The sequence below is a fragment of the Pongo abelii genome, chromosome 17, assembly GCF_028885655.2.
Source record: "Pongo abelii isolate AG06213 chromosome 17, NHGRI_mPonAbe1-v2.0_pri, whole genome shotgun sequence".
Lineage (NCBI taxonomy): Eukaryota > Metazoa > Chordata > Mammalia > Primates > Hominidae > Pongo > Pongo abelii.
This window is the reverse complement of record NC_072002.2, coordinates 17,872,974-18,016,836: the sequence shown is the minus strand read 5'-3', so window position 1 is coordinate 18,016,836 and position 143,863 is coordinate 17,872,974.

Below are 143,863 nucleotides of genomic sequence, written 5' to 3'. Positions count from 1 at the left end.
TCTTTCAAAAGCAAGGTTCAAGTCTGTGTGTTGAATGCACTCATCCGAAAGAAGTTTCTGAGAATGCTTCTGTCTAGTTCTTACGTGAAGATATTTCCTTTTCCAGCTTAGGCCTCAAAGCGCTCCAAATAAACACTTGCAAATTCTACAAAAGGAGTGTTTCAAAAGAGTTCTATCAAAAGGAACGTTCAAGTCTGTGAGTTGAATGCACTTATCATACCGAAGTTTCCTGGAATGCTTCTGTCTAGTTTTTATGTGAAGACATTTCCTTTTCCAGCATAGGCCTCAAAGCACTCCAAATATCCACTTGCAGATTCTACAAAAACAGTGTTTCAAAACTGCTCTATCAAAAGCAAGCTTCAACACTGTGAGTAGAATGCACTCATCACAAAGAAGTTTCTGAGAATGTTTCTGTCTAGTTTTTATGTGAAGATATTTCCTTTTCCAACATAGGCCTCAAAGCGCTCCAAATAAACACTTGCAGATTCTACAAAAGGAGTGTTTCGAAACTGCTCTTTCAAGAGGAATGTTCAAGTCTGTGAGTTGAATGCCCTCATCACACAGAAGTTTCTGAGAATGCTTCTGTCTAGTTTTTATGTGAAGATATTTCCTTTTCCAGCATAGGCCTCAAACGGCTCCAAATATCCACTTGCAGATTCTACAAAAAGAGTGTTTCCAAACTTCTCTATCAATTGGTAGGTTCAACTCTGTGAGTTGAATGAACTCATCACAAAGAAGTTTCTGAGAATCCTTCTCTCTAGCTTTTATGTGAAGATATTTCCTTTTCCAACATAGGCCTCAAGGTGCTCCGAATAAACACTTGCAGATTATACAAACTTAATGTTTCAAAACTGTTCTATCAAAAGGAACGTTGAAGTCTGTGAGTTGCATGCACTCATCACAAAGAAGTTTCTCAGAATGCTTCCGTCTAGTTTTTAGGTGAAGAGATTTCATTTCCCAGCATAGGCCTCAAAGCGCTCCAAATATCCACTTGCAGATTCTATAAGAAGAGTGTTTCCAAACTGCTCTTTCAAAAGGAAGCTTCAAGTCTGTGAGTTGAATGCACTCATCACAAAGAAGTTTCTGAGAATGCTTCCGTCTAGTTTCTATATGAAGATATTTCCTTTTCCAACATAGGCCCCAAAGTGCTCCAAATAAACCCTTGCAGATTCTACAAAAGGAGTGTTTCAAAACTGCTCTTTCTATAGGTAAGTTCAAGTCTGTGAGTTGAATGCACTCAACACAAAGAAGTTTCTGAGAATGCTTCTGTTCAGTTTTTATGTGAAGATATTTCCTTTTCCAGCATAGGCCTCAAACGGCTCCAAATATCCACTTGCAGATTCTACAAAAAGAGTGTTTCCAAACTTCTCTATCAATTGGTAGGTTCAACTCTGTGAGTTGAATGAACTCATCACAAAGAAGTTTCTGAGAATCCTTCTCTCTAGCTTTTATGTGAAGATATTTCCTTTTCCAACATAGGCCTCAAGGTGCTCCGAATAAACACTTGCAGATTCTACAAACTTAATGTTTCAAAACTGTTCTATCAAAAGGAACGTTGAAGTCTGTGAGTTGAATGCACACATCACAAAGAAGTTTCTCAGAATGCTTCCGTCTAGTTTTTAGGTGAAGAGATTTCATTTCCCAGCATAGGCCTCAAAGCGCTCCAAATAACCACTTGCAGATTCTATAAGAAGAGTGTTCCCAAACTGCTCTTTCAAAAGGAAGCTTCAAGTCTGTGAGTTGAATGCACTCATCACAAAGAAGTTTCTGAGAATGCTTCCGTCTAGTTTCTATATGAAGATATTTCCTTTTCCAACATAGGCCCCAAAGTGCTCCAAATAAACCCTTGCAGATTCTACAAAAGGAGTGTTTCAAAACTGCTCTTTCTATAGGTAAGTTCAAGTCTGTGAGTTGAATGCACTCAACACAAAGAAGTTTCTGAGAATGCTTCTGTTCAGTTTTTATGTGAAGATATTTCCTTTTCCAGCATAGGCCTCAAACGGCTCCAAATATCCACTTGCAGATTCTACAAAAAGAGTGTTTCCAAACTTCTCTATCAATTGGTAGGTTCAACTCTGTGAGTTGAATGAACTCATCACAAAGAAGTTTCTGAGAATCCTTCTCTCTAGTTTTTATGTGAAGATATTTCCTTTTCCAGCATAGGCCTCAAAGCGCTCCAAATAAACACATGCAGATTCTACAAAAGGAGTGTTTCAAAACTGTTCTATCAAAGGGAACGTTCAAGTCTGTGAGTTGAATGTACTCATCACACAGATGTTTCTCAGAATGCTTCTGTCTAGTTTTTAGGTGAAGAGATTTCATTTCCCAGCATAGGCCTCAAAACGCTCCAAATATCCACTTGCAGAATCTACGAAAAGAGTGTTTCAAAGCTGCTCTTTCAAAAGCAAGGTTCAAGTCTGTGTGTTGAATGCACTCATCCGAAAGAAGTTTCTGAGAATGCTTCTGTCTAGTTCTTACGTGAAGATATTTCCTTTTCCAGCTTAGGCCTCAAAGCGCTCCAAATAAACACTTGCAAATTCTACAAAAGGAGTGTTTCAAAAGAGTTCTATCAAAAGGAAAGTTCAAGTCTGTGAGTTGAATGCACTTATCATACCGAAGTTTCCTGGAATGCTTCTGTCTAGTTTTTATGTGAAGACATTTCCTTTTCCAGCATAGGCCTCAAAGCACTCCAAATATCCACTTGCAGATTCTACAAAAACAGTGTTTCAAAACTGCTCTATCAAAAGCAAGCTTCAACACTGTGAGTAGAATGCACTCATCACAAAGAAGTTTCTGAGAATGCTTCTGTCTAGTTTTTATGTGAAGATATTTCCTTTTCCAACATAGGCCTCAAAGCGCTCCAAATAAACACTTGCAGATTCTACAAAAGGAGTGTTTCGAAACTGCTCTTTCAAGAAGAACGTTCAAGTCTGTGAGTTGAATGCCCTCATCACACAGAAGTTTCTGAGAATGCTTCTGTCTAGTTTTTATGTGAGGATATTTCCTTTTCCAGCATAGGCCTCAAAGCGCTACAAATAAACACATGCAGATTCTACAAAAGGAGTGTTTCAAAAGTGTTCTATCAAAGGGAACGTTCAAGTGTGTGAGTTGAATGTACTCATCACACAGATGTTTCTCAGAATGCTTCTGCCTAGTTTTTAGGTGAAGAGATTTCATTTCCCAGCATAGGCCTCAAAGCGCTCCAAATATCCACTTGCAGAATCTACGAAAAGAGTGTTTCAAAGCTGCTCTTTCAAAAGCAAGGTTCAAGTCTGTGTGTTGAATGCACTCATCCGAAAGAAGTTTCTGAGAATGCTTCTGTCTAGTTCTTACGTGAAGATATTTCCTTTTCCAGCTTAGGCCTCAAAGCGCTCCAAATAAACACTTGCAAATTCTACAAAAGGAGTGTTTTTGAAACTTCTTTTGAAAAAAGAGTTCTATCAAAAGGAAAGTTCAAGTCTGTGAGTTGAATGCACTTATCATACCGAAGTTTCCTGGAATGCTTCTGTCTAGTTTTTATGTGAAGACATTTCCTTTTCCAGCATAGACCTCAAAGCACTCCAAATATCCACTTGCAGATTCTACAAAAAGAGTGTTTCAAAACTGCTCTATCAAAAGCAAGCTTCAACACTGTGAGTAGAATGCACTCATCACAAAGAAGTTTCTGAGAATGCTTCTGTCTAGTTTTTATGTGAAGATATTTCCTTTTCCAACTTAGGCCTCAAAGCGCTCCAAATAAACACTTGCAGATTCTACAAAAGGAGTGTTTCGAAACTGCTCTTTCAAGACGAACGTTCAAGTCTGTGAGTTGAATGCACTCATCACACAGAAGTTTCTGAGAATGCTTCTGTCTAGTTTTTATGTGAAGATATTTCCTTTTCCAGCATAGGCCTCAAAACGCTCCAAATATCCTCTTGCAGATTCTACAAAAAGAGTGTTTCAAAACTGTTCTATCAAAAGGAAGGTTCAACTCTGTGAGTTGAATGAGTGCATCATGAAGAACTTTCTGAGAATGCTTCTCTGTAGTTTTTAGGTGAAGATATTCCAAAACCCAGCACAGGCCTCGAAGTGCTCCAAATATCCACTTGCAGATTTTACCAAAAGAGTGTTTCAAAACTGCTCTTTCTATAGGTAAGTTCAAGTCTGTGAGTTGAATGCACTCAACACAAAGAAGTTTCTGAGAATGCTTCTGTCTAGTTTTTATGTGAAGATATTTCCTTTTCCAGCATAGGCCTCAAACGGCTCCAAATATCCACTTGCAGATTCTACAAAAAGAGTGTTTCCAAACTTCTCTATCAATTGGTAGGTTCAACTCTGTGAGTTGAATGAACTCATCACAAAGAAGTTTCTGAGAATCCTTCTCTCTAGTTTTTATGAGAAGATATTTCCTTTTCCAACATAGGCCTCAAGGTGCTCCGAATAAACACTTGCAGATTCTACAAACTTAATGTTTCAAAACTGTTCTATCAAAAGGAACGTTGAAGTCTGTGAGTTGAATGCACTCATCACAAAGAAGTTTCTCAGAATGCTTCCGTCTAGTTTTTAGGTGAAGAGATTTCATTTCCCAGCATAGGCCTCAAAGCGCTCCAAATATCCACTTGCAGATTCTATAAGAAGAGTGTTTCCAAACTGCTCTTTCAAAAGGAAGCTTCAAGTCTGTGAGTTGAATGCACTCATCACAAAGAAGTTTCTGAGAATGCTTCCGTCTAGTTTCTATATGAAGATATTTCCTTTTCCAACATAGGCCCCAAAGTGCTCCAAATAAACCCTTGCAGATTCTACAAAAGGAATGTTTCAAAACTGCTCTTTCTATAGGTAAGTTCAAGTCTGTGAGTTGAATGCACTCAACACAAAGAAGTTTCTGAGAATGCTTCTGTTCAGTTTTTATGTGAAGATATTTCCTTTTCCAGCATAGGCCTCAAACGGCTCGAAATATCCACTTGCAGATTCTACAAAAACAGTGTTTCCAAACTTCTCTATCAATTGGTAGGTTCAACTCTGTGAGTTGAATGAACTCATCACAAAGAAGTTTCTGAGAATCCTTCTCTCTAGCTTTTATGTGAAGATATTTCCTTTTCCAACATAGGCCTCAAGGTGCTCCGAATAAACACTTGCAGATTCTACAAACTTAATGTTTCAAAACTGTTCTATCAAAAGGAACGTTGAAGTCTGTGAGTTGAATGCACTCATCACAAAGAAGTTTCTCAGAATGCTTCCGTCTAGTTTTTAGGTGAAGAGATTTCATTTCCCAGCATAGGCCTCAAAGCGCTCCAAATATCCACTTGCAGATTCTATAAGAAGAGTGTTTCCAAACTGCTCTTTCAAAAGGAAGCTTCAAGTCTGTGAGTTGAATGCACTCATCACAAAGAAGTTTCTGAGAATGCTTCCGTCTAGTTTCTATATGAAGATATTTCCTTTTCCAACATAGGCCCCAAAGTGCTCCAAATAAACCCTTGCAGATTCTACAAAAGGAGTGTTTCAAAACTGCTCTTTCTATAGGTAAGTTCAAGTCTGTGAGTTGAATGCACTCAACACAAAGAAGTTTCTGAGAATGCTTCTGTTCAGTTTTTATGTGAAGATATTTCCTTTTCCAGCATAGGCCTCAAACGGCTCCAAATATCCACTTGCAGATTCTACAAAAAGAGTGTTTCCAAACTTCTCTATCAATTGGCAGGTTCAACTCTGTGAGTTGAATGAACTCATCACAAAGAAGTTTCTGAGAATCCTTCTCTCTAGTTTTTATGTGAAGATATTTCCTTTTCCAACATAGGCCTCAAAGCGCTCCAAATAAACACATGCAGATTCTACAAACGCAGTGTTTCAAAACTGTTCTATCAAAGGGAACGTTCAAGTCTGTGAGTTGAATGTACTCATCACACAGATGTTTCTCAGAATGCTTCTGTCTAGTTTTTAGGTGAAGAGATTTCATTTCCCAGCATAGGCCTCAAAGCGCTCCAAATATCCACTTGCAGAATCTACGAAAAGAGTGTTTCAAAGCTGCTCTTTCAAAAGCAAGGTTCAAGTCTGTGTGTTGAATTCACTCATCTGAAAGAAGTTTCTGAGAATGCTTCTGTCTAGTTCTTACGTGAAGATATTTCCTTTTCCAGCTTAGGCCTCAAAGCGCTCCAAATAAACACTTGCAAATTCTACAGAAGGAGTGTTTCAAAAGAGTACTATCAAAAGGAACGTTCAAGTCTGTGAGTTGAATGCACTTATCATACCGAAGTTTCCTGGAATGCTTCTGTCTAGTTTTTATGTGAAGACATTTCCTTTTCCAGCATAGGCCTCAAAGCACTCCAAATATCCACTTGCAGATTCTACAAAAAGAGTGTTTCAAAACTGCTCTATCAAAAGCAAGCTTCAACACTGTGAGTAGAATGCACTCATCACAAAGAAGTTTCAGAGAATGCTTCTGTCTAGTTTTTATGTGAAGAGATTTCGTTTTCCAACATAGGCCTCAAAGCGCTCCAAATAAACACTTGCAGATTCTACAAAAGGAGTGTTTCGAAACTGCTCTTTCAAGAGGAACGTTCAAGTCTGTGAGTTGAATGCACTCATCACACAGAAGTTTCTGAGAATGCTTCTGTCTAGTTTTTATGTGAAGATATTTCCTTTTCCAGCATAGGCCTCAAAACGCTCCAAATATCCTCTTGCAGATTCCACAAAAAGAGTGTTTCAAAACTGTTCTATCAAAAGGAAGGTTCAACTCTGTGAGTTGAATGAATGCATCATGAAGAACTTTCTGAGAATGCTTCTCTGTAGTTTTTAGGTGAAGATATTCCAAAACCCAGCACAGGCCTCGAAGTGCTCCAAATAACCACTTGCAGATTTTACCAAAAGAGTGTTTCAAAACTGCTCTTTCTATAGGTAAGTTCAAGTCTGTGAGTTGAATGCACTCAACACAAAGAAGTTTCTGAGAATGCTTCTGTTCAGTTTTTATGTGAAGATATTTCCTTTTCCAGCATAGGCCTCAAACGGCTCCAAATATCCACTTGCAGATTCTACAAAAAGAGTGTTTCCAAACTTCTCTATCAATTGGTAGGTTCAACTCTGTGAGTTGAATGAACTCATCACAAAGAAGTTTCTGAGAATCCTTCTCTCTAGTTTTTATGTGAAGATATTTCCTTTTCCAACATAGGCCTCAAAGCGCTCCAAATAAACACATGCAGATTCTACAAACGGAGTGTTTCAAAACTGTTCTATCAAAGGGAACGTTCAAGTCTGTGAGTTGAATGTACTCATCACACAGATGTTTCTCAGAATGCTTCTGTCTAGTTTTTAGGTGAAGAGATTTCATTCCCAGCATAGGCCTCAAAGCGTTCCAAATATCCACTTGCAGAATCTACGAAAAGAGTGTTTCAAAGCTGCTCTTTCAAAAGCAAAGTTCAAGTCTGTGTGTTGAATGCACTCATCTGAAAGAAGTTTCTGAGAATGCTTCTGTCTAGTTCTTACGTGAAGATATTTCCTTTTCCAGCTTAGGCCTCAAAGCGCTCCAAATAAACACTTGCAAATTCTACAAAAGGAGTGTTTCAAAAGAGTTCTATCAAAAGGAACGTTCAAGTCTGTGAGTTGAATGAACTTATCATACCGAAGTTTCCTGGAATGCTTCTGTCTAGTTTTTATGTGAAGACATTTCCTTTTCCAGCATAGGCCTCAAAGCACTCCAAATATCCACTTGCAGATTCTACAAAAACAGTGTTTCAAAACTGCTCTATCAAAAGCAAGCTTCAACACAGTGAGTAGAATGCACTCATCACAAAGAAGTTTCTGAGAATGCTTCTGTCTAGTTTTTATGTGAAGATATTTCCTTTTCCAACATAGGCCTCAAAGCGCTCCAAATAAACACTTGCAGATTCTACAAAAGGAGTGTTTCGAAACTGCTCTTTCAAGAGGGACGTTCAAGTCTGTGAGTTGAATGCCCTCATCACACAGAAGTTTCTGAGAATGCTTCTGTCTAGTTTTTATGTGAAGATATTTCCTTTTCCAGCATAGGCCTCAAAACGCTCCAAATATCCTCTTGCAGATTCTACAAAAAGTGTGTTTCAAAACTGTTCTATCAAAAGGAAGGTTCAACTCTGTGAGTTGAATGAATGCATCATGAAGAACTTTCTGAGAATGCTTCTCTGTAGTTTTTAGGTGAAGATATTCCAAAACCCAGCACAGGCCTCGAAGTGCTCCAAATAACCACTTGCAGATTTTACCAAAAGAGTGTTTCAAAACTGCTCTTTCTATAGGTAAGTTCAAGTCTGTGAGTTGAATGCACTCAACACAAAGAAGTTTCTGAGAATGCTTCTGTTCAGTTTTTATGTGAAGATATTTCCTTTTCCAGCATAGGCCTCAAACGGCTCCAAATATCCACTTGCAGATTCTACAAAAAGAGTGTTTCCAAACTTCTCTATCAATTGGTAGGTTCAACTCTGTGAGTTGAATGAACTCATCACAAAGAAGTTTCTGAGAATCCTTCTCTCTAGCTTTTATGTGAAGATATTTCCTTTTCCAACATAGGCCTCAAGGTGCTCCGAATAAACACTTGCAGATTCTACAAACTTAATGTTTCAAAACTGTTCTATCAAAAGGAACGTTGAAGTCTGTGAGTTGAATGCACTCATCACAAAGAAGTTTCTCAGAATGCTTCCGTCTAGTTTTTAGGTGAAGAGATTTCATTTCCCAGCATAGGCCTCAAAGTGCTCCAAATATCCACTTGCAGATTCTATAAGAAGAGTGTTTCCAAACTGCTCTTTCAAAAGGAAGCTTCAAGTCTGTGAGTTGAATGCACTCATCACAAAGAAGTTTCTGAGAATGCTTCCGTCTAGTTTCTATATGAAGATATTTCCTTTTCCAACATAGGCCCCAAAGTGCTCCAAATAAACCCTTGCAGATTCTACAAAAGGAGTGTTTCAAAACTGCTCTTTCTATAGGTAAGTTCAAGTCTGTGAGTTGAATGCACTCAACACAAAGAAGTTTCTCAGAATGCTTCTGTTCAGTTTTTATGTGAAGATATCTCCTTTTCCAGCATAGGCCTTAAACGGCTCCAAATATCCACTTGCAGATTCTACAAAAAGAGTGTTTCCAAACTTCTCTATCAATTGGTAGGTTCAACTCTGTGAGTTGAATGAACTCATCCCAAAGAAGTTTCTGAGAATCCTTCTCTCTAGTTTTTATGTGAAGATATTTCCTTTTCCAGCATAGGCCTCAAAGCGCTCCAAATAAACACATGCAGATTCTACAAAAGGAGTGTTTCAAAACTGTTCTATCAAAGGGAACGTTCAAGTGTGTGAGTTGAATGTACTCATCACACAGATGTTTCTCAGAATGCTTCTGCCTAGTTTTTAGGTGAAGAGATTTCATTTCCCAGCATAGGCCTCAAAGCGCTCCAAATATCCACTTGCAGAATCTACGAAAAGAGTGTTTCAAAGCTGCTCTTTCAAAAGCAAGGTTCAAGTCTGTGTGTTGAATGCACTCATCCGAAAGAAGTTTCTGAGAATGCTTCTGTCTATTTCTTACGTGAAGATATTTCCTTTTCCAGCTTAGGCCTCAAAGCGCTCCAAATAAACACTTGCAAATTCTACAAAAGGAGTGTTTCAAAAGAGTTCTATCAAAAGGAAAGTTCAAGTCTGTGAGTTGAATGCACTTATCATACCGAAGTTTCCTGGAATGCTTCTGTCTAGTTTTTATGTGAAGACATTTCCTTTTCCAGCATAGGCCTCAAAGCACTCCAAATATCCACTTGCAGATTCTACAAAAACAGTGTTTCAAAACTGCTCTATCAAAAGCAAGCTTCAACACTGTGAGTAGAATGCACTCATCACAAAGAAGTTTCTGAGAATGCTTCTGTCTAGTTTTTATGTGAAGAGATTTCCTTTTCCAACATAGGCCTCAAAGCGCTCCAAATAAACACTTGCAGATTCTACAAAAGGAGTGTTTCGAAACTGCTCTTTCAAGAGGAACGTTCAACTCTGTGAGTTGAATGCCCTCATAACACAGAAGTTTCTGAGAATGCTTCTGTCTAGTTTTTATGTGAAGATATTTCCTTTTCCAGCATAGGCCTCAAAACGCTCCAAATATCCTCTTGCAGATAATACAAAAAGAGTGTTTCAAAACTGTTCTATCAAAAGGAAGGTTCAACTCTGTGAGTTGAATGAATGCATCGTGAAGAACTTTCTGAGAATGCTTCTCTGTAGTATTTAGGTGAAGATATTCCAAAACCCAGCACAGGCCTCGAAGTGCTCCAAATAACCACTTGCAGATTTTACCAAAAGAGTGTTTCAAAACTGCTCTTTCTATAGGTAAGTTCAAGACTGTGAGTTGAATGCACTCAACACAAAGAAGTTTCTGAGAATGCTTCTGTTCAGTTTTTATGTGAAGATATTTCCTTTTCCAGCATAGGCCTCAAACGGCTCCAAATATCCACTTGCAGATTCTACAAAAAGAGTGTTTCCAAACTTCTCTATCAATTGGTAGGTTCAACTCTGTGAGTTGAATGAACTCATCACAAAGAAGTTTCTGAGAATCCTTCTCTCTAGCTTTTATGTGAAGATATTTCCTTTTCCAACATAGGCCTCAAGGTGCTCCGAATAAACACTTGCAGATTCTACAAACTTAATGTTTCAAAACTGTTCTATCAAAAGGAACGTTGAAGTCTGTGAGTTGAATGCACTCATCACAAAGAAGTTTCTCAGAATGCTTCCGTCTAGTTTTTAGGTGAAGAGATTTCATTTCCCAGCATAGGCCTCAAAGCGCTCCAAATATCCACTTGCAGATTCTATAAGAAGAGTGTTTCCAAACTGCTCTTTCAAAAGGAAGCTTCAAGTCTGTGAGTTGAATGCACTCATCACAAAGAAGTTTCTGAGAATGCTTCCGTCTAGTTTCTATATGAAGATATTTCCTTTTCCAACATAGGCCCCAAAGTGCTCCAAATAAACCCTTGCAGATTCTACAAAAGGAGTGTTTCAAAACTGCTCTTTCTATAGGTAAGTTCAAGTCTGTGAGTTGAATGCACTCAACACAAAGAAGTTTCTGAGAATGCTTCTGTTCAGTTTTTATGTGAAGATATTTCCTTTTCCAGCATAGGCCTCAAACGGCTCCAAATATCCACTTGCAGATTCTACAAAAAGAGTGTTTCCAAACTTCTCTATCAATTGGTAGGTTCAACTCTGTGAGTTGAATGAACTCATCACAAAGAAGTTTCTGAGAATCCTTCTCTCTAGTTTTTATGCGAAGATATTTCCTTTTCCAACATAGGCCTCAAAGCGCTCCAAATAAACACATGCAGATTCTACAAACGGAGTCTTTCAAAACTGTTCTATCAAAGGGAACGTTCAAGTCTGTGAGTTGAATGTACTCATCACACAGATGTTTCTCAGAATGCTTCTGTCTAGTTTTTAGGTGAAGAGATTTCATTCCCAGCATAGGCCTCAAAGCGCTCCAAATATCCACTTGCAGAATCTACGAAAAGAGTGTTTCAAAGCTGCTCTTTCAAAAGCAAGGTTCAAGTCTGTGTGTTGAATGCACTCATCTGAAAGAAGTTTCTGAGAATGCTTCTGTCTAGTTCTTACGTGAAGATATTTCCTTTTCCAGCTTAGGCCTCAAAGCGCTCCAAATAAACACTTGCAAATTCTACAAAAGGAGTGTTTCAAAAGAGTTCTATCAAAAGGAACGTTCAAGTCTGTGAGTTGAATGCACTTATCATACCGAAGTTTCCTGGAATGCTTCTGTCTAGTTTTTATGTGAAGACATTTCCTTTTCCAGCATAGGCCTCAAAGCACTCCAAATATCCACTTGCAGATTCTACAAAAAGAGTGTTTCAAAACTGCTCTATCAAAAGCAAGCTTCAACACTGTGAGTAGAATGCACTCATCACAAAGAAGTTTCTGAGAATGCTTCTGTCTAGTTTTTATGTGAAGAGATTTCCTTTTCCAACATAGGCCTCAAAGCGCTCCAAATAAACACTTGCAGATTCTACAAAAGGAGTGTTTTGAAACTGCTCTTTCAAGACGAACGTTCAAGTCTGTGAGTTGAATGCACTCATCACACAGAAGTTTCTGAGAATGCTTCTGTCTAGTTTTTATGTGAAGATATTTCCTTTTCCAGCATAGGCCTCAAAACGCTCCAAATATCCTCTTGCAGATTCTACAAAAAGAGTGTTTCAAAACTGTTCTATCAAAAGGAAGGTTCAACTCTGTGAGTTGAATGAATGCATCGTGAAGAACTTTCTGAGAATGCTTCTCTGTAGTTTTTAGGTGAAGATATTCCAAAACCCAGCACAGGCCTCGAAGTGCTCCAAATAACCACTTGCAGATTTTACCAAAAGAGTGTTTCAAAACTGCTCTTTCTATAGGTAAGTTCAAGTCTGTGAGTTGAATGCACTCAACACAAAGAAGTTTCTGAGAATGCTTCTGTTCAGTTTTTATGTGAAGATATTTCCTTTTCCAGCATAGGCCTCAAACGGCTCCAAATATCCACTTGCAGATTCTACAAAAAGAGTGTTTCCAAACTTCTCTATCAATTGGTAGGTTCAACTCTGTGAGTTGAATGAACTCATCACAAAGAAGTTTCTGAGAATCCTTCTCTCTAGCTTTTATGTGAAGATATTTCCTTTTCCAACATAGGCCTCAAGGTGCTCCGAATAAACACTTGCAGATTCTACAAACTTAATGTTTCAAAACTGTTCTATCAAAAGGAACGTTGAAGTCTGTGAGTTGAATGCACTCATCACAAAGAAGTTTCTCAGAATGCTTCCGTCTAGTTTTTAGGTGAAGAGATTTCATTTCCCAGCATAGGCCTCAAAGCGCTCCAAATATCCACTTGCAGATTCTATAAGAAGAGTGTTTCCAAACTGCTCTTTCAAAAGGAAGCTTCAAGTCTGTGAGTTGAATGCACTCATCACAAAGAAGTTTCTGAGAATGCTTCCGTCTAGTTTCTATATGAAGATATTTCCTTTTCCAACATAGGCCCCAAAGTGCTCCAAATAAACCCTTGCAGATTCTACAAAAGGAGTGTTTCAAAACTGCTCTTTCTATAGGTAAGTTCAAGTCTGTGAGTTGAATGCACTCAACACAAAGAAGTTTCTGAGAATGCTTCTGTTCAGTTTTTATGTGAAGATATTTCCTTTTCCAGCATAGGCCTCAAACGGCTCCAAATATCCACTTGCAGATTCTACAAAAAGAGTGTTTCCAAACTTCTCTATCAATTGGTAGGTTCAACTCTGTGAGTTGAATGAACTCATCACAAAGAAGTTTCTGAGAATCCTTCTCTCTAGTTTTTATGTGAATATATTTCCTTTTCCAGCATAGGCCTCAAAGCGCTCCAAATAAACACATGCAGATTCTACAAAAGGAGTGTTTCAAAACTGTTCTATCAAAGGGAACGTTCAAGTGTGTGAGTTGAATGTACTCATCACACAGATGTTTCTCAGAATGCTTCTGTCTAGTTTTTAGGTGAAGAGATTTCATTTCCCAGCATAGGCCTCAAAACGCTCCAAATATCCACTTGCAGAATCTACGAAAAGAGTGTTTCAAAGCTGCTCTTTCAAAAGCAAGGTTCAAGTCTGTGTGTTGAATGCACTCATCCGAAAGAAGTTTCTGAGAATGCTTCTGTCTAGTTCTTACGTGAAGATATTTCCTTTTCCAGCTTAGGCCTCAAAGCGCTCCAAATAAACACTTGCAAATTCTACAAAAGGAGTGTTTCAAAAGAGTTCTATCAAAAGGAAAGTTCAAGTCTGTGAGTTGAATGCACTTATCATACCGAAGTTTCCTGGAATGCTTCTGTCTAGTTTTTATGTGAAGACATTTCCTTTTCCAGCATAGGCCTCAAAGCACTCCAAATATCCACTTGCAGATTCTGCAAAAAGAGTGTTTCAAAACTGCTCTATCAAAAGCAAGCTTCAACACTGTGAGTAGAATGCACTCATCACAAAGAAGTTTCTGAGAATGCTTCTGTCTAGTTTTTATGTGAAGATATTTCCTTTTCCAACATAGGCCTCAAAGCGCTCCAAATAAACACTTGCAGATTCTACAAAAGGAGTGTTTTGAAACTGCTCTTTCAAGACGAACGTTCAACTCTGTGAGTTGAATGCCCTCATAACACAGAAGTTTCTGAGAATGCTTCTGTCTAGTTTTTATGTGAAGATATTTCCTTTTCCAGCATAGGCCTCAAAACGCTCCAAATATCCTCTTGCAGATAATACAAAAAGAGTGTTTCAAAACTGTTCTATCAAAAGGAAGGTTCAACTCTGTGAGTTGAATGAATGCATCGTGAAGAAGTTTCTGAGAATGCTTCTCTGTAGTTTTTAGGTGAAGATATTCCAAAACCCAGCACAGGTCTCGAAGTGCTCCAAATAACCACTTGCAGATTTTACCAAAAGAGTGTTTCAAAACTGCTCTTTCTATAGGTAAGTTCAAGTCTGTGAGTTGAATGCACTCAACACAAAGAAGTTTCTGAGAATGCTTCTGTTCAGTTTTTATGTGAAGATATTTCCTTTTCCAGCATAGGCCTCAAACGGCTCCAAATATCCACTTGCAGATTCTACAAAAAGAGTGTTTCCAAACTTCTCTATCAATTGGTAGGTTCAACTCTGTGAGTTGAATGAACTCATCACAAAGAAGTTTCTGAGAATCCTTCTCTCTAGCTTTTATGTGAAGATATTTCCTTTTCCAACATAGGCCTCAAGGTGCTCCGAATAAACACTTGCAGATTCTACAAACTTAATGTTTCAAAACTGTTCTATCAAAAGGAACGTTGAAGTCTGTGAGTTGAATGCACTCATCACAAAGAAGTTTCTCAGAATGCTTCCGTCTAGTTTTTAGGTGAAGAGATTTCATTTCCCAGCATAGGCCTCAAAGCGCTCCAAATATCCACTTGCAGATTCTATAAGAAGAGTGTTTCCAAACTGCTCTTTCAAAAGGAAGCTTCAAGTCTGTGAGTTGAATGCACTCATCACAAAGAAGTTTCTGAGAATGCTTCCGTCTAGTTTCTATATGAAGATATTTCCTTTTCCAACATAGGCCCCAAAGTGCTCCAAATAAACCCTTGCAGATTCTACAAAAGGAGTGTTTCAAAACTGCTCTTTCTATAGGTAAGTTCAAGTCTGTGAGTTGAATGCACTCAACACAAAGAAGTTTCTGAGAATGCTTCTGTTCAGTTTTTATGTGAAGATATCTCCTTTTCCAGCATAGGCCTTAAACGGCTCCAAATATCCACTTGCAGATTCTACAAAAAGAGTGTTTCCAAACTTCTCTATCAATTGGTAGGTTCAACTCTGTGAGTTGAATGAATTCATCACAAAGAAGTTTCTGAGAATCCTTCTCTCTAGTTTTTATGTGAAGATATTTCCTTTTCCAGCATAGGCCTCAAAGCGCTCCAAATAAACACATGCAGATTCTACAAAAGGAGTGTTTCAAAACTGTTCTATCAAAGGGAACGTTCAAGTGTGTGAGTTGAATGTACTCATCACACAGATGTTTCTCAGAATGCTTCTGCCTCGTTTTTAGGTGAAGAGATTTCATTTCCCAGCATAGGCCTCAAAGCGCTCCAAATATCCACTTGCAGAATCTACGAAAAGAGTGTTTCAAAGCTGCTCTTTCAAAAGCAAGGTTCAAGTCTGGGTGTTGAATGCACTCATCCGAAAGAAGTTTCTGAGAATGCTTCTGTCTAGTTCTTACGTGAAGATATTTCCTTTTCCAGCTTAGGCCTCAAAGCGCTCCAAATAAACACTTGCAAATTCTACAAAAGGAGTGTTTCAAAAGAGTTCTATCAAAAGGAAAGTTCAAGTCTGTGAGTTGAATGCACTTATCATACCGAAGTTTCCTGGAATGCTTCTGTCTAGTTTTTATGTGAAGACATTTCCTTTTCCAGCGTAGGCCTCAAAGCACTCCAAATATCCACTTGCAGATTCTACAAAAAGAGTGTTTCAAAACTGCTCTATCAAAAGCAAGCTTCAACACTGTGAGTAGAATGCACTCATCACAAAGAAGTTTCTGAGAATGCTTCTGTCTAGTTTTTATGTGAAGAGATTTCCTTTTCCAACATAGGCCTCAAAGCGCTCCAAATAAACACTTGCAGATTCTACAAAAGGAGTGTTTCGAAACTGCTATTTCAAGATGAACGTTCAAGTCTGTGAGTTGAATGCACTCATCACACAGAAGTTTCTGAGAATGCTTCTGTCTAGTTTTTATTTGAAGATATTTCCTTTTAAAGCATAGGCCTCAAAACGCTCCAAATATCCTCTTGCAGATTCTACAAAAAGAGTGTTTCAAAACTGTTCTATCAAAAGGAAGGTTCAACTCTGTGAGTTGAATGAATGCATCGTGAAGAACTTTCTGAGAATGCTTCTCTGTAGTTTTTAGGTGAAGATATTCCAAAACCCAGCACAGGCCTCGAAGTGCTCCAAATAACCACTTGCAGATTTTACCAAAAGAGTGTTTCAAAACTGCTCTTTCTATAGGTAAGTTCAAGTCTGTGAGTTGAATGCACTCAACACAAAGAAGTTTCTGAGAATGCTTCTGTTCAGTTTTTATGTGAAGATATTTCCTTTTCCAGCATAGGCCTCAAACGGCTCCAAATATCCACTTGCAGATTCTACAAAAAGAGTGTTTCCAAACTTCTCTATCAATTGGTAGGTTCAACTCTGTGAGTTGAATGAACTCATCACAAAGAAGTTTCTGAGAATCCTTCTCTCTAGCTTTTATGTGAAGATATTTCCTTTTCCAACATAGGCCTCAAGGTGCTCCGAATAAACACTTGCAGATTCTACAAACTTAATGTTTCAAAACTGTTCTATCAAAAGGAACGTTGAAGTCTGTGAGTTGAATGCACTCATCACAAAGAAGTTTCTCAGAATGCTTCCGTCTAGTTTTTAGGTGAAGAGATTTCATTTCCCAGCATAGGCCTCAAAGCGCTCCAAATATCCACTTGCAGATTCTATAAGAAGAGTGTTTCCAAACTGCTCTTTCAAAAGGAAGCTTCAAGTCTGTGAGTTGAATGCACTCATCACAAAGAAGTTTCTGAGAATGCTTCCGTCTAGTTTCTATATGAAGATATTTCCTTTTCCAACATAGGCCCCAAAGTGCTCCAAATAAACCCTTGCAGATTCTACAAAAGGAGTGTTTCAAAACTGCTCTTTCTATAGGTAAGTTCAAGTCTGTGAGTTGAATGCACTCAACACAAAGAAGTTTCTGAGAATGCTTCTGTTCAGTTTTTATGTGAAGATATTTCCTTTTCCAGCATAGGCCTCAAACGGCTCCAAATATCCACCTGCAGATTCTACAAAAAGAGTGTTTCCAAACTTCTCTATCAATTGGTAGGTTCAACTCTGTGAGTTGAATGAACTCATCACAAAGAAGTTTCTGAGAATCCTTCTCTCTAGTTTTTATGTGAAGATATTTCCTTTTCCAGCATAGGCCTCAAAGCGCTCCAAATAAACACATGCAGATTCTACAAAAGGAGTGTTTCAAAACTGTTCTATCAAAGGGAACGTTCAAGTGTGTGAGGTGAATGTACTCATCACACAGATGTTTCTCAGAATGCTTCTGCCTAGTTTTTAGGTGAAGAGATTTCATTTCCCAGCATAGGCCTCAAAACGCTCCAAATATCCACTTGCAGAATCTACGAAAAGAGTGTTTCAAAGCTGCTCTTTCAAAAGCAAGGTTCAAGTCTGTGTGTTGAATGCACTCATCCGAAAGAAGTTTCTGAGAATGCTTCTGTCTAGTTCTTACGTGAAGATATTTCCTTTTCCAGCTTAGGCCTCAAAGCGCTCCAAATAAACACTTGCAAATTCTACAAAAGGAGTGTTTCAAAAGAGTTCTATCAAAAGGAACGTTCAAGTCTGTGAGTTGAATGCACTTATCATACTGAAGTTTCCTGGAATGCTTCTGTCTAGTTTTTATGTGAAGACATTTCCTTTTCCAGCATAGGCCTCAAAGCACTCCAAATATCCACTTGCAGATTCTACAAAAAGAGTGTTTCAAAACTGCTTTATCAAAAGCAAGCTTCAACACTGTGAGTAGAATGCACTCATCACAAAGAAGTTTCTGAGAATCCTTCTGTCTAGTTTTTATGTGAAGAGATTTCCTTTTCCAACATAGGCCTCAAAGCGCTCCAAATAAACACTTGCAGATTCTACAAAAGGAGTGTTTCGAAACTGCTCTTTCAAGAGGAACGTTCAAGTCTGTGAGTTGAATGCACTCATCACACAGAAGTTTCTGAGAATGCTTCTGTCTAGTTTTTATGTGAAGATATTTCCTTTTCCAGCATAGGCCTCAAAACGCTCCAAATATCCTCTTGCAGATTCTACAAAAAGAGTGTTTCAAAACTGTTCTATCAAAAGGAAGGTTCAACTCTGTGAGTTGAATGAATGCATCGTGAAGAACTTTCTGAGAATGCTTCTCTGTAGTTTTTAGGTGAAGATATTCCAAAACCCAGCACAGCCCTCGAAGTGCTCCAAATAACCACTTGCAGATTTTACCAAAAGAGTGTTTCAAAACTGCTCTTTCTATAGGTAAGTTGAAGACTGTGAGTTGAATGCACTCAACACAAAGAAGTTTCTGAGAATGCTTCTGTTCAGTTTTTATGTGAAGATATTTCCTTTTCCAGCATAGGCCTCAAACGGCTCCAAATATCCACTTGCAGATTCTACAAAAAGAGTGTTTCCAAACTTCTCTATCAATTGGTAGGTTCAACTCTGTGAGTTGAATGAACTCATCACAAAGAAGTTTCTGAGAATCCTTCTCTCTAGCTTTTATGTGAAGATATTTCCTTTTCCAACATAGGCCTCAAGGTGCTCCGAATAAACACTTGCAGATTCTACAAACTTAATGTTTCAAAACTGTTCTATCAAAAGGAACGTTGAAGTCTGTGAGTTGAATGCACTCATCACAAAGAAGTTTCTCAGAATGCTTCCGTCTAGTTTTTAGGTGAAGAGATTTCATTTCCCAGCATAGGCCTCAAAGCGCTCCAAATATCCACTTGCAGATTCTATAAGAAGAGTGTTTCCAAACTGCTCTTTCAAAAGGAAGCTTCAGGTCTGTGAGTTGAATGCACTCATCACAAAGAAGTTTCTGAGAATGCTTCCGTCTAGTTTCTATATGAAGATATTTCCTTTTCCAACATAGGCCCCAAAGTGCTCCAAATAAACCCTTGCAGATTCTACAAAAGGAGTGTTTCAAAACTGCTCTTTCTATAGGTAAGTTCAAGTCTGTGAGTTGAATGCACTCAACACAAAGAAGTTTCTGAGAATGCTTCTGTTCAGTTTTTATGTGAAGATATTTCCTTTTCCAGCATAGGCCTCAAACGGCTCCAAATATCCACTTGCAGATTCTACAAAAAGAGTGTTTCCAAACTTCTCTATCAATTGGTAGGTTCAACTCTGTGAGTTGAATGAACTCATCACAAAGAAGTTTCTGAGAATCCTTCTCTCTAGTTTTTATGCGAAGATATTTCCTTTTCCAACATAGGCCTCAAAGCGCTCCAAATAAACACATGCAGATTCTACAAACGGAGTCTTTCAAAACTGTTCTATCAAAGGGAACGTTCAAGTCTGTGAGTTGAATGTACTCATCACACAGATGTTTCTCAGAATGCTTCTGTCTAGTTTTTAGGTGAAGAGATTTCATTCCCAGCATAGGCCTCAAAGCGCTCCAAATATCCACTTGCAGAATCTACGAAAAGAGTGTTTCAAAGCTGCTCTTTCAAAAGCAAGGTTCAAGTCTGTGTGTTGAATGCACTCATCTGAAAGAAGTTTCTGAGAATGCTTCTGTCTAGTTCTTACGTGAAGATATTTCCTTTTCCAGCTTAGGCCTCAAAGCGCTCCAAATAAACACTTGCAAATTCTACAAAAGGAGTGTTTCAAAAGAGTTCTATCAAAAGGAACGTTCAAGTCTGTGAGTTGAATGCACTTATCATACCGAAGTTTCCTGGAATGCTTCTGTCTAGTTTTTATGTGAAGACATTTCCTTTTCCAGCATAGGCCTCAAAGCACTCCAAATATCCACTTGCAGATTCTACAAAAAGAGTGTTTCAAAACTGCTCTATCAAAAGCAAGCTTCAACACTGTGAGTAGAATGCACTCATCACAAAGAAGTTTCTGAGAATGCTTCTGTCTAGTTTTTATGTGAAGAGATTTCCTTTTCCAACATAGGCCTCAAAGCGCTCCAAATAAACACTTGCAGATTCTACAAAAGGAGTGTTTTGAAACTGCTCTTTCAAGACGAACGTTCAAGTCTGTGAGTTGAATGCACTCATCACACAGAAGTTTCTGAGAATGCTTCTGTCTAGTTTTTATGTGAAGATATTTCCTTTTCCAGCATAGGCCTCAAAACGCTCCAAATATCCTCTTGCAGATTCTACAAAAAGAGTGTTTCAAAACTGTTCTATCAAAAGGAAGGTTCAACTCTGTGAGTTGAATGAATGCATCGTGAAGAACTTTCTGAGAATGCTTCTCTGTAGTTTTTAGGTGAAGATATTCCAAAACCCAGCACAGGCCTCGAAGTGCTCCAAATAACCACTTGCAGATTTTACCAAAAGAGTGTTTCAAAACTGCTCTTTCTATAGGTAAGTTCAAGTCTGTGAGTTGAATGCACTCAACACAAAGAAGTTTCTGAGAATGCTTCTGTTCAGTTATTATGTGAAGATATTTCCTTTTCCAGCATAGGCCTCAAACGGCTCCAAATATCCACTTGCAGATTCTACAAAAAGAGTGTTTCCAAACTTCTCTATCAATTGGTAGGTTCAACTCTGTGAGTTGAATGAACTCATCACAAAGAAGTTTCTGAGAATCCTTCTCTCTAGCTTTTATGTGAAGATATTTCCTTTTCCAACATAGGCCTCAAGGTGCTCCGAATAAACACTTGCAGATTCTACAAACTTAATGTTTCAAAACTGTTCTATCAAAAGGAACGTTGAAGTCTGTGAGTTGAATGCACTCATCACAAAGAAGTTTCTCAGAATGCTTCCGTCTAGTTTTTAGGTGAAGAGATTTCATTTCCCAGCATAGGCCTCAAAGCGCTCCAAATATCCACTTGCAGATTCTATAAGAAGAGTGTTTCCAAACTGCTCTTTCAAAAGGAAGCTTCAAGTCTGTGAGTTGAATGCACTCATCACAAAGAAGTTTCTGAGAATGCTTCCGTCTAGTTTCTATATGAAGATATTTCCTTTTCCAACATAGGCCCCAAAGTGCTCCAAATAAACCCTTGCAGATTCTACAAAAGGAGTGTTTCAAAACTGCTCTTTCTATAGGTAAGTTCAAGTCTGTGAGTTGAATGCACTCAACACAAAGAAGTTTCTGAGAATGCTTCTGTTCAGTTTTTATGTGAAGATATTTCCTTTTCCAGCATAGGCCTCAAACGGCTCCAAATATCCACTTGCAGATTCTACAAAAAGAGTGTTTCCAAACTTCTCTATCAATTGGTAGGTTCAACTCTGTGAGTTGAATGAACTCATCACAAAGAAGTTTCTGAGAATCCTTCTCTCTAGTTTTTATGTGAATATATTTCCTTTTCCAGCATAGGCCTCAAAGCGCTCCAAATAAACACATGCAGATTCTACAAAAGGAGTGTTTCAAAACTGTTCTATCAAAGGGAACGTTCAAGTGTGTGAGTTGAATGTACTCATCACACAGATGTTTCTCAGAATGCTTCTGTCTAGTTTTTAGGTGAAGAGATTTCATTTCCCAGCATAGGCCTCAAAACGCTCCAAATATCCACTTGCAGAATCTACGAAAAGAGTGTTTCAAAGCTGCTCTTTCAAAAGCAAGGTTCAAGTCTGTGTGTTGAATGCACTCATCCGAAAGAAGTTTCTGAGAATGCTTCTGTCTAGTTCTTACGTGAAGATATTTCCTTTTCCAGCTTGGGCCTCAAAGCGCTCCAAATAAACACTTGCAAATTCTACAAAAGGAGTGTTTCAAAAGAGTTCTATCAAAAGGAAAGTTCAAGTCTGTGAGTTGAATGCACTTATCATACCGAAGTTTCCTGGAATGCTTCTGTCTAGTTTTTATGTGAAGACATTTCCTTTTCCAGCATAGGCCTCAAAGCACTCCAAATATCCACTTGCAGATTCTGCAAAAAGAGTGTTTCAAAACTGCTCTATCAAAAGCAAGCTTCAACACTGTGAGTAGAATGCACTCATCACAAAGAAGTTTCTGAGAATGCTTCTGTCTAGTTTTTATGTGAAGATATTTCCTTTTCCAACATAGGCCTCAAAGCGCTCCAAATAAACACTTGCAGATTCTACAAAAGGAGTGTTTCGAAACTGCTCTTTCAAGACGAACGTTCAACTCTGTGAGTTGAATGCACTCATCACACAGAAGTTTCTGAGAATGCTTCTGTCTAGTTTTTATTTGAAGATATTTCCTTTTAAAGCATAGGCCTCAAAACGCTCCAAATATCCTCTTGCAGATTCTACAAAAAGAGTGTTTCAAAACTGTTCTATCAAAAGGAAGGTTCAACTCTGTGAGTTGAATGAATGCATCGTGAAGAACTTTCTGAGAATGCTTCTCTGTAGTTTTTAGGTGAAGATATTCCAAAACCCAGCACAGGCCTCGAAGTGCTCCAAATAACCACTTGCAGATTTTACCAAAAGAGTGTTTCAAAACTGCTCTTTCTATAGGTAAGTTCAAGTCTGTGAGTTGAATGCACTCAACACAAAGAAGTTTCTGAGAATGCTTCTGTTCAGTTTTTATGTGAAGATATTTCCTTTTCCAGCATAGGCCTCAAACGGCTCCAAATATCCACTTGCAGATTCTACAAAAAGAGTGTTTCCAAACTTCTCTATCAATTGGTAGGTTCAACTCTGTGAGTTGAATGAACTCATCACAAAGAAGTTTCTGAGAATCCTTCTCTCTAGCTTTTATGTGAAGATATTTCCTTTTCCAACATAGGCCTCAAGGTGCTCCGAATAAACACTTGCAGATTCTACAAACTTAATGTTTCAAAACTGTTCTATCAAAAGGAACGTTGAAGTCTGTGAGTTGAATGCACTCATCACAAAGAAGTTTCTCAGAATGCTTCCGTCTAGTTTTTAGGTGAAGAGATTTCATTTCCCAGCATAGGCCTCAAAGCGCTCCAAATATCCACTTGCAGATTCTATAAGAAGAGTGTTTCCAAACTGCTCTTTCAAAAGGAAGCTTCAAGTCTGTGAGTTGAATGCACTCATCACAAAGAAGTTTCTGAGAATGCTTCCGTCTAGTTTCTATATGAAGATATTTCCTTTTCCAACATAGGCCCCAAAGTGCTCCAAATAAACCCTTGCAGATTCTACAAAAGGAGTGTTTCAAAACTGCTCTTTCTATAGGTAAGTTCAAGTCTGTGAGTTGAATGCACTCAACACAAAGAAGTTTCTGAGAATGCTTCTGTTCAGTTTTTATGTGAAGATATTTCCTTTTCCAGCATAGGCCTCAAACGGCTCCAAATATCCACTTGCAGATTCTACAAAAAGAGTGTTTCCAAACTTCTCTATCAATTGGTAGGTTCAACTCTGTGAGTTGAATGAACTCATCACAAAGAAGTTTCTGAGAATCCTTCTCTCTAGTTTTTATGTGAAGATATTTCCTTTTCCAACATAGGCCTCAAAGCGCTCCAAATAAACACATGCAGATTCTGCAAACGGAGTGTTTCAAAACTGTTCTATCAAAGGGAACGTTCAAGTCTGTGAGTTGAATGTACTCATCACACAGATGTTTCTCAGAATGCTTCTGTCTAATTTTTAGGTGAAGAGATTTCATTCCCAGCATAGGCCTCAAAGCGCTCCAAATATCCACTTGCAGAATCTACGAAAAGAGTGTTTCAAAGCTGCTCTTTCAAAAGCAAGGTTCAAGTCTGTGTGTTGAATGCACTCATCTGAAAGAAGTTTCTGAGAATGCTTCTGTCTAGTTCTTACGTGAAGATATTTCCTTTTCCAGCTTAGGCCTCAAAGCGCTCCAAATAAACACTTGCAAATTCTACAAAAGGAGTGTTTCAAAAGAGTTCTATCAAAAGGAACGTTCAAGTCTGTGAGTTGAATGCACTTATCATACCGAAGTTTCCTGGAATGCTTCTGTCTAGTTTTTATGTGAAGACATTTCCTTTTCCAGCATAGGCCTCAAAGCACTCCAAATATCCACTTGCAGATTCTACAAAAAGAGTGTTTCAAAACTGCTTTATCAAAAGCAAGCTTCAACACTGTGAGTAGAATGCACTCATCACAAAGAAGTTTCTGAGAATGCTTCTGTCTAGTTTTTATGTGAAGAGATTTCCTTTTTCAACATAGGCCTCAAAGCGCTCCAAATAAACACTTGCAGATTCTACAAAAGGAGTGTTTTGAAACTGCTCTTTCAAGACGAACGTTCAAGTCTGTGAGTTGAATGCACTCATCACACAGAAGTTTCTGAGAATGCTTCTGTCTAGTTTTTATGTGAAGATATTTCCTTTTCCAGCATAGGCCTCAAAACGCTCCAAATATCCTCTTGCAGATTCTACAAAAAGAGTGTTTCAAAACTGTTCTATCAAAAGGAAGGTTCAACTCTGTGAGTTGAATGAATGCATCGTGAAGAACTTTCTGAGAATGCTTCTCTGTAGTTTTTAGGTGAAGATATTCCAAAACCCAGCACAGGCCTCGAAGTGCTCCAAATAACCACTTGCAGATTTTACCAAAAGAGTGTTTCAAAACTGCTCTTTCTATAGGTAAGTTCAATTCTGTGAGTTGAATGCACTCAACACAAAGAAGTTTCTGAGAATGCTTCTGTTCAGTTTTTATGTGAAGATATTTCCTTTTCCAGCATAGGCCTCAAACGGCTCCAAATATCCACTTGCAGATTCTACAAAAAGAGTGTTTCCAAGCTTCTCTATCAATTGGTAGGTTCAACTCTGTGAGTTGAATGAACTCATCACAAAGAAGTTTCTGAGAATCCTTCTCTCTAGCTTTTATGTGAAGATATTTCCTTTTCCAACATAGGCCTCAAGGTGCTCCGAATAAACACTTGCAGATTCTACAAACTTAATGTTTCAAAACTGTTCTATCAAAAGGAACGTTGAAGTCTGTGAGTTGAATGCACTCATCACAAAGGAGTTTCTCAGAATGCTTCCGTCTAGTTTTTAGGTGAAGAGATTTCATTTCCCAGCATAGGCCTCAAAGCGCTCCAAATATCCACTTGCAGATTCTATAAGAAGAGTGTTTCCAAACTGCTCTTTCAAAAGGAAGCTTCAAGTCTGTGAGTTGAATGCACTCATCACAAAGAAGTTTCTGAGAATGCTTCCGTCTAGTTTCTATATGAAGATATTTCCTTTTCCAACATAGGCCCCAAAGTGCTCCAAATAAACCCTTGCAGATTCTACAAAAGGAGTGTTTCAAAACTGCTCTTTCTATAGGTAAGTTCAAGTCTGTGAGTTGAATGCACTCAACACAAAGAAGTTTCTGAGAATGCTTCTGTTCAGTTTTTATGTGAAGATATCTCCTTTTCCAGCATAGGCCTTAAACGGCTCCAAATATCCACTTGCAGATTCTACAAAAAGAGTGTTTCCAAACTTCTCTATCAATTGGTAGGTTCAACTCTGTGAGTTGAATGAACTCATCACAAAGAAGTTTCTGAGAATCCTTCTCTCTAGTTTTTATGTGAAGATATTTCCTTTTCCAGCATAGGCCTCAAAGCGCTCCAAATAAACACATGCAGATTCTACAAAAGGAGTGTTTCAAAACTGTTCTATCAAAGGGAACGTTCAAGTGTGTGAGTTGAATGTACTCATCACACAGATGTTTCTCAGAATGCTTCTGCCTCGTTTTTAGGTGAAGAGATTTCATTTCCCAGCATAGGCCTCAAAGCGCTCCAAATATCCACTTGCAGAATCTACGAAAAGAGTGTTTCAAAGCTGCTCTTTCAAAAGCAAGGTTCAAGTCTGTGTGTTGAATGCACTCATCCGAAAGAAGTTTCTGAGAATGCTTCTGTCTAGTTCTTACGTGAAGATATTTCCTTTTCCAGCTTAGGCCTCAAAGCGCTCCAAATAAACACTTGCAAATTCTACAAAAGGAGTGTTTCAAAAGAGTTCTATCAAAAGGAAAGTTCAAGTCTGTGAGTTGAATGCACTTATCATACCGAAGTTTCCTGGAATGCTTCTGTCTAGTTTTTATGTGAAGACATTTCCTTTTCCAGCGTAGGCCTCAAAGCACTCCAAATATCCACTTGCAGATTCTACAAAAAGAGTGTTTCAAAACTGCTCTATCAAAAGCAAGCTTCAACACTGTGAGTAGAATGCACTCATCACAAAGAAGTTTCTGAGAATGCTTCTGTCTAGTTTTTATGTGAAGAGATTTCCTTTTCCAACATAGGCCTCAAAGCGCTCCAAATAAACACTTGCAGATTCTATAAAAGGAGTGTTTCGAAACTGCTCTTTCAAGACGAACGTTCAAGTCTGTGAGTTGAATGCACTCATCACACAGAAGTTTCTGAGAATGCTTCTGTCTAGTTTTTATGTGAAGATATTTCCTTTTCCAGCATAGGCCTCAAAACGCTCCAAATATCCTCTTGCAGATTCTACAAAAAGAGAGTTTCAAAACTGTTCTATCAAAAGGAAGGTTCAACTCTGTGAGTTGAATGAATGCATCGTGAAGAACTTTCTGAGAATGCTTCTCTGTAGTTTTTAGGTGAAGATATTCCAAAACCCAGCACAGGCCTCGAAGTGCTCCAAATAACCACTTGCAGATTTTACCAAAAGAGTGTTTCAAAACTGCTCTTTCTATAGGTAAGTTCAAGTCTGTGAGTTGAATGCACTCAACACAAAGAAGTTTCTGAGAATGCTTCTGTTCAGTTTTTATGTGAAGATATTTCCTTTTCCAGCATAGGCCTCAAACGGCTCCAAATATCCACTTGCAGATTCTACAAAAAGAGTGTTTCCAAACTTCTCTATCAATTGGTAGGTTCAACTCTGTGAGTTGAATGAACTCATCACAAAGAAGTTTCTGAGAATCCTTCTCTCTAGCTTTTATGTGAAGATATTTCCTTTTCCAACATAGGCCTCAAGGTGCTCCGAAGAAACACTTGCAGATTCTACAAACTTAATGTTTCAAAACTGTTCGATCAAAAGGAACGTTGAAGTCTGTGAGTTGAATGCACTCATCACAAAGAAGTTTCTCAGAATGCTTCCGTCTAGTTTTTAGGTGAAGAGATTTCATTTCCCAGCATAGGCCTCAAAGCGCTCCATATATCCACTTGCAGATTCTATAAGAAGAGTGTTTCCAAACTGCTCTTTCAAAAGGAAGCTTCAAGTCTGTGAGGTGAATGCACTCATCACAAAGAAGTTTCTGAGAATGCTTCCGTCTAGTTTCTATATGAAGATGTTTCCTTTTCCAACATAGGCCCCAAAGTGCTCCAAATAAACCCTTGCAGATTCTACAAAAGGAGTGTTTCAAAACTGCGCTTTCTATAGGTAAGTTCAAGTCTGTGAGTTGAATGCACTCAACACAAAGAAGTTTCTGAGAATGCTTCTGTTCAGTTTTTATGTGAAGATATTTCCTTTTCCAGCATAGGCCTCAAACGGCTCCAAATATCCACTTGCAGATTCTACAAAAAGAGTGTTTCCAAACTTCTCTATCAATTGGTAGGTTCAACTCTGTGAGTTGAATGAACTCATCACAAAGAAGTTTCTGAGAATCCTTCTCTCTAGTTTTTATGAGAAGATATTTCCTTTTCCAGCATAGGCCTCAAAGCGCTCCAAATAAACACATGCAGATTCTACAAAAGGAGTGTTTCAAAACTGTTCTATCAAAGGGAACGTTCAAGTGTGTGAGTTGAATGTACTCATCACACAGATGTTTCTCAGAATGCTTCTGCCTAGTTTTTAGGTGAAGAGATGTCATTTCCCAGTATAGGCCTCAAAGCGCTCCAAGTATCCACTTGCAGAATCTACGAAAAGAGTGTTTCAAAGCTGCTCTTTCAAAAGCAAGGTTCAAGTCTGTGTGTTGAATGCACTCATCCGAAAGAAGTTTCTGAGAATGCTTCTGTCTAGTTCTTACGTGAAGATATTTCCTTTTCCAGCTTAGGCCTCAAAGCGCTCCAAATAAACACTTGCAAATTCTACAAAAGGAGTGTTTCAAAAGAGTTCTATCAAAAGGAAAGTTCAAGTCTGTGAGTTGAATGCACTTATCATACCGAAGTTTCCTGGAATGCTTCTGTCTAGTTTTTATGTGAAGGCATTTCCTTTTCCAGCATAGGCCTCAAAGCACTCCAAATATCCACTTGCAGATTCTACAAAAAGAGTGTTTCAAAACTGCTCTATCAAAAGCAAGCTTCAACACTGTGAGTAGAATGCACTCATCACAAAGAAGTTTCTGAGAATGCTTCTGTCTAGTTTTTATGTGAAGAGATTTCCTTTTCCAACATAGGCCTCAAAGCGCTCCAAATAAACACTTGCAGATTCTACAAAAGGAGTGTTTCAAAACTGCTCTTTCAAGAGGAACGTTCAAGTCTGTGAGTTGAATGCACTGATCACACAGAAGTTTCTGAGAATGCTTCTGTCTAGTTTTTATGTGAAGATATTTCCTTTTCCAGCATAGGCCTCAAAACGCTCCAAATATCCTCTTGCAGATTCTACAAAAAGAGTGTTTCAAAACTGTTCTATCAAAAGGAAGGTTCAACTCTGTGAGTTGAATGAATGCATCGTGAAGAACTTTCTGAGAATGCTTCTCTGTAGTTTTTAGGTGAAGATATTCCAAAACCCAGCACAGGCCTCGAAGTGCTCCAAATAACCACTTGCAGATTTTACCAAAAGAGTGTTTCAAAACTGCTCTTTCTATAGGTAAGTTCAAGTCTGTGAGTTGAATGCACTCAACACAAAGAAGTTTCTGAGAATGCTTCTGTTCAGTTTTTATGTGAAGATATTTCCTTTTCCAGCATAGGCCTCAAACGGCTCCAAATATCCACTTGCAGATTCTACAAAAAGAGTGTTTCCAAACTTCTCTATCAATTGGTAGGTTCAACTCTGTGAGTTGAATGAACTCATCACAAAGAAGTTTCTGAGAATCCTTCTCTCTAGCTTTTATGTGAAGATATTTCCTTTTCCAACATAGGCCTCAAGGTGCTCCGAATAAACACTTGCAGATTCTACAAACTTAATGTTTCAAAACTGTTCTATCAAAAGGAACGTTGAAGTCTGTGAGTTGAATGCACTCATCACAAAGAAGTTTCTCAGAATGCTTCCGTCTAGTTTTTAGGTGAAGAGATTTCATTTCCCAGCATAGGCCTCAAAGCGCTCCAAATATCCACTTGCAGATTCTATAAGAAGAGTGTTTCCAAACTGCTCTTTCAAAAGGAAGCTTCAAGTCTGTGAGTTGAATGCACTCATCACAAAGAAGTTTCTGAGAATGCTTCCGTCTAGTTTCTATATGAAGATATTTCCTTTTCCAACATAGGCCCCAAAGTGCTCCAAATAAACCCTTGCAGATTCTACAAAAGGAGTGTTTCAAAACTGCTCTTTCTATAGGTAAGTTCAAGTCTGTGAGTTGAATGCACTCAACACAAAGAAGTTTCTGAGAATGCTTCTGTTCAGTTTTTATGTGAAGATATCTCCTTTTCCAGCATAGCCCTTAAACGGCTCCAAATATCCACTTGCAGATTCTACAAAAAGAGTGTTTCCAAACTTCTCTATCAATTGGTAGGTTCAACTCTGTGAGTTGAATGAACTCATCACAAAGAAGTTTCTGAGAATCCTTCTCTCTAGTTTTTATGGGAAGATATTTCCTTTTCCAGCATAGGCCTCAAAGCGCTCCAAATAAACACATGCAGATTCTACAAAAGGAGTGTTTCAAAACTGTTCTATCAAAGGGAACGTTCAAGTGTGTGAGTTGAATGTACTCATCACACAGATGTTTCTCAGAATGCTTCTGCCTCCTTTTTAGGTGAAGAGATTTCATTTCCCAGCATAGGCCTCAAAGCGCTCCAAATATCCACTTGCAGAATCTACGAAAAGAGTGTTTCAAAGCTGCTCTTTCAAAAGCAAGGTTCAAGTCTGTGTGTTGAATGCACTCATCCGAAAGAAGTTTCTGAGAATGCTTCTGTCTAGTTCTTACGTGAAGATATTTCCTTTTCCAGCTTAGGCCTCAAAGCGCTCCAAATAAACACTTGCAAATTCTACAAAAGGAGTGTTTCAAAAGAGTTCTATCAAAAGGAAAGTTCAAGTCTGTGAGTTGAATGCACTTATCATACCGAAGTTTCCTGGAATGCTTCTGTCTAGTTTTTATGTGAAGACATTTCCTTTTCCAGCGTAGGCCTCAAAGCACTCCAAATATCCACTTGCAGATTCTACAAAAAGAGTGTTTCAAAACTGCTCTATCAAAAGCAAGCTTCAACACTGTGAGTAGAATGCACTCATCACAAAGAAGTTTCTGAGAATGCTTCTGTCTAGTTTTTATGTGAAGAGATTTCCTTTTCCAACATAGGCCTCAAAGCGCTCCAAATAAACACTTGCAGATTCTACAAAAGGAGTGTTTCGAAACTGCTATTTCAAGACGAACGTTCAACTCTGTGAGTTGAATGCACTCATCACACAGAAGTTTCTGAGAATGCTTCTGTCTAGTTTTTATTTGAAGATATTTCCTTTTCCAGCATAGGCCTCAAAACGCTCCAAATATCCTCTTGCAGATTCTACAAAAAGAGTGTTTCAAAACTGTTCTATCAAAAGGAAGGTTCAACTCTGTGAGTTGAATGAATGCATCATGAAGAACTTTCTGAGAATGCTTCTCTGTAGTTTTTAGGTGAAGATATTCCAAAACCCAGCACAGGCCTCGAAGGGCTCCAAATAACCACTTGCAGATTTTACCAAAAGAGTGTTTCAAAACTGCTCTTTCTATAGGTAAGTTCAAGTCTGTGAGTTGAATGCACTCAACACAAAGAAGTTTCTGAGAATGCTTCTGTTCAGTTTTTATGTGAAGATATTTCCTTTTCCAGCATAGGCCTCAAACGGCTCCAAATATCCACTTGCAGATTCTACAAAAAGAGTGTTTCCAAACTTCTCTATCAATTGGTAGGTTCAACTCTGTGAGTTGAATGAACTCATCACAAAGAAGTTTCTGAGAATCCTTCTCTCTAGCTTTTATGTGAAGATATTTCCTTTTCCAACATAGGCCTCAAGGTGCTCCGAATAAACACTTGCAGATTCTACAAACTTAATGTTTCAAAACTGTTCTATCAAAAGGAACGTTGAAGTCTGTGAGTTGAATGCACTCATCACAAAGAAGTTTCTCAGAATGCTTCCGTCTAGTTTTTAGGTGAAGAGATTTCATTTCCCAGCATAGGCCTCAAAGCGCTCCAAATATCCACTTGCAGATTCTATAAGAAGAGTGTTTCCAAACTGCTCTTTCAAAAGGAAGCTTCAAGTCTGTGAGTTGAATGCACTCATCACAAAGAAGTTTCTGAGAATGCTTCCGTCTAGTTTCTATATGAAGATATTTCCTTTTCCAACATAGGCCCCAAAGAGCTCCAAATAAACCCTTGCAGATTCTACAAAAGGAGTGTTTCAAAACTGCTCTTTCTATAGGTAAGTTCAAGTCTGTGAGTTGAATGCACTCAACACAAAGAAGTTTCTGAGAATGCTTCTGTTCAGTTTTTATGTGAAGATATTTCCTTTTCCAGCATAGGCCTCAAACGGCTCCAAATATCCACTTGCAGATTCTACAAAAACAGTGTTTCCAAACTTCTCTATCAATTGGTAGGTTCAACTCTGTGAGTTGAATGAACTCATCACAAAGAAGTTTCTGAGAATCCTTCTCTCTAGTTTTTATGTGAAGATATTTCCTTTTCCAACATAGGCCTCAAAGCGCTCCAAATAAACACATGCAGATTCTACAAACGGAGTGTTTCAAAACTGTTCTATCAAAGGGAACGTTCAAGTCTGTGAGTTGAATGTACTCATCACACAGATGTTTCTCAGAATGCTTCTGTCTAGTTTTTAGGTGAAGAGATTTCATTCCCAGCATAGGCCTCAAAGCGCTCCAAATATCCACTTGCAGAATCTACGAAAAGAGTGTTTAAAAGCTGCTCTTTCAAAAGCAAGGTTCAAGTCTGTGTGTTGAATGCACTCATCTGAAAGAAGTTTCTGAGAATGCTTCTGTCTAGTTCTTACGTGAAGATATTTCCTTTTCCAGCTTAGGCCTCAAAGCGCTCCAAATAAACACTTGCAAATTCTACAAAAGTAGTGTTTCAAAAGAGTTCTATCAAAAGGAACGTTCAAGTCTGTGAGTTGAATGCACTTATCATACCGAAGTTTCCTGGAATGCTTCTGTCTAGTTTTTATGTGAAGACATTTCCTTTTCCAGCATAGGCCTCAAAGCACTCCAAATATCCACTTGCAGATTCTACAAAAAGAGTGTTTCAAAACTGCTTTATCAAAAGCAAGCTTCAACACTGTGAGTAGAATGCACTCATCACAAAGAAGTTTCTGAGAATGCTTCTGTCTAGTTTTTATGTGAAGAGATTTCCTTTTTCAACATAGGCCTCAAAGCGCTCCAAATAAACACTTGCAGATTCTACAAAAGGAGTGTTTCGAAACTGCTCTTTCAAGACGAACGTTCAAGTCTGTGAGTTGAATGCACTCATCACACAGAAGTTTCTGAGAATGCTTCTGTCTAGTTTTTATGTGAAGATATTTCCTTTTCCAGCATAGGCCTCAAAACGCTCCAAATATCCTCTTGCAGATTCTACAAAAAGAGTGTTTCAAAACTGTTCTATCAAAAGGAAGGTTCAACTCTGTGAGTTGAATGAATGCATCATGAAGAACTTTCTGAGAATGCTTCTCTGTAGTTTTTAGGTGAAGATATTCCAAAACCCAGCACAGGCCTCGAAGTGCTCCAAATAACCACTTGCAGATTTTACCAAAAGAGTGTTTCAAAACTGCTCTTTCTATAGGTAAGTTCAATTCTGTGAGTTGAATGCACTCAACACAAAGAAGTTTCTGAGAATGCTTCTGTTCAGTTTTTATGTGAAGATATTTCCTTTTCCAGCATAGGCCTCAAACGGCTCCAAATATCCACTTGCAGATTCTACAAAAAGAGTGTTTCCAAACTTCTCTATCAATTGGTAGGTTCAACTCTGTGAGTTGAATGAACTCATCACAAAGAAGTTTCTGAGAATCCTTCTCTCTAGCTTTTATGTGAAGATATTTCCTTTTCCAACATAGGCCTCAAGGTGCTCCGAATAAACACTTGCAGATTCTACAAACTTAATGTTTCAAAACTGTTCTATCAAAAGGAACGTTGAAGTCTGTGAGTTGAATGCACTCATCACAAAGGAGTTTCTCAGAAAGCTTCCGTCTAGTTTTTAGGTGAAGAGATTTCATTTCCCAGCATAGGCCTCAAAGCGCTCCAAATATCCACTTGCAGATTCTATAAGAAGAGTGTTTCCAAACTGCTCTTTCAAAAGGAAGCTTCAAGTCTGTGAGTTGAATGCACTCATCACAAAGAAGTTTCTGAGAATGCTTCCGTCTAGTTTCTATATGAAGATATTTCCTTTTCCAACATAGGCCCCAAAGTGCTCCAAATAAACCCTTGCAGATTCTACAAAAGGAGTGTTTCAAAACTGCTCTTTCTATAGGTAAGTTCAAGTCTGTGAGTTGAATGCACTCAACACAAAGAAGTTTCTGAGAATGCTTCTGTTCAGTTTTTATGTGAAGATATCTCCTTTTCCAGCATAGGCCTTAAACGGCTCCAAATATCCACTTGCAGATTCTACAAAAAGAGTGTTTCCAAACTTCTCTATCAATTGGTAGGTTCAACTCTGTGAGTTGAATGAACTCATCACAAAGAAGTTTCTGAGAATCCTTCTCTCTAGTTTTTATGTGAAGATATTTCCTTTTCCAGCATAGGCCTCAAAGCGCTCCAAATAAACACATGCAGATTCTACAAAAGGAGTGTTTCAAAACTGTTCTATCAAAGGGAACGTTCAAGTGTGTGAGTTGAATGTACTCATCACACAGATGTTTCTCAGAATGCTTCTGCCTCGTTTTTAGGTGAAGAGATTTCATTTCCCAGCATAGGCCTCAAAGCGCTCCAAATATCCACTTGCAGAATCTACGAAAAGAGTGTTTCAAAGCTGCTCTTTCAAAAGCAAGGTTCAAGTCTGTGTGTTGAATGCACTCATCCGAAAGAAGTTTCTGAGAATGCTTCTGTCTAGTTCTTACGTGAAGATATTTCCTTTTCCAGCTTAGGCCTCAAAGCGCTCCAAATAAACACTTGCAAATTCTACAAAAGGAGTGTTTCAAAAGAGTTCTATCAAAAGGAAAGTTCAAGTCTGTGAGTTGAATGCACTTATCATACCGAAGTTTCCTGGAATGCTTCTGTCTAGTTTTTATGTGAAGACATTTCCTTTTCCAGCGTAGGCCTCAAAGCACTCCAAATATCCACTTGCAGATTCTACAAAAAGAGTGTTTCAAAACTGCTCTATCAAAAGCAAGCTTCAACACTGTGAGTAGAATGCACTCATCACAAAGAAGTTTCTGAGAATGCTTCTGTCTAGTTTTTATGTGAAGAGATTTCCTTTTCCAACATAGGCCTCAAAGCGCTCCAAATAAACACTTGCAGATTCTACAAAAGGAGTGTTTCGAAACTGCTCTTTCAAGACGAACGTTCAAGTCTGTGAGTTGAATGCACTCATCACACAGAAGTTTCTGAGAATGCTTCTGTCTAGTTTTTATGTGAAGATATTTCCTTTTCCAGCATAGGCCTCAAAACGCTCCAAATATTCTCTTGCAGATTCTACAAAAAGAGAGTTTCAAAACTGTTCTATCAAAAGGAAGGTTCAACTCTGTGAGTTGAATGAATGCATCGTGAAGAACTTTCTGAGAATGCTTCTCTGTAGTTTTTAGGTGAAGATATTCCAAAACCCAGCACAGGCCTCGAAGTGCTCCAAATAACCACTTGCAGATTTTACCAAAAGAGTGTTTCAAAACTGCTCTTTCTATAGGTAAGTTCAAGTCTGTGAGTTGAATGCACTCAACACAAAGAAGTTTCTGAGAATGCTTCTGTTCAGTTTTTATGTGAAGATATTTCCTTTTCCAGCATAGGCCTCAAACGGCTCCAAATATCCACTTGCAGATTCTACAAAAAGAGTGTTTCCAAACTTCTCTATCAATTGGTAGGTTCAACTCTGTGAGTTGAATGAACTCATCACAAAGAAGTTTCTGAGAATCCTTCTCTCTAGCTTTTATGTGAAGATATTTCCTTTTCCAACATAGGCCTCAAGGTGCTCCGAATAAACACTTGCAGATTCTACAAACTTAATGTTTCAAAACTGTTCTATCAAAAGGAACGTTGAAGTCTGTGAGTTGAATGCACTCATCACAAAGAAGTTTCTCAGAATGCTTCCGTCTAGTTTTTAGGTGAAGAGATTTCATTTCCCAGCATAGGGCTCAAAGCGCTCCAAATATCCACTTGCAGATTCTATAAGAAGAGTGTTTCCAAACTGCTCTTTCAAAAGGAAGCTTCAAGTCTGTGAGTTGAATGCACTCATCACAAAGAAGTTTCTGAGAATGCTTCCGTCTAGTTTCTATATGAAGATATTTCCTTTTCCAACATAGGCCCCAAAGTGCTCCAAATAAACCCTTGCAGATTCTACAAAAGGAGTGTTTCAAAACTGCTCTTTCTATAGGTAAGTTCAAGTCTGTGAGTTGAATGCACTCAACACAAAGAAGTTTCTGAGAATGCTTCTGTTCAGTTTTTATGTGAAGATATTTCCTTTTCCAGCATAGGCCTCAAACGGCTCCAAATATCCACCTGCAGATTCTACAAAAACAGTGTTTCCAAATTTCTCTATCAATTGGTAGGTTCAACTCTGTGAGTTGAATGAACTCATCACAAAGAAGTTTCTGAGAATCCTTCTCTCTAGTTTTTATGTGAAGATATTTCCTTTTCCAGCATAGGCCTCAAAGCGCTCCAAATAAACACATGCAGATTCTACAAAAGGAGTGTTTCAAAACTGTTCTATCAAAGGGAACGTTCAAGTGTGTGAGTTGAATGTACTCATCACACAGATGTTTCTCAGAATGCTTCTGTCTAGTTTTTAGGTGAAGAGATTTCATTTCCCAGCATAGGCCTCAAAGCGCTCCAAATATCCACTTGCAGAATCTACGAAAAGAGTGTTTCAAAGCTGCTCTTTCAAAAGCAAGGTTCAAGTCTGTGTGTTGAATGCACTCATCTGAAAGAAGTTTCTGAGAATGCTTCTGTCTAGTTCTTACGTGAAGATATTTCCTTTTCCAGCTTAGGCCTCAAAGCGCTCCAAATAAACACTTGCAAATTCTACAAAAGGAGTGTTTCAAAAGAGTTCTATCAAAAGGAACGTTCAAGTCTGTGAGTTGAATGCACTTATCATACCGAAGTTTCCTGGAATGCTTCTGTCTAGTTTTTATGTGAAGACATTTCCTTTTCCAGCATAGGCCTCAAAGCACTCCAAATATCCACTTGCAGATTCTACAAAAAGAGTGTTTCAAAACTGCTCTATCAAAAGCAAGCTTCAACACTGTGAGTAGAATGCACTCATCACAAAGAAGTTTCTGAGAATGCTTCTGTCTAGTTTTTATGTGAAGAGATTTCCTTTTCCAACATAGGCCTCAAAGCGCTCCAAATAAACACTTGCAGATTCTACAAAAGGAGTGTTTCGAAACTGCTCTTTCAAGACGAACGTTCAAGTCTGTGAGTTGAATGCACTCATCACACAGAAGTTTCTGAGAATGCTTCTGTCTAGTTTTTATGTGAAGATATTTCCTTTTCCAGCATAGGCCTCAAAACGCTCCAAATATCCTCTTGCAGATTCTACAAAAAGAGAGTTTCAAAACTGTTCTATCAAAAGGAAGGTTCAACTCTGTGAGTTGAATGAATGCATCGTGAAGAACTTTCTGAGAATGCTTCTCTGTAGTTTTTAGGTGAAGATATTCCAAAACCCAGCACAGGCCTCGAAGTGCTCCAAATAACCACTTGCAGATTTTACCAAAAGAGTGTTTCAAAACTGCTCTTTCTATAGGTAAGTTCAAGTCTGTGAGTTGAATGCACTCAACACAAAGAAGTTTCTGAGAATGCTTCTGTTCAGTTTTTATGTGAAGATATTTCCTTTTCCAGCATAGGCCTCAAACGGCTCCAAATATCCACTTGCAGATTCTACAAAAAGAGTGTTTCCAAACTTCTCTATCAATTGGTAGGTTCAACTCTGTGAGTTGAATGAACTCATCACAAAGAAGTTTCTGAGAATCCTTCTCTCTAGCTTTTATGTGAAGATATTTCCTTTTCCAACATAGGCCTCAAGGTGCTCCGAATAAACACTTGCAGATTCTACAAACTTAATGTTTCAAAACTGTTCTATCAAAAGGAACGTTGAAGTCTGTGAGTTGAATGCACTCATCACAAAGAAGTTTCTCAGAATGCTTCCGTCTAGTTTTTAGGTGAAGAGATTTCATTTCCCAGCATAGGCCTCAAAGCGCTCCAAATATCCACTTGCAGATTCTATAAGAAGAGTGTTTCCAAACTGCTCTTTCAAAAGGAAGCTTCAAGTCTGTGAGTTGAATGCACTCATCACAAAGAAGTTTCTGAGAAAGCTTCCGTCTAGTTTCTATATGAAGATATTTCCTTTTCCAACATAGGCCCCAAAGTGCTCCAAATAAACCCTTGCAGATTCTACAAAAGGAGTGTTTCAAAACTGCTCTTTCTATAGGTAAGTTCAAGTCTGTGAGTTGAATGCACTCAACACAAAGAAGTTTCTGAGAATGCTTCTGTTCAGTTTTTATGTGAAGATATTTCCTTTTCCAGCATAGGCCTCAAACGGCTCCAAATATCCACCTGCAGATTCTACAAAAAGAGTGTTTCCAAACTTCTCTATCAATTGGTAGGTTCAACTCTGTGAGTTGAATGAACTCATCACAAAGAAGTTTCTGAGAATCCTTCTCTCTAGTTTTTATGTGAAGGTATTTCCTTTTCCAGCATAGGCCTCAAAGCGCTCCAAATAAACACATGCAGATTCTACAAAAGGAGTGTTTCAAAACTGTTCTATCAAAGGGAACGTTCAAGTGTGTGAGGTGAATGTACTCATCACACAGATGTTTCTCAGAATGCTTCTGCCTAGTTTTTAGGTGAAGAGATTTCATTTCCCAGCATAGGCCTCAAAACGCTCCAAATATCCACTTGCAGAATCTACGAAAAGAGTGTTTCAAAGCTGCTCTTTCAAAAGCAAGGTTCAAGTCTGTGTGTTGAATGCACTCATCCGAAAGAAGTTTCTGAGAATGCTTCTGTCTAGTTCTTACGTGAAGATATTTCCTTTTCCAGCTTAGGCCTCAAAGCGCTCCAAATAAACACTTGCAAATTCTACAAAAGGAGTGTTTCAAAAGAGTTCTATCAAAAGGAACGTTCAAGTCTGTGAGTTGAATGCACTTATCATACTGAAGTTTCCTGGAATGCTTCTGTCTAGTTTTTATGTGAAGACATTTCCTTTTCCAGCATAGGCCTCAAAGCACTCCAAATATCCACTTGCAGATTCTACAAAAAGAGTGTTTCAAAACTGCTCTATCAAAAGCAAGCTTCAACACTGTGAGTAGAATGCACTCATCACAAAGAAGTTTCTGAGAATGCTTCTGTCTAGTTTTTATGTGAAGAGATTTCCTTTTCCAACATAGGCCTCAAAGCGCTCCAAATAAACACTTGCAGATTCTACAAAAGGAGTGTTTCGAAACTGCTCTTTCAAGAGGAACGTTCAAGTCTGTGAGTTGAATGCACTCATCACACAGAAGTTTCTGAGAATGCTTCTGTCTAGTTTTTATGTGAAGATATTTCCTTTTCCAGCATAGGCCTCAAAACGCTCCAAATATCCTCTTGCAGATTCTACAAAAAGAGTGTTTCAAAACTGTTCTATCAAAAGGAAGGTTCAACTCTGTGAGTTGAATGAATGCATCGTGAAGAACTTTCTGAGAATGCTTCTCTGTAGTTTTTAGGTGAAGATATTCCAAAACCCAGCACAGGCCTCGAAGTGCTCCAAATAACCACTTGCAGATTTTACCAAAAGAGTGTTTCAAAACTGCTCTTTCTATAGGTAAGTTCAAGTCTGTGAGTTGAATGCACTCAACACATAGAAGTTTCTGAGAATGCTTCTGTTCAGTTTTTATGTGAAGATATTTCCTTTTCCAGCATAGGCCTCAAACGGCTCCAAATATCCACTTGCAGATTCTACAAAAAGAGTGTTTCCAAACTTCTATATCAATTGGTAGGTTCAACTCTGTGAGTTGAATGAACTCATCACAAAGAAGTTTCTGAGAATCCTTCTCTCTAGCTTTTATGTGAAGATATTTCCTTTTCCAACATAGGCCTCATGGTGCTCCGAATAATCACTTGCAGATTCTACAAACTTAATGTTTCAAAACTGTTCTATCAAAAGGAACGTTGAAGTCTGTGAGTTGAATGCACTCATCACAAAGAAGTTTCTCAGAATGCTTCCGTCTAGTTTTTAGGTGAAGAGATTTCATTTCCCAGCAAAGGCCTCAAAGCGCTCCAAATATCCACTTGCAGATTCTATAAGAAGAGTGTTTCCAAACTGCTCTTTCAAAAGGAAGCTTCAAGTCTGTGAGTTGAATGCACTCATCACAAAGAAGTTTCTGAGAATGCTTCTGTCTAGTTTCTATATGAAGATATTTCCTTTTCCAACATAGGCCCCAAAGTGCTCCAAATAAACCCTTGCAGATTCTACAAAAGGAGTGTTTCAAAACTGCTCTTTCTATAGGTAAGTTCAAGTCTGTGAGTTGAATGCACTCAACACAAAGAAGTTTCTGAGAATGCTTCTGTTCAGTTTTTATGTGAAGATATCTCCTTTTCCAGCATAGGCCTCAAACGGCTCCAAATATCCACTTGCAGATTCTACAAAAACAGTGTTTCCAAACTTCTCTATCAATTGGTAGGTTCAACTCTGTGAGTTGAATGAACTCATCACAAAGAAGTTTCTGAGAATCCTTCTCTCTAGTTTTTATGTGAAGATATTTCCTTTTCCAACATAGGCCTCAAAGCGCTCCAAATAAACACATGCAGATTCTACAAACGGAGTGTTTCAAAACTGTTCTATCAAAGGGAACGTTCAAGTCTGTGAGTTGAATGTACTCATCACACAGATGTTTCTCAGAATGCTTCTGTCTAGTTTTTAGGTGAAGAGATTTCATTCCCAGCATAGGCCTCAAAGCGCTCCAAATATCCACTTGCAGAATCTACGAAAAGAGTGTTTAAAAGCTGCTCTTTCAAAAGCAAGGTTCAAGTCTGTGTGTTGAATGCACTCATCTGAAAGAAGTTTCTGAGAATGCTTCTGTCTAGTTCTTACGTGAAGATATTTCCTTTTCCAGCTTAGGCCTCAAAGCGCTCCAAATAAACACTTGCAAATTCTACAAAAGGAGTGTTTCAAAAGAGTTCTATCAAAAGGAACGTTCAAGTCTGTGAGTTGAATGCACTTATCATACCGAAGTTTCCTGGAATGCTTCTGTCTAGTTTTTATGTGAAGACATTTCCTTTTCCAGCATAGGCCTCAAAGCACTCCAAATATCCACTTGCAGATTCTACAAAAAGAGTGTTTCAAAACTGCTTTATCAAAAGCAAGCTTCAACACTGTGAGTAGAATGCACTCATCACAAAGAAGTTTCTGAGAATGCTTCTGTCTAGTTTTTATGTGAAGAGATTTCCTTTTTCAACATAGGCCTCAAAGCGCTCCAAATAAACACTTGCAGATTCTACAAAAGGAGTGTTTCGAAACTGCTCTTTCAAGACGAACGTTCAAGTCTGTGAGTTGAATGCACTCATCACACAGAAGTTTCTGAGAATGCTTCTGTCTAGTTTTTATGTGAAGATATTTCCTTTTCCAGCATAGGCCTCAAAACGCTCCAAATATCCTCTTGCAGATTCTACAAAAAGAGTGTTTCAAAACTGTTCTATCAAAAGGAAGGTTCAACTCTGTGAGTTGAATGAATGCATCATGAAGAACTTTCTGAGAATGCTTCTCTGTAGTTTTTAGGTGAAGATATTCCAAAACCCAGCACAGGCCTCGAAGTGCTCCAAATAACCACTTGCAGATTTTACCAAAAGAGTGTTTCAAAACTGCTCTTTCTATAGGTAAGTTCAATTCTGTGAGTTGAATGCACTCAACACAAAGAAGTTTCTGAGAATGCTTCTGTTCAGTTTTTATGTGAAGATATTTCCTTTTCCAGCATAGGCCTCAAACGGCTCCAAATATCCACTTGCAGATTCTACAAAAAGAGTGTTTCCAAACTTCTCTATCAATTGGTAGGTTCAACTCTGTGAGTTGAATGAACTCATCACAAAGAAGTTTCTGAGAATCCTTCTCTCTAGCTTTTATGTGAAGATATTTCCTTTTCCAACATAGGCCTCAAGGTGCTCCGAATAAACACTTGCAGATTCTACAAACTTAATGTTTCAAAACTGTTCTATCAAAAGGAACGTTGAAGTCTGTGAGTTGAATGCACTCATCACAAAGGAGTTTCTCAGAAAGGTTCCGTCTAGTTTTTAGGTGAAGAGATTTCATTTCCCAGCATAGGCCTCAAAGCGCTCCAAATATCCACTTGCAGATTCTATAAGAAGAGTGTTTCCAAACTGCTCTTTCAAAAGGAAGCTTCAAGTCTGTGAGTTGAATGCACTCATCACAAAGAAGTTTCTGAGAATGCTTCCGTCTAGTTTCTATATGAAGATATTTCCTTTTCCAACATAGGCCCCAAAGTGCTCCAAATAAACCCTTGCAGATTCTACAAAAGGAGTGTTTCAAAACTGCTCTTTCTATAGGTAAGTTCAAGTCTGTGAGTTGAATGCACTCAACACAAAGAAGTTTCTGAGAATGCTTCTGTTCAGTTTTTATGTGAAGATATCTCCTTTTCCAGCATAGGCCTTAAACGGCTCCAAATATCCACTTGCAGATTCTACAAAAAGAGTGTTTCCAAACTTCTCTATCAATTGGTAGGTTCAACTCTGTGAGTTGAATGAACTCATCACAAAGAAGTTTCTGAGAATCCTTCTCTCTAGTTTTAATGTGAAGATATTTCCTTTTCCAGCATAGGCCTCAAAGCGCTCCAAATAAACACATGCAGATTCTACAAAAGGAGTGTTTCAAAACTGTTCTATCAAAGGGAACGTTCAAGTGTGTGAGTTGAATGTACTCATCACACAGATGTTTCTCAGAATGCTTCTGCCTCGTTTTTAGGTGAAGAGATTTCATTTCCCAGCATAGGCCTCAAAGCGCTCCAAATATCCACTTGCAGAATCTACGAAAAGAGTGTTTCAAAGCTGCTCTTTCAAAAGCAAGGTTCAAGTCTGTGTGTTGAATGCACTCATCCGAAAGAAGTTTCTGAGAATGCTTCTGTCTAGTTCTTACGTGAAGATATTTCCTTTTCCAGCTTAGGCCTCAAAGCGCTCCAAATAAACACTTGCAAATTCTACAAAAGGAGTGTTTCAAAAGAGTTCTATCAAAAGGAAAGTTCAAGTCTGTGAGTTGAATGCACTTATCATACCGAAGTTTCCTGGAATGCTTCTGTCTAGTTTTTATGTGAAGACATTTCCTTTTCCAGCGTAGGCCTCAAAGCACTCCAAATATCCACTTGCAGATTCTACAAAAAGAGTGTTTCAAAACTGCTCTATCAAAAGCAAGCTTCAACACTGTGAGTAGAATGCACTCATCACAAAGAAGTTTCTGAGAATGCTTCTGTCTAGTTTTTATGTGAAGAGATTTCCTTTTCCAACATAGGCCTCAAAGCGCTCCAAATAAACACTTGCAGATTCTACAAAAGGAGTGTTTCGAAACTGCTCTTTCAAGACGAACGTTCAAGTCTGTGAGTTGAATGCACTCATCACACAGAAGTTTCTGAGAATGCTTCTGTCTAGTTTTTATGTGAAGATATTTCCTTTTCCAGCATAGGCCTCAAAACGCTCCAAATATCCTCTTGCAGATTCTACAAAAAGAGAGTTTCAAAACTGTTCTATCAAAAGGAAGGTTCAACTCTGTGAGTTGAATGAATGCATCGTGAAGAACTTTCTGAGAATGCTTCTCTGTAGTTTTTAGGTGAAGATATTCCAAAACCCAGCACAGGCCTCGAAGTGCTCCAAATAACCACTTGCAGATTTTACCAAAAGAGTGTTTCAAAACTGCTCTTTCTATAGGTAAGTTCAAGTCTGTGAGTTGAATGCACTCAACACAAAGAAGTTTCTGAGAATGCTTCTGTTCAGTTTTTATGTGAAGATATTTCCTTTTCCAGCATAGGCCTCAAACGGCTCCAAATATCCACTTGCAGATTCTACAAAAAGAGTGTTTCCAAACTTCTCTATCAATTGGTAGGTTCAACTCTGTGAGTTGAATGAACTCATCACAAAGAAGTTTCTGAGAATCCTTCTCTCTAGCTTTTATGTGAAGATATTTCCTTTTCCAACATAGGCCTCAAGGTGCTCCGAATAAACACTTGCAGATTCTACAAACTTAATGTTTCAAAACTGTTCTATCAAAAGGAACGTTGAAGTCTGTGAGTTGAATGCACTCATCACAAAGAAGTTTCTCAGAATGCTTCCGTCTAGTTTTTAGGTGAAGAGATTTCATTTCCCAGCATAGGGCTCAAAGCGCTCCAAATATCCACTTGCAGATTCTATAAGAAGAGTGTTTCCAAACTGCTCTTTCAAAAGGAAGCTTCAAGTCTGTGAGTTGAATGCACTCATCACAAAGAAGTTTCTGAGAATGCTTCCGTCTAGTTTCTATATGAAGATATTTCCTTTTCCAACATAGGCCCCAAAGTGCTCCAAATAAACCCTTGCAGATTCTACAAAAGGAGTGTTTCAAAACTGCTCTTTCTATAGGTAAGTTCAAGTCTGTGAGTTGAATGCACTCAACACAAAGAAGTTTCTGAGAATGCTTCTGTTCAGTTTTTATGTGAAGATATTTCCTTTTCCAGCATAGGCCTCAAACGGCTCCAAATATCCACCTGCAGATTCTACAAAAACAGTGTTTCCAAATTTCTCTATCAATTGGTAGGTTCAACTCTGTGAGTTGAATGAACTCATCACAAAGAAGTTTCTGAGAATCCTTCTCTCTAGTTTTTATGTGAAGATATTTCCTTTTCCAGCACAGGCCTCAAAGCGCTCCAAATAAACACATGCAGATTCTACAAAAGGAGTGTTTCAAAACTGTTCTATCAAAGGGAACGTTCAAGAGTGTGAGTTGAATGTACTCATCACACAGATGTTTCTCAGAATGCTTCTGTCTAGTTTTTAGGTGAAGAGATTTCATTTCCCAGCATAGGCCTCAAAGCGCTCCAAATATCCACTTGCAGAATCTACGAAAAGTGTGTTTCAAAGCTGCTCTTTCAAAAGCAAGGTTCAAGTCTGTGTGTTGAATGCACTCATCTGAAAGAAGTTTCTGAGAATGCTTCTGTCTAGTTCTTACGTGAAGATATTTCCTTTTCCAGCTTAGGCCTCAAAGCGCTCCAAATAAACACTTGCAAATTCTACAAAAGGAGTGTTTCAAAAGAGTTCTATCAAAAGGAACGTTCAAGTCTGTGAGTTGAATGCACTTATCATACCGAAGTTTCCTGGAATGCTTCTGTCTAGTTTTTATGTGAAGACATTTCCTTTTCCAGCATAGGCCTCAAAGCACTCCAAATATCCACTTGCAGATTCTACAAAAAGAGTGTTTCAAAACTGCTCTATCAAAAGCAAGCTTCAACACTGTGAGTAGAATGCACTCATCACAAAGAAGTTTCTGAGAATGCTTCTGTCTAGTTTTTATGTGAAGAGATTTCCTTTTCCAACATAGGCCTCAAAGCGCTCCAAATAAACACTTGCAGATTCTACAAAAGGAGTGTTTAGAAACTGATCTTTCAAGACGAACGTTCAAGTCTGTGAGTTGAATGCACTCATCACACAGAAGTTTCTGAGAATGCTTCTGTCTAGTTTTTATGTGAAGATATTTCCTTTTCCAGCATAGGCCTCAAAACGCTCCAAATATCCTCTTGCAGATTCTACAAAAAGAGAGTTTCAAAACTATTCTATCAAAAGGAAGGTTCAACTCTGTGAGTTGAATGAATGCATCGTGAAGAACTTTCTGAGAATGCTTCTCTGTAGTTTTTAGGTGAAGATATTCCAAAACCCAGCACAGGCCTCGAAGTGCTCCAAATAACCACTTGCAGATTTTACCAAAAGAGTGTTTCAAAACTGCTCTTTCTATAGGTAAGTTCAAGTCTGTGAGTTGAATGCACTCAACACAAAGAAGTTTCTGAGAATGCTTCTGTTCAGTTTTTATGTGAAGATATTTCCTTTTCCAGCATAGGCCTCAAACGGCTCCAAATATCCACTTGCAGATTCTACAAAAAGAGTGTTTCCAAACTTCTCTATCAATTGGTAGGTTCAACTCTGTGAGTTGAATGAACTCATCACAAAGAAGTTTCTGAGAATCCTTCTCTCTAGCTTTTATGTGAAGATATTTCCTTTTCCAACATAGGCCTCAAGGTGCTCCGAATAAACACTTGCAGATTCTACAAACTTAATGTTTCAAAACTGTTCTATCAAAAGGAACGTTGAAGTCTGTGAGTTGAATGCACTCATCACAAAGAAGTTTCTCAGAATGCTTCCGTCTAGTTTTTAGGTGAAGAGATTTCATTTCCCAGCATAGGCCTCAAAGCGCTCCAAATATCCACTTGCAGATTCTATAAGAAGAGTGTTTCCAAACTGCTCTTTCAAAAGGAAGCTTCAAGTCTGTGAGTTGAATGCACTCATCACAAAGAAGTTTCTGAGAATGCTTCCGTCTAGTTTCTATATGAAGATATTTCCTTTTCCAACATAGGCCCCAAAGTGCTCCAAATAAACCCTTGCAGATTCTACAAAAGGAGTGTTTCAAAACTGCTCTTTCTATAGGTAAGTTCAAGTCTGTGAGTTGAATGCACTCAACACAAAGAAGTTTCTGAGAATGCTTCTGTTCAGTTTTTATGTGAAGATATTTCCTTTTCCAGCATAGGCCTCAAACGGCTCCAAATATCCACCTGCAGATTCTACAAAAAGAGTGTTTCCAAACTTCTCTATCAATTGGTAGGTTCAACTCTGTGAGTTGAATGAACTCATCACAAAGAAGTTTCTGAGAATCCTTCTCTCTAGTTTTTATGTGAAGATATTTCCTTTTCCAGCATAGGCCTCAAAGCGCTCCAAATAAACACATGCAGATTCTACAAAAGGAGTGTTTCAAAACTGTTCTATCAAAGGGAACGTTCAAGTGTGTGAGTTGAATGTACTCATCACACAGATGTTTCTCAGAATGCTTCTGCCTAGTTTTTAGGTGAAGAGATTTCATTTCCCAGCATAGGCCTCAAAATGATCCAAATATCCCCTTGCAGAATCTACGAAAAGAGTGTTTCAAAGCTGCTCTTTCAAAAGCAAGGTTCAAGTCTGTGTGTTGAATGCACTCATCCGAAAGAAGTTTCTGAGAATGCTTCTGTCTAGTTCTTACGTGAAGATATTTCCTTTTCCAGCTTAGGCCTCAAAGCGCTCCAAATAAACACTTGCAAATTCTACAAAAGGAGTGTTTCAAAAGAGTTCTATCAAAAGGAACGTTCAAGTCTGTGAGTTGAATGCACTTATCATACTGAAGTTTCCTGGAATGCTTCTGTCTAGTTTTTATGTGAAGACATTTCCTTTTCCAGCATAGGCCTCAAAGCACTCCAAATATCCACTTGCAGATTCTACAAAAAGAGTGTTTCAAAACTGCTCTATCAAAAGCAAGCTTCAACACTGTGAGTAGAATGCACTCATCACAAAGAAGTTTCTGAGAATGCTTCTGTCTAGTTTTTATGTGAAGAGATTTCCTTTTCCAACATAGGCCTCAAAGCGCTCCAAATAAACACTTGCAGATTCTACAAAAGGAGTGTTTCGAAACTGCTCTTTCAAGAGGAACGTTCAAGTCTGTGAGTTGAATGCACTCATCACACAGAAGTTTCTGAGAATGCTTCTGTCTAGTTTTTATGTGAAGATATTTCCTTTTCCAGCATAGGCCTCAAAACGCTCCAAATATCCTCTTGCAGATTCTACAAAAAGAGTGTTTCAAAACTGTTCTATCAAAAGGAAGGTTCAACTCTGTGAGTTGAATGAATGCATCGTGAAGAACTTTCTGAGAATGCTTCTCTGTAGTTTTTAGGTGAAGATATTCCAAAACCCAGCACAGGCCTCGAAGTGCTCCAAATAACCACTTGCAGATTTTACCAAAAGAGTGTTTCAAAACTGCTCTTTCTATAGGTAAGTTCAAGTCTGTGAGTTGAATGCACTCAACACATAGAAGTTTCTGAGAATGCTTCTGTTCAGTTTTTATGTGAAGATATTTCCTTTTCCAGCATAGGCCTCAAACGGCTCCAAATATCCACTTGCAGATTCTACAAAAAGAGTGTTTCCAAACTTCTTTATCAATTGGTAGGTTCAACTCTGTGAGTTGAATGAACTCATCACAAAGAAGTTTCTGAGAATCCTTCTCTCTAGCTTTTATGTGAAGATATTTCCTTTTCCAACATAGGCCTCATGGTGCTCCGAATAATCACTTGCAGATTCTACAAACTTAATGTTTCAAAACTGTTCTATCAAAAGGAACGTTGAAGTCTGTGAGTTGAATGCACTCATCACAAAGAAGTTTCTCAGAATGCTTCCGTCTAGTTTTTAGGTGAAGAGATTTCATTTCCCAGCAAAGGCCTCAAAGCGCTCCAAATATCCACTTGCAGATTCTATAAGAAGAGTGTTTCCAAACTGCTCTTTCAAAAGGAAGCTTCAAGTCTGTGAGTTGAATGCACTCATCACAAAGAAGTTTCTGAGAATGCTTCTGTCTAGTTTCTATATGAAGATATTTCCTTTTCCAACATAGGCCCCAAAGTGCTCCAAATAAACCCTTGCAGATTCTACAAAAGGAGTGTTTCAAAACTGCTCTTTCTATAGGTAAGTTCAAGTCTGTGAGTTGAATGCACTCAACACAAAGAAGTTTCTGAGAATGCTTCTGTTCAGTTTTTATGTGAAGATATCTCCTTTTCCAGCATAGGCCTCAAACGGCTCCAAATATCCACTTGCAGATTCTACAAAAACAGTGTTTCCAAACTTCTCTATCAATTGGTAGGTTCAACTCTGTGAGTTGAATGAACTCATCACAAAGAAGTTTCTGAGAATCCTTCTCTCTAGTTTTTATGTGAAGATATTTCCTTTTCCAGCATTGGCCTCAAAGCGCTCCAAATACACACATGCAGATTCTATAAAAGGAGTGTTTCAAAACTGTTCTATCAAAGGGAACGTTCAAGTGTGTGAGTTGAATGTACTCATCACACAGATGTTTCTCAGAATGCTTCTGTCTAGTTTTTAGGTGAAGAGGTTTCATTCCCAGCATAGGCCTCAAAGCGCTCCAAATATCCACTTGCAGAATCTACGAAAAGAGTGTTTCAAAGCCGCTCTTTCAAAAGCAAGGTTCAAGTCTGTGTGTTGAATGCACTCATCTGAAAGAAGTTTCTGAGTATGCTTCTGTCTAGTTCTTACGTGAAGATATTTCCTTTTCCAGCTTAGGCCTCAAAGCGCTCCAAATAAACACTTGCAAATTCTACAAAAGGAGTGTTTCAAAAGAGTTCTATCAAAAGGAACGTTCAAGACTGTGAGTTGAATGCACTTATCATACCGAAGTTTCCTGGAATGCTTCTGTCTAGTTTTTATGTGAAGACATTTCCTTTTACAGCATAGGCCTCAAAGCACTCCAAATATCCACTTGCAGATTCTACAAAAAGAGTGTTTCAAAACTGCTCTATCAAAAGCAAGCTTCAACACTGTGAGTAGAATGCACTCATCACAAAGAAGTTTCTGAGAATGCTTCTGTCTAGTTTTTATGTGAAGATATTTCCTTTTCCGGCATAGGCCTCAAAACGCTCCAAATATCCTCTTGCAGATTCTACAAAAAGAGTGTTTCAAAACTGTTCTATCAAAAGGAAGGTTCAACTCTGTGAGTTGAATGAATGCATCGTGAAGAACTTTCTGAGAATGCTTCTCTGTAGTTTTTAGGTGAAGATATTCCAAAACCCAGCACAGGCCTCGAAGTGCTCCAAATAACCACTTGCAGATTTTACCAAAAGAGTGTTTCAAAACTGCTCTTTCTATAGGTAAGTTCAAGTCTGTGAGTTGAATGCACTCAACACAAAGAAGTTTCTGAGAATGCTTCTGTTCAGTTTTTATGTGAAGATATTTCCTTTTCCAGCATAGGCCTCAAACGGCTCCAAATATCCACTTGCAGATTCTACAAAAAGAGTGTTTCCAAACTTCTCTATCAATTGGTAGGTTCAACTCTGTGAGTTGAATGAACTCATCACAAAGAAGTTTCTGAGAATCCTTCTCTCTAGCTTTTATGTGAAGATATTTCCTTTTCCAACATAGGCCTCAAGGTGCTCCGAATAAACCCTTGCAGATTCTACAAACTTAATGTTTCAAAACTGTTCTATCAAAAGGAACGTTGAAGTCTGTGAGTTGAATGCACTCATCACAAAGAAGTTTCTCAGAATGCTTCCGTCTAGTTTTTAGGTGAAGAGATTTCATTTCCCAGCATAGGCCTCAAAGCGCTCCAAATATCCACTTGCAGATTCTATAAGAAGAGTGTTTCCAAACTGCTCTTTCAAAAGGAAGCTTCAAGTCTGTGAGTTGAATGCACTCATCACAAAGAAGTTTCTGAGAATGCTTCCGTCTAGTTTCTATATGAAGATATTTCCTTTTCCAACATAGGCCCCAAAGTGCTCCAAATAAACCCTTGCAGATTCTACAAAAGGAGTGTTTCAAAACTGCTCTTTCTATAGGTAAGTTCAAGTCTGTGAGTTGAATGCACTCAACACAAAGAAGTTTCTGAGAATGCTTCTGTTCAGTTTTTATGTGAAGATATTTCCTTTTCCAGCATAGGCCTCAAACGGCTCCAAATATCCACTTGCAGATTCTACAAAAACAGTGTTTCCAAACTTCTCTACCAATTGGTAGGTTCAACTCTGTGAGTTGAATGAACTCATCACAAAGAAGTTTCTGAGAATCCTTCTCTCTAGTTTTTATGTGAAGATATTTCCTTTTCCAACATAGGCCTCAAAGCGCTCCAAATACACACATGCAGATTCTACAAACGGAGTGTTTCAAAACTGTTCTATCAAAGGGAACGTTCAAGTCTGTGAGTTGAATGTACTCATCACACAGATGTTTCTCAGAATGCTTCTGTCTAGTTTTTAGGTGAAGAGATTTCATTCCCAGCATAGGCCTCAAAGCGCTCCAAATATCCACTTGCAGAATCTATGAAAAGAGTGTTTCAAAGCTGCTCTTTCAAAAGCAAGGTTCAAGTCTGTGTGTTGAATGCACTCATCTGAAAGAAGTTTCTGAGAATGCTTCTGTCTAGTTCTTACGTGAAGATATTTCCTTTTCCAGCTTAGGCCTCAAAGCGCTCCAAATAAACACTTGCAAATTCTACAAAAGGAGTGTTTCAAAAGAGTTCTATCAAAAGGAACGTTGAAGTCTGTGAGGTGAATGCACTTATCATACCGAAGTTTCCTGGAATGCTTCTGTCTAGTTTTTATGTGAAGACATTTCCTTTTCCAGCATAGGCGTCAAAGCACTCCAAATATCCACTTGCAGATTCTACAAAAAGAGTGTTTCAAAACTGCTCTATCAAAAGCAAGCTTCAACACTGTGAGTAGAATGCACTCATCACAAAGAAGTTTCTGAGAATGCTTCTGTCTAGTTTTTATGTGAAGAGATGTCCTTTTCCAACATAGGCCTCAAAGCGCTCCAAATAAACACTTGCAGATTCTACAAAAGGAGTGTTTCGAAACTGCTCTTTCAAGACGAACGTTCAAGTCTGTGAGTTGAATGCACTCATCACACAGAAGTTTCTGAGAATGCTTCTGTCTAGTTTTTATGTGAAGATATTTCCTTTTCCAGCATAGGCCTCAAAACGCTCCAAATATCCTCTTGCAGATTCTACAAAAAGAGTGTTTCAAAACTGTTCTATCAAAAGGAAGGTTCAACTCTGTGAGTTGAATGAGTGCATCGTGAAGAACTTTCTGAGAATGCTTCTCTGTAGTTTTTAGGTGAAGATATTCCAAAACCCAGCACAGGTCTCGAAGTGCTCCAAATAACCACTTGCAGATTTTACCAAAAGAGTGTTTCAAAACTGCTCTTTCTATAGGTAAGTTCAAGTCTGTGAGTTGAATGCACTCAACACACAGAAGTTTCTGAGAATGCTTCTGTTCAGTTTTTATGTGAAGATATTTCCTTTTCCAGCATAGGCCTCAAACGGCTCCAAATATCCACTTGCAGATTCTACAAAAAGAGTGTTTCCAAACTTCTCTATCAATTGGTAGGTTCAACTCTGTGAGTTGAATGAACTCATCACAAAGAAGTTTCTGAGAATCCTTCTCTCTAGCTTTTATGTGAAGATATTTCCTTTTCCAACATAGGCCTCAAGGTGCTCCGAATAAACACTTGCAGATTCTACAAACTTAATGTTTCAAAACTGTTCTATCAAAAGGAACGTTGAAGTCTGTGAGTTGAATGCACTCATCACAAAGAAGTTTCTCAGAATGCTTCCGTCTAGTTTTTAGGTGAAGAGATTTCATTTCCCAGCATAGGCCTCAAAGCGCTCCAAATATCCACTTGCAGATTCTATAAGAAGAGTGTTTCCAAACTGCTCTTTCAAAAGGAAGCTTCAAGTCTGTGAGTTGAATGCACTCATCACAAAGAAGTTTCTGAGAATGCTTCCGTCTAGTTTCTATATGAAGATATTTCCTTTTCCAACATAGGCCCCAAAGTGCTCCAAATAAACCCTTGCAGATTCTACAAAAGGAGTGTTTCAAAACTGCTCTTTCTATAGGTAAGTTCAAGTCTGTGAGTTGAATGCACTCAACACAAAGAAGTTTCTGAGAATGCTTCTGTTCAGTTTTTATGTGAAGATATTTCCTTTTCCAGCATAGGCCTCAAACGGCTCCAAATATCCACTTGCAGATTCTACAAAAAGACTGTTTCCAAACTTCTCTATCAATTGGTAGGTTCAACTCTGTGAGTTGAATGAACTCATCACAAAGGAGTTTCTGAGAATCCTTCTCTCTAGTTTTTATGTGAAGATATTTCCTTTTCCAGCATAGGCCTCAAAGCGCTCCAAATAAACACATGCAGATTCTACAAAAGGAGTGTTTCAAAACTGTTCTATCACAGGGAACGTTCAAGTGTGTGAGTTGAATGTACTCATCACACAGATGTTTCTCAGAATGCTTCTGTCTAGTTTTTAGGTGAAGAGATTTCATTTCCCAGCATAGGCCTCAAAACGCTCCAAATATCCACTTGCAGAATCTACGAAAAGAGTGTTTCAAAGCTGCTCTTTCAAAAGCAAGGTTCAAGTCTGTGTGTTGAATGCATTCATCCGAAAGAAGTTTCTGAGAATGCTTCTGTCTAGTTCTTACGTGAAGGTATTTCCTTTTCCAGCTTAGGCCTCAAAGCGCTCCAAATAAACACTTGCAAATTCTACAAAAGGAGTGTTTCAAAAGAGTTCTATCAAAAGGAACGTTCAAGTCTGTGAGTTGAATGCACTTATCATACCGAAGTTTCCTGGAATGCTTCTGTCTAGTTTTTATGTGAAGACATTTCCTTTTCCAGCATAGGCCTCAAAGTACTCCAAATATCCACTTGCAGATTCTACAAAAAGAGTGTTTCAAAACTGCTCTATCAAAAGCAAGCTTCAACACTGTGAGTAGAATGCACTCATCACAAAGAAGTTTCTGAGAATGCTTCTGTCTAGTTTTTATGTGAAGATATTTCCTTTTCCAACATAGGCCTCAAAACGCTCCAAATAAACACTTGCAGATTCTACAAAAGGAGTGTTTCGAAACTGCTCTTTCAAGAGGAACGTTCAAGTCTGTGAGTTGAATGCACTCATCACACAGAAGTTTCTGAGAATGCTTCTGTCTAGTTTTTATGTGAAGATATTTCCTTTTCCAGCATAGGCCTCAAAACGCTCCAAATATCCTCTTGCAGATTCTACAAAAAGAGTGTTTCAAAACTGTTCTATCAAAAGGAAGGTTCAACTCTGTGAGTTGAATGAATGCATCGTGAAGAACTTTCTGAGAATGCTTCTCTGTAGTTTTTAGGTGAAGATATTCCAAAACCCAGCACAGGCCTCGAAGTGCTCCAAATAACCACTTGCAGATTTTACCAAAAGAGTGTTTCAAAACTGCTCTTTCTATAGGTAAGTTCAAGTCTGTGAGTTGAATGCACTCAACACAAAGAAGTTTCTGAGAATGCTTCTGTTCAGTTTTTATGTGAAGATATTTCCTTTTCCAGCATAGGCCTCAAACGGCTCCAAATATCCACTTGCAGATTCTACAAAAAGAGTGTTTCCAAACTTCTCTATCAATTGGTAGGTTCAACTCTGTGAGTTGAATGAACTCATCACAAAGAAGTTTCTGAGAATCCTTCTCTCTAGCTTTTATGTGAAGATATTTCCTTTTCCAACATAGGCCTCAAGGTGCTCCGAATAAACACTTGCAGATTCTACAAACTTAATGTTTCAAAACTGTTCTATCAAAAGGAACGTTGAAGTCTGTGAGTTGAATGCACTCATCACAAAGAAGTTTCTCAGAATGCTTCCGTCTAGTTTTTAGGTGAAGAGATTTCATTTCCCAGCATAGGCCTCAAAGCGCTCCAAATATCCACTTGCAGATTCTATAAGAAGAGTGTTTCCAAACTGCTCTTTCAAAAGGAAGCTTCAAGTCTGTGAGTTGAATGCACTCATCACAAAGAAGTTTCTGAGAATGCTTCCGTCTAGTTTCTATATGAAGATATTTCCTTTTCCAACATAGGCCCCAAAGTGCTCCAAATAAACCCTTGCAGATTCTACAAAAGGAGTGTTTCAAAACTGCTCTTTCTATAGGTAAGTTCAAGTCTGTGAGTTGAATGCACTCAACACAAAGAAGTTTCTGAGAATGCTTCTGTTCAGTTTTTATGTGAAGATATCTCCTTTTCCAGCATAGGCCTCAAACGGCTCCAAATATCCACTTGCAGATTCTACAAAAACAGTGTTTCCAAACTTCTCTATCAATTGGTAGGTTCAACTCTGTGAGTTGAATGAACTCATCACAAAGAAGTTTCTGAGAATCCTTCTCTCTAGTTTTTATGTGAAGATATTTCCTTTTCCAACATAGGCCTCAAAGCGCTCCAAATAAACACATGCAGATTCTACAAACGGAGTGTTTCAAAACTGTTCTATCAAAGGGAACGTTCAAGTCTGTGAGTTGAATGTACTCATCACACAGATGTTTCTCAGAATGCTTCTGTCTAGTTTTTAGGTGAAGAGATTTCATTCCCAGCATAGGCCTCAAAGCGCTCCAAATATCCACTTGCAGAATCTACGAAAAGAGTGTTTCAAAGCTGCTCTTTCAAAAGCAAGGTTCAAGTCTGTGTGTTGAATGCACTCATCCGAAAGAAGTTTCTGAGAATGCTTCTGTCTAGTTCTTACGTGAAGATATTTCCTTTTCCAGCTTAGGCCTCAAAGCGCTCCAAATAAACACTTGCAAATTCTACAAAAGGAGTGTTTCAAAAGAGTTCTATCAAAAGGAAAGTTCAAGTCTGTGAGTTGAATGCACTTATCATACCGAAGTTTCCTGGAATGCTTCTGTCTAGTTTTTATGTGAAGACATTTCCTTTTCCAGCATAGGCCTCAAAGCACTCCAAATATCCACTTGCAGATTCTACAAAAACAGTGTTTCAAAACTGCTCTATCAAAAGCAAGCTTCAACCCTGTGAGTAGAATGCACTCATCACAAAGAAGTTTCTGAGAATGCTTCTGTCTAGTTTTTATGTGAAGAGATTTCCTTTTCCAACATAGGCCTCAAAGCGCTCCAAATAAACACTTGCAGATTCTACAAAAGGAGTGTTTCGAAACTGCTCTTTCAAGAGGAACGTTCAAGTCTGTGAGTTGAATGCACTCATCACACAGAAGTTTCTGAGAATGCTTCTGTCTAGTTTTTATGTGAAGATATTTCCTTTTCCAGCATAGGCCTCAAAACGCTCCAAATATCCTCTTGCAGATAATACAAAAAGAGTGTTTCAAAACTGTTCTATCAAAAGGAAGGTTCAACTCTGTGAGTTGAATGAATGCATCGTGAAGAACTTTCTGAGAATGCTTCTCTGTAGTATTTAGGTGAAGATATTCCAAAACCCAGCACAGGCCTCGAAGGGCTCCAAATAACCACTTGCAGATTTTACCAAAAGAGTGTTTCAAAACTGCTCTTTCTATAGGTAAGTTCAAGTCTGTGAGTTGAATGCACTCAACACAAAGAAGTTTCTGAGAATGCTTCTGTTCAGTTTTTATGTGAAGATATTTCCTTTTCCAGCATAGGCCTCAAACGGCTCCAAATATCCACTTGCAGATTCTACAAAAAGAGTGTTTCCAAACTTCTCTATCAATTGGTAGGTTCAACTCTGTGAGTTGAATGAACTCATCACAAAGAAGTTTCTGAGAATCCTTCTCTCTAGCTTTTATGTGAAGATATTTCCTTTTCCAACATAGGCCTCAAGGTGCTCCGAATAAACACTTGCAGATTCTACAAACTTAATGTTTCAAAACTGTTCTATCAAAAGGAACGTTGAAGTCTGTGAGTTGAATGCACTCATCACAAAGAAGTTTCTCAGAATGCTTCCGTCTAGTTTTTAGGTGAAGAGATTTCATTTCCCAGCATAGGCCTCAAAGCGCTCCAAATATCCACTTGCAGATTCTATAAGAAGAGTGTTCCCAAACTGCTCTTTCAAAAGGAAGCTTCAAGTCTGTGAGTTGAATGCACTCATCACAAAGAAGTTTCTGAGAATGCTTCCGTCTAGTTTCTATATGAAGATATTTCCTTTTCCAACATAGGCCCCAAAGTGCTCCAAATAAACCCTTGCAGATTCTACAAAAGGAGTGTTTCAAAACTGCTCTTTCTATAGGTAAGTTCAAGTCTGTGAGTTGAATGCACTCAACACAAAGAAGTTTCTGAGAATGCTTCTGTTCAGTTTTTATGTGAAGATATTTCCTTTTCCAGCATAGGCCTCAAACGGCTCCAAATATCCACTTGCAGATTCTACAAAAAGAGTGTTTCCAAACTTCTCTATCAATTGGTAGGTTCAACTCTGTGAGTTGAATGAACTCATCACAAAGAAGTTTCTGAGAATCCTTCTCTCTAGTTTTTATGTGAAGATATTTCCTTTTCCAACATAGGCCTCAAAGCGCTCCAAATAAACACATGCAGATTCTACAAAAGGAGTGTTTCAAAACTGTTCTATCAAAGGGAACGTTCAAGTCTGTGAGTTGAATGTACTCATCACACAGATGATTCTCAGAATGCTTCTGTCTAGTTTTTAGGTGAAGAGATTTCATTTCCCAGCATAGGCCTCAAAACGCTCCAAATATCCTCTTGCAGATTCTACAAAAAGAGTGTTTCAAAACTGTTCTATCAAAAGGAAGGTTCAACTCTGTGAGTTGAATGAATGCATCATGAAGAACTTTCTGAGAATGCTTCTCTGTAGTTTTTAGGTGAAGATATTCCAAAACCCAGCACAGGCCTCGAAGTGCTCCAAATAACCACTTGCAGATTTTACCAAAAGAGTGTTTCAAAACTGCTCTTTCTATAGGTAAGTTCAAGTCTGTGAGTTGAATGCACTCAACACAAAGAAGTTTCTGAGAATGCTTCTGTTCAGTTTTTATGTGAAGATATTTCCTTTTCCAGCATAGGCCTCAAACGGCTCCAAATATCCACTTGCAGATTCTACAAAAAGAGTGTTTCCAAACTTCTCTATCAATTGGTAGGTTCAACTCTGTGAGTTGAATGAACTCATCACAAAGAAGTTTCTGAGAATCCTTCTCTCTAGCTTTTATGTGAAGATATTTCCTTTTCCAACATAGGCCTCAAGGTGCTCCGAATAAACACTTGCAGATTCTACAAACTTAATGTTTCAAAACTGTTCTATCAAAAGGAACGTTGAAGTCTGTGAGTTGAATGCACTCATCACAAAGAAGTTTCTCAGAATGCTTCCGTCTAGTTTTTAGGTGAAGAGATTTCATTTCCCAGCATAGGCCTCAAAGCGCTCCAAATATCCACTTGCAGATTCTATAAGAAGAGTGTTTCCAAACTGCTCTTTCAAAAGGAAGCTTCAAGTCTGTGAGTTGAATGCACTCATCACAAAGAAGTTTCTGAGAATGCTTCCGTCTAGTTTCTATATGAAGATATTTCCTTTTCCAACATAGGCCCCAAAGTGCTCCAAATAAACCCTTGCAGATTCTACAAAAGGAGTGTTTCAAAACTGCTCTTTCTATAGGTAAGTTCAAGTCTGTGAGTTGAATGCACTCAACACAAAGAAGTTTCTGAGAATGCTTCTGTTCAGTTTTTATGTGAAGATATTTCCTTTTCCAGCATAGGCCTCAAACGGCTCCAAATATCCACTTGCAGATTCTACAAAAAGAGTGTTTCCAAACTTCTCTATCAATTGGTAGGTTCAACTCTGTGAGTTGAATGAACTCATCACAAAGAAGTTTCTGAGAATCCTTCTCTCTAGTTTTTATGTGAAGATATTTCCTTTTCCAGCATAGGCCTCAAAGCGCTCCAAATAAACACATGCAGATTCTACAAAAGGAGTGTTTCAAAACTGTTCTATCAAAGGGAACGTTCAAGTGTGTGAGTTGAAAGTACTCATCACACAGATGTTTCTCAGAATGCTTCTGTCTAGTTTTTAGGTGAAGAGATTTCATTTCCCAGCATAGGCCTCAAAACGCTCCAAATATCCACTTGCAGAATCTACGAAAAGAGTGTTTCAAAGCTGCTCTTTCAAAAGCAAGCTTCAAGTCTGTGTGTTGAATGCACTCATCCGAAAGAAGTTTCTGAGAATGCTTCTGTTCAGTTTTTATGTGAAGATATTTCCTTTTCCAGCATAGGCCTCAAACGGCTCCAAATATCCACTTGCAGATTCTACAAAAACAGTGTTTCCAAACTTCTCTATCAATTGGTAGGTTCAACTCTGTGAGTTGAATGAACTCATCACAAAGAAGTTTCTGAGAATCCTTCTCTCTAGTTTTTATGTGAAGATATTTCCTTTTCCAACATAGGCCTCAAAGCGCTCCAAATAAACACATGCAGATTCTACAAACGGAGTGTTTCAAAACTGTTCTATCAAAGGGAACGTTCAAGTCTGTGAGTTGAATGTACTCATCACACAGATGTTTCTCAGAATGCTTCTGTCTAGTTTTTAGGTGAAGAGATTTCATTCCCAGCATAGGCCTCAAAGCGCTCCAAATATCCACTTGCAGAATCTACGAAAAGAGTGTTTCAAAGCTGCTCTTTCAAAAGCAAGGTTCAAGTCTGTGTGTTGAATGCACTCATCCGAAAGAAGTTTCTGAGAATGCTTCTGTCTAGTTCTTACGTGAAGATATTTCCTTTTCCAGCTTAGGCCTCAAAGCGCTCCAAATAAACACTTGCAAATTCTACAAAAGGAGTGTTTCAAAAGAGTTCTATCAAAAGGAAAGTTCAAGTCTGTGAGTTGAATGCACTTATCATACCGAAGTTTCCTGGAATGCTTCTGTCTAGTTTTTATGTGAAGACATTTCCTTTTCCAGCATAGGCCTCAAAGCACTCCAAATATCCACTTGCAGATTCTACAAAAACAGTGTTTCAAAACTGCTCTATCAAAAGCAAGCTTCAACCCTGTGAGTAGAATGCACTCATCACAAAGAAGTTTCTGAGAATGCTTCTGTCTAGTTTTTATGTGAAGAGATTTCCTTTTCCAACATAGGCCTCAAAGCGCTCCAAATAAACACTTGCAGATTCTACAAAAGGAGTGTTTCGAAACTGCTCTTTCAAGAGGAACGTTCAAGTCTGTGAGTTGAATGCACTCATCACACAGAAGTTTCTGAGAATGCTTCTGTCTAGTTTTTATGTGAAGATATTTCCTTTTCCAGCATAGGCCTCAAAACGCTCCAAATATCCTCTTGCAGATAATACAAAAAGAGTGTTTCAAAACTGTTCTATCAAAAGGAAGGTTCAACTCTGTGAGTTGAATGAATGCATCGTGAAGAACTTTCTGAGAATGCTTCTCTGTAGTATTTAGGTGAAGATATTCCAAAACCCAGCACAGGCCTCGAAGGGCTCCAAATAACCACTTGCAGATTTTACCAAAAGAGTGTTTCAAAACTGCTCTTTCTATAGGTAAGTTCAAGTCTGTGAGTTGAATGCACTCAACACAAAGAAGTTTCTGAGAATGCTTCTGTTCAGTTTTTATGTGAAGATATTTCCTTTTCCAGCATAGGCCTCAAACGGCTCCAAATATCCACTTGCAGATTCTACAAAAAGAGTGTTTCCAAACTTCTCTATCAATTGGTAGGTTCAACTCTGTGAGTTGAATGAACTCATCACAAAGAAGTTTCTGAGAATCCTTCTCTCTAGCTTTTATGTGAAGATATTTCCTTTTCCAACATAGGCCTCAAGGTGCTCCGAATAAACACTTGCAGATTCTACAAACTTAATGTTTCAAAACTGTTCTATCAAAAGGAACGTTGAAGTCTGTGAGTTGAATGCACTCATCACAAAGAAGTTTCTCAGAATGCTTCCGTCTAGTTTTTAGGTGAAGAGATTTCATTTCCCAGCATAGGCCTCAAAGCGCTCCAAATATCCACTTGCAGATTCTATAAGAAGAGTGTTCCCAAACTGCTCTTTCAAAAGGAAGCTTCAAGTCTGTGAGTTGAATGCACTCATCACAAAGAAGTTTCTGAGAATGCTTCCGTCTAGTTTCTATATGAAGATATTTCCTTTTCCAACATAGGCCCCAAAGTGCTCCAAATAAACCCTTGCAGATTCTACAAAAGGAGTGTTTCAAAACTGCTCTTTCTATAGGTAAGTTCAAGTCTGTGAGTTGAATGCACTCAACACAAAGAAGTTTCTGAGAATGCTTCTGTTCAGTTTTTATGTGAAGATATTTCCTTTTCCAGCATAGGCCTCAAACGGCTCCAAATATCCACTTGCAGATTCTACAAAAAGAGTGTTTCCAAACTTCTCTATCAATTGGTAGGTTCAACTCTGTGAGTTGAATGAACTCATCACAAAGAAGTTTCTGAGAATCCTTCTCTCTAGTTTTTATGTGAAGATATTTCCTTTTCCAACATAGGCCTCAAAGCGCTCCAAATAAACACATGCAGATTCTACAAAAGGAGTGTTTCAAAACTGTTCTATCAAAGGGAACGTTCAAGTCTGTGAGTTGAATGTACTCATCACACAGATGATTCTCAGAATGCTTCTGTCTAGTTTTTAGGTGAAGAGATTTCATTTCCCAGCATAGGCCTCAAAACGCTCCAAATATCCTCTTGCAGATTCTACAAAAAGAGTGTTTCAAAACTGTTCTATCAAAAGGAAGGTTCAACTCTGTGAGTTGAATGAATGCATCGTGAAGAACTTTCTGAGAATGCTTCTCTGTAGTTTTTAGGTGAAGATATTCCAAAACCCAGCACAGGCCTCGAAGTGCTCCAAATAACCACTTGCAGATTTTACCAAAAGAGTGTTTCAAAACTGCTCTTTCTATAGGTAAGTTCAAGTCTGTGAGTTGAATGCACTCAACACAAAGAAGTTTCTGAGAATGCTTCTGTTCAGTTTTTATGTGAAGATATTTCCTTTTCCAGCATAGGCCTCAAACGGCTCCAAATATCCACTTGCAGATTCTACAAAAAGAGTGTTTCCAAACTTCTCTATCAATTGGTAGGTTCAACTCTGTGAGTTGAATGAACTCATCACAAAGAAGTTTCTGAGAATCCTTCTCTCTAGCTTTTATGTGAAGATATTTCCTTTTCCAACATAGGCCTCAAGGTGCTCCGAATAAACACTTGCAGATTCTACAAACTTAATGTTTCAAAACTGTTCTATCAAAAGGAACGTTGAAGTCTGTGAGTTGAATGCACTCATCACAAAGAAGTTTCTCAGAATGCTTCCGTCTAGTTTTTAGGTGAAGAGATTTCATTTCCCAGCATAGGCCTCAAAGCGCTCCAAATATCCACTTGCAGATTCTATAAGAAGAGTGTTTCCAAACTGCTCTTTCAAAAGGAAGCTTCAAGTCTGTGAGTTGAATGCACTCATCACAAAGAAGTTTCTGAGAATGCTTCCGTCTAGTTTCTATATGAAGATATTTCCTTTTCCAACATAGGCCCCAAAGTGCTCCAAATAAACCCTTGCAGATTCTACAAAAGGAGTGTTTCAAAACTGCTCTTTCTATAGGTAAGTTCAAGTCTGTGAGTTGAATGCACTCAACACAAAGAAGTTTCTGAGAATGCTTCTGTTCAGTTTTTATGTGAAGATATTTCCTTTTCCAGCATAGGCCTCAAACGGCTCCAAATATCCACTTGCAGATTCTACAAAAAGAGTGTTTCCAAACTTCTCTATCAATTGGTAGGTTCAACTCTGTGAGTTGAATGAACTCATCACAAAGAAGTTTCTGAGAATCCTTCTCTCTAGTTTTTATGTGAAGATATTTCCTTTTCCAGCATAGGCCTCAAAGCGCTCCAAATAAACACATGCAGATTCTACAAAAGGAGTGTTTCAAAACTGTTCTATCAAAGGGAACGTTCAAGTGTGTGAGTTGAAAGTACTCATCACACAGATGTTTCTCAGAATGCTTCTGTCTAGTTTTTAGGTGAAGAGATTTCATTTCCCAGCATAGGCCTCAAAACGCTCCAAATATCCACTTGCAGAATCTACGAAAAGAGTGTTTCAAAGCTGCTCTTTCAAAAGCAAGGTTCAAGTCTGTGTGTTGAATGCACTCATCCGAAAGAAGTTTCTGAGAATGCTTCTGTTCAGTTTTTATGTGAAGATATTTCCTTTTCCAGCATAGGCCTCAAACGGCTCCAAATATCCACTTGCAGATTCTACAAAAACAGTGTTTCCAAACTTCTCTATCAATTGGTAGGTTCAACTCTGTGAGTTGAATGAACTCATCACAAAGAAGTTTCTGAGAATCCTTCTCTCTAGTTTTTATGTGAAGATATTTCCTTTTCCAACATAGGCCTCAAAGCGCTCCAAATAAACACATGCAGATTCTACAAACGGAGTGTTTCAAAACTGTTCTATCAAAGGGAACGTTCAAGTCTGTGAGTTGAATGTACTCATCACACAGATGTTTCTCAGAATGCTTCTGTCTAGTTTTTAGGTGAAGAGATTTCATTCCCAGCATAGGCCTCAAAGCGCTCCAAATATCCACTTGCAGAATCTACGAAAAGAGTGTTTAAAAGCTGCTCTTTCAAAAGCAAGGTTCAAGTCTGTGTGTTGAATGCACTCATCTGAAAGAAGTTTCTGAGAATGCTTCTGTCTAGTTCTTACGTGAAGATATTTCCTTTTCCAGCTTAGGCCTCAAAGCGCTCCAAATAAACACTTGCAAATTCTACAAAAGGAGTGTTTCAAAAGAGTTCTATCAAAAGGAACGTTCAAGTCTGTGAGTTGAATGCACTTATCATACCGAAGTTTCCTGGAATGCTTCTGTCTAGTTTTTATGTGAAGACATTTCCTTTTCCAGCATAGGCCTCAAAGCACTCCAAATATCCACTTGCAGATTCTACAAAAAGAGTGTTTCAAAACTGCTTTATCAAAAGCAAGCTTCAACACTGTGAGTAGAATGCACTCATCACAAAGAAGTTTCTGAGAATGCTTCTGTCTAGTTTTTATGTGAAGAGATTTCCTTTTTCAACATAGGCCTCAAAGCGCTCCAAATAAACACTTGCAGATTCTACAAAAGGAGTGTTTCGAAACTGCTCTTTCAAGACGAACGTTCAAGTCTGTGAGTTGAATGCACTCATCACACAGAAGTTTCTGAGAATGCTTCTGTCTAGTTTTTATGTGAAGATATTTCCTTTTCCAGCATAGGCCTCAAAACGCTCCAAATATCCTCTTGCAGATTCTACAAAAAGAGTGTTTCAAAACTGTTCTATCAAAAGGAAGGTTCAACTCTGTGAGTTGAATGAATGCATCATGAAGAACTTTCTGAGAATGCTTCTCTGTAGTTTTTAGGTGAAGATATTCCAAAACCCAGCACAGGCCTCGAAGTGCTCCAAATAACCACTTGCAGATTTTACCAAAAGAGTGTTTCAAAACTGCTCTTTCTATAGGTAAGTTCAATTCTGTGAGTTGAATGCACTCAACACAAAGAAGTTTCTGAGAATGCTTCTGTTCAGTTTTTATGTGAAGATATTTCCTTTTCCAGCATAGGCCTCAAACGGCTCCAAATATCCACTTGCAGATTCTACAAAAAGAGTGTTTCCAAACTTCTCTATCAATTGGTAGGTTCAACTCTGTGAGTTGAATGAACTCATCACAAAGAAGTTTCTGAGAATCCTTCTCTCTAGCTTTTATGTGAAGATATTTCCTTTTCCAACATAGGCCTCAAGGTGCTCCGAATAAACACTTGCAGATTCTACAAACTTAATGTTTCAAAACTGTTCTATCAAAAGGAACGTTGAAGTCTGTGAGTTGAATGCACTCATCACAAAGGAGTTTCTCAGAATGCTTCCGTCTAGTTTTTAGGTGAAGAGATTTCATTTCCCAGCATAGGCCTCAAAGCGCTCCAAATATCCACTTGCAGATTCTATAAGAAGAGTGTTTCCAAACTGCTCTTTCAAAAGGAAGCTTCAAGTCTGTGAGTTGAATGCACTCATCACAAAGAAGTTTCTGAGAATGCTTCCGTCTAGTTTCTATATGAAGATATTTCCTTTTCCAACATAGGCCCCAAAGTGCTCCAAATAAACCCTTGCAGATTCTACAAAAGGAGTGTTTCAAAACTGCTCTTTCTATAGGTAAGTTCAAGTCTGTGAGTTGAATGCACTCAACACAAAGAAGTTTCTGAGAATCCTTCTCTCTAGTTTTTATGTGAAGATATTTCCTTTTCCAGCATAGGCCTCAAAGCGCTCCAAATAAACACATGCAGATTCTACAAAAGGAGTGTTTCAAAACTGTTCTATCAAAGGGAACGTTCAAGTGTGTGAGTTGAATGTACTCATCACACAGATGTTTCTCAGAATGCTTCTGCCTAGTTTTTAGGTGAAGAGATGTCATTTCCCAGTATAGGCCTCAAAGCGCTCCAAGTATCCACTTGCAGAATCTACGAAAAGAGTGTTTCAAAGCTGCTCTTTCAAAAGCAAGGTTCAAGTCTGTGTGTTGAATGCACTCATCCGAAAGAAGTTTCTGAGAATGCTTCTGTCTAGTTCTTACGTGAAGATATTTCCTTTTCCAGCTTAGGCCTCAAAGCGCTCCAAATAAACACTTGCAAATTCTACAAAAGGAGTGTTTCAAAAGAGTTCTATCAAAAGGAAAGTTCAAGTCTGTGAGTTGAATGCACTTATCATACCGAAGTTTCCTGGAATGCTTCTGTCTAGTTTTTATGTGAAGACATTTCCTTTTCCAGCATAGGCCTCAAAGCACTCCAAATATCCACTTGCAGATTCTACAAAAAGAGTGTTTCAAAACTGCTCTATCAAAAGCAAGCTTCAACACTGTGAGTAGAATGCACTCATCACAAAGAAGTTTCTGAGAATGCTTCTGTCTAGTTTTTATGTGAAGAGATTTCCTTTTCCAACATAGGCCTCAAAGCGCTCCAAATAAACACTTGCAGATTCTACAAAAGGAGTGTTTCAAAACTGCTCTTTCAAGAGGAACGTTCAAGTCTGTGAGTTGAATGCACTGATCACAGAGAAGTTTCTGAGAATGCTTCTGTCTAGTTTTTATGTGAAGATATTTCCTTTTCCAGCATAGGCCTCAAAACGCTCCAAATATCCTCTTGCAGATTCTACAAAAAGAGTGTTTCAAAACTGTTCTATCAAAAGGAAGGTTCAACTCTGTGAGTTGAATGAATGCATCGTGAAGAACTTTCTGAGAATGCTTCTCTGTAGTTTTTAGGTGAAGATATTCCAAAACCCAGCACAGGCCTCGAAGTGCTCCAAATAACCACTTGCAGATTTTACCAAAAGAGTGTTTCAAAACTGCTCTTTCTATAGGTAAGTTCAAGTCTGTGAGTTGAATGCACTCAACACAAAGAAGTTTCTGAGAATGCTTCTGTTCAGTTTTTATGTGAAGATATTTCCTTTTCCAGCATAGGCCTCAAACGGCTCCAAATATCCACTTGCAGATTCTACAAAAAGAGTGTTTCCAAACTTCTCTATCAATTGGTAGGTTCAACTCTGTGAGTTGAATGAACTCATCACAAAGAAGTTTCTGAGAATCCTTCTCTCTAGTTTTTATGTGAAGATATTTCCTTTTCCAACATAGGCCTCAAAGCGCTCCAAATAAACACATGCAGATTCTACAAAAGGAGTGTTTCAAAACTGTTCTATCAAAGGGAACGTTCAAGTCTGTGAGTTGAATGTACTCATCACACAGATGATTCTCAGAATGCTTCTGTCTAGTTTTTAGGTGAAGAGATTTCATTTCCCAGCATAGGCCTCAAAACGCTCCAAATATCCTCTTGCAGATTCTACAAAAAGAGTGTTTCAAAACTGTTCTATCAAAAGGAAGGTTCAACTCTGTGAGTTGAATGAATGCATCGTGAAGAACTTTCTGAGAATGCTTCTCTGTAGTTTTTAGGTGAAGATATTCCAAAACCCAGCACAGGCCTCGAAGTGCTCCAAATAACCACTTGCAGATTTTACCAAAAGAGTGTTTCAAAACTGCTCTTTCTATAGGTAAGTTCAAGTCTGTGAGTTGAATGCACTCAACACAAAGAAGTTTCTGAGAATGCTTCTGTTCAGTTTTTATGTGAAGATATTTCCTTTTCCAGCATAGGCCTCAAACGGCTCCAAATATCCACTTGCAGATTCTACAAAAAGAGTGTTTCCAAACTTCTCTATCAATTGGTAGGTTCAACTCTGTGAGTTGAATGAACTCATCACAAAGAAGTTTCTGAGAATCCTTCTCTCTAGCTTTTATGTGAAGATATTTCCTTTTCCAACATAGGCCTCAAGGTGCTCCGAATAAACACTTGCAGATTCTACAAACTTAATGTTTCAAAACTGTTCTATCAAAAGGAACGTTGAAGTCTGTGAGTTGAATGCACTCATCACAAAGGAGTTTCTCAGAATGCTTCCGTCTAGTTTTTAGGTGAAGAGATTTCATTTCCCAGCATAGGCCTCAAAGCGCTCCAAATATCCACTTGCAGATTCTATAAGAAGAGTGTTTCCAAACTGCTCTTTCAAAAGGAAGCTTCAAGTCTGTGAGTTGAATGCACTCATCACAAAGAAGTTTCTGAGAATGCTTCCGTCTAGTTTCTATATGAAGATATTTCCTTTTCCAACATAGGCCCCAAAGTGCTCCAAATAAACCCTTGCAGATTCTACAAAAGGAGTGTTTCAAAACTGCTCTTTCTATAGGTAAGTTCAAGTCTGTGAGTTGAATGCACTCAACACAAAGAAGTTTCTCAGAATGCTTCTGTTCAGTTTTTATGTGAAGATATCTCCTTTTCCAGCATAGGCCTTAAACGGCTCCAAATATCCACTTGCAGATTCTACAAAAAGAGTGTTTCCAAACTTCTCTATCAATTGGTAGGTTCAACTCTGTGAGTTGAATGAACTCATCACAAAGAAGTTTCTGAGAATCCTTCTCTCTAGTTTTTATGTGAAGATATTTCCTTTTCCAGCATAGGCCTCAAAGCGCTCCAAATAAACACATGCAGATTCTACAAAAGGAGTGTTTCAAAACTGTTCTATCAAAGGGAACGTTCAAGTGTGTGAGTTGAATGTACTCATCACACAGATGTTTCTCAGAATGCTTCTGCCTAGTTTTTAGGTGAAGAGATTTCATTTCCCAGCATAGGCCTCAAAGCGCTCCAAATATCCCCTTGCAGAATCTACGAAAAGAGTGTTTCAAAGCTGCTCTTTCAAAAGCAAGGTTCAAGTCTGTGTGTTGAATGCACTCATCCGAAAGAAGTTTCTGAGAATGCTTCTGTCTAGTTCTTACGTGAAGATATTTCCTTTTCCAGCTTAGGCCTCAAAGCGCTCCAAATAAACACTTGCAAATTCTACAAAAGGAGTGTTTCAAAAGAGTTCTATCAAAAGGAACGTTCAAGTCTGTGAGTTGAATGCACTTATCATACCGAAGTTTCCTGGAATGCTTCTGTCTAGTTTTTATGTGAAGACATTTCCTTTTCCAGCATAGGCCTCAAAGCACTCCAAATATCCACTTGCAGATTCTACAAAAAGAGTGTTTCAAAACTGCTCTATCAAAAGCAAGCTTCAACACTGTGAGTAGAATGCACTCATCACAAAGAAGTTTCTGAGAATGCTTCTGTCTAGTTTTTATGTGAAGAGATTTCCTTTTCCAACATAGGCCTCAAAGCGCTCCAAATAAACACTTGCAGATTCTACAAAAGGAGTGTTTCGAAACTGCTCTTTCAAGACGAACGTTCAAGTCTGTGAGTTGAATGCACTCATCACACAGAAGTTTCTGAGAATGCTTCTGTCTAGTTTTTATGTGAAGATATTTCCTTTTCCAGCATAGGCCTCAAAACGCTCCAAATATCCTCTTGCAGATTCTACAAAAAGAGTGTTTCAAAACTGTTCTATCAAAAGGAAGGTTCAACTCTGTGAGTTGAATGAATGCATCGTGAAGAACTTTCTGAGAATGCTTCTCTGTAGTTTTTAGGTGAAGATATTCCAAAACCCAGCACAGGCCTCGAAGTGCTCCAAATAACCACTTGCAGATTTTACCAAAAGAGTGTTTCAAAACTGCTCTTTCTATAGGTAAGTTCAAGTCTGTGAGTTGAATGCACTCAACACAAAGAAGTTTCTGAGAATGCTTCTGTTCAGTTTTTATGTGAAGATATTTCCTTTTCCAGCATAGGCCTCAAACGGCTCCAAATATCCACTTGCAGATTCTACAAAAAGAGTGTTTCCAAACTTCTCTATCAATTGGTAGGTTCAACTCTGTGAGTTGAATGAACTCATCACAAAGAAGTTTCTGAGAATCCTTCTCTCTAGCTTTTATGTGAAGATATTTCCTTTTCCAACATAGGCCTCAAGGTGCTCCGAATAAACACTTGCAGATTCTACAAACTTAATGTTTCAAAACTGTTCTATCAAAAGGAACGTTGAAGTCTGTGAGTTGAATGCACTCATCACAAAGAAGTTTCTCAGAATGCTTCCGTCTAGTTTTTAGGTGAAGAGATTTCATTTCCCAGCATAGGCCTCAAAGCGCTCCAAATATCCACTTGCAGATTCTATAAGAAGAGTGTTTCCAAACTGCTCTTTCAAAAGGAAGCTTCAAGTCTGTGAGTTGAATGCACTCATCACAAAGAAGTTTCTGAGAATGCTTCCGTCTAGTTTCTATATGAAGATATTTCCTTTTCCAACATAGGCCCCAAAGTGCTCCAAATAAACCCTTGCAGATTCTACAAAAGGAGTGTTTCAAAACTGCTCTTTCTATAGGTAAGTTCAAGTCTGTGAGTTGAATGCACTCAACACAAAGAAGTTTCTGAGAATGCTTCTGTTCAGTTTTTATGTGAAGATATTTCCTTTTCCAGCATAGGCCTCAAACGGCTCCAAATATCCACTTGCAGATTCTACAAAAAGAGTGTTTCCAAACTTCTCTATCAATTGGTAGGTTCAACTCTGTGAGTTGAATGAACTCATCACAAAGAAGTTTCTGAGAATCCTTCTCTCTAGTTTTTATGTGAAGATATTTCCTTTTCCAGCATAGGCCTCAAAGCGCTCCAAATAAACACATGCAGATTCTACAAAAGGAGTGTTTCAAAACTGTTCTATCAAAGGGAACGTTCAAGTGTGTGAGTTGAAAGTACTCATCACACAGATGTTTCTCAGAATGCTTCTGTCTAGTTTTTAGGTGAAGAGATTTCATTTCCCAGCATAGGCCTCAAAACGCTCCAAATATCCACTTGCAGAATCTACGAAAAGAGTGTTTCAAAGCTGCTCTTTCAAAAGCAAGGTTCAAGTCTGTGTGTTGAATGCACTCATCCGAAAGAAGTTTCTGAGAATGCTTCTGTTCAGTTTTTATGTGAAGATATTTCCTTTTCCAGCATAGGCCTCAAACGGCTCCAAATATCCACTTGCAGATTCTACAAAAACAGTGTTTCCAAACTTCTCTATCAATTGGTAGGTTCAACTCTGTGAGTTGAATGAACTCATCACAAAGAAGTTTCTGAGAATCCTTCTCTCTAGTTTTTATGTGAAGATATTTCCTTTTCCAACATAGGCCTCAAAGCGCTCCAAATAAACACATGCAGATTCTACAAACGGAGTGTTTCAAAACTGTTCTATCAAAGGGAACGTTCAAGTCTGTGAGTTGAATGTACTCATCACACAGATGTTTCTCAGAATGCTTCTGTCTAGTTTTTAGGTGAAGAGATTTCATTCCCAGCATAGGCCTCAAAGCGCTCCAAATATCCACTTGCAGAATCTACGAAAAGAGTGTTTAAAAGCTGCTCTTTCAAAAGCAAGGTTCAAGTCTGTGTGTTGAATGCACTCATCTGAAAGAAGTTTCTGAGAATGCTTCTGTCTAGTTCTTACGTGAAGATATTTCCTTTTCCAGCTTAGGCCTCAAAGCGCTCCAAATAAACACTTGCAAATTCTACAAAAGGAGTGTTTCAAAAGAGTTCTATCAAAAGGAACGTTCAAGTCTGTGAGTTGAATGCACTTATCATACCGAAGTTTCCTGGAATGCTTCTGTCTAGTTTTTATGTGAAGACATTTCCTTTTCCAGCATAGGCCTCAAAGCACTCCAAATATCCACTTGCAGATTCTACAAAAAGAGTGTTTCAAAACTGCTCTATCAAAAGCAAGCTTCAACACTGTGAGTAGAATGCACTCATCACAAAGAAGTTTCTGAGAATGCTTCTGTCTAGTTTTTATGTGAAGAGATTTCCTTTTTCAACATAGGCCTCAAAGCGCTCCAAATAAACACTTGCAGATTCTACAAAAGGAGTGTTTCGAAACTGCTCTTTCAAGACGAACGTTCAAGTCTGTGAGTTGAATGCACTCATCACACAGAAGTTTCTGAGAATGCTTCTGTCTAGTTTTTATGTGAAGATATTTCCTTTTCCAGCATAGGCCTCAAAACGCTCCAAATATCCTCTTGCAGATTCTACAAAAAGAGTGTTTCAAAACTGTTCTATCAAAAGGAAGGTTCAACTCTGTGAGTTGAATGAATGCATCATGAAGAACTTTCTGAGAATGCTTCTTTGTAGTTTTTAGGTGAAGATATTCCAAAACCCAGCACAGGCCTCGAAGTGCTCCAAATAACCACTTGCAGATTTTACCAAAAGAGTGTTTCAAAACTGCTCTTTCTATAGGTAAGTTCAATTCTGTGAGTTGAATGCACTCAACACAAAGAAGTTTCTGAGAATGCTTCTGTTCAGTTTTTATGTGAAGATATTTCCTTTTCCAGCATAGGCCTCAAACGGCTCCAAATATCCACTTGCAGATTCTACAAAAAGAGTGTTTCCAAACTTCTCTATCAATTGGTAGGTTCAACTCTGTGAGTTGAATGAACTCATCACAAAGAAGTTTCTGAGAATCCTTCTCTCTAGCTTTTATGTGAAGATATTTCCTTTTCCAACATAGGCCTCAAGGTGCTCCGAATAAACACTTGCAGATTCTACAAACTTAATGTTTCAAAACTGTTCTATCAAAAGGAACGTTGAAGTCTGTGAGTTGAATGCACTCATCACAAAGGAGTTTCTCAGAATGCTTCCGTCTAGTTTTTAGGTGAAGAGATTTCATTTCCCAGCATAGGCCTCAAAGCGCTCCAAATATCCACTTGCAGATTCTATAAGAAGAGTGTTTCCAAACTGCTCTTTCAAAAGGAAGCTTCAAGTCTGTGAGTTGAATGCACTCATCACAAAGAAGTTTCTGAGAATGCTTCCGTCTAGTTTCTATATGAAGATATTTCCTTTTCCAACATAGGCCCCAAAGTGCTCCAAATAAACCCTTGCAGATTCTACAAAAGGAGTGTTTCAAAACTGCTCTTTCTATAGGTAAGTTCAAGTCTGTGAGTTGAATGAACTCATCACAAAGAAGTTTCTGAGAATCCTTCTCTCTAGTTTTTATGTGAAGATATTTCCTTTTCCAACATAGGCCTCAAAGCGCTCCAAATAAACACATGCAGATTCTACAAACGGAGTGTTTCAAAACTGTTCTATCAAAGGGAACGTTCAAGTCTGTGAGTTGAATGTACTCATCACACAGATGTTTCTCAGAATGCTTCTGTCTAGTTTTTAGGTGAAGAGATTTCATTCCCAGCATAGGCCTCAAAGCGCTCCAAATATCCACTTGCAGAATCTACGAAAAGAGTGTTTCAAAGCTGCTCTTTCAAAAGCAAGGTTCAAGTCTGTGTGTTGAATGCACTCATCTGAAAGAAGTTTCTGAGAATGCTTCTGTCTAGTTCTTACGTGAAGATATTTCCTTTTCCAGCTTAGGCCTCAAAGCGCTCCAAATAAACACTTGCAAATTCTACAAAAGGAGTGTTTCAAAAGAGTTCTATCAAAAGGAACGTTCAAGTCTGTGAGTTGAATGCACTTATCATACCGAAGTTTCCTGGAATGCTTCTGTCTAGTTTTTATGTGAAGACATTTCCTTTTCCAGCATAGGCCTCAAAGCACTCCAAATATCCACTTGCAGATTCTACAAAAAGAGTGTTTCAAAACTGCTTTATCAAAAGCAAGCTTCAACACTGTGAGTAGAATGCACTCATCACAAAGAAGTTTCTGAGAATGCTTCTGTCTAGTTTTTATGTGAAGAGATTTCCTTTTTCAACATAGGCCTCAAAGCGCTCCAAATAAACACTTGCAGATTCTACAAAAGGAGTGTTTCGAAACTGCTCTTTCAAGACGAACGTTCAAGTCTGTGAGTTGAATGCACTCATCACACAGAAGTTTCTGAGAATGCTTCTGTCTAGTTTTTATGTGAAGATATTTCCTTTTCCAGCATAGGCCTCAAAACGCTCCAAATATCCTCTTGCAGATTCTACAAAAAGAGTGTTTCAAAACTGTTCTATCAAAAGGAAGGTTCAACTCTGTGAGTTGAATGAATGCATCGTGAAGAACTTTCTGAGAATGCTTCTCTGTAGTTTTTAGGTGAAGATATTCCAAAACCCAGCACAGGCCTCGAAGTGCTCCAAATAACCACTTGCAGATTTTACCAAAAGAGTGTTTCAAAACTGCTCTTTCTATAGGTAAGTTCAAGTCTGTGAGTTGAATGCACTCAACACAAAGAAGTTTCTGAGAATGCTTCTGTTCAGTTTTTATGTGAAGATATTTCCTTTTCCAGCATAGGCCTCAAACGGCTCCAAATATCCACTTGCAGATTCTACAAAAAGAGTGTTTCCAAACTTCTCTATCAATTGGTAGGTTCAACTCTGTGAGTTGAATGAACTCATCACAAAGAAGTTTCTGAGAATCCTTCTCTCTAGCTTTTATGTGAAGATATTTCCTTTTCCAACATAGGCCTCAAGGTGCTCCGAATAAACACTTGCAGATTCTACAAACTTAATGTTTCAAAACTGTTCTATCAAAAGGAACGTTGAAGTCTGTGAGTTGAATGCACTCATCACAAAGGAGTTTCTCAGAATGCTTCCGTCTAGTTTTTAGGTGAAGAGATTTCATTTCCCAGCATAGGCCTCAAAGCGCTCCAAATATCCACTTGCAGATTCTATAAGAAGAGTGTTTCCAAACTGCTCTTTCAAAAGGAAGCTTCAAGTCTGTGAGTTGAATGCACTCATCACAAAGAAGTTTCTGAGAATGCTTCCGTCTAGTTTCTATATGAAGATATTTCCTTTTCCAACATAGGCCCCAAAGTGCTCCAAATAAACCCTTGCAGATTCTACAAAAGGAGTGTTTCAAAACTGCTCTTTCTATAGGTAAGTTCAAGTCTGTGAGTTGAATGCACTCAACACAAAGAAGTTTCTCAGAATGCTTCTGTTCAGTTTTTATGTGAAGATATCTCCTTTTCCAGCATAGGCCTTAAACGGCTCCAAATATCCACTTGCAGATTCTACAAAAAGAGTGTTTCCAAACTTCTCTATCAATTGGTAGGTTCAACTCTGTGAGTTGAATGAACTCATCACAAAGAAGTTTCTGAGAATCCTTCTCTCTAGTTTTTATGTGAAGATATTTCCTTTTCCAGCATAGGCCTCAAAGCGCTCCAAATAAACACATGCAGATTCTACAAAAGGAGTGTTTCAAAACTGTTCTATCAAAGGGAACGTTCAAGTGTGTGAGTTGAATGTACTCATCACACAGATGTTTCTCAGAATGCTTCTGCCTAGTTTTTAGGTGAAGAGATTTCATTTCCCAGCATAGGCCTCAAAGCGCTCCAAATATCCCCTTGCAGAATCTACGAAAAGAGTGTTTCAAAGCTGCTCTTTCAAAAGCAAGGTTCAAGTCTGTGTGTTGAATGCACTCATCCGAAAGAAGTTTCTGAGAATGCTTCTGTCTAGTTCTTACGTGAAGATATTTCCTTTTCCAGCTTAGGCCTCAAAGCGCTCCAAATAAACACTTGCAAATTCTACAAAAGGAGTGTTTCAAAAGAGTTCTATCAAAAGGAACGTTCAAGTCTGTGAGTTGAATGCACTTATCATACCGAAGTTTCCTGGAATGCTTCTGTCTAGTTTTTATGTGAAGACATTTCCTTTTCCAGCATAGGCCTCAAAGCACTCCAAATATCCACTTGCAGATTCTACAAAAAGAGTGTTTCAAAACTGCTCTATCAAAAGCAAGCTTCAACACTGTGAGTAGAATGCACTCATCACAAAGAAGTTTCTGAGAATGCTTCTGTCTAGTTTTTATGTGAAGAGATTTCCTTTTCCAACATAGGCCTCAAAGCGCTCCAAATAAACACTTGCAGATTCTACAAAAGGAGTGTTTCGAAACTGCTCTTTCAAGACGAACGTTCAAGTCTGTGAGTTGAATGCACTCATCACACAGAAGTTTCTGAGAATGCTTCTGTCTAGTTTTTATGTGAAGATATTTCCTTTTCCAGCATAGGCCTCAAAACGCTCCAAATATCCTCTTGCAGATTCTACAAAAAGAGTGTTTCAAAACTGTTCTATCAAAAGGAAGGTTCAACTCTGTGAGTTGAATGAATGCATCGTGAAGAACTTTCTGAGAATGCTTCTCTGTAGTTTTTAGGTGAAGATATTCCAAAACCCAGCACAGGCCTCGAAGTGCTCCAAATAACCACTTGCAGATTTTACCAAAAGAGTGTTTCAAAACTGCTCTTTCTATAGGTAAGTTCAAGTCTGTGAGTTGAATGCACTCAACACAAAGAAGTTTCTGAGAATGCTTCTGTTCAGTTTTTATGTGAAGATATTTCCTTTTCCAGCATAGGCCTCAAACGGCTCCAAATATCCACTTGCAGATTCTACAAAAAGAGTGTTTCCAAACTTCTCTATCAATTGGTAGGTTCAACTCTGTGAGTTGAATGAACTCATCACAAAGAAGTTTCTGAGAATCCTTCTCTCTAGCTTTTATGTGAAGATATTTCCTTTTCCAACATAGGCCTCAAGGTGCTCCGAATAAACACTTGCAGATTCTACAAACTTAATGTTTCAAAACTGTTCTATCAAAAGGAACGTTGAAGTCTGTGAGTTGAATGCACTCATCACAAAGAAGTTTCTCAGAATGCTTCCGTCTAGTTTTTAGGTGAAGAGATTTCATTTCCCAGCATAGGCCTCAAAGCGCTCCAAATATCCACTTGCAGATTCTATAAGAAGAGTGTTTCCAAACTGCTCTTTCAAAAGGAAGCTTCAAGTCTGTGAGTTGAATGCACTCATCACAAAGAAGTTTCTGAGAATGCTTCCGTCTAGTTTCTATATGAAGATATTTCCTTTTCCAACATAGGCCCCAAAGTGCTCCAAATAAACCCTTGCAGATTCTACAAAAGGAGTGTTTCAAAACTGCTCTTTCTATAGGTAAGTTCAAGTCTGTGAGTTGAATGCACTCAACACAAAGAAGTTTCTGAGAATGCTTCTGTTCAGTTTTTATGTGAAGATATTTCCTTTTCCAGCATAGGCCTCAAACGGCTCCAAATATCCACTTGCAGATTCTACAAAAAGAGTGTTTCCAAACTTCTCTATCAATTGGTAGGTTCAACTCTGTGAGTTGAATGAACTCATCACAAAGAAGTTTCTGAGAATCCTTCTCTCTAGTTTTTATGTGAAGATATTTCCTTTTCCAGCATAGGCCTCAAAGCGCTCCAAATAAACACATGCAGATTCTACAAAAGGAGTGTTTCAAAACTGTTCTATCAAAGGGAACGTTCAAGTCTGTGAGTTGAAGGTACTCATCACACAGATGTTTCTCAGAATGCTTCTGTCTAGTTTTTAGGTGAAGAGATTTCATTTCGCAGCATAGGCCTCAAAACGCTCCAAATATCCACTTGCAGAATCTACGAAAAGAGTGTTTCAAAGCTGCTCTTTCAAAAGCAAGGTTCAAGTCTGTGTGTTGAATGCACTCATCCGAAAGAAGTTTCTGAGAATGCTTCTGTCTAGTTCTTACGTGAAGATATTTCCTTTTCCAGCTTAGGCCTCAAAGCGCTCCAAATAAACACTTGCAAATTCTACAAAAGGAGTGTTTCAAAAGAGTTCTATCAAAAGGAAAGTTCAAGTCTGTGAGTTGAATGCACTTATCATACCGAAGTTTCCTGGAATGCTTCTGTCTAGTTTTTATGTGAAGACATTTCCTTTTCCAGCATAGGCCTCAAAGCACTCCAAATATCCACTTGCAGATTCTACAAAAACAGTGTTTCAAAACTGCTCTATCAAAAGCAAGCTTCAACACTGTGAGTAGAATGCACTCATCACAAAGAAGTTTCTGAGAATGCTTCTGTCTAGTTTTTATGTGAAGATATTTCCTTTTCCAACATAGGCCTCAAAGCGCTCCAAATAAACACTTGCAGATTCTACAAAAGGAGTGTTTCGAAACTGCTCTTTCAAGACGAACGTTCAACTCTGTGAGTTGAATGCCCTCATCACACAGAAGTTTCTGAGAATGCTTCTGTCTAGTTTTTATGTGAAGATATTTCCTTTTCCAGCATAGGCCTCAAAACGCTCCAAATATCCTCTTGCAGATAATACAAAAAGAGTGTTTCAAAACTGTTCTATCAAAAGGAAGGTTCAACTCTGTGAGTTGAATGAATGCATCGTGAAGAACTTTCTGAGAATGCTTCTCTGTAGTTTTTAGGTGAAGATATTCCAAAACCCAGCACAGGTCTCGAAGTGCTCCAAATAACCACTTGCAGATTTTACCAAAAGAGTGTTTCAAAACTGCTCTTTCTATAGGTAAGTTCAATTCTGTGAGTTGAATGCACTCAACACAAAGAAGTTTCTGAGAATGCTTCTGTTCAGTTTTTATGTGAAGATATTTCCTTTTCCAGCATAGGCCTCAAACGGCTCCAAATATCCACTTGCAGATTCTACAAAAGGAGTGTTTCAAAACTGCTCTTTCTATAGGTAAGTTCAAGTCTGTGAGTTGAATGCACTCAACACAAAGAAGTTTCTGAGAATGCTTCTGTTCAGTTTTTATGTGAAGATATCTCCTTTTCCAGCATAGCCCTTAAACGGCTCCAAATATCCACTTGCAGATTCTACAAAAAGAGTGTTTCCAAACTTCTCTATCAATTGGTAGGTTCAACTCTGTGAGTTGAATGAACTCATCACAAAGAAGTTTCTGAGAATCCTTCTCTCTAGTTTTTATGGGAAGATATTTCCTTTTCCAGCATAGGCCTCAAAGCGCTCCAAATAAACACATGCAGATTCTACAAAAGGAGTGTTTCAAAACTGTTCTATCAAAGGGAACGTTCAAGTGTGTGAGTTGAATGTACTCATCACACAGATGTTTCTCAGAATGCTTCTGCCTCCTTTTTAGGTGAAGAGATTTCATTTCCCAGCATAGGCCTCAAAGCGCTCCAAATATCCACTTGCAGAATCTACGAAAAGAGTGTTTCAAAGCTGCTCTTTCAAAAGCAAGGTTCAAGTCTGTGTGTTGAATGCACTCATCTGAAAGAAGTTTCTGAGAATGCTTCTGTCTAGTTCTTACGTGAAGATATTTCCTTTTCCAGCTTAGGCCTCAAAGCGCTCCAAATAAACACTTGCAAATTCTACAAAAGGAGTGTTTCAAAAGAGTTCTATCAAAAGGAAAGTTCAAGTCTGTGAGTTGAATGCACTTATCATACCGAAGTTTCCTGGAATGCTTCTGTCTAGTTTTTATGTGAAGACATTTCCTTTTCCAGCGTAGGCCTCAAAGCACTCCAAATATCCACTTGCAGATTCTACAAAAAGAGTGTTTCAAAACTGCTCTATCAAAAGCAAGCTTCAACACTGTGAGTAGAATGCACTCATCACAAAGAAGTTTCTGAGAATGCTTCTGTCTAGTTTTTATGTGAAGAGATTTCCTTTTCCAACATAGGCCTCAAAGCGCTCCAAATAAACACTTGCAGATTCTACAAAAGGAGTGTTTCGAAACTGCTATTTCAAGACGAACGTTCAAGTCTGTGAGTTGAATGCACTCATCACACAGAAGTTTCTGAGAATGCTTCTGTCTAGTTTTTATTTGAAGATATTTCCTTTTCCAGCATAGGCCTCAAAACGCTCCAAATATCCTCTTGCAGATTCTACAAAAAGAGTGTTTCAAAACTGTTCTATCAAAAGGAAGGTTCAACTCTGTGAGTTGAATGAATGCATCGTGAAGAACTTTCTGAGAATGCTTCTCTGTAGTTTTTAGGTGAAGATATTCCAAAACCCAGCACAGGCCTCGAAGGGCTCCAAATAACCACTTGCAGATTTTACCAAAAGAGTGTTTCAAAACTGCTCTTTCTATAGGTAAGTTCAAGTCTGTGAGTTGAATGCACTCAACACAAAGAAGTTTCTGAGAATGCTTCTGTTCAGTTTTTATGTGAAGATATTTCCTTTTCCAGCATAGGCCTCAAACGGCTCCAAATATCCACTTGCAGATTCTACAAAAAGAGTGTTTCCAAACTTCTCTATCAATTGGTAGGTTCAACTCTGTGAGTTGAATGAACTCATCACAAAGAAGTTTCTGAGAATCCTTCTCTCTAGCTTTTATGTGAAGATATTTCCTTTTCCAACATAGGCCTCAAGGTGCTCCGAATAAACACTTGCAGATTCTACAAACTTAATGTTTCAAAACTGTTCTATCAAAAGGAACGTTGAAGTCTGTGAGTTGAATGCACTCATCACAAAGAAGTTTCTCAGAATGCTTCCGTCTAGTTTTTAGGTGAAGAGATTTCATTTCCCAGCATAGGCCTCAAAGCGCTCCAAATATCCACTTGCAGATTCTATAAGAAGAGTGTTTCCAAACTGCTCTTTCAAAAGGAAGCTTCAAGTCTGTGAGTTGAATGCACTCATCACAAAGAAGTTTCTGAGAATGCTTCCGTCTAGTTTCTATATGAAGATATTTCCTTTTCCAACATAGGCCCCAAAGTGCTCCAAATAAACCCTTGCAGATTCTACAAAAGGAGTGTTTCAAAACTGCTCTTTCTATAGGTAAGTTCAAGTCTGTGAGTTGAATGCACTCAACACAAAGAAGTTTCTGAGAATGCTTCTGTTCAGTTTTTATGTGAAGATATTTCCTTTTCCAGCATAGGCCTCAAACGGCTCCAAATATCCACTTGCAGATTCTACAAAAACAGTGTTTCCAAACTTCTCTATCAATTGGTAGGTTCAAGTCTGTGAGTTGAATGAACTCATCACAAAGAAGTTTCTGAGAATCCTTCTCTCTAGTTTTTATGTGAAGATATTTCCTTTTCCAACATAGGCCTCAAAGCGCTCCAAATAAACACATGCAGATTCTACAAACGGAGTGTTTCAAAACTGTTCTATCAAAGGGAACGTTCAAGTCTGTGAGTTGAATGTACTCATCACACAGATGTTTCTCAGAATGCTTCTGTCTAGTTTTTAGGTGAAGAGATTTCATTCCCAGCATAGGCCTCAAAGCGCTCCAAATATCCACTTGCAGAATCTACGAAAAGAGTGTTTCAAAGCTGCTCTTTCAAAAGCAAGGTTCAAGTCTGTGTGTTGAATGCACTCATCTGAAAGAAGTTTCTGAGAATGCTTCTGTCTAGTTCTTACGTGAAGATATTTCCTTTTCCAGCTTAGGCCTCAAAGCGCTCCAAATAAACACTTGCAAATTCTACAAAAGGAGTGTTTCAAAAGAGTTCTATCAAAAGGAACGTTCAAGTCTGTGAGTTGAATGCACTTATCATACCGAAGTTTCCTGGAATGCTTCTGTCTAGTTTTTATGTGAAGACATTTCCTTTTCCAGCATAGGCCTCAAAGCACTCCAAATATCCACTTGCAGATTCTACAAAAAGAGTGTTTCAAAACTGCTTTATCAAAAGCAAGCTTCAACACTGTGAGTAGAATGCACTCATCACAAAGAAGTTTCTGAGAATGCTTCTGTCTAGTTTTTATGTGAAGAGATTTCCTTTTTCAACATAGGCCTCAAAGCGCTCCAAATAAACACTTGCAGATTCTACAAAAGGAGTGTTTCGAAACTGCTCTTTCAAGACGAACGTTCAAGTCTGTGAGTTGAATGCACTCATCACACAGAAGTTTCTGAGAATGCTTCTGTCTAGTTTTTATGTGAAGATATTTCCTTTTCCAGCATAGGCCTCAAAACGCTCCAAATATCCTCTTGCAGATTCTACAAAAAGAGTGTTTCAAAACTGTTCTATCAAAAGGAAGGTTCAACTCTGTGAGTTGAATGAATGCATCGTGAAGAACTTTCTGAGAATGCTTCTCTGTAGTTTTTAGGTGAAGATATTCCAAAACCCAGCACAGGCCTCGAAGTGCTCCAAATAACCACTTGCAGATTTTACCAAAAGAGTGTTTCAAAACTGCTCTTTCTATAGGTAAGTTCAAGTCTGTGAGTTGAATGCACTCAACACAAAGAAGTTTCTGAGAATGCTTCTGTTCAGTTTTTATGTGAAGATATTTCCTTTTCCAGCATAGGCCTCAAACGGCTCCAAATATCCACTTGCAGATTCTACAAAAAGAGTGTTTCCAAACTTCTCTATCAATTGGTAGGTTCAACTCTGTGAGTTGAATGAACTCATCACAAAGAAGTTTCTGAGAATCCTTCTCTCTAGCTTTTATGTGAAGATATTTCCTTTTCCAACATAGGCCTCAAGGTGCTCCGAATAAACACTTGCAGATTCTACAAACTTAATGTTTCAAAACTGTTCTATCAAAAGGAACGTTGAAGTCTGTGAGTTGAATGCACTCATCACAAAGGAGTTTCTCAGAATGCTTCCGTCTAGTTTTTAGGTGAAGAGATTTCATTTCCCAGCATAGGCCTCAAAGCGCTCCAAATATCCACTTGCAGATTCTATAAGAAGAGTGTTTCCAAACTGCTCTTTCAAAAGGAAGCTTCAAGTCTGTGAGTTGAATGCACTCATCACAAAGAAGTTTCTGAGAATGCTTCCGTCTAGTTTCTATATGAAGATATTTCCTTTTCCAACATAGGCCCCAAAGTGCTCCAAATAAACCCTTGCAGATTCTACAAAAGGAGTGTTTCAAAACTGCTCTTTCTATAGGTAAGTTCAAGTCTGTGAGTTGAATGCACTCAACACAAAGAAGTTTCTCAGAATGCTTCTGTTCAGTTTTTATGTGAAGATATCTCCTTTTCCAGCATAGGCCTTAAACGGCTCCAAATATCCACTTGCAGATTCTACAAAAAGAGTGTTTCCAAACTTCTCTATCAATTGGTAGGTTCAACTCTGTGAGTTGAATGAACTCATCACAAAGAAGTTTCTGAGAATCCTTCTCTCTAGTTTTTATGTGAAGATATTTCCTTTTCCAGCATAGGCCTCAAAGCGCTCCAAATAAACACATGCAGATTCTACAAAAGGAGTGTTTCAAAACTGTTCTATCAAAGGGAACGTTCAAGTGTGTGAGTTGAATGTACTCATCACACAGATGTTTCTCAGAATGCTTCTGCCTAGTTTTTAGGTGAAGAGATTTCATTTCCCAGCATAGGCCTCAAAGCGCTCCAAATATCCCCTTGCAGAATCTACGAAAAGAGTGTTTCAAAGCTGCTCTTTCAAAAGCAAGGTTCAAGTCTGTGTGTTGAATGCACTCATCCGAAAGAAGTTTCTGAGAATGCTTCTGTCTAGTTCTTACGTGAAGATATTTCCTTTTCCAGCTTAGGCCTCAAAGCGCTCCAAATAAACACTTGCAAATTCTACAAAAGGAGTGTTTCAAAAGAGTTCTATCAAAAGGAACGTTCAAGTCTGTGAGTTGAATGCACTTATCATACCGAAGTTTCCTGGAATGCTTCTGTCTAGTTTTTATGTGAAGACATTTCCTTTTCCAGCATAGGCCTCAAAGCACTCCAAATATCCACTTGCAGATTCTACAAAAAGAGTGTTTCAAAACTGCTCTATCAAAAGCAAGCTTCAACACTGTGAGTAGAATGCACTCATCACAAAGAAGTTTCTGAGAATGCTTCTGTCTAGTTTTTATGTGAAGAGATTTCCTTTTCCAACATAGGCCTCAAAGCGCTCCAAATAAACACTTGCAGATTCTACAAAAGGAGTGTTTCGAAACTGCTCTTTCAAGACGAACGTTCAAGTCTGTGAGTTGAATGCACTCATCACACAGAAGTTTCTGAGAATGCTTCTGTCTAGTTTTTATGTGAAGATATTTCCTTTTCCAGCATAGGCCTCAAAACGCTCCAAATATCCTCTTGCAGATTCTACAAAAAGAGTGTTTCAAAACTGTTCTATCAAAAGGAAGGTTCAACTCTGTGAGTTGAATGAATGCATCGTGAAGAACTTTCTGAGAATGCTTCTCTGTAGTTTTTAGGTGAAGATATTCCAAAACCCAGCACAGGCCTCGAAGTGCTCCAAATAACCACTTGCAGATTTTACCAAAAGAGTGTTTCAAAACTGCTCTTTCTATAGGTAAGTTCAAGTCTGTGAGTTGAATGCACTCAACACAAAGAAGTTTCTGAGAATGCTTCTGTTCAGTTTTTATGTGAAGATATTTCCTTTTCCAGCATAGGCCTCAAACGGCTCCAAATATCCACTTGCAGATTCTACAAAAAGAGTGTTTCCAAACTTCTCTATCAATTGGTAGGTTCAACTCTGTGAGTTGAATGAACTCATCACAAAGAAGTTTCTGAGAATCCTTCTCTCTAGCTTTTATGTGAAGATATTTCCTTTTCCAACATAGGCCTCAAGGTGCTCCGAATAAACACTTGCAGATTCTACAAACTTAATGTTTCAAAACTGTTCTATCAAAAGGAACGTTGAAGTCTGTGAGTTGAATGCACTCATCACAAAGAAGTTTCTCAGAATGCTTCCGTCTAGTTTTTAGGTGAAGAGATTTCATTTCCCAGCATAGGCCTCAAAGCGCTCCAAATATCCACTTGCAGATTCTATAAGAAGAGTGTTTCCAAACTGCTCTTTCAAAAGGAAGCTTCAAGTCTGTGAGTTGAATGCACTCATCACAAAGAAGTTTCTGAGAATGCTTCCGTCTAGTTTCTATATGAAGATATTTCCTTTTCCAACATAGGCCCCAAAGTGCTCCAAATAAACCCTTGCAGATTCTACAAAAGGAGTGTTTCAAAACTGCTCTTTCTATAGGTAAGTTCAAGTCTGTGAGTTGAATGCACTCAACACAAAGAAGTTTCTGAGAATGCTTCTGTTCAGTTTTTATGTGAAGATATTTCCTTTTCCAGCATAGGCCTCAAACGGCTCCAAATATCCACTTGCAGATTCTACAAAAAGAGTGTTTCCAAACTTCTCTATCAATTGGTAGGTTCAACTCTGTGAGTTGAATGAACTCATCACAAAGAAGTTTCTGAGAATCCTTCTCTCTAGTTTTTATGTGAAGATATTTCCTTTTCCAGCATAGGCCTCAAAGCGCTCCAAATAAACACATGCAGATTCTACAAAAGGAGTGTTTCAAAACTGTTCTATCAAAGGGAACGTTCAAGTCTGTGAGTTGAAGGTACTCATCACACAGATGTTTCTCAGAATGCTTCTGTCTAGTTTTTAGGTGAAGAGATTTCATTTCGCAGCATAGGCCTCAAAACGCTCCAAATATCCACTTGCAGAATCTACGAAAAGAGTGTTTCAAAGCTGCTCTTTCAAAAGCAAGGTTCAAGTCTGTGTGTTGAATGCACTCATCCGAAAGAAGTTTCTGAGAATGCTTCTGTCTAGTTCTTACGTGAAGATATTTCCTTTTCCAGCTTAGGCCTCAAAGCGCTCCAAATAAACACTTGCAAATTCTACAAAAGGAGTGTTTCAAAAGAGTTCTATCAAAAGGAAAGTTCAAGTCTGTGAGTTGAATGCACTTATCATACCGAAGTTTCCTGGAATGCTTCTGTCTAGTTTTTATGTGAAGACATTTCCTTTTCCAGCATAGGCCTCAAAGCACTCCAAATATCCACTTGCAGATTCTACAAAAACAGTGTTTCAAAACTGCTCTATCAAAAGCAAGCTTCAACACTGTGAGTAGAATGCACTCATCACAAAGAAGTTTCTGAGAATGCTTCTGTCTAGTTTTTATGTGAAGATATTTCCTTTTCCAACATAGGCCTCAAAGCGCTCCAAATAAACACTTGCAGATTCTACAAAAGGAGTGTTTCGAAACTGCTCTTTCAAGACGAACGTTCAACTCTGTGAGTTGAATGCCCTCATCACACAGAAGTTTCTGAGAATGCTTCTGTCTAGTTTTTATGTGAAGATATTTCCTTTTCCAGCATAGGCCTCAAAACGCTCCAAATATCCTCTTGCAGATAATACAAAAAGAGTGTTTCAAAACTGTTCTATCAAAAGGAAGGTTCAACTCTGTGAGTTGAATGAATGCATCGTGAAGAACTTTCTGAGAATGCTTCTCTGTAGTTTTTAGGTGAAGATATTCCAAAACCCAGCACAGGTCTCGAAGTGCTCCAAATAACCACTTGCAGATTTTACCAAAAGAGTGTTTCAAAACTGCTCTTTCTATAGGTAAGTTCAATTCTGTGAGTTGAATGCACTCAACACAAAGAAGTTTCTGAGAATGCTTCTGTTCAGTTTTTATGTGAAGATATTTCCTTTTCCAGCATAGGCCTCAAACGGCTCCAAATATCCACTTGCAGATTCTACAAAAGGAGTGTTTCAAAACTGCTCTTTCTATAGGTAAGTTCAAGTCTGTGAGTTGAATGCACTCAACACAAAGAAGTTTCTGAGAATGCTTCTGTTCAGTTTTTATGTGAAGATATCTCCTTTTCCAGCATAGCCCTTAAACGGCTCCAAATATCCACTTGCAGATTCTACAAAAAGAGTGTTTCCAAACTTCTCTATCAATTGGTAGGTTCAACTCTGTGAGTTGAATGAACTCATCACAAAGAAGTTTCTGAGAATCCTTCTCTCTAGTTTTTATGGGAAGATATTTCCTTTTCCAGCATAGGCCTCAAAGCGCTCCAAATAAACACATGCAGATTCTACAAAAGGAGTGTTTCAAAACTGTTCTATCAAAGGGAACGTTCAAGTGTGTGAGTTGAATGTACTCATCACACAGATGTTTCTCAGAATGCTTCTGCCTCCTTTTTAGGTGAAGAGATTTCATTTCCCAGCATAGGCCTCAAAGCGCTCCAAATATCCACTTGCAGAATCTACGAAAAGAGTGTTTCAAAGCTGCTCTTTCAAAAGCAAGGTTCAAGTCTGTGTGTTGAATGCACTCATCTGAAAGAAGTTTCTGAGAATGCTTCTGTCTAGTTCTTACGTGAAGATATTTCCTTTTCCAGCTTAGGCCTCAAAGCGCTCCAAATAAACACTTGCAAATTCTACAAAAGGAGTGTTTCAAAAGAGTTCTATCAAAAGGAAAGTTCAAGTCTGTGAGTTGAATGCACTTATCATACCGAAGTTTCCTGGAATGCTTCTGTCTAGTTTTTATGTGAAGACATTTCCTTTTCCAGCGTAGGCCTCAAAGCACTCCAAATATCCACTTGCAGATTCTACAAAAAGAGTGTTTCAAAACTGCTCTATCAAAAGCAAGCTTCAACACTGTGAGTAGAATGCACTCATCACAAAGAAGTTTCTGAGAATGCTTCTGTCTAGTTTTTATGTGAAGAGATTTCCTTTTCCAACATAGGCCTCAAAGCGCTCCAAATAAACACTTGCAGATTCTACAAAAGGAGTGTTTCGAAACTGCTATTTCAAGACGAACGTTCAAGTCTGTGAGTTGAATGCACTCATCACACAGAAGTTTCTGAGAATGCTTCTGTCTAGTTTTTATTTGAAGATATTTCCTTTTCCAGCATAGGCCTCAAAACGCTCCAAATATCCTCTTGCAGATTCTACAAAAAGAGTGTTTCAAAACTGTTCTATCAAAAGGAAGGTTCAACTCTGTGAGTTGAATGAATGCATCGTGAAGAACTTTCTGAGAATGCTTCTCTGTAGTTTTTAGGTGAAGATATTCCAAAACCCAGCACAGGCCTCGAAGGGCTCCAAATAACCACTTGCAGATTTTACCAAAAGAGTGTTTCAAAACTGCTCTTTCTATAGGTAAGTTCAAGTCTGTGAGTTGAATGCACTCAACACAAAGAAGTTTCTGAGAATGCTTCTGTTCAGTTTTTATGTGAAGATATTTCCTTTTCCAGCATAGGCCTCAAACGGCTCCAAATATCCACTTGCAGATTCTACAAAAAGAGTGTTTCCAAACTTCTCTATCAATTGGTAGGTTCAACTCTGTGAGTTGAATGAACTCATCACAAAGAAGTTTCTGAGAATCCTTCTCTCTAGCTTTTATGTGAAGATATTTCCTTTTCCAACATAGGCCTCAAGGTGCTCCGAATAAACACTTGCAGATTCTACAAACTTAATGTTTCAAAACTGTTCTATCAAAAGGAACGTTGAAGTCTGTGAGTTGAATGCACTCATCACAAAGAAGTTTCTCAGAATGCTTCCGTCTAGTTTTTAGGTGAAGAGATTTCATTTCCCAGCATAGGCCTCAAAGCGCTCCAAATATCCACTTGCAGATTCTATAAGAAGAGTGTTTCCAAACTGCTCTTTCAAAAGGAAGCTTCAAGTCTGTGAGTTGAATGCACTCATCACAAAGAAGTTTCTGAGAATGCTTCCGTCTAGTTTCTATATGAAGATATTTCCTTTTCCAACATAGGCCCCAAAGTGCTCCAAATAAACCCTTGCAGATTCTACAAAAGGAGTGTTTCAAAACTGCTCTTTCTATAGGTAAGTTCAAGTCTGTGAGTTGAATGCACTCAACACAAAGAAGTTTCTGAGAATGCTTCTGTTCAGTTTTTATGTGAAGATATTTCCTTTTCCAGCATAGGCCTCAAACGGCTCCAAATATCCACTTGCAGATTCTACAAAAACAGTGTTTCCAAACTTCTCTATCAATTGGTAGGTTCAAGTCTGTGAGTTGAATGAATTCATCACAAAGAAGTTTCTGAGAATCCTTCTCTCTAGTTTTTATGTGAAGATATTTCCTTTTCCAACATAGGCCTCAAAGCGCTCCAAATAAACACATGCAGATTCTACAAACGGAGTGTTTCAAAACTGTTCTATCAAAGGGAACGTTCAAGTCTGTGAGTTGAATGTACTCATCACACAGATGTTTCTCAGAATGCTTCTGTCTAGTTTTTAGGTGAAGAGATTTCATTCCCAGCATAGGCCTCAAAGCGCTCCAAATATCCACTTGCAGAATCTACGAAAAGAGTGTTTCAAAGCTGCTCTTTCAAAAGCAAGGTTCAAGTCTGTGTGTTGAATGCACTCATCTGAAAGAAGTTTCTGAGAATGCTTCTGTCTAGTTCTTACGTGAAGATATTTCCTTTTCCAGCTTAGGCCTCAAAGCGCTCCAAATAAACACTTGCAAATTCTACAAAAGGAGTGTTTCAAAAGAGTTCTATCAAAAGGAACGTTCAAGTCTGTGAGTTGAATGCACTTATCATACCGAAGTTTCCTGGAATGCTTCTGTCTAGTTTTTATGTGAAGACATTTCCTTTTCCAGCATAGGCCTCAAAGCACTCCAAATATCCACTTGCAGATTCTACAAAAAGAGTGTTTCAAAACTGCTTTATCAAAAGCAAGCTTCAACACTGTGAGTAGAATGCACTCATCACAAAGAAGTTTCTGAGAATGCTTCTGTCTAGTTTTTATGTGAAGAGATTTCCTTTTTCAACATAGGCCTCAAAGCGCTCCAAATAAACACTTGCAGATTCTACAAAAGGAGTGTTTCGAAACTGCTCTTTCAAGACGAACGTTCAAGTCTGTGAGTTGAATGCACTCATCACACAGAAGTTTCTGAGAATGCTTCTGTCTAGTTTTTATGTGAAGATATTTCCTTTTCCAGCATAGGCCTCAAAACGCTCCAAATATCCTCTTGCAGATTCTACAAAAAGAGTGTTTCAAAACTGTTCTATCAAAAGGAAGGTTCAACTCTGTGAGTTGAATGAATGCATCGTGAAGAACTTTCTGAGAATGCTTCTCTGTAGTTTTTAGGTGAAGATATTCCAAAACCCAGCACAGGCCTCGAAGTGCTCCAAATAACCACTTGCAGATTTTACCAAAAGAGTGTTTCAAAACTGCTCTTTCTATAGGTAAGTTCAAGTCTGTGAGTTGAATGCACTCAACACAAAGAAGTTTCTGAGAATGCTTCTGTTCAGTTTTTATGTGAAGATATTTCCTTTTCCAGCATAGGCCTCAAACGGCTCCAAATATCCACTTGCAGATTCTACAAAAAGAGTGTTTCCAAACTTCTCTATCAATTGGTAGGTTCAACTCTGTGAGTTGAATGAACTCATCACAAAGAAGTTTCTGAGAATCCTTCTCTCTAGCTTTTATGTGAAGATATTTCCTTTTCCAACATAGGCCTCAAGGTGCTCCGAATAAACACTTGCAGATTCTACAAACTTAATGTTTCAAAACTGTTCTATCAAAAGGAACGTTGAAGTCTGTGAGTTGAATGCACTCATCACAAAGGAGTTTCTCAGAATGCTTCCGTCTAGTTTTTAGGTGAAGAGATTTCATTTCCCAGCATAGGCCTCAAAGCGCTCCAAATATCCACTTGCAGATTCTATAAGAAGAGTGTTTCCAAACTGCTCTTTCAAAAGGAAGCTTCAAGTCTGTGAGTTGAATGCACTCATCACAAAGAAGTTTCTGAGAATGCTTCCGTCTAGTTTCTATATGAAGATATTTCCTTTTCCAACATAGGCCCCAAAGTGCTCCAAATAAACCCTTGCAGATTCTACAAAAGGAGTGTTTCAAAACTGCTCTTTCTATAGGTAAGTTCAAGTCTGTGAGTTGAATGCACTCAACACAAAGAAGTTTCTCAGAATGCTTCTGTTCAGTTTTTATGTGAAGATATCTCCTTTTCCAGCATAGGCCTTAAACGGCTCCAAATATCCACTTGCAGATTCTACAAAAAGAGTGTTTCCAAACTTCTCTATCAATTGGTAGGTTCAACTCTGTGAGTTGAATGAACTCATCACAAAGAAGTTTCTGAGAATCCTTCTCTCTAGTTTTTATGTGAAGATATTTCCTTTTCCAGCATAGGCCTCAAAGCGCTCCAAATAAACACATGCAGATTCTACAAAAGGAGTGTTTCAAAACTGTTCTATCAAAGGGAACGTTCAAGTGTGTGAGTTGAATGTACTCATCACACAGATGTTTCTCAGAATGCTTCTGCCTAGTTTTTAGGTGAAGAGATTTCATTTCCCAGCATAGGCCTCAAAGCGCTCCAAATATCCCCTTGCAGAATCTACGAAAAGAGTGTTTCAAAGCTGCTCTTTCAAAAGCAAGGTTCAAGTCTGTGTGTTGAATGCACTCATCCGAAAGAAGTTTCTGAGAATGCTTCTGTCTAGTTCTTACGTGAAGATATTTCCTTTTCCAGCTTAGGCCTCAAAGCGCTCCAAATAAACACTTGCAAATTCTACAAAAGGAGTGTTTCAAAAGAGTTCTATCAAAAGGAACGTTCAAGTCTGTGAGTTGAATGCACTTATCATACCGAAGTTTCCTGGAATGCTTCTGTCTAGTTTTTATGTGAAGACATTTCCTTTTCCAGCATAGGCCTCAAAGCACTCCAAATATCCACTTGCAGATTCTACAAAAAGAGTGTTTCAAAACTGCTCTATCAAAAGCAAGCTTCAACACTGTGAGTAGAATGCACTCATCACAAAGAAGTTTCTGAGAATGCTTCTGTCTAGTTTTTATGTGAAGAGATTTCCTTTTCCAACATAGGCCTCAAAGCGCTCCAAATAAACACTTGCAGATTCTACAAAAGGAGTGTTTCGAAACTGCTCTTTCAAGACGAACGTTCAAGTCTGTGAGTTGAATGCACTCATCACACAGAAGTTTCTGAGAATGCTTCTGTCTAGTTTTTATGTGAAGATATTTCCTTTTCCAGCATAGGCCTCAAAACGCTCCAAATATCCTCTTGCAGATTCTACAAAAAGAGTGTTTCAAAACTGTTCTATCAAAAGGAAGGTTCAACTCTGTGAGTTGAATGAATGCATCGTGAAGAACTTTCTGAGAATGCTTCTCTGTAGTTTTTAGGTGAAGATATTCCAAAACCCAGCACAGGCCTCGAAGTGCTCCAAATAACCACTTGCAGATTTTACCAAAAGAGTGTTTCAAAACTGCTCTTTCTATAGGTAAGTTCAAGTCTGTGAGTTGAATGCACTCAACACAAAGAAGTTTCTGAGAATGCTTCTGTTCAGTTTTTATGTGAAGATATTTCCTTTTCCAGCATAGGCCTCAAACGGCTCCAAATATCCACTTGCAGATTCTACAAAAAGAGTGTTTCCAAACTTCTCTATCAATTGGTAGGTTCAACTCTGTGAGTTGAATGAACTCATCACAAAGAAGTTTCTGAGAATCCTTCTCTCTAGCTTTTATGTGAAGATATTTCCTTTTCCAACATAGGCCTCAAGGTGCTCCGAATAAACACTTGCAGATTCTACAAACTTAATGTTTCAAAACTGTTCTATCAAAAGGAACGTTGAAGTCTGTGAGTTGAATGCACTCATCACAAAGAAGTTTCTCAGAATGCTTCCGTCTAGTTTTTAGGTGAAGAGATTTCATTTCCCAGCATAGGCCTCAAAGCGCTCCAAATATCCACTTGCAGATTCTATAAGAAGAGTGTTTCCAAACTGCTCTTTCAAAAGGAAGCTTCAAGTCTGTGAGTTGAATGCACTCATCACAAAGAAGTTTCTGAGAATGCTTCCGTCTAGTTTCTATATGAAGATATTTCCTTTTCCAACATAGGCCCCAAAGTGCTCCAAATAAACCCTTGCAGATTCTACAAAAGGAGTGTTTCAAAACTGCTCTTTCTATAGGTAAGTTCAAGTCTGTGAGTTGAATGCACTCAACACAAAGAAGTTTCTGAGAATGCTTCTGTTCAGTTTTTATGTGAAGATATTTCCTTTTCCAGCATAGGCCTCAAACGGCTCCAAATATCCACTTGCAGATTCTACAAAAAGAGTGTTTCCAAACTTCTCTATCAATTGGTAGGTTCAACTCTGTGAGTTGAATGAACTCATCACAAAGAAGTTTCTGAGAATCCTTCTCTCTAGTTTTTATGTGAAGATATTTCCTTTTCCAGCATAGGCCTCAAAGCGCTCCAAATAAACACATGCAGATTCTACAAAAGGAGTGTTTCAAAACTGTTCTATCAAAGGGAACGTTCAAGTGTGTGAGTTGAAAGTACTCATCACACAGATGTTTCTCAGAATGCTTCTGTCTAGTTTTTAGGTGAAGAGATTTCATTTCCCAGCATAGGCCTCAAAACGCTCCAAATATCCACTTGCAGAATCTACGAAAAGAGTGTTTCAAAGCTGCTCTTTCAAAAGCAAGGTTCAAGTCTGTGTGTTGAATGCACTCATCCGAAAGAAGTTTCTGAGAATGCTTCTGTTCAGTTTTTATGTGAAGATATTTCCTTTTCCAGCATAGGCCTCAAACGGCTCCAAATATCCACTTGCAGATTCTACAAAAACAGTGTTTCCAAACTTCTCTATCAATTGGTAGGTTCAACTCTGTGAGTTGAATGAACTCATCACAAAGAAGTTTCTGAGAATCCTTCTCTCTAGTTTTTATGTGAAGATATTTCCTTTTCCAACATAGGCCTCAAAGCGCTCCAAATAAACACATGCAGATTCTACAAACGGAGTGTTTCAAAACTGTTCTATCAAAGGGAACGTTCAAGTCTGTGAGTTGAATGTACTCATCACACAGATGTTTCTCAGAATGCTTCTGTCTAGTTTTTAGGTGAAGAGATTTCATTCCCAGCATAGGCCTCAAAGCGCTCCAAATATCCACTTGCAGAATCTACGAAAAGAGTGTTTAAAAGCTGCTCTTTCAAAAGCAAGGTTCAAGTCTGTGTGTTGAATGCACTCATCTGAAAGAAGTTTCTGAGAATGCTTCTGTCTAGTTCTTACGTGAAGATATTTCCTTTTCCAGCTTAGGCCTCAAAGCGCTCCAAATAAACACTTGCAAATTCTACAAAAGGAGTGTTTCAAAAGAGTTCTATCAAAAGGAACGTTCAAGTCTGTGAGTTGAATGCACTTATCATACCGAAGTTTCCTGGAATGCTTCTGTCTAGTTTTTATGTGAAGACATTTCCTTTTCCAGCATAGGCCTCAAAGCACTCCAAATATCCACTTGCAGATTCTACAAAAAGAGTGTTTCAAAACTGCTCTATCAAAAGCAAGCTTCAACACTGTGAGTAGAATGCACTCATCACAAAGAAGTTTCTGAGAATGCTTCTGTCTAGTTTTTATGTGAAGAGATTTCCTTTTTCAACATAGGCCTCAAAGCGCTCCAAATAAACACTTGCAGATTCTACAAAAGGAGTGTTTCGAAACTGCTCTTTCAAGACGAACGTTCAAGTCTGTGAGTTGAATGCACTCATCACACAGAAGTTTCTGAGAATGCTTCTGTCTAGTTTTTATGTGAAGATATTTCCTTTTCCAGCATAGGCCTCAAAACGCTCCAAATATCCTCTTGCAGATTCTACAAAAAGAGTGTTTCAAAACTGTTCTATCAAAAGGAAGGTTCAACTCTGTGAGTTGAATGAATGCATCATGAAGAACTTTCTGAGAATGCTTCTTTGTAGTTTTTAGGTGAAGATATTCCAAAACCCAGCACAGGCCTCGAAGTGCTCCAAATAACCACTTGCAGATTTTACCAAAAGAGTGTTTCAAAACTGCTCTTTCTATAGGTAAGTTCAATTCTGTGAGTTGAATGCACTCAACACAAAGAAGTTTCTGAGAATGCTTCTGTTCAGTTTTTATGTGAAGATATTTCCTTTTCCAGCATAGGCCTCAAACGGCTCCAAATATCCACTTGCAGATTCTACAAAAAGAGTGTTTCCAAACTTCTCTATCAATTGGTAGGTTCAACTCTGTGAGTTGAATGAACTCATCACAAAGAAGTTTCTGAGAATCCTTCTCTCTAGCTTTTATGTGAAGATATTTCCTTTTCCAACATAGGCCTCAAGGTGCTCCGAATAAACACTTGCAGATTCTACAAACTTAATGTTTCAAAACTGTTCTATCAAAAGGAACGTTGAAGTCTGTGAGTTGAATGCACTCATCACAAAGGAGTTTCTCAGAATGCTTCCGTCTAGTTTTTAGGTGAAGAGATTTCATTTCCCAGCATAGGCCTCAAAGCGCTCCAAATATCCACTTGCAGATTCTATAAGAAGAGTGTTTCCAAACTGCTCTTTCAAAAGGAAGCTTCAAGTCTGTGAGTTGAATGCACTCATCACAAAGAAGTTTCTGAGAATGCTTCCGTCTAGTTTCTATATGAAGATATTTCCTTTTCCAACATAGGCCCCAAAGTGCTCCAAATAAACCCTTGCAGATTCTACAAAAGGAGTGTTTCAAAACTGCTCTTTCTATAGGTAAGTTCAAGTCTGTGAGTTGAATGAACTCATCACAAAGAAGTTTCTGAGAATCCTTCTCTCTAGTTTTTATGTGAAGATATTTCCTTTTCCAACATAGGCCTCAAAGCGCTCCAAATAAACACATGCAGATTCTACAAACGGAGTGTTTCAAAACTGTTCTATCAAAGGGAACGTTCAAGTCTGTGAGTTGAATGTACTCATCACACAGATGTTTCTCAGAATGCTTCTGTCTAGTTTTTAGGTGAAGAGATTTCATTCCCAGCATAGGCCTCAAAGCGCTCCAAATATCCACTTGCAGAATCTACGAAAAGAGTGTTTCAAAGCTGCTCTTTCAAAAGCAAGGTTCAAGTCTGTGTGTTGAATGCACTCATCTGAAAGAAGTTTCTGAGAATGCTTCTGTCTAGTTCTTACGTGAAGATATTTCCTTTTCCAGCTTAGGCCTCAAAGCGCTCCAAATAAACACTTGCAAATTCTACAAAAGGAGTGTTTCAAAAGAGTTCTATCAAAAGGAACGTTCAAGTCTGTGAGTTGAATGCACTTATCATACCGAAGTTTCCTGGAATGCTTCTGTCTAGTTTTTATGTGAAGACATTTCCTTTTCCAGCATAGGCCTCAAAGCACTCCAAATATCCACTTGCAGATTCTACAAAAAGAGTGTTTCAAAACTGCTTTATCAAAAGCAAGCTTCAACACTGTGAGTAGAATGCACTCATCACAAAGAAGTTTCTGAGAATGCTTCTGTCTAGTTTTTATGTGAAGAGATTTCCTTTTTCAACATAGGCCTCAAAGCGCTCCAAATAAACACTTGCAGATTCTACAAAAGGAGTGTTTCGAAACTGCTCTTTCAAGACGAACGTTCAAGTCTGTGAGTTGAATGCACTCATCACACAGAAGTTTCTGAGAATGCTTCTGTCTAGTTTTTATGTGAAGATATTTCCTTTTCCAGCATAGGCCTCAAAACGCTCCAAATATCCTCTTGCAGATTCTACAAAAAGAGTGTTTCAAAACTGTTCTATCAAAAGGAAGGTTCAACTCTGTGAGTTGAATGAATGCATCGTGAAGAACTTTCTGAGAATGCTTCTCTGTAGTTTTTAGGTGAAGATATTCCAAAACCCAGCACAGGCCTCGAAGTGCTCCAAATAACCACTTGCAGATTTTACCAAAAGAGTGTTTCAAAACTGCTCTTTCTATAGGTAAGTTCAAGTCTGTGAGTTGAATGCACTCAACACAAAGAAGTTTCTGAGAATGCTTCTGTTCAGTTTTTATGTGAAGATATTTCCTTTTCCAGCATAGGCCTCAAACGGCTCCAAATATCCACTTGCAGATTCTACAAAAAGAGTGTTTCCAAACTTCTCTATCAATTGGTAGGTTCAACTCTGTGAGTTGAATGAACTCATCACAAAGAAGTTTCTGAGAATCCTTCTCTCTAGCTTTTATGTGAAGATATTTCCTTTTCCAACATAGGCCTCAAGGTGCTCCGAATAAACACTTGCAGATTCTACAAACTTAATGTTTCAAAACTGTTCTATCAAAAGGAACGTTGAAGTCTGTGAGTTGAATGCACTCATCACAAAGGAGTTTCTCAGAATGCTTCCGTCTAGTTTTTAGGTGAAGAGATATCATTTCCCAGCATAGGCCTCAAAGCGCTCCAAATATCCACTTGCAGATTCTATAAGAAGAGTGTTTCCAAACTGCTCTTTCAAAAGGAAGCTTCAAGTCTGTGAGTTGAATGCACTCATCACAAAGAAGTTTCTGAGAATGCTTCCGTCTAGTTTCTATATGAAGATATTTCCTTTTCCAACATAGGCCCCAAAGTGCTCCAAATAAACCCTTGCAGATTCTACAAAAGGAGTGTTTCAAAACTGCTCTTTCTATAGGTAAGTTCAAGTCTGTGAGTTGAATGCACTCAACACAAAGAAGTTTCTCAGAATGCTTCTGTTCAGTTTTTATGTGAAGATATCTCCTTTTCCAGCATAGGCCTTAAACGGCTCCAAATATCCACTTGCAGATTCTACAAAAAGAGTGTTTCCAAACTTCTCTATCAATTGGTAGGTTCAACTCTGTGAGTTGAATGAACTCATCACAAAGAAGTTTCTGAGAATCCTTCTCTCTAGTTTTTATGTGAAGATATTTCCTTTTCCAGCATAGGCCTCAAAGCGCTCCAAATAAACACATGCAGATTCTACAAAAGGAGTGTTTCAAAACTGTTCTATCAAAGGGAACGTTCAAGTGTGTGAGTTGAATGTACTCATCACACAGATGTTTCTCAGAATACTTCTGCCTAGTTTTTAGGTGAAGAGATTTCATTTCCCAGCATAGGCCTCAAAGCGCTCCAAATATCCCCTTGCAGAATCTACGAAAAGAGTGTTTCAAAGCTGCTCTTTCAAAAGCAAGGTTCAAGTCTGTGTGTTGAATGCACTCATCCGAAAGAAGTTTCTGAGAATGCTTCTGTCTAGTTCTTACGTGAAGATATTTCCTTTTCCAGCTTAGGCCTCAAAGCGCTCCAAATAAACACTTGCAAATTCTACAAAAGGAGTGTTTCAAAAGAGTTCTATCAAAAGGAACGTTCAAGTCTGTGAGTTGAATGCACTTATCATACCGAAGTTTCCTGGAATGCTTCTGTCTAGTTTTTATGTGAAGACATTTCCTTTTCCAGCATAGGCCTCAAAGCACTCCAAATATCCACTTGCAGATTCTACAAAAAGAGTGTTTCAAAACTGCTCTATCAAAAGCAAGCTTCAACACTGTGAGTAGAATGCACTCATCACAAAGAAGTTTCTGAGAATGCTTCTGTCTAGTTTTTATGTGAAGAGATTTCCTTTTCCAACATAGGCCTCAAAGCGCTCCAAATAAACACTTGCAGATTCTACAAAAGGAGTGTTTCGAAACTGCTCTTTCAAGACGAACGTTCAAGTCTGTGAGTTGAATGCACTCATCACACAGAAGTTTCTGAGAATGCTTCTGTCTAGTTTTTATGTGAAGATATTTCCTTTTCCAGCATAGGCCTCAAAACGCTCCAAATATCCTCTTGCAGATTCTACAAAAAGAGTGTTTCAAAACTGTTCTATCAAAAGGAAGGTTCAACTCTGTGAGTTGAATGAATGCATCGTGAAGAACTTTCTGAGAATGCTTCTCTGTAGTTTTTAGGTGAAGATATTCCAAAACCCAGCACAGGCCTCGAAGTGCTCCAAATAACCACTTGCAGATTTTACCAAAAGAGTGTTTCAAAACTGCTCTTTCTATAGGTAAGTTCAAGTCTGTGAGTTGAATGCACTCAACACAAAGAAGTTTCTGAGAATGCTTCTGTTCAGTTTTTATGTGAAGATATTTCCTTTTCCAGCATAGGCCTCAAACGGCTCCAAATATCCACTTGCAGATTCTACAAAAAGAGTGTTTCCAAACTTCTCTATCAATTGGTAGGTTCAACTCTGTGAGTTGAATGAACTCATCACAAAGAAGTTTCTGAGAATCCTTCTCTCTAGCTTTTATGTGAAGATATTTCCTTTTCCAACATAGGCCTCAAGGTGCTCCGAATAAACACTTGCAGATTCTACAAACTTAATGTTTCAAAACTGTTCTATCAAAAGGAACGTTGAAGTCTGTGAGTTGAATGCACTCATCACAAAGAAGTTTCTCAGAATGCTTCCGTCTAGTTTTTAGGTGAAGAGATTTCATTTCCCAGCATAGGCCTCAAAGCGCTCCAAATATCCACTTGCAGATTCTATAAGAAGAGTGTTTCCAAACTGCTCTTTCAAAAGGAAGCTTCAAGTCTGTGAGTTGAATGCACTCATCACAAAGAAGTTTCTGAGAATGCTTCCGTCTAGTTTCTATATGAAGATATTTCCTTTTCCAACATAGGCCCCAAAGTGCTCCAAATAAACCCTTGCAGATTCTACAAAAGGAGTGTTTCAAAACTGCTCTTTCTATAGGTAAGTTCAAGTCTGTGAGTTGAATGCACTCAACACAAAGAAGTTTCTGAGAATGCTTCTGTTCAGTTTTTATGTGAAGATATTTCCTTTTCCAGCATAGGCCTCAAACGGCTCCAAATATCCACTTGCAGATTCTACAAAAAGAGTGTTTCCAAACTTCTCTATCAATTGGTAGGTTCAACTCTGTGAGTTGAATGAACTCATCACAAAGAAGTTTCTGAGAATCCTTCTCTCTAGTTTTTATGTGAAGATATTTCCTTTTCCAGCATAGGCCTCAAAGCGCTCCAAATAAACACATGCAGATTCTACAAAAGGAGTGTTTCAAAACTGTTCTATCAAAGGGAACGTTCAAGTGTGTGAGTTGAAAGTACTCATCACACAGATGTTTCTCAGAATGCTTCTGTCTAGTTTTTAGGTGAAGAGATTTCATTTCCCAGCATAGGCCTCAAAACGCTCCAAATATCCACTTGCAGAATCTACGAAAAGAGTGTTTCAAAGCTGCTCTTTCAAAAGCAAGGTTCAAGTCTGTGTGTTGAATGCACTCATCCGAAAGAAGTTTCTGAGAATGCTTCTGTTCAGTTTTTATGTGAAGATATTTCCTTTTCCAGCATAGGCCTCAAACGGCTCCAAATATCCACTTGCAGATTCTACAAAAACAGTGTTTCCAAACTTCTCTATCAATTGGTAGGTTCAACTCTGTGAGTTGAATGAACTCATCACAAAGAAGTTTCTGAGAATCCTTCTCTCTAGTTTTTATGTGAAGATATTTCCTTTTCCAACATAGGCCTCAAAGCGCTCCAAATAAACACATGCAGATTCTACAAACGGAGTGTTTCAAAACTGTTCTATCAAAGGGAACGTTCAAGTCTGTGAGTTGAATGTACTCATCACACAGATGTTTCTCAGAATGCTTCTGTCTAGTTTTTAGGTGAAGAGATTTCATTCCCAGCATAGGCCTCAAAGCGCTCCAAATATCCACTTGCAGAATCTACGAAAAGAGTGTTTCAAAGCTGCTCTTTCAAAAGCAAGGTTCAAGTCTGTGTGTTGAATGCACTCATCCGAAAGAAGTTTCTGAGAATGCTTCTGTCTAGTTCTTACGTGAAGATATTTCCTTTTCCAGCTTAGGCCTCAAAGCGCTCCAAATAAACACTTGCAAATTCTACAAAAGGAGTGTTTCAAAAGAGTTCTATCAAAAGGAAAGTTCAAGTCTGTGAGTTGAATGCACTTATCATACCGAAGTTTCCTGGAATGCTTCTGTCTAGTTTTTATGTGAAGACATTTCCTTTTCCAGCATAGGCCTCAAAGCACTCCAAATATCCACTTGCAGATTCTACAAAAACAGTGTTTCAAAACTGCTCTATCAAAAGCAAGCTTCAACCCTGTGAGTAGAATGCACTCATCACAAAGAAGTTTCTGAGAATGCTTCTGTCTAGTTTTTATGTGAAGAGATTTCCTTTTCCAACATAGGCCTCAAAGCGCTCCAAATAAACACTTGCAGATTCTACAAAAGGAGTGTTTCGAAACTGCTCTTTCAAGAGGAACGTTCAAGTCTGTGAGTTGAATGCACTCATCACACAGAAGTTTCTGAGAATGCTTCTGTCTAGTTTTTATGTGAAGATATTTCCTTTTCCAGCATAGGCCTCAAAACGCTCCAAATATCCTCTTGCAGATAATACAAAAAGAGTGTTTCAAAACTGTTCTATCAAAAGGAAGGTTCAACTCTGTGAGTTGAATGAATGCATCGTGAAGAACTTTCTGAGAATGCTTCTCTGTAGTATTTAGGTGAAGATATTCCAAAACCCAGCACAGGCCTCGAAGGGCTCCAAATAACCACTTGCAGATTTTACCAAAAGAGTGTTTCAAAACTGCTCTTTCTATAGGTAAGTTCAAGTCTGTGAGTTGAATGCACTCAACACAAAGAAGTTTCTGAGAATGCTTCTGTTCAGTTTTTATGTGAAGATATTTCCTTTTCCAGCATAGGCCTCAAACGGCTCCAAATATCCACTTGCAGATTCTACAAAAAGAGTGTTTCCAAACTTCTCTATCAATTGGTAGGTTCAACTCTGTAAGTTGAATGAACTCATCACAAAGAAGTTTCTGAGAATCCTTCTCTCTAGCTTTTATGTGAAGATATTTCCTTTTCCAACATAGGCCTCAAGGTGCTCCGAATAAACACTTGCAGATTCTACAAACTTAATGTTTCAAAACTGTTCTATCAAAAGGAACGTTGAAGTCTGTGAGTTGAATGCACTCATCACAAAGAAGTTTCTCAGAATGCTTCCGTCTAGTTTTTAGGTGAAGAGATTTCATTTCCCAGCATAGGCCTCAAAGCGCTCCAAATATCCACTTGCAGATTCTATAAGAAGAGTGTTCCCAAACTGCTCTTTCAAAAGGAAGCTTCAAGTCTGTGAGTTGAATGCACTCATCACAAAGAAGTTTCTGAGAATGCTTCCGTCTAGTTTCTATATGAAGATATTTCCTTTTCCAACATAGGCCCCAAAGTGCTCCAAATAAACCCTTGCAGATTCTACAAAAGGAGTGTTTCAAAACTGCTCTTTCTATAGGTAAGTTCAAGTCTGTGAGTTGAATGCACTCAACACAAAGAAGTTTCTGAGAATGCTTCTGTTCAGTTTTTATGTGAAGATATTTCCTTTTCCAGCATAGGCCTCAAACGGCTCCAAATATCCACTTGCAGATTCTACAAAAAGAGTGTTTCCAAACTTCTCTATCAATTGGTAGGTTCAACTCTGTGAGTTGAATGAACTCATCACAAAGAAGTTTCTGAGAATCCTTCTCTCTAGTTTTTATGTGAAGATATTTCCTTTTCCAACATAGGCCTCAAAGCGCTCCAAATAAACACATGCAGATTCTACAAAAGGAGTGTTTCAAAACTGTTCTATCAAAGGGAACGTTCAAGTCTGTGAGTTGAATGTACTCATCACACAGATGATTCTCAGAATGCTTCTGTCTAGTTTTTAGGTGAAGAGATTTCATTTCCCAGCATAGGCCTCAAAACGCTCCAAATATCCTCTTGCAGATTCTACAAAAAGAGTGTTTCAAAACTGTTCTATCAAAAGGAAGGTTCAACTCTGTGAGTTGAATGAATGCATCGTGAAGAACTTTCTGAGAATGCTTCTCTGTAGTTTTTAGGTGAAGATATTCCAAAACCCAGCACAGGCCTCGAAGTGCTCCAAATAACCACTTGCAGATTTTACCAAAAGAGTGTTTCAAAACTGCTCTTTCTATAGGTAAGTTCAAGTCTGTGAGTTGAATGCACTCAACACAAAGAAGTTTCTGAGAATGCTTCTGTTCAGTTTTTATGTGAAGATATTTCCTTTTCCAGCATAGGCCTCAAACGGCTCCAAATATCCACTTGCAGATTCTACAAAAAGAGTGTTTCCAAACTTCTCTATCAATTGGTAGGTTCAACTCTGTGAGTTGAATGAACTCATCACAAAGAAGTTTCTGAGAATCCTTCTCTCTAGCTTTTATGTGAAGATATTTCCTTTTCCAACATAGGCCTCAAGGTGCTCCGAATAAAAACTTGCAGATTCTACAAACTTAATGTTTCAAAACTGTTCTATCAAAAGGAACGTTGAAGTCTGTGAGTTGAATGCACTCATCACAAAGAAGTTTCTCAGAATGCTTCCGTCTAGTTTTTAGGTGAAGAGATTTCATTTCCCAGCATAGGCCTCAAAGCGCTCCAAATATCCACTTGCAGATTCTATAAGAAGAGTGTTTCCAAACTGCTCTTTCAAAAGGAAGCTTCAAGTCTGTGAGTTGAATGCACTCATCACAAAGAAGTTTCTGAGAATGCTTCCGTCTAGTTTCTATATGAAGATATTTCCTTTTCCAACATAGGCCCCAAAGTGCTCCAAATAAACCCTTGCAGATTCTACAAAAGGAGTGTTTCAAAACTGCTCTTTCTATAGGTAAGTTCAAGTCTGTGAGTTGAATGCACTCAACACAAAGAAGTTTCTGAGAATGCTTCTGTTCAGTTTTTATGTGAAGATATTTCCTTTTCCAGCATAGGCCTCAAACGGCTCCAAATATCCACTTGCAGATTCTACAAAAAGAGTGTTTCCAAACTTCTCTATCAATTGGTAGGTTCAACTCTGTGAGTTGAATGAACTCATCACAAAGAAGTTTCTGAGAATCCTTCTCTCTAGTTTTTATGTGAAGATATTTCCTTTTCCAGCATAGGCCTCAAAGCGCTCCAAATAAACACATGCAGATTCTACAAAAGGAGTGTTTCAAAACTGTTCTATCAAAGGGAACGTTCAAGTCTGTGAGTTGAAGGTACTCATCACACAGATGTTTCTCAGAATGCTTCTGTCTAGTTTTTAGGTGAAGAGATTTCATTTCGCAGCATAGGCCTCAAAACGCTCCAAATATCCACTTGCAGAATCTACGAAAAGAGTGTTTCAAAGCTGCTCTTTCAAAAGCAAGGTTCAAGTCTGTGTGTTGAATGCACTCATCCGAAAGAAGTTTCTTAGAATGCTTCTGTCTAGTTCTTACGTGAAGATATTTCCTTTTCCAGCTTAGGCCTCAAAGCGCTCCAAATAAACACTTGCAAATTCTACAAAAGGAGTGTTTCAAAAGAGTTCTATCAAAAGGAAAGTTCAAGTCTGTGAGTTGAATGCACTTATCATACCGAAGTTTCCTGGAATGCTTCTGTCTAGTTTTTATGTGAAGACATTTCCTTTTCCAGCGTAGGCCTCAAAGCACTCCAAATATCCACTTGCAGATTCTACAAAAACAGTGTTTCAAAACTGCTCTATCAAAAGCAAGCTTCAACACTGTGAGTAGAATGCACTCATCACAAAGAAGTTTCTGAGAATGCTTCTGTCTAGTTCTTATGTGAAGATATTTCCTTTTCCAACATAGGCCTCAAAGCGCTCCAAATAAACACTTGCAGATTCTACAAAAGGAGTGTTTCGAAACTGCTCTTTCAAGACGAACGTTCAACTCTGTGAGTTGAATGCCCTCATCACACAGAAGTTTCTGAGAATGCTTCTGTCTAGTTTTTATGTGAAGATATTTCCTTTTCCAGCATAGGCCTCAAAACGCTCAAAATATCCTCTTGCAGATAATACAAAAAGAGTGTTTCAAAACTGTTCTATCAAAAGGAAGGTTCAACTCTGTGAGTTGAATGAATGCATCGTGAAGAACTTTCTGAGAATGCTTCTCTGTAGTTTTTAGGTGAAGATATTCCAAAACCCAGCACAGGTCTCGAAGTGCTCCAAATAACCACTTGCAGATTTTACCAAAAGAGTGTTTCAAAACTGCTCTTTCTATAGGTAAGTTCAATTCTGTGAGTTGAATGCACTCAACACAAAGAAGTTTCTGAGAATGCTTCTGTTCAGTTTTTATGTGAAGATATTTCCTTTTCCAGCATAGGCCTCAAACGGCTCCAAATATCCACTTGCAGATTCTACAAAAAGAGTGTTTCCAAACTTCTCTATCAATTGGTAGGTTCAACTCTGTAAGTTGAATGAACTCATCACAAAGAAGTTTCTGAGAATCCTTCTCTCTAGCTTTTATGTGAAGATATTTCCTTTTCCAACATAGGCCTCAAGGTGCTCCGAATAAACACTTGCAGATTCTACAAACTTAATGTTTCAAAACTGTTCTATCAAAAGGAACGTTGAAGTCTGTGAGTTGAATGCACTCATCACAAAGAAGTTTCTCAGAATGCTTCCGTCTAGTTTTTAGGTGAAGAGATTTCATTTCCCAGCATAGGCCTCAAAGCGCTCCAAATATCCACTTGCAGATTCTATAAGAAGAGTGTTTCCAAACTGCTCTTTCAAAAGGAAGCTTCAAGTCTGTGAGTTGAATGCACTCATCACAAAGAAGTTTCTGAGAATGCTTCCGTCTAGTTTCTATATGAAGATATTTCCTTTTCCAACATAGGCCCCAAAGTGCTCCAAATAAACCCTTGCAGATTCTACAAAAGGAGTGTTTCAAAACTGCTCTTTCTATAGGTAAGTTCAAGTCTGTGAGTTGAATGCACTCAACACAAAGAAGTTTCTGAGAATGCTTCTGTTCAGTTTTTATGTGAAGATATCTCCTTTTCCAGCATAGCCCTTAAACGGCTCCAAATATCCACTTGCAGATTCTACAAAAAGAGTGTTTCCAAACTTCTCTATCAATTGGTAGGTTCAACTCTGTGAGTTGAATGAACTCATCACAAAGAAGTTTCTGAGAATCCTTCTCTCTAGTTTTTATGGGAAGATATTTCCTTTTCCAGCATAGGCCTCAAAGCGCTCCAAATAAACACATGCAGATTCTACAAAAGGAGTGTTTCAAAACTGTTCTATCAAAGGGAACGTTCAAGTGTGTGAGTTGAATGTACTCATCACACAGATGTTTCTCAGAATGCTTCTGCCTCCTTTTTAGGTGAAGAGATTTCATTTCCCAGCATAGGCCTCAAAGCGCTCCAAATATCCACTTGCAGAATCTACGAAAAGAGTGTTTCAAAGCTGCTCTTTCAAAAGCAAGGTTCAAGTCTGTGTGTTGAATGCACTCATCCGAAAGAAGTTTCTGAGAATGCTTCTGTCTAGTTCTTACGTGAAGATATTTCCTTTTCCAGCTTAGGCCTCAAAGCGCTCCAAATAAACACTTGCAAATTCTACAAAAGGAGTGTTTCAAAAGAGTTCTATCAAAAGGAAAGTTCAAGTCTGTGAGTTGAATGCACTTATCATACCGAAGTTTCCTGGAATGCTTCTGTCTAGTTTTTATGTGAAGACATTTCCTTTTCCAGCGTAGGCCTCAAAGCACTCCAAATATCCACTTGCAGATTCTACAAAAAGAGTGTTTCAAAACTGCTCTATCAAAAGCAAGCTTCAACACTGTGAGTAGAATGCACTCATCACAAAGAAGTTTCTGAGAATGCTTCTGTCTAGTTTTTATGTGAAGAGATTTCCTTTTCCAACATAGGCCTCAAAGCGCTCCAAATAAACACTTGCAGATTCTACAAAAGGAGTGTTTCGAAACTGCTATTTCAAGACGAACGTTCAAGTCTGTGAGTTGAATGCACTCATCACACAGAAGTTTCTGAGAATGCTTCTGTCTAGTTTTTATGTGAAGATATTTCCTTTTCCAGCATAGGCCTCAAAACGCTCCAAATATCCTCTTGCAGATTCTACAAAAAGAGTGTTTCAAAACTGTTCTATCAAAAGGAAGGTTCAACTCTGTGAGTTGAATGAATGCATCGTGAAGAACTTTCTGAGAATGCTTCTCTGTAGTTTTTAGGTGAAGATATTCCAAAACCCAGCACAGGCCTCGAAGGGCTCCAAATAACCACTTGCAGATTTTACCAAAAGAGTGTTTCAAAACTGCTCTTTCTATAGGTAAGTTCAAGTCTGTGAGTTGAATGCACTCAACACAAAGAAGTTTCTGAGAATGCTTCTGTTCAGTTTTTATGTGAAGATATTTCCTTTTCCAGCATAGGCCTCAAACGGCTCCAAATATCCACTTGCAGATTCTACAAAAAGAGTGTTTCCAAACTTCTCTATCAATTGGTAGGTTCAACTCTGTGAGTTGAATGAACTCATCACAAAGAAGTTTCTGAGAATCCTTCTCTCTAGCTTTTATGTGAAGATATTTCCTTTTCCAACATAGGCCTCAAGGTGCTCCGAATAAACACTTGCAGATTCTACAAACTTAATGTTTCAAAACTGTTCTATCAAAAGGAACGTTGAAGTCTGTGAGTTGAATGCACTCATCACAAAGAAGTTTCTCAGAATGCTTCCGTCTAGTTTTTAGGTGAAGAGATTTCATTTCCCAGCATAGGCCTCAAAGCGCTCCAAATATCCACTTGCAGATTCTATAAGAAGAGTGTTTCCAAACTGCTCTTTCAAAAGGAAGCTTCAAGTCTGTGAGTTGAATGCACTCATCACAAAGAAGTTTCTGAGAATGCTTCCGTCTAGTTTCTATATGAAGATATTTCCTTTTCCAACATAGGCCCCAAAGTGCTCCAAATAAACCCTTGCAGATTCTACAAAAGGAGTGTTTCAAAACTGCTCTTTCTATAGGTAAGTTCAAGTCTGTGAGTTGAATGCACTCAACACAAAGAAGTTTCTGAGAATGCTTCTGTTCAGTTTTTATGTGAAGATATTTCCTTTTCCAGCATAGGCCTCAAACGGCTCCAAATATCCACTTGCAGATTCTACAAAAACAGTGTTTCCAAACTTCTCTATCAATTGGTAGGTTCAACTCTGTGAGTTGAATGAACTCATCACAAAGAAGTTTCTGAGAATCCTTCTCTCTAGTTTTTATGTGAAGATATTTCCTTTTCCAACATAGGCCTCAAAGCGCTCCAAATAAACACATGCAGATTCTACAAACGGAGTGTTTCAAAACTGTTCTATCAAAGGGAACGTTCAAGTCTGTGAGTTGAATGTACTCATCACACAGATGTTTCTCAGAATGCTTCTGTCTAGTTTTTAGGTGAAGAGATTTCATTCCCAGCATAGGCCTCAAAGCGCTCCAAATATCCACTTGCAGAATCTACGAAAAGAGTGTTTCAAAGCTGCTCTTTCAAAAGCAAGGTTCAAGTCTGTGTGTTGAATGCACTCATCTGAAAGAAGTTTCTGAGAATGCTTCTGTCTAGTTCTTACGTGAAGATATTTCCTTTTCCAGCTTAGGCCTCAAAGCGCTCCAAATAAACACTTGCAAATTCTACAAAAGGAGTGTTTCAAAAGAGTTCTATCAAAAGGAACGTTCAAGTCTGTGAGTTGAATGCACTTATCATACCGAAGTTTCCTGGAATGCTTCTGTCTAGTTTTTATGTGAAGACATTTCCTTTTCCAGCATAGGCCTCAAAGCACTCCAAATATCCACTTGCAGATTCTACAAAAAGAGTGTTTCAAAACTGCTTTATCAAAAGCAAGCTTCAACACTGTGAGTAGAATGCACTCATCACAAAGAAGTTTCTGAGAATGCTTCTGTCTAGTTTTTATGTGAAGAGATTTCCTTTTTCAACATAGGCCTCAAAGCGCTCCAAATAAACACTTGCAGATTCTACAAAAGGAGTGTTTCGAAACTGCTCTTTCAAGACGAACGTTCAAGTCTGTGAGTTGAATGCACTCATCACACAGAAGTTTCTGAGAATGCTTCTGTCTAGTTTTTATGTGAAGATATTTCCTTTTCCAGCTTAGGCCTCAAAACGCTCCAAATATCCTCTTGCAGATTCTACAAAAAGAGTGTTTCAAAACTGTTCTATCAAAAGGAAGGTTCAACTCTGTGAGTTGAATGAATGCATCGTGAAGAACTTTCTGAGAATGCTTCTCTGTAGTTTTTAGGTGAAGATATTCCAAAACCCAGCACAGGCCTCGAAGTGCTCCAAATAACCACTTGCAGATTTTACCAAAAGAGTGTTTCAAAACTGCTCTTTCTATAGGTAAGTTCAAGTCTGTGAGTTGAATGCACTCAACACAAAGAAGTTTCTGAGAATGCTTCTGTTCAGTTTTTATGTGAAGATATTTCCTTTTCCAGCATAGGCCTCAAACGGCTCCAAATATCCACTTGCAGATTCTACAAAAAGAGTGTTTCCAAACTTCTCTATCAATTGGTAGGTTCAACCCTGTGAGTTGAATGAACTCATCACAAAGAAGTTTCTGAGAATCCTTCTCTCTAGCTTTTATGTGAAGATATTTCCTTTTCCAACATAGGCCTCAAGGTGCTCCGAATAAACACTTGCAGATTCTACAAACTTAATGTTTCAAAACTGTTCTATCAAAAGGAACGTTGAAGTCTGTGAGTTGAATGCACTCATCACAAAGGAGTTTCTCAGAATGCTTCCGTCTAGTTTTTAGGTGAAGAGATTTCATTTCCCAGCATAGGCCTCAAAGCGCTCCAAATATCCACTTGCAGATTCTATAAGAAGAGTGTTTCCAAACTGCTCTTTCAAAAGGAAGCTTCAAGTCTGTGAGTTGAATGCACTCATCACAAAGAAGTTTCTGAGAATGCTTCCGTCTAGTTTCTATATGAAGATATTTCCTTTTCCAACATAGGCCCCAAAGTGCTCCAAATAAACCCTTGCAGATTCTACAAAAGGAGTGTTTCAAAACTGCTCTTTCTATAGGTAAGTTCAAGTCTGTGAGTTGAATGCACTCAACACAAAGAAGTTTCTCAGAATGCTTCTGTTCAGTTTTTATGTGAAGATATCTCCTTTTCCAGCATAGGCCTTAAACGGCTCCAAATATCCACTTGCAGATTCTACAAAAAGAGTGTTTCCAAACTTCTCTATCAATTGGTAGGTTCAACTCTGTGAGTTGAATGAACTCATCACAAAGAAGTTTCTGAGAATCCTTCTCTCTAGTTTTTATGTGAAGATATTTCCTTTTCCAGCATAGGCCTCAAAGCGCTCCAAATAAACACATGCAGATTCTACAAAAGGAGTGTTTCAAAACTGTTCTATCAAAGGGAACGTTCAAGTGTGTGAGTTGAATGTACTCATCACACAGATGTTTCTCAGAATGCTTCTGCCTCGTTTTTAGGTGAAGAGATTTCATTTCCCAGCATAGGCCTCAAAGCGCTCCAAATATCCCCTTGCAGAATCTACGAAAAGAGTGTTTCAAAGCTGCTCTTTCAAAAGCAAGGTTCAAGTCTGTGTGTTGAATGCACTCATCCGAAAGAAGTTTCTGAGAATGCTTCTGTCTAGTTCTTACGTGAAGATATTTCCTTTTCCAGCTTAGGCCTCAAAGCGCTCCAAATAAACACTTGCAAATTCTACAAAAGGAGTGTTTCAAAAGAGTTCTATCAAAAGGAACGTTCAAGTCTGTGAGTTGAATGCACTTATCATACCGAAGTTTCCTGGAATGCTTCTGTCTAGTTTTTATGTGAAGACATTTCCTTTTCCAGCATAGGCCTCAAAGCACTCCAAATATCCACTTGCAGATTCTACAAAAAGAGTGTTTCAAAACTGCTCTATCAAAAGCAAGCTTCAACACTGTGAGTAGAATGCACTCATCACAAAGAAGTTTCTGAGAATGCTTCTGTCTAGTTTTTATGTGAAGAGATTTCCTTTTCCAACATAGGCCTCAAAGCGCTCCAAATAAACACTTGCAGATTCTACAAAAGGAGTGTTTCGAAACTGCTCTTTCAAGACGAACGTTCAAGTCTGTGAGTTGAATGCACTCATCACACAGAAGTTTCTGAGAATGCTTCTGTCTAGTTTTTATGTGAAGATATTTCCTTTTCCAGCATAGGCCTCAAAACGCTCCAAATATCCTCTTGCAGATTCTACAAAAAGAGTGTTTCAAAACTGTTCTATCAAAAGGAAGGTTCAACTCTGTGAGTTGAATGAATGCATCGTGAAGAACTTTCTGAGAATGCTTCTCTGTAGTTTTTAGGTGAAGATATTCCAAAACCCAGCACAGGCCTCGAAGTGCTCCAAATAACCACTTGCAGATTTTACCAAAAGAGTGTTTCAAAACTGCTCTTTCTATAGGTAAGTTCAAGTCTGTGAGTTGAATGCACTCAACACAAAGAAGTTTCTGAGAATGCTTCTGTTCAGTTTTTATGTGAAGATATTTCCTTTTCCAGCATAGGCCTCAAACGGCTCCAAATATCCACTTGCAGATTCTACAAAAAGAGTGTTTCCAAACTTCTCTATCAATTGGTAGGTTCAACTCTGTGAGTTGAATGAACTCATCACAAAGAAGTTTCTGAGAATCCTTCTCTCTAGCTTTTATGTGAAGGTATTTCCTTTTCCAACATAGGCCTCAAGGTGCTCCGAATAAACACTTGCAGATTCTACAAACTTAATGTTTCAAAACTGTTCTATCAAAAGGAACGTTGAAGTCTGTGAGTTGAATGCACTCATCACAAAGAAGTTTCTCAGAATGCTTCCGTCTAGTTTTTAGGTGAAGAGATTTCATTTCCCAGCATAGGCCTCAAAGCGCTCCAAATATCCACTTGCAGATTCTATAAGAAGAGTGTTTCCAAACTGCTCTTTCAAAAGGAAGCTTCAAGTCTGTGAGTTGAATGCACTCATCACAAAGAAGTTTCTGAGAATGCTTCCGTCTAGTTTCTATATGAAGATATTTCCTTTTCCAACATAGGCCCCAAAGTGCTCCAAATAAACCCTTGCAGATTCTACAAAAGGAGTGTTTCAAAACTGCTCTTTCTATAGGTAAGTTCAAGTCTGTGAGTTGAATGCACTCAACACAAAGAAGTTTCTGAGAATGCTTCTGTTCAGTTTTTATGTGAAGATATTTCCTTTTCCAGCATAGGCCTCAAACGGCTCCAAATATCCACCTGCAGATTCTACAAAAAGAGTGTTTCCAAACTTCTCTATCAATTGGTAGGTTCAACTCTGTGAGTTGAATGAACTCATCACAAAGAAGTTTCTGAGAATCCTTCTCTCTAGTTTTTATGGGAAGATATTTCCTTTTCCAGCATAGGCCTCAAAGCGCTCCAAATAAACACATGCAGATTCTACAAAAGGAGTGTTTCAAAACTGTTCTATCAAAGGGAACGTTCAAGTGTGTGAGTTGAAAGTACTCATCACACAGATGTTTCTCAGAATGCTTCTGTCTAGTTTTTAGGTGAAGAGATTTCATTTCCCAGCATAGGCCTCAAAACGCTCCAAATATCCACTTGCAGAATCTACGAAAAGAGTGTTTCAAAGCTGCTCTTTCAAAAGCAAGGTTCAAGTCTGTGTGTTGAATGCACTCATCCGAAAGAAGTTTCTGAGAATGCTTCTGTCTAGTTCTTACGTGAAGATATTTCCTTTTCCAGCTTAGGCCTCAAAGCGCTCCAAATAAACACTTGCAAATTCTACAAAAGGAGTGTTTCAAAAGAGTTCTATCAAAAGGAACGTTCAAGTCTGTGAGTTGAATGCACTTATCATACCGAAGTTTCCTGGAATGCTTCTGTCTAGTTTTTATGTGAAGACATTTCCTTTTCCAGCATAGGCCTCAAAGCACTCCAAATATCCACTTGCAGATTCTACAAAAAGAGTGTTTCAAAACTGCTCTATCAAAAGCAAGCTTCAACACTGTGAGTAGAATGCACTCATCACAAAGAAGTTTCTGAGAATGCTTCTGTCTAGTTTTTATGTGAAGAGATTTCCTTTTCCAACATAGGCCTCAAAGCGCTCCAAATAAACACTTGCAGATTCTACAAAAGGAGTGTTTAGAAACTGATCTTTCAAGACGAACGTTCAAGTCTGTGAGTTGAATGCACTCATCACACAGAAGTTTCTGAGAATGCTTCTGTCTAGTTTTTATGTGAAGATATTTCCTTTTCCAGCATAGGCCTCAAAACGCTCGAAATATCCTCTTGCAGATTCTACAAAAAGAGAGTTTCAAAACTGTTCTATCAAAAGGAAGGTTCAACTCTGTGAGTTGAATGAATGCATCGTGAAGAACTTTCTGAGAATGCTTCTCTGTAGTTTTTAGGTGAAGATATTCCAAAACCCAGCACAGGCCTCGAAGTGCTCCAAATAACCACTTGCAGATTTTACCAAAAGAGTGTTTCAAAACTGCTCTTTCTATAGGTAAGTTCAAGTCTGTGAGTTGAATGCACTCAACACAAAGAAGTTTCTGAGAATGCTTCTGTTCAGTTTTTATGTGAAGATATTTCCTTTTCCAGCATTGGCCTCAAAGCGCTCCAAATACACACATGCAGATTCTACAAAAGGAGTGTTTCAAAACTGTTCTATCAAAGGGAACGTTCAAGTGTGTGAGTTGAATGTACTCATCACACAGATGTTTCTCAGAATGCTTCTGTCTAGTTTTTAGGTGAAGAGGTTTCATTCCCAGCATAGGCCTCAAAGCGCTCCAAATATCCACTTGCAGAATCTACGAAAAGAGTGTTTCAAAGCCGCTCTTTCAAAAGCAAGGTTCAAGTCTGTGTGTTGAATGCACTCATCTGAAAGAAGTTTCTGAGTATGCTTCTGTCTAGTTCTTACGTGAAGATATTTCCTTTTCCAGCTTAGGCCTCAAAGCGCTCCAAATAAACACTTGCAAATTCTACAAAAGGAGTGTTTCAAAAGAGTTCTATCAAAAGGAACGTTCAAGACTGTGAGTTGAATGCACTTATCATACCGAAGTTTCCTGGAATGCTTCTGTCTAGTTTTTATGTGAAGACATTTCCTTTTACAGCATAGGCCTCAAAGCACTCCAAATATCCACTTGCAGATTCTACAAAAAGAGTGTTTCAAAACTGCTCTATCAAAAGCAAGCTTCAACACTGTGAGTAGAATGCACTCATCACAAAGAAGTTTCTGAGAATGCTTCTGTCTAGTTTTTATGTGAAGATATTTCCTTTTCCAGCATAGGCCTCAAAACGCTCCAAATATCCTCTTGCAGATTCTACAAAAAGAGTGTTTCAAAACTGTTCTATCAAAAGGAAGGTTCAACTCTGTGAGTTGAATGAATGCATCGTGAAGAACTTTCTGAGAATGCTTCTCTGTAGTTTTTAGGTGAAGATATTCCAAAACCCAGCACAGGCCTCGAAGTGCTCCAAATAACCACTTGCAGATTTTACCAAAAGAGTGTTTCAAAACTGCTCTTTCTATAGGTAAGTTCAAGTCTGTGAGTTGAATGCACTCAACACAAAGAAGTTTCTGAGAATGCTTCTGTTCAGTTTTTATGTGAAGATATTTCCTTTTCCAGCATAGGCCTCAAACGGCTCCAAATATCCACTTGCAGATTCTACAAAAAGAGTGTTTCCAAACTTCTCTATCAATTGGTAGGTTCAACTCTGTGAGTTGAATGAACTCATCACAAAGAAGTTTCTGAGAATCCTTCTCTCTAGCTTTTATGTGAAGATATTTCCTTTTCCAACATAGGCCTCAAGGTGCTCCGAATAAACACTTGCAGATTCTACAAACTTAATGTTTCAAAACTGTTCTATCAAAAGGAACGTTGAAGTCTGTGAGTTGAATGCACTCATCACAAAGAAGTTTCTCAGAATGCTTCCGTCTAGTTTTTAGGTGAAGAGATTTCATTTCCCAGCATAGGCCTCAAAGCGCTCCAAATATCCACTTGCAGATTCTATAAGAAGAGTGTTTCCAAACTGCTCTTTCAAAAGGAAGCTTCAAGTCTGTGAGTTGAATGCACTCATCACAAAGAAGTTTCTGAGAATGCTTCCGTCTAGTTTCTATATGAAGATATTTCCTTTTCCAACATAGGCCCCAAAGTGCTCCAAATAAACCCTTGCAGATTCTACAAAAGGAGTGTTTCAAAACTGCTCTTTCTATAGGTAAGTTCAAGTCTGTGAGTTGAATGCACTCAACACAAAGAAGTTTCTGAGAATGCTTCTGTTCAGTTTTTATGTGAAGATATTTCCTTTTCCAGCATAGGCCTCAAACGGCTCCAAATATCCACTTGCAGATTCTACAAAAACAGTGTTTCCAAACTTCTCTATCAATTGGTAGGTTCAACTCTGTGAGTTGAATGAACTCATCACAAAGAAGTTTCTGAGAATCCTTCTCTCTAGTTTTTATGTGAAGATATTTCCTTTTCCAACATAGGCCTCAAAGCGCTCCAAATACACACATGCAGATTCTACAAACGGAGTGTTTCAAAACTGTTCTATCAAAGGGAACGTTCAAGTCTGTGAGTTGAATGTACTCATCACACAGATGTTTCTCAGAATGCTTCTGTCTAGTTTTTAGGTGAAGAGATTTCATTCCCAGCATAGGCCTCAAAGCGCTCCAAATATCCACTTGCAGAATCTATGAAAAGAGTGTTTCAAAGCTGCTCTTTCAAAAGCAAGGTTCAAGTCTGTGTGTTGAATGCACTCATCTGAAAGAAGTTTCTGAGAATGCTTCTGTCTAGTTCTTACGTGAAGATATTTCCTTTTCCAGCTTAGGCCTCAAAGCGCTCCAAATAAACACTTGCAAATTCTACAAAAGGAGTGTTTCAAAAGAGTTCTATCAAAAGGAACGTTGAAGTCTGTGAGGTGAATGCACTTATCATACCGAAGTTTCCTGGAATGCTTCTGTCTAGTTTTTATGTGAAGACATTTCCTTTTCCAGCATAGGCCTCAAAGCACTCCAAATATCCACTTGCAGATTCTACAAAAAGAGTGTTTCAAAACTGCTCTATCAAAAGCAAGCTTCAACACTGTGAGTAGAATGCACTCATCACAAAGAAGTTTCTGAGAATGCTTCTGTCTAGTTTTTATGTGAAGAGATGTCCTTTTCCAACATAGGCCTCAAAGCGCTCCAAATAAACACTTGCAGATTCTACAAAAGGAGTGTTTCGAAACTGCTCTTTCAAGACGAACGTTCAAGTCTGTGAGTTGAATGCACTCATCACACAGAAGTTTCTGAGAATGCTTCTGTCTAGTTTTTATGTGAAGATATTTCCTTTTCCAGCATAGGCCTCAAAACGCTCCAAATATCCTCTTGCAGATTCTACAAAAAGAGTGTTTCAAAACTGTTCTATCAAAAGGAAGGTTCAACTCTGTGAGTTGAATGAGTGCATCGTGAAGAACTTTCTGAGAATGCTTCTCTGTAGTTTTTAGGTGAAGATATTCCAAAACCCAGCACAGGTCTCGAAGTGCTCCAAATAACCACTTGCAGATTTTACCAAAAGAGTGTTTCAAAACTGCTCTTTCTATAGGTAAGTTCAAGTCTGTGAGTTGAATGCACTCAACACACAGAAGTTTCTGAGAATGCTTCTGTTCAGTTTTTATGTGAAGATATTTCCTTTTCCAGCATAGGCCTCAAACGGCTCCAAATATCCACTTGCAGATTCTACAAAAAGAGTGTTTCCAAACTTCTCTATCAATTGGTAGGTTCAACTCTGTGAGTTGAATGAACTCATCACAAAGAAGTTTCTGAGAATCCTTCTCTCTAGCTTTTATGTGAAGATATTTCCTTTTCCAACATAGGCCTCAAGGTGCTCCGAATAAACACTTGCAGATTCTACAAACTTAATGTTTCAAAACTGTTCTATCAAAAGGAACGTTGAAGTCTGTGAGTTGAATGCACTCATCACAAAGAAGTTTCTCAGAATGCTTCCGTCTAGTTTTTAGGTGAAGAGATTTCATTTCCCAGCATAGGCCTCAAAGCGCTCCAAATATCCACTTGCAGATTCTATAAGAAGAGTGTTTCCAAACTGCTCTTTCAAAAGGAAGCTTCAAGTCTGTGAGTTGAATGCACTCATCACAAAGAAGTTTCTGAGAATGCTTCCGTCTAGTTTCTATATGAAGATATTTCCTTTTCCAACATAGGCCCCAAAGTGCTCCAAATAAACCCTTGCAGATTCTACAAAAGGAGTGTTTCAAAACTGCTCTTTCTATAGGTAAGTTCAAGTCTGTGAGTTGAATGCACTCAACACAAAGAAGTTTCTGAGAATGCTCCTGTTCAGTTTTTATGTGAAGATATTTCCTTTTCCAGCATAGGCCTCAAACGGCTCCAAATATCCACTTGCAGATTCTACAAAAAGACTGTTTCCAAACTTCTCTATCAATTGGTAGGTTCAACTCTGTGAGTTGAATGAACTCATCACAAAGGAGTTTCTGAGAATCCTTCTCTCTAGTTTTTATGTGAAGATATTTCCTTTTCCAGCATAGGCCTCAAAGCGCTCCAAATAAACACATGCAGATTCTACAAAAGGAGTGTTTCAAAACTGTTCTATCACAGGGAACGTTCAAGTGTGTGAGTTGAATGTACTCATCACACAGATGTTTCTCAGAATGCTTCTGTCTAGTTTTTAGGTGAAGAGATTTCATTTCCCAGCATAGGCCTCAAAACGCTCCAAATATCCACTTGCAGAATCTACGAAAAGAGTGTTTCAAAGCTGCTCTTTCAAAAGCAAGGTTCAAGTCTGTGTGTTGAATGCATTCATCCGAAAGAAGTTTCTGAGAATGCTTCTGTCTAGTTCTTACGTGAAGGTATTTCCTTTTCCAGCTTAGGCCTCAAAGCGCTCCAAATAAACACTTGCAAATTCTACAAAAGGAGTGTTTCAAAAGAGTTCTATCAAAAGGAACGTTCAAGTCTGTGAGTTGAATGCACTTATCATACCGAAGTTTCCTGGAATGCTTCTGTCTAGTTTTTATGTGAAGACATTTCCTTTTCCAGCATAGGCCTCAAAGTACTCCAAATATCCACTTGCAGATTCTACAAAAAGAGTGTTTCAAAACTGCTCTATCAAAAGCAAGCTTCAACACTGTGAGTAGAATGCACTCATCACAAAGAAGTTTCTGAGAATGCTTCTGTCTAGTTTTTATGTGAAGATATTTCCTTTTCCAACATAGGCCTCAAAACGCTCCAAATAAACACTTGCAGATTCTACAAAAGGAGTGTTTCGAAACTGCTCTTTCAAGAGGAACGTTCAAGTCTGTGAGTTGAATGCACTCATCACACAGAAGTTTCTGAGAATGCTTCTGTCTAGTTTTTATGTGAAGATATTTCCTTTTCCAGCATAGGCCTCAAAACGCTCCAAATATCCTCTTGCAGATTCTACAAAAAGAGTGTTTCAAAACTGTTCTATCAAAAGGAAGGTTCAACTCTGTGAGTTGAATGAATGCATCGTGAAGAACTTTCTGAGAATGCTTCTCTGTAGTTTTTAGGTGAAGATATTCCAAAACCCAGCACAGGCCTCGAAGTGCTCCAAATAACCACTTGCAGATTTTACCAAAAGAGTGTTTCAAAACTGCTCTTTCTATAGGTAAGTTCAAGTCTGTGAGTTGAATGCACTCAACACAAAGAAGTTTCTGAGAATGCTTCTGTTCAGTTTTTATGTGAAGATATTTCCTTTTCCAGCATAGGCCTCAAACGGCTCCAAATATCCACTTGCAGATTCTACAAAAAGAGTGTTTCCAAACTTCTCTATCAATTGGTAGGTTCAACTCTGTGAGTTGAATGAACTCATCACAAAGAAGTTTCTGAGAATCCTTCTCTCTAGCTTTTATGTGAAGATATTTCCTTTTCCAACATAGGCCTCAAGGTGCTCCGAATAAACACTTGCAGATTCTACAAACTTAATGTTTCAAAACTGTTCTATCAAAAGGAACGTTGAAGTCTGTGAGTTGAATGCACTCATCACAAAGAAGTTTCTCAGAATGCTTCCGTCTAGTTTTTAGGTGAAGAGATTTCATTTCCCAGCATAGGCCTCAAAGCGCTCCAAATATCCACTTGCAGATTCTATAAGAAGAGTGTTTCCAAACTGCTCTTTCAAAAGGAAGCTTCAAGTCTGTGAGTTGAATGCACTCATCACAAAGAAGTTTCTGAGAATGCTTCCGTCTAGTTTCTATATGAAGATATTTCCTTTTCCAACATAGGCCCCAAAGTGCTCCAAATAAACCCTTGCAGATTCTACAAAAGGAGTGTTTCAAAACTGCTCTTTCTATAGGTAAGTTCAAGTCTGTGAGTTGAATGCACTCAACACAAAGAAGTTTCTGAGAATGCTTCTGTTCAGTTTTTATGTGAAGATATCTCCTTTTCCAGCATAGGCCTCAAACGGCTCCAAATATCCACTTGCAGATTCTACAAAAACAGTGTTTCCAAACTTCTCTATCAATTGGTAGGTTCAACTCTGTGAGTTGAATGAACTCATCACAAAGAAGTTTCTGAGAATCCTTCTCTCTAGTTTTTATGTGAAGATATTTCCTTTTCCAACATAGGCCTCAAAGCGCTCCAAATAAACACATGCAGATTCTACAAACGGAGTGTTTCAAAACTGTTCTATCAAAGGGAACGTTCAAGTCTGTGAGTTGAATGTACTCATCACACAGATGTTTCTCAGAATGCTTCTGTCTAGTTTTTAGGTGAAGAGATTTCATTCCCAGCATAGGCCTCAAAGCGCTCCAAATATCCACTTGCAGAATCTACGAAAAGAGTGTTTCAAAGCTGCTCTTTCAAAAGCAAGGTTCAAGTCTGTGTGTTGAATGCACTCATCCGAAAGAAGTTTCTGAGAATGCTTCTGTCTAGTTCTTACGTGAAGATATTTCCTTTTCCAGCTTAGGCCTCAAAGCGCTCCAAATAAACACTTGCAAATTCTACAAAAGGAGTGTTTCAAAAGAGTTCTATCAAAAGGAAAGTTCAAGTCTGTGAGTTGAATGCACTTATCATACCGAAGTTTCCTGGAATGCTTCTGTCTAGTTTTTATGTGAAGACATTTCCTTTTCCAGCATAGGCCTCAAAGCACTCCAAATATCCACTTGCAGATTCTACAAAAACAGTGTTTCAAAACTGCTCTATCAAAAGCAAGCTTCAACCCTGTGAGTAGAATGCACTCATCACAAAGAAGTTTCTGAGAATGCTTCTGTCTAGTTTTTATGTGAAGAGATTTCCTTTTCCAACATAGGCCTCAAAGCGCTCCAAATAAACACTTGCAGATTCTACAAAAGGAGTGTTTCGAAACTGCTCTTTCAAGAGGAACGTTCAAGTCTGTGAGTTGAATGCACTCATAACACAGAAGTTTCTGAGAATGCTTCTGTCTAGTTTTTATGTGAAGATATTTCCTTTTCCAGCATAGGCCTCAAAACGCTCCAAATATCCTCTTGCAGATAATACAAAAAGAGTGTTTCAAAACTGTTCTATCAAAAGGAAGGTTCAACTCTGTGAGTTGAATGAATGCATCGTGAAGAACTTTCTGAGAATGCTTCTCTGTAGTATTTAGGTGAAGATATTCCAAAACCCAGCACAGGCCTCGAAGGGCTCCAAATAACCACTTGCAGATTTTACCAAAAGAGTGTTTCAAAACTGCTCTTTCTATAGGTAAGTTCAAGTCTGTGAGTTGAATGCACTCAACACAAAGAAGTTTCTGAGAATGCTTCTGTTCAGTTTTTATGTGAAGATATTTCCTTTTCCAGCATAGGCCTCAAACGGCTCCAAATATCCACTTGCAGATTCTACAAAAAGAGTGTTTCCAAACTTCTCTATCAATTGGTAGGTTCAACTCTGTGAGTTGAATGAACTCATCACAAAGAAGTTTCTGAGAATCCTTCTCTCTAGCTTTTATGTGAAGATATTTCCTTTTCCAACATAGGCCTCAAGGTGCTCCGAATAAACACTTGCAGATTCTACAAACTTAATGTTTCAAAACTGTTCTATCAAAAGGAACGTTGAAGTCTGTGAGTTGAATGCACTCATCACAAAGAAGTTTCTCAGAATGCTTCCGTCTAGTTTTTAGGTGAAGAGATTTCATTTCCCAGCATAGGCCTCAAAGCGCTCCAAATATCCACTTGCAGATTCTATAAGAAGAGTGTTCCCAAACTGCTCTTTCAAAAGGAAGCTTCAAGTCTGTGAGTTGAATGCACTCATCACAAAGAAGTTTCTGAGAATGCTTCCGTCTAGTTTCTATATGAAGATATTTCCTTTTCCAACATAGGCCCCAAAGTGCTCCAAATAAACCCTTGCAGATTCTACAAAAGGAGTGTTTCAAAACTGCTCTTTCTATAGGTAAGTTCAAGTCTGTGAGTTGAATGCACTCAACACAAAGAAGTTTCTGAGAATGCTTCTGTTCAGTTTTTATGTGAAGATATTTCCTTTTCCAGCATAGGCCTCAAACGGCTCCAAATATCCACTTGCAGATTCTACAAAAAGAGTGTTTCCAAACTTCTCTATCAATTGGTAGGTTCAACTCTGTGAGTTGAATGAACTCATCACAAAGAAGTTTCTGAGAATCCTTCTCTCTAGTTTTTATGTGAAGATATTTCCTTTTCCAACATAGGCCTCAAAGCGCTCCAAATAAACACATGCAGATTCTACAAAAGGAGTGTTTCAAAACTGTTCTATCAAAGGGAACGTTCAAGTGTGTGAGTTGAATGTACTCATCACACAGATGATTCTCAGAATGCTTCTGTCTAGTTTTTAGGTGAAGAGATTTCATTTCCCAGCATAGGCCTCAAAACGCTCCAAATATCCTCTTGCAGATTCTACAAAAAGAGTGTTTCAAAACTGTTCTATCAAAAGGAAGGTTCAACTCTGTGAGTTGAATGAATGCATCGTGAAGAACTTTCTGAGAATGCTTCTCTGTAGTTTTTAGGTGAAGATATTCCAAAACCCAGCACAGGCCTCGAAGTGCTCCAAATAACCACTTGCAGATTTTACCAAAAGAGTGTTTCAAAACTGCTCTTTCTATAGGTAAGTTCAAGTCTGTGAGTTGAATGCACTCAACACAAAGAAGTTTCTGAGAATGCTTCTGTTCAGTTTTTATGTGAAGATATTTCCTTTTCCAGCATAGGCCTCAAACGGCTCCAAATATCCACTTGCAGATTCTACAAAAAGAGTGTTTCCAAACTTCTCTATCAATTGGTAGGTTCAACTCTGTGAGTTGAATGAACTCATCACAAAGAAGTTTCTGAGAATCCTTCTCTCTAGCTTTTATGTGAAGATATTTCCTTTTCCAACATAGGCCTCAAGGTGCTCCGAATAAACACTTGCAGATTCTACAAACTTAATGTTTCAAAACTGTTCTATCAAAAGGAACGTTGAAGTCTGTGAGTTGAATGCACTCATCACAAAGAAGTTTCTCAGAATGCTTCCGTCTAGTTTTTAGGTGAAGAGATTTCATTTCCCAGCATAGGCCTCAAAGCGCTCCAAATATCCACTTGCAGATTCTATAAGAAGAGTGTTTCCAAACTGCTCTTTCAAAAGGAAGCTTCAAGTCTGTGAGTTGAATGCACTCATCACAAAGAAGTTTCTGAGAATGCTTCCGTCTAGTTTCTATATGAAGATATTTCCTTTTCCAACATAGGCCCCAAAGTGCTCCAAATAAACCCTTGCAGATTCTACAAAAGGAGTGTTTCAAAACTGCTCTTTCTATAGGTAAGTTCAAGTCTGTGAGTTGAATGCACTCAACACAAAGAAGTTTCTGAGAATGCTTCTGTTCAGTTTTTATGTGAAGATATCTCCTTTTCCAGCATAGGCCTTAAACGGCTCCAAATATCCACTTGCAGATTCTACAAAAAGAGTGTTTCCAAACTTCTCTATCAATTGGTAGGTTCAACTCTGTGAGTTGAATGAACTCATCACAAAGAAGTTTCTGAGAATCCTTCTCTCTAGTTTTTATGTGAAGATATTTCCTTTTCCAGCATAGGCCTCAAAGCGCTCCAAATAAACACATGCAGATTCTACAAAAGGAGTGTTTCAAAACTGTTCTATCAAAGGGAACGTTCAAGTGTGTGAGTTGAATGTACTCATCACACAGATGTTTCTCAGAATGCTTCTGCCTAGTTTTTAGGTGAAGAGATTTCATTTCCCAGCATAGGCGTCAAAGCGCTCCAAATATCCACTTGCAGAATCTACGAAAAGAGTGTTTCAAAGCTGCTCTTTAAAAAGCAAGGTTCAAGTCTGTGTGTTGAATGCACTCATCGACAGAAGTTTCTGAGAATGCTTCTGTCTAGTTCTTACGTGAAGATATTTCCTTTTCCAGCTTAGGCCTCAAAGCGCTCCAAATAAACACTTGCAAATTCTACAAAAGGAGTGTTTCAAAAGAGTTCTATCAAAAGGAAAGTTCAAGTCTGTGAGTTGAATGCACTTATCATACCGAAGTTTCCTGGAATGCTTCTGTCTAGTTTTTATGTGAAGACATTTCCTTTTCCAGCATAGGCCTCAAAGCACTCCAAATATCCACTTGCAGATTCTACAAAAAGAGTGTTTCAAAACTGCTCTATCAAAAGCAAGCTTCAACACTGTGAGTAGAATGCACTCATCACAAAGAAGTTTCTGAGAATGCTTCTGTCTAGTTTTTATGTGAAGATATTTCCTTTTCCAACATAGGCCTCAAAACGCTCCAAATAAACACTTGCAGATTCTACAAAAGGAGTGTTTCGAAACTGCTCTTTCAAGAGGAACGTTCAAGTCTGTGAGTTGAATGCACTCATCACACAGAAGTTTCTGAGAATGCTTCTGTCTAGTTTTTATGTGAAGATATTTCCTTTTCCAGCATAGGCCTCAAAACGCTCCAAATATCCTCTTGCAGATTCTACAAAAAGAGTGTTTCAAAACTGTTCTATCAAAAGGAAGGTTCAACTCTGTGAGTTGAATGAATGCATCGTGAAGAACTTTCTGAGAATGCTTCTCTGTAGTTTTTAGGTGAAGATATTCCAAAACCCAGCACAGGCCTCGAAGTGCTCCAAATAACCACTTGCAGATTTTACCAAAAGAGTGTTTCAAAACTGCTCTTTCTATAGGTAAGTTCAAGTCTGTGAGTTGAATGCACTCAACACAAAGAAGTTTCTGAGAATGCTTCTGTTCAGTTTTTATGTGAAGATATTTCCTTTTCCAGCATAGGCCTCAAACGGCTCCAAATATCCACTTGCAGATTCTACAAAAAGAGTGTTTCCAAACTTCTCTATCAATTGGTAGGTTCAACTCTGTGAGTTGAATGAACTCATCACAAAGAAGTTTCTGAGAATCCTTCTCTCTAGCTTTTATGTGAAGATATTTCCTTTTCCAACATAGGCCTCAAGGTGCTCCGAATAAACACTTGCAGATTCTACAAACTTAATGTTTCAAAACTGTTCTATCAAAAGGAACGTTGAAGTCTGTGAGTTGAATGCACTCATCACAAAGAAGTTTCTCAGAATGCTTCCGTCTAGTTTTTAGGTGAAGAGATTTCATTTCCCAGCATAGGCCTCAAAGCGCTCCAAATATCCACTTGCAGATTCTATAAGAAGAGTGTTTCCAAACTGCTCTTTCAAAAGGAAGCTTCAAGTCTGTGAGTTGAATGCACTCATCACAAAGAAGTTTCTGAGAATGCTTCCGTCTAGTTTCTATATGAAGATATTTCCTTTTCCAACATAGGCCCCAAAGTGCTCCAAATAAACCCTTGCAGATTCTACAAAAGGAGTGTTTCAAAACTGCTCTTTCTATAGGTAAGTTCAAGTCTGTGAGTTGAATGCACTCAACACAAAGAAGTTTCTGAGAATGCTTCTGTTCAGTTTTTATGTGAAGATATTTCCTTTTCCAGCATAGGCCTCAAACGGCTCCAAATATCCACTTGCAGATTCTACAAAAAGACTGTTTCCAAACTTCTCTATCAATTGGTAGGTTCAACTCTGTGAGTTGAATGAACTCATCACAAAGAAGTTTCTGAGAATCCTTCTCTCTAGTTTTTATGTGAAGATATTTCCTTTTCCAGCATAGGCCTCAAAGCGCTCCAAATAAACACATGCAGATTCTACAAAAGGAGTGTTTCAAAACTGTTCTATCACAGGGAACGTTCAAGTGTGTGAGTTGAATGTACTCATCACACAGATGTTTCTCAGAATGCTTCTGTCTAGTTTTTAGGTGAAGAGATTTCATTTACCAGCATAGGCCTCAAAACGCTCCAAATATCCACTTGCAGAATCTACGAAAAGAGTGTTTCAAAGCTGCTCTTTCAAAAGCAAGGTTCAAGTCTGTGTGTTGAATGCACTCATCCGAAAGAAGTTTCTGAGAATGCTTCTGTCTAGTTCTTACGTGAAGGTATTTCCTTTTCCAGCTTAGGCCTCAAAGCGCTCCAAATAAACACTTGCAAATTCTACAAAAGGAGTGTTTCAAAGGAGTTCTATCAAAAGGAACGTTCAAGTCTGTGAGTTGAATGCACTTATCATACCGAAGTTTCCTGGAATGCTTCTGTCTAGTTTTTATGTGAAGACATTTCCTTTTCCAGCATAGGCCTCAAAGCACTCCAAATATCCACTTGCAGATTCTACAAAAAGAGTGTTTCAAAACTGCTCTATCAAAAGCAAGCTTCAACACTGTGAGTAGAATGCACTCATCACAAAGAAGTTTCTGAGAATGCTTCTGTCTAGTTTTTATGTGAAGATATTTCCTTTTCCAACATAGGCCTCAAAACGCTCCAAATAAACACTTGCAGATTCTACAAAAGGAGTGTTTCGAAACTGCTCTTTCAAGAGGAACGTTCAAGTCTGTGAGTTGAATGCACTCATCACACAGAAGTTTCTGAGAATGCTTCTGTCTAGTTTTTATGTGAAGATATTTCCTTTTCCAGCATAGGCCTCAAAACGCTCCAAATATCCTCTTGCAGATTCTACAAAAAGAGTGTTTCAAAACTGTTCTATCAAAAGGAAGGTTCAACTCTGTGAGTTGAATGAATGCATCGTGAAGAACTTTCTGAGAATGCTTCTCTGTAGTTTTTAGGTGAAGATATTCCAAAACCCAGCACAGGCCTCGAAGGGCTCGAAATAACCACTTGCAGATTTTACCAAAAGAGTGTTTCAAAACTGCTCTTTCTATAGGTAAGTTCAAGTCTGTGAGTTGAATGCACTCAACACACAGAAGTTTCTGAGAATGCTTCTGTTCAGTTTTTATGTGAAGATATTTCCTTTTCCAGCATAGGCCTCAAACGGCTCCAAATATCCACTTGCAGATTCTACAAAAAGAGTGTTTCCAAACTTCTCTATCAATTGGTAGGTTCAACTCTGTGAGTTGAATGAACTCATCACAAAGAAGTTTCTGAGAATCCTTCTCTCTAGCTTTTATGTGAAGATATTTCCTTTTCCAACATAGGCCTCAAGGTGCTCCGAATAAACACTTGCAGATTCTACAAACTTAATGTTTCAAAACTGTTCTATCAAAAGGAACGTTGAAGTCTGTGAGTTGAATGCACTCATCACAAAGAAGTTTCTCAGAATGCTTCCGTCTAGTTTTTAGGTGAAGAGATTTCATTTCCCAGCATAGGCCTCAAAGCGCTCCAAATATCCACTTGCAGATTCTATAAGAAGAGTGTTTCCAAACTGCTCTTTCAAAAGGAAGCTTCAAGTCTGTGAGTTGAATGCACTCATCACAAAGAAGTTTCTGAGAATGCTTCCGTCTAGTTTCTATATGAAGATATTTCCTTTTCCAACATAGGCCCCAAAGTGCTCCAAATAAACCCTTGCAGATTCTACAAAAGGAGTGTTTCAAAACTGCTCTTTCTATAGGTAAGTTCAAGTCTGTGAGTTGAATGCACTCAACACAAAGAAGTTTCTGAGAATGCTTCTGTTCAGTTTTTATGTGAAGATATCTCCTTTTCCAGCATAGGCCTCAAACGGCTCCAAATATCCACTTGCAGATTCTACAAAAACAGTGTTTCCAAACTTCTCTATCAATTGGTAGGTTCAACTCTGTGAGTTGAATGAACTCATCACAAAGAAATTTCTGAGAATCCTTCTCTCTAGTTTTTATGTGAAGATATTTCCTTTTCCAACATAGGCCTCAAAGCGCTCCAAATAAACACATGCAGATTCTACAAACGGAGTGTTTCAAAACTGTTCTATCAAAGGGAACGTTCAAGTCTGTGAGTTGAATGTACTCATCACACAGATGTTTCTCAGAATGCTTCTGTCTAGTTTTTAGGTGAAGAGATTTCATTCCCAGCATAGGCCTCAAAGCGCTCCAAATATCCACTTGCAGAATCTACGAAAAGAGTGTTTCAAAGCTGCTCTTTCAAAAGCAAGGTTCAAGTCTGTGTGTTGAATGCACTCATCTGAAAGAAGTTTCTGAGAATGCTTCTGTCTAGTTCTTAAGTGAAGATATTTCCTTTTCCAGCTTAGGCCTCAAAGCGCTCCAAATAAACACTTGCAAATTCTACAAAAGGAGTGTTTCAAAAGAGTTCTATCAAAAGGAAAGTTCAAGTCTGTGAGTTGAATGCACTTATCATACCGAAGTTTCCTGGAATGCTTCTGTCTAGTTTTTATGTGAAGACATTTCCTTTTCCAGCATAGGCCTCAAAGCACTCCAAATATCCACTTGCAGATTCTACAAAAACAGTGTTTCAAAACTGCTCTATCAAAAGCAAGCTTCAACACTGTGAGTAGAATGCACTCATCACAAAGAAGTTTCTGAGAATGCTTCTGTCTAGTTTTTATGCGAAGAGATTTCCTTTTCCAACATAGGCCTCAAAGCGCTCCAAATAAACACTTGCAGATTCTACAAAAGGAGTGTTTTCAAACTGCTCTTTCAAGAGGAACGTTCAAGTCTGTGAGTTGAATGCCCTCATAACACAGAAGTTTCTGAGAATGCTTCTGTCTAGTTTTTATGTGAAGATATTTCCTTTTCCAGCATAGGCCTCAAAACGCTCCAAATATCCTCTTGCAGATAATACAAAAAGAGTGTTTCAAAACTGTTCTATCAAAAGGAAGGTTCAACTCTGTGAGTTGAATGAATGCATCGTGAAGAACTTTCTGAGAATGCTTCTCTGTAGTATTTAGGTGAAGATATTCCAAAACCCAGCACAGGCCTCGAAGGGCTCCAAATAACCACTTGCAGATTTTACCAAAAGAGTGTTTCAAAACTGCTCTTTCTATAGGTAAGTTCAAGTCTGTGAGTTGAATGCACTCAACACAAAGAAGTTTCTGAGAATGCTTCTGTTCAGTTTTTATGTGAAGATATTTCCTTTTCCAGCATAGGCCTCAAACGGCTCCAAATATCCACTTGCAGATTCTACAAAAAGAGTGTTTCCAAACTTCTCTATCAATTGGTAGGTTCAACTCTGTGAGTTGAATGAACTCATCACAAAGAAGTTTCTGAGAATCCTTCTCTCTAGCTTTTATGTGAAGATATTTCCTTTTCCAACATAGGCCTCAAGGTGCTCCGAATAAACACTTGCAGATTCTACAAACTTAATGTTTCAAAACTGTTCTATCAAAAGGAACGTTGAAGTCTGTGAGTTGAATGCACTCATCACAAAGAAGTTTCTCAGAATGCTTCCGTCTAGTTTTTAGGTGAAGAGATTTCATTTCCCAGCATAGGCCTCAAAGCGCTCCAAATATCCACTTGCAGATTCTATAAGAAGAGTGTTTCCAAACTGCTCTTTCAAAAGGAAGCTTCAAGTCTGTGAGTTGAATGCACTCATCACAAAGAAGTTTCTGAGAATGCTTCCGTCTAGTTTCTATATGAAGATATTTCCTTTTCCAACATAGGCCCCAAAGTGCTCCAAATAAACCCTTGCAGATTCTACAAAAGGAGTGTTTCAAAACTGCTCTTTCTATAGGTAAGTTCAAGTCTGTGAGTTGAATGCACTCAACACAAAGAAGTTTCTGAGAATGCTTCTGTTCAGTTTTTATGTGAAGATATTTCCTTTTCCAGCATAGGCCTCAAACGGCTCCAAATATCCACTTGCAGATTCTACAAAAACAGTGTTTCCAAACTTCTCTATCAATTGGTAGGTTCAACTCTGTGAGTTGAATGAACTCATCACAAAGAAGTTTCTGAGAATCCTTCTCTCTAGTTTTTATGTGAAGATATTTCCTTTTCCAACATAGGCCTCAAAGCGCTCCAAATACACACATGCAGATTCTACAAACGGAGTGTTTCAAAACTGTTCTATCAAAGGGAACGTTCAAGTCTGTGAGTTGAATGTACTCATCACACAGATGTTTCTCAGAATGCTTCTGTCTAGTTTTTAGGTGAAGAGATTTCATTCCCAGCATAGGCCTCAAAGCGCTCCAAATATCCACTTGCAGAATCTATGAAAAGAGTGTTTCAAAGCTGCTCTTTCAAAAGCAAGGTTCAAGTCTGTGTGTTGAATGCACTCATCTGAAAGAAGTTTCTGAGAATGCTTCTGTCTAGTTCTTACGTGAAGATATTTCCTTTTCCAGCTTAGGCCTCAAAGCGCTCCAAATAAACACTTGCAAATTCTACAAAAGGAGTGTTTCAAAAGAGTTCTATCAAAAGGAACGTTGAAGTCTGTGAGGTGAATGCACTTATCATACCGAAGTTTCCTGGAATGCTTCTGTCTAGTTTTTATGTGAAGACATTTCCTTTTCCAGCATAGGCCTCAAAGCACTCCAAATATCCACTTGCAGATTCTACAAAAAGAGTGTTTCAAAACTGCTCTATCAAAAGCAAGCTTCAACACTGTGAGTAGAATGCACTCATCACAAAGAAGTTTCTGAGAATGCTTCTGTCTAGTTTTTATGTGAAGAGATGTCCTTTTCCAACATAGGCCTCAAAGCGCTCCAAATAAACACTTGCAGATTCTACAAAAGGAGTGTTTCGAAACTGCTCTTTCAAGACGAACGTTCAAGTCTGTGAGTTGAATGCACTCATCACACAGAAGTTTCTGAGAATGCTTCTGTCTAGTTTTTATGTGAAGATATTTCCTTTTCCAGCATAGGCCTCAAAACGCTCCAAATATCCTCTTGCAGATTCTACAAAAAGAGTGTTTCAAAACTGTTCTATCAAAAGGAAGGTTCAACTCTGTGAGTTGAATGAGTGCATCGTGAAGAACTTTCTGAGAATGCTTCTCTGTAGTTTTTAGGTGAAGATATTCCAAAACCCAGCACAGGTCTCGAAGTGCTCCAAATAACCACTTGCAGATTTTACCAAAAGAGTGTTTCAAAACTGCTCTTTCTATAGGTAAGTTCAAGTCTGTGAGTTGAATGCACTCAACACACAGAAGTTTCTGAGAATGCTTCTGTTCAGTTTTTATGTGAAGATATTTCCTTTTCCAGCATAGGCCTCAAACGGCTCCAAATATCCACTTGCAGATTCTACAAAAAGAGTGTTTCCAAACTTCTCTATCAATTGGTAGGTTCAACTCTGTGAGTTGAATGAACTCATCACAAAGAAGTTTCTGAGAATCCTTCTCTCTAGCTTTTATGTGAAGATATTTCCTTTTCCAACATAGGCCTCAAGGTGCTCCGAATAAACACTTGCAGATTCTACAAACTTAATGTTTCAAAACTGTTCTATCAAAAGGAACGTTGAAGTCTGTGAGTTGAATGCACTCATCACAAAGAAGTTTCTCAGAATGCTTCCGTCTAGTTTTTAGGTGAAGAGATTTCATTTCCCAGCATAGGCCTCAAAGCGCTCCAAATATCCACTTGCAGATTCTATAAGAAGAGTGTTTCCAAACTGCTCTTTCAAAAGGAAGCTTCAAGTCTGTGAGTTGAATGCACTCATCACAAAGAAGTTTCTGAGAATGCTTCCGTCTAGTTTCTATATGAAGATATTTCCTTTTCCAACATAGGCCCCAAAGTGCTCCAAATAAACCCTTGCAGATTCTACAAAAGGAGTGTTTCAAAACTGCTCTTTCTATAGGTAAGTTCAAGTCTGTGAGTTGAATGCACTCAACACAAAGAAGTTTCTGAGAATGCTCCTGTTCAGTTTTTATGTGAAGATATTTCCTTTTCCAGCATAGGCCTCAAACGGCTCCAAATATCCACTTGCAGATTCTACAAAAAGACTGTTTCCAAACTTCTCTATCAATTGGTAGGTTCAACTCTGTGAGTTGAATGAACTCATCACAAAGGAGTTTCTGAGAATCCTTCTCTCTAGTTTTTATGTGAAGATATTTCCTTTTCCAGCATAGGCCTCAAAGCGCTCCAAATAAACACATGCAGATTCTACAAAAGGAGTGTTTCAAAACTGTTCTATCACAGGGAACGTTCAAGTGTGTGAGTTGAATGTACTCATCACACAGATGTTTCTCAGAATGCTTCTGTCTAGTTTTTAGGTGAAGAGATTTCATTTCCCAGCATAGGCCTCAAAACGCTCCAAATATCCACTTGCAGAATCTACGAAAAGAGTGTTTCAAAGCTGCTCTTTCAAAAGCAAGGTTCAAGTCTGTGTGTTGAATGCATTCATCCGAAAGAAGTTTCTGAGAATGCTTCTGTCTAGTTCTTACGTGAAGGTATTTCCTTTTCCAGCTTAGGCCTCAAAGCGCTCCAAATAAACACTTGCAAATTCTACAAAAGGAGTGTTTCAAAAGAGTTCTATCAAAAGGAACGTTCAAGTCTGTGAGTTGAATGCACTTATCATACCGAAGTTTCCTGGAATGCTTCTGTCTAGTTTTTATGTGAAGACATTTCCTTTTCCAGCATAGGCCTCAAAGTACTCCAAATATCCACTTGCAGATTCTACAAAAAGAGTGTTTCAAAACTGCTCTATCAAAAGCAAGCTTCAACACTGTGAGTAGAATGCACTCATCACAAAGAAGTTTCTGAGAATGCTTCTGTCTAGTTTTTATGTGAAGATATTTCCTTTTCCAACATAGGCCTCAAAACGCTCCAAATAAACACTTGCAGATTCTACAAAAGGAGTGTTTCGAAACTGCTCTTTCAAGAGGAACGTTCAAGTCTGTGAGTTGAATGCACTCATCACACAGAAGTTTCTGAGAATGCTTCTGTCTAGTTTTTATGTGAAGATATTTCCTTTTCCAGCATAGGCCTCAAAACGCTCCAAATATCCTCTTGCAGATTCTACAAAAAGAGTGTTTCAAAACTGTTCTATCAAAAGGAAGGTTCAACTCTGTGAGTTGAATGAATGCATCGTGAAGAACTTTCTGAGAATGCTTCTCTGTAGTTTTTAGGTGAAGATATTCCAAAACCCAGCACAGGCCTCGAAGTGCTCCAAATAACCACTTGCAGATTTTACCAAAAGAGTGTTTCAAAACTGCTCTTTCTATAGGTAAGTTCAAGTCTGTGAGTTGAATGCACTCAACACAAAGAAGTTTCTGAGAATGCTTCTGTTCAGTTTTTATGTGAAGATATTTCCTTTTCCAGCATAGGCCTCAAACGGCTCCAAATATCCACTTGCAGATTCTACAAAAAGAGTGTTTCCAAACTTCTCTATCAATTGGTAGGTTCAACTCTGTGAGTTGAATGAACTCATCACAAAGAAGTTTCTGAGAATCCTTCTCTCTAGCTTTTATGTGAAGATATTTCCTTTTCCAACATAGGCCTCAAGGTGCTCCGAATAAACACTTGCAGATTCTACAAACTTAATGTTTCAAAACTGTTCTATCAAAAGGAACGTTGAAGTCTGTGAGTTGAATGCACTCATCACAAAGAAGTTTCTCAGAATGCTTCCGTCTAGTTTTTAGGTGAAGAGATTTCATTTCCCAGCATAGGCCTCAAAGCGCTCCAAATATCCACTTGCAGATTCTATAAGAAGAGTGTTTCCAAACTGCTCTTTCAAAAGGAAGCTTCAAGTCTGTGAGTTGAATGCACTCATCACAAAGAAGTTTCTGAGAATGCTTCCGTCTAGTTTCTATATGAAGATATTTCCTTTTCCAACATAGGCCCCAAAGTGCTCCAAATAAACCCTTGCAGATTCTACAAAAGGAGTGTTTCAAAACTGCTCTTTCTATAGGTAAGTTCAAGTCTGTGAGTTGAATGCACTCAACACAAAGAAGTTTCTGAGAATGCTTCTGTTCAGTTTTTATGTGAAGATATCTCCTTTTCCAGCATAGGCCTCAAACGGCTCCAAATATCCACTTGCAGATTCTACAAAAACAGTGTTTCCAAACTTCTCTATCAATTGGTAGGTTCAACTCTGTGAGTTGAATGAACTCATCACAAAGAAGTTTCTGAGAATCCTTCTCTCTAGTTTTTATGTGAAGATATTTCCTTTTCCAACATAGGCCTCAAAGCGCTCCAAATAAACACATGCAGATTCTACAAACGGAGTGTTTCAAAACTGTTCTATCAAAGGGAACGTTCAAGTCTGTGAGTTGAATGTACTCATCACACAGATGTTTCTCAGAATGCTTCTGTCTAGTTTTTAGGTGAAGAGATTTCATTCCCAGCATAGGCCTCAAAGCGCTCCAAATATCCACTTGCAGAATCTACGAAAAGAGTGTTTCAAAGCTGCTCTTTCAAAAGCAAGGTTCAAGTCTGTGTGTTGAATGCACTCATCCGAAAGAAGTTTCTGAGAATGCTTCTGTCTAGTTCTTACGTGAAGATATTTCCTTTTCCAGCTTAGGCCTCAAAGCGCTCCAAATAAACACTTGCAAATTCTACAAAAGGAGTGTTTCAAAAGAGTTCTATCAAAAGGAAAGTTCAAGTCTGTGAGTTGAATGCACTTATCATACCGAAGTTTCCTGGAATGCTTCTGTCTAGTTTTTATGTGAAGACATTTCCTTTTCCAGCATAGGCCTCAAAGCACTCCAAATATCCACTTGCAGATTCTACAAAAACAGTGTTTCAAAACTGCTCTATCAAAAGCAAGCTTCAACCCTGTGAGTAGAATGCACTCATCACAAAGAAGTTTCTGAGAATGCTTCTGTCTAGTTTTTATGTGAAGAGATTTCCTTTTCCAACATAGGCCTCAAAGCGCTCCAAATAAACACTTGCAGATTCTACAAAAGGAGTGTTTCGAAACTGCTCTTTCAAGAGGAACGTTCAAGTCTGTGAGTTGAATGCACTCATAACACAGAAGTTTCTGAGAATGCTTCTGTCTAGTTTTTATGTGAAGATATTTCCTTTTCCAGCATAGGCCTCAAAACGCTCCAAATATCCTCTTGCAGATAATACAAAAAGAGTGTTTCAAAACTGTTCTATCAAAAGGAAGGTTCAACTCTGTGAGTTGAATGAATGCATCGTGAAGAACTTTCTGAGAATGCTTCTCTGTAGTATTTAGGTGAAGATATTCCAAAACCCAGCACAGGCCTCGAAGGGCTCCAAATAACCACTTGCAGATTTTACCAAAAGAGTGTTTCAAAACTGCTCTTTCTATAGGTAAGTTCAAGTCTGTGAGTTGAATGCACTCAACACAAAGAAGTTTCTGAGAATGCTTCTGTTCAGTTTTTATGTGAAGATATTTCCTTTTCCAGCATAGGCCTCAAACGGCTCCAAATATCCACTTGCAGATTCTACAAAAAGAGTGTTTCCAAACTTCTCTATCAATTGGTAGGTTCAACTCTGTGAGTTGAATGAACTCATCACAAAGAAGTTTCTGAGAATCCTTCTCTCTAGCTTTTATGTGAAGATATTTCCTTTTCCAACATAGGCCTCAAGGTGCTCCGAATAAACACTTGCAGATTCTACAAACTTAATGTTTCAAAACTGTTCTATCAAAAGGAACGTTGAAGTCTGTGAGTTGAATGCACTCATCACAAAGAAGTTTCTCAGAATGCTTCCGTCTAGTTTTTAGGTGAAGAGATTTCATTTCCCAGCATAGGCCTCAAAGCGCTCCAAATATCCACTTGCAGATTCTATAAGAAGAGTGTTCCCAAACTGCTCTTTCAAAAGGAAGCTTCAAGTCTGTGAGTTGAATGCACTCATCACAAAGAAGTTTCTGAGAATGCTTCCGTCTAGTTTCTATATGAAGATATTTCCTTTTCCAACATAGGCCCCAAAGTGCTCCAAATAAACCCTTGCAGATTCTACAAAAGGAGTGTTTCAAAACTGCTCTTTCTATAGGTAAGTTCAAGTCTGTGAGTTGAATGCACTCAACACAAAGAAGTTTCTGAGAATGCTTCTGTTCAGTTTTTATGTGAAGATATTTCCTTTTCCAGCATAGGCCTCAAACGGCTCCAAATATCCACTTGCAGATTCTACAAAAAGAGTGTTTCCAAACTTCTCTATCAATTGGTAGGTTCAACTCTGTGAGTTGAATGAACTCATCACAAAGAAGTTTCTGAGAATCCTTCTCTCTAGTTTTTATGTGAAGATATTTCCTTTTCCAACATAGGCCTCAAAGCGCTCCAAATAAACACATGCAGATTCTACAAAAGGAGTGTTTCAAAACTGTTCTATCAAAGGGAACGTTCAAGTGTGTGAGTTGAATGTACTCATCACACAGATGATTCTCAGAATGCTTCTGTCTAGTTTTTAGGTGAAGAGATTTCATTTCCCAGCATAGGCCTCAAAACGCTCCAAATATCCTCTTGCAGATTCTACAAAAAGAGTGTTTCAAAACTGTTCTATCAAAAGGAAGGTTCAACTCTGTGAGTTGAATGAATGCATCGTGAAGAACTTTCTGAGAATGCTTCTCTGTAGTTTTTAGGTGAAGATATTCCAAAACCCAGCACAGGCCTCGAAGTGCTCCAAATAACCACTTGCAGATTTTACCAAAAGAGTGTTTCAAAACTGCTCTTTCTATAGGTAAGTTCAAGTCTGTGAGTTGAATGCACTCAACACAAAGAAGTTTCTGAGAATGCTTCTGTTCAGTTTTTATGTGAAGATATTTCCTTTTCCAGCATAGGCCTCAAACGGCTCCAAATATCCACTTGCAGATTCTACAAAAAGAGTGTTTCCAAACTTCTCTATCAATTGGTAGGTTCAACTCTGTGAGTTGAATGAACTCATCACAAAGAAGTTTCTGAGAATCCTTCTCTCTAGCTTTTATGTGAAGATATTTCCTTTTCCAACATAGGCCTCAAGGTGCTCCGAATAAACACTTGCAGATTCTACAAACTTAATGTTTCAAAACTGTTCTATCAAAAGGAACGTTGAAGTCTGTGAGTTGAATGCACTCATCACAAAGAAGTTTCTCAGAATGCTTCCGTCTAGTTTTTAGGTGAAGAGATTTCATTTCCCAGCATAGGCCTCAAAGCGCTCCAAATATCCACTTGCAGATTCTATAAGAAGAGTGTTTCCAAACTGCTCTTTCAAAAGGAAGCTTCAAGTCTGTGAGTTGAATGCACTCATCACAAAGAAGTTTCTGAGAATGCTTCCGTCTAGTTTCTATATGAAGATATTTCCTTTTCCAACATAGGCCCCAAAGTGCTCCAAATAAACCCTTGCAGATTCTACAAAAGGAGTGTTTCAAAACTGCTCTTTCTATAGGTAAGTTCAAGTCTGTGAATTGAATGCACTCAACACAAAGAAGTTTCTGAGAATGCTTCTGTTCAGTTTTTATGTGAAGATATCTCCTTTTCCAGCATAGGCCTTAAACGGCTCCAAATATCCACTTGCAGATTCTACAAAAAGAGTGTTTCCAAACTTCTCTATCAATTGGTAGGTTCAACTCTGTGAGTTGAATGAACTCATCACAAAGAAGTTTCTGAGAATCCTTCTCTCTAGTTTTTATGTGAAGATATTTCCTTTTCCAGCATAGGCCTCAAAGCGCTCCAAATAAACACATGCAGATTCTACAAAAGGAGTGTTTCAAAACTGTTCTATCAAAGGGAACGTTCAAGTGTGTGAGTTGAATGTACTCATCACACAGATGTTTCTCAGAATGCTTCTGCCTAGTTTTTAGGTGAAGAGATTTCATTTCCCAGCATAGGCGTCAAAGCGCTCCAAATATCCACTTGCAGAATCTACGAAAAGAGTGTTTCAAAGCTGCTCTTTAAAAAGCAAGGTTCAAGTCTGTGTGTTGAATGCACTCATCGACAGAAGTTTCTGAGAATGCTTCTGTCTAGTTCTTACGTGAAGATATTTCCTTTTCCAGCTTAGGCCTCAAAGCGCTCCAAATAAACACTTGCAAATTCTACAAAAGGAGTGTTTCAAAAGAGTTCTATCAAAAGGAAAGTTCAAGTCTGTGAGTTGAATGCACTTATCATACCGAAGTTTCCTGGAATGCTTCTGTCTAGTTTTTATGTGAAGACATTTCCTTTTCCAGCATAGGCCTCAAAGCACTCCAAATATCCACTTGCAGATTCTACAAAAAGAGTGTTTCAAAACTGCTCTATCAAAAGCAAGCTTCAACACTGTGAGTAGAATGCACTCATCACAAAGAAGTTTCTGAGAATGCTTCTGTCTAGTTTTTATGTGAAGATATTTCCTTTTCCAACATAGGCCTCAAAACGCTCCAAATAAACACTTGCAGATTCTACAAAAGGAGTGTTTCGAAACTGCTCTTTCAAGAGGAACGTTCAAGTCTGTGAGTTGAATGCACTCATCACACAGAAGTTTCTGAGAATGCTTCTGTCTAGTTTTTATGTGAAGATATTTCCTTTTCCAGCATAGGCCTCAAAACGCTCCAAATATCCTCTTGCAGATTCTACAAAAAGAGTGTTTCAAAACTGTTCTATCAAAAGGAAGGTTCAACTCTGTGAGTTGAATGAATGCATCGTGAAGAACTTTCTGAGAATGCTTCTCTGTAGTTTTTAGGTGAAGATATTCCAAAACCCAGCACAGGCCTCGAAGTGCTCCAAATAACCACTTGCAGATTTTACCAAAAGAGTGTTTCAAAACTGCTCTTTCTATAGGTAAGTTCAAGTCTGTGAGTTGAATGCACTCAACACAAAGAAGTTTCTGAGAATGCTTCTGTTCAGTTTTTATGTGAAGATATTTCCTTTTCCAGCATAGGCCTCAAACGGCTCCAAATATCCACTTGCAGATTCTACAAAAAGAGTGTTTCCAAACTTCTCTATCAATTGGTAGGTTCAACTCTGTGAGTTGAATGAACTCATCACAAAGAAGTTTCTGAGAATCCTTCTCTCTAGCTTTTATGTGAAGATATTTCCTTTTCCAACATAGGCCTCAAGGTGCTCCGAATAAACACTTGCAGATTCTACAAACTTAATGTTTCAAAACTGTTCTATCAAAAGGAACGTTGAAGTCTGTGAGTTGAATGCACTCATCACAAAGAAGTTTCTCAGAATGCTTCCGTCTAGTTTTTAGGTGAAGAGATTTCATTTCCCAGCATAGGCCTCAAAGCGCTCCAAATATCCACTTGCAGATTCTATAAGAAGAGTGTTTCCAAACTGCTCTTTCAAAAGGAAGCTTCAAGTCTGTGAGTTGAATGCACTCATCACAAAGAAGTTTCTGAGAATGCTTCCGTCTAGTTTCTATATGAAGATATTTCCTTTTCCAACATAGGCCCCAAAGTGCTCCAAATAAACCCTTGCAGATTCTACAAAAGGAGTGTTTCAAAACTGCTCTTTCTATAGGTAAGTTCAAGTCTGTGAGTTGAATGCACTCAACACAAAGAAGTTTCTGAGAATGCTTCTGTTCAGTTTTTATGTGAAGATATTTCCTTTTCCAGCATAGGCCTCAAACGGCTCCAAATATCCACTTGCAGATTCTACAAAAAGACTGTTTCCAAACTTCTCTATCAATTGGTAGGTTCAACTCTGTGAGTTGAATGAACTCATCACAAAGAAGTTTCTGAGAATCCTTCTCTCTAGTTTTTATGTGAAGATATTTCCTTTTCCAGCATAGGCCTCAAAGCGCTCCAAATAAACACATGCAGATTCTACAAAAGGAGTGTTTCAAAACTGTTCTATCACAGGGAACGTTCAAGTGTGTGAGTTGAATGTACTCATCACACAGATGTTTCTCAGAATGCTTCTGTCTAGTTTTTAGGTGAAGAGATTTCATTTACCAGCATAGGCCTCAAAACGCTCCAAATATCCACTTGCAGAATCTACGAAAAGAGTGTTTCAAAGCTGCTCTTTCAAAAGCAAGGTTCAAGTCTGTGTGTTGAATGCACTCATCCGAAAGAAGTTTCTGAGAATGCTTCTGTCTAGTTCTTACGTGAAGGTATTTCCTTTTCCAGCTTAGGCCTCAAAGCGCTCCAAATAAACACTTGCAAATTCTACAAAAGGAGTGTTTCAAAGGAGTTCTATCAAAAGGAACGTTCAAGTCTGTGAGTTGAATGCACTTATCATACCGAAGTTTCCTGGAATGCTTCTGTCTAGTTTTTATGTGAAGACATTTCCTTTTCCAGCATAGGCCTCAAAGCACTCCAAATATCCACTTGCAGATTCTACAAAAAGAGTGTTTCAAAACTGCTCTATCAAAAGCAAGCTTCAACACTGTGAGTAGAATGCACTCATCACAAAGAAGTTTCTGAGAATGCTTCTGTCTAGTTTTTATGTGAAGATATTTCCTTTTCCAACATAGGCCTCAAAACGCTCCAAATAAACACTTGCAGATTCTACAAAAGGAGTGTTTCGAAACTGCTCTTTCAAGAGGAACGTTCAAGTCTGTGAGTTGAATGCACTCATCACACAGAAGTTTCTGAGAATGCTTCTGTCTAGTTTTTATGTGAAGATATTTCCTTTTCCAGCATAGGCCTCAAAACGCTCCAAATATCCTCTTGCAGATTCTACAAAAAGAGTGTTTCAAAACTGTTCTATCAAAAGGAAGGTTCAACTCTGTGAGTTGAATGAATGCATCGTGAAGAACTTTCTGAGAATGCTTCTCTGTAGTTTTTAGGTGAAGATATTCCAAAACCCAGCACAGGCCTCGAAGGGCTCGAAATAACCACTTGCAGATTTTACCAAAAGAGTGTTTCAAAACTGCTCTTTCTATAGGTAAGTTCAAGTCTGTGAGTTGAATGCACTCAACACACAGAAGTTTCTGAGAATGCTTCTGTTCAGTTTTTATGTGAAGATATTTCCTTTTCCAGCATAGGCCTCAAACGGCTCCAAATATCCACTTGCAGATTCTACAAAAAGAGTGTTTCCAAACTTCTCTATCAATTGGTAGGTTCAACTCTGTGAGTTGAATGAACTCATCACAAAGAAGTTTCTGAGAATCCTTCTCTCTAGCTTTTATGTGAAGATATTTCCTTTTCCAACATAGGCCTCAAGGTGCTCCGAATAAACACTTGCAGATTCTACAAACTTAATGTTTCAAAACTGTTCTATCAAAAGGAACGTTGAAGTCTGTGAGTTGAATGCACTCATCACAAAGAAGTTTCTCAGAATGCTTCCGTCTAGTTTTTAGGTGAAGAGATTTCATTTCCCAGCATAGGCCTCAAAGCGCTCCAAATATCCACTTGCAGATTCTATAAGAAGAGTGTTTCCAAACTGCTCTTTCAAAAGGAAGCTTCAAGTCTGTGAGTTGAATGCACTCATCACAAAGAAGTTTCTGAGAATGCTTCCGTCTAGTTTCTATATGAAGATATTTCCTTTTCCAACATAGGCCCCAAAGTGCTCCAAATAAACCCTTGCAGATTCTACAAAAGGAGTGTTTCAAAACTGCTCTTTCTATAGGTAAGTTCAAGTCTGTGAGTTGAATGCACTCAACACAAAGAAGTTTCTGAGAATGCTTCTGTTCAGTTTTTATGTGAAGATATCTCCTTTTCCAGCATAGGCCTCAAACGGCTCCAAATATCCACTTGCAGATTCTACAAAAACAGTGTTTCCAAACTTCTCTATCAATTGGTAGGTTCAACTCTGTGAGTTGAATGAACTCATCACAAAGAAATTTCTGAGAATCCTTCTCTCTAGTTTTTATGTGAAGATATTTCCTTTTCCAACATAGGCCTCAAAGCGCTCCAAATAAACACATGCAGATTCTACAAACGGAGTGTTTCAAAACTGTTCTATCAAAGGGAACGTTCAAGTCTGTGAGTTGAATGTACTCATCACACAGATGTTTCTCAGAATGCTTCTGTCTAGTTTTTAGGTGAAGAGATTTCATTCCCAGCATAGGCCTCAAAGCGCTCCAAATATCCACTTGCAGAATCTACGAAAAGAGTGTTTCAAAGCTGCTCTTTCAAAAGCAAGGTTCAAGTCTGTGTGTTGAATGCACTCATCTGAAAGAAGTTTCTGAGAATGCTTCTGTCTAGTTCTTAAGTGAAGATATTTCCTTTTCCAGCTTAGGCCTCAAAGCGCTCCAAATAAACACTTGCAAATTCTACAAAAGGAGTGTTTCAAAAGAGTTCTATCAAAAGGAAAGTTCAAGTCTGTGAGTTGAATGCACTTATCATACCGAAGTTTCCTGGAATGCTTCTGTCTAGTTTTTATGTGAAGACATTTCCTTTTCCAGCATAGGCCTCAAAGCACTCCAAATATCCACTTGCAGATTCTACAAAAACAGTGTTTCAAAACTGCTCTATCAAAAGCAAGCTTCAACACTGTGAGTAGAATGCACTCATCACAAAGAAGTTTCTGAGAATGCTTCTGTCTAGTTTTTATGCGAAGAGATTTCCTTTTCCAACATAGGCCTCAAAGCGCTCCAAATAAACACTTGCAGATTCTACAAAAGGAGTGTTTTCAAACTGCTCTTTCAAGAGGAACGTTCAAGTCTGTGAGTTGAATGCCCTCATAACACAGAAGTTTCTGAGAATGCTTCTGTCTAGTTTTTATGTGAAGATATTTCCTTTTCCAGCATAGGCCTCAAAACGCTCCAAATATCCTCTTGCAGATAATACAAAAAGAGTGTTTCAAAACTGTTCTATCAAAAGGAAGGTTCAACTCTGTGAGTTGAATGAATGCATCGTGAAGAACTTTCTGAGAATGCTTCTCTGTAGTATTTAGGTGAAGATATTCCAAAACCCAGCACAGGCCTCGAAGGGCTCCAAATAACCACTTGCAGATTTTACCAAAAGAGTGTTTCAAAACTGCTCTTTCTATAGGTAAGTTCAAGTCTGTGAGTTGAATGCACTCAACACAAAGAAGTTTCTGAGAATGCTTCTGTTCAGTTTTTATGTGAAGATATTTCCTTTTCCAGCATAGGCCTCAAACGGCTCCAAATATCCACTTGCAGATTCTACAAAAAGAGTGTTTCCAAACTTCTCTATCAATTGGTAGGTTCAACTCTGTGAGTTGAATGAACTCATCACAAAGAAGTTTCTGAGAATCCTTCTCTCTAGCTTTTATGTGAAGATATTTCCTTTTCCAACATAGGCCTCAAGGTGCTCCGAATAAACACTTGCAGATTCTACAAACTTAATGTTTCAAAACTGTTCTATCAAAAGGAACGTTGAAGTCTGTGTGTTGAATGCACTCATCACAAAGAAGTTTCTCAGAATGCTTCCGTCTAGTTTTTAGGTGAAGAGATTTCATTTCCCAGCATAGGCCTCAAAGCGCTCCAAATATCCACTTGCAGATACTATAAGAAGAGTGTTTCCAAACTGCTCTTTCAAAAGGAAGCTTCAAGTCTGTGAGTTGAATGCACTCATCACAAAGAAGTTTCTGAGAATGCTTCCGTCTAGTTTCTATATGAAGATATTTCCTTTTCCAACATAGGCCCCAAAGTGCTCCAAATAAACCCTTGCAGATTCTACAAAAGGAGTGTTTCAAAACTGCTCTTTCTATAGGTAAGTTCAAGTCTGTGAGTTGAATGCACTCAACACAAAGAAGTTTCTGAGAATGCTTCTGTTCAGTTTTTATGTGAAGATATCTCCTTTTCCAGCATAGGCCTCAAACGGCTCCAAATATCCACTTGCAGATTCTACAAAAACAGTGTTTCCAAACTTCTCTATCAATTGGTAGGTTCAACTCTGTGAGTTGAATGAACTCATCACAAAGAAGTTTCTGAGAATCCTTCTCTCTAGTTTTTATGTGAAGATATTTCCTTTTCCAACATAGGCCTCAAAGCGCTCCAAATAAACACATGCAGATTCTACAAACGGAGTGTTTCAAAACTGTTCTATCAAAGGGAACGTTCAAGTGTGTGAGTTGAATGTACTCATCACACAGATGTTTCTCAGAATGCTTCTGTCTAGTTTTTAGGTGAAGAGATTTCATTCCCAGCATAGGCCTCAAAGCGCTCCAAATATCCACTTGCAGAATCTACGAAAAGAGTGTTTCAAAGCTGCTCTTTCAAAAGCAAGGTTCAAGTCTGTGTTTTGAATGCACTCATCCGAAAGAAGTTTCTGAGAGTGCTTCTGTCTAGTTCTTACGTGAAGATATTTCCTTTTCCAGCTTAGGCCTCAAAGCGCTCCAAATAAACACTTGCAAATTCTACAAAAGGAGTGTTTCAAAAGAGTTCTATCAAAAGGAAAGTTCAAGTCTGTGAGTTGAATGCACTTATCATACCGAAGTTTCCTGGAATGCTTCTGTCTAGTTTTTATGTGAAGACATTTCCTTTTCCAGCATAGGCCTAAAAGCACTCAAAATATCCACTTTCAGATTCTACAAAAACAGTGTTTCAAAACTGCTCTATCAAAAGCAAGCTTCAACCCTGTGAGTAGAATGCACTCATCACAAAGAAGTTTCTGAGAATGCTTCTGTCTAGTTTTTATGTGAAGAGATTTCCTTTTCCAACATAGGCCTCAAAGCGCTCCAAATAAACACTTGCAGATTCTACAAAAGGAGTGTTTCGAAACTGCTCTTTCAAGAGGAACGTTCAAGTCTGTGAGTTGAATGCACTCATAACACAGAAGTTTCTGAGAATGCTTCTGTCTAGTTTTTATGTGAAGATATTTCCTTTTCCAGCATAGGCCTCAAAACGCTCCAAATATCCTCTTGCAGATAATACAAAAAGAGTGTTTCAAAACTGTTCTATCAAAAGGAAGGTTCAACTCTGTGAGTTGAATGAATGCATCGTGAAGAACTTTCTGAGAATGCTTCTCTGTAGTATTTAGGTGAAGATATTCCAAAACCCAGCAGAGGCCTCGAAGGGCTCCAAATAACCACTTGCAGATTTTACCAAAAGAGTGTTTCAAAACTGCTCTTTCTATAGGTAAGTTCAAGTCTGTGAGTTGAATGCACTCAACACAAAGAAGTTTCTGAGAATGCTTCTGTTCAGTTTTTATGTGAAGATATTTCCTTTTCCAGCATAGGCCTCAAACGGCTCCAAATATCCACTTGCAGATTCTACAAAAAGAGTGTTTCCAAACTTCTCTATCAATTGGTAGGTTCAACTCTGTGAGTTGAATGAACTCATCACAAAGAAGTTTCTGAGAATCCTTCTCTCTAGCTTTTATGTGAAGATATTTCCTTTTCAAACATAGGCCTCAAGGTGCTCCGAATAAACACTTGCAGATTCTACAAACTTAATGTTTCAAAACTGTTCTATCAAAAGGAACGTTGAAGTCTGTGAGTTGAATGCACTCATCACAAAGAAGTTTCTCAGAATGCTTCCATCTAGTTTTTAGGTGAAGAGATTTCATTTCCCAGCATAGGCCTCAAAGCGCTCCAAATATCCACTTGCAGATTCTATAAGAAGAGTGTTCCCAAACTGCTCTTTCAAAAGGAAGCTTCAAGTCTGTGAGTTGAATGCACTCATCACAAAGAAGTTTCTGAGAATGCTTCCGTCTAGTTTCTATATGAAGATATTTCCTTTTCCAACATAGGCCCCAAAGTGCTCCAAATAAACCCTTGCAGATTCTACAAAAGGAGTGTTTCAAAACTGCTCTTTCTATAGGTAAGTTCAAGTCTGTGAGTTGAATGCACTCAACACAAAGAAGTTTCTGAGAATGCTTCTGTTCAGTTTTTATGTGGAGATATTTCCTTTTCCAGCATAGGCCTCAAACGGCTCCAAATATCCACTTGCAGATTCTACAAAAAGAGTGTTTCCAAACTTCTCTATCAATTGGTAGGTTCAACTCTGTGAGTTGAATGAACTCATCACAAAGAAGTTTCTGAGAATCCTTCTCTCTAGTTTTTATGTGAAGATATTTCCTTTTCCAACATAGGCCTCAAAGCGCTCCAAATAAACACATGCAGATTCTACAAAAGGAGTGTTTCAAAACTGTTCTATCAAAGGGAACGTTCAAGTCTGTGAGTTGAATGTACTCATCACACAGATGATTCTCAGAATGCTTCTGTCTAGTTTTTAGGTGAAGAGATTTCATTTCCCAGCATAGGCCTCAAAACGCTCCAAATATCCTCTTGCAGATTCTACAAAAAGAGTGTTTCAAAACTGTTCTATCAAAAGGAAGGTTCAACTCTGTGAGTTGAATGAATGCATCGTGAAGAACTTTCTGAGAATGCTTCTCTGTAGTTTTTAGGTGAAGATATTCCAAAACCCAGCACAGGCCTCGAAGTGCTCCAAATAACCACTTGCAGATTTTACCAAAAGAGTGTTTCAAAACTGCTCTTTCTATAGGTAAGTTCAAGTCTGTGAGTTGAATGCACTCAACACAAAGAAGTTTCTGAGAATGCTTCTGTTCAGTTTTTATGTGAAGATATTTCCTTTTCCAGCATAGGCCTCAAACGGCTCCAAATATCCACTTGCAGATTCTACAAAAAGAGTGTTTCCAAACTTCTCTATCAATTGGTAGGTTCAACTCTGTGAGTTGAATGAACTCATCACAAAGAAGTTTCTGAGAATCCTTCTCTCTAGCTTTTATGTGAAGATATTTCCTTTTCCAACATAGGCCTCAAGGTGCTCCGAATAAACACTTGCAGATTCTACAAACTTAATGTTTCAAAACTGTTCTATCAAAAGGAACGTTGAAGTCTGTGAGTTGAATGCACTCATCACAAAGAAGTTTCTCAGAATGCTTCCGTCTAGTTTTTAGGTGAAGAGATTTCATTTCCCAGCATAGGCCTCAAAGCGCTCCAAATATCCACTTGCAGATTCTATAAGAAGAGTGTTTCCAAACTGCTCTTTCAAAAGGAAGCTTCAAGTCTGTGAGTTGAATGCACTCATCACAAAGAAGTTTCTGAGAATGCTTCCGTCTAGTTTCTATATGAAGATATTTCCTTTTCCAACATAGGCCCCAAAGTGCTCCAAATAAACCCTTGCAGATTCTACAAAAGGAGTGTTTCAAAACTGCTCTTTCTATAGGTAAGTTCAAGTCTGTGAGTTGAATGCACTCAACACAAAGAAGTTTCTGAGAATGCTTCTGTTCAGTTTTTATGTGAAGATATCTCCTTTTCCAGCATAGGCCTTAAACGGCTCCAAATATCCACTTGCAGATTCTACAAAAAGAGTGTTTCCAAACTTCTCTATCAATTGGTAGGTTCAACTCTGTGAGTTGAATGAACTCATCACAAAGAAGTTTCTGAGAATCCTTCTCTCTAGTTTTTATGTGAAGATATTTCCTTTTCCAGAATAGGCCTCAAAGCGCTCCAAATAAACACATGCAGATTCTACAAACGGAGTGTTTCAAAACTGTTCTATCAAAGGGAACGTTCAAGTCTGTGAGTTGAATGTACTCATCACACAGATGTTTCTCAGAATGCTTCTGCCTAGTTTTTAGGTGAAGAGATTTCATTTCCCAGCATAGGCGTCAAAGCGCTCCAAATATCCACTTGCAGAATCTACGAAAAGAGTGTTTCAAAGCTGCTCTTTCAAAAGCAAGGTTCAAGTCTGTGTGTTGAATGCACTCATCGAAAGAAGTTTCTGAGAATGCTTCTGTCTAGTTCTTACGTGAAGATATTTCCTTTTCCAGCTTAGGCCTCAAAGCGCTCCAAATAAACACTTGCAAATTCTACAAAAGGAGTGTTTCAAAAGAGTTCTATCAAAAGGAAAGTTCAAGTCTGTGAGTTGAATGCACTTATCATACCGAAGTTTCCTGGAATGCTTCTGTCTAGGTTTTATGTGAAGACATTTCCTTTTCCAGCATAGGCCTCAAAGCACTCCAAATATCCACTTGCAGATTCTACAAAAAGAGTGTTTCAAAACTGCTCTATCAAAAGCAAGCTTCAACACTGTGAGTAGAATGCACTCATCACAAAGAAGTTTCTGAGAATGCTTCTGTCTAGTTTTTATGTGAAGATATTTCCTTTTCCAACATAGGCCTCAAAACGCTCCAAATAAACACTTGCAGATTCTACAAAAGGAGTGTTTTGAAACTGCTCTTTCAAGAGGAACGTTCAAGTCTGTGAGTTGAATGCACTCATCACACAGAAGTTTCTGAGAATG